This window comes from Gobio gobio (assembly GCF_949357685.1).
Source record: "Gobio gobio genome assembly, chromosome: 16".
Taxonomy (NCBI): Eukaryota; Metazoa; Chordata; class Actinopteri; order Cypriniformes; family Gobionidae; genus Gobio; species Gobio gobio.
In genome coordinates this window covers 50,452,062-50,561,453 of record NC_137109.1, presented here as the reverse complement: position 1 = coordinate 50,561,453, position 109,392 = coordinate 50,452,062, and the positions used below count along the sequence as shown (strand labels likewise).

The 109,392-nt window shown below is 42.7% G+C and overlaps 17 protein-coding genes across 17 annotated transcripts; all 17 read right to left on the bottom strand.

The window, feature by feature from the left end:
• Positions 1-641: 641 nt before the first annotated feature.
• LOC307140070 (zona pellucida sperm-binding protein 3-like) lies at positions 642-2,165 on the bottom strand (the record flags this gene model as incomplete). Its single annotated transcript, XM_079839313.1, has 7 exons — positions 642-741; positions 814-893; positions 965-1,082; positions 1,155-1,332; positions 1,398-1,501; positions 1,582-1,703; positions 1,782-2,165. 7 exons carry the CDS (start codon positions 2,163-2,165, stop codon positions 642-644), a joined length of 1,086 nt encoding a protein of 361 aa, XP_079695439.1.
• A 3,303-nt stretch (positions 2,166-5,468) lies between these two features.
• LOC307140069 (zona pellucida sperm-binding protein 4-like) lies at positions 5,469-9,834 on the bottom strand (the record flags this gene model as incomplete). The annotated part of the gene is made up of 8 exons (XM_079839312.1): positions 5,469-5,558; positions 5,638-5,785; positions 5,855-6,047; positions 6,134-6,291; positions 6,360-6,457; positions 6,529-6,716; positions 6,786-6,876; positions 9,760-9,834. 8 exons carry the CDS (start codon positions 9,832-9,834, stop codon positions 5,469-5,471), a joined length of 1,041 nt encoding a protein of 346 aa, XP_079695438.1.
• LOC307140067 (zona pellucida sperm-binding protein 3-like) lies at positions 9,831-11,278 on the bottom strand (the record flags this gene model as incomplete). The annotated part of the gene is made up of 7 exons (XM_079839310.1): positions 9,831-9,834; positions 9,921-10,000; positions 10,072-10,189; positions 10,262-10,439; positions 10,505-10,608; positions 10,689-10,810; positions 10,889-11,278. 7 exons carry the CDS (start codon positions 11,276-11,278, stop codon positions 9,831-9,833), a joined length of 996 nt encoding a protein of 331 aa, XP_079695436.1.
• A 3,304-nt stretch (positions 11,279-14,582) lies between these two features.
• LOC307140066 (zona pellucida sperm-binding protein 4-like) lies at positions 14,583-18,948 on the bottom strand (the record flags this gene model as incomplete). The annotated part of the gene is made up of 8 exons (XM_079839309.1): positions 14,583-14,672; positions 14,752-14,899; positions 14,969-15,161; positions 15,248-15,405; positions 15,474-15,571; positions 15,643-15,830; positions 15,900-15,990; positions 18,874-18,948. 8 exons carry the CDS (start codon positions 18,946-18,948, stop codon positions 14,583-14,585), a joined length of 1,041 nt encoding a protein of 346 aa, XP_079695435.1.
• On the bottom strand, positions 18,945-29,503 carry LOC307140065 (uncharacterized protein; the record flags this gene model as incomplete). The annotated part of the gene is made up of 13 exons (XM_079839308.1): positions 18,945-18,948; positions 19,035-19,114; positions 19,186-19,303; positions 19,376-19,553; positions 19,619-19,722; positions 19,803-19,924; positions 20,003-20,530; positions 27,985-28,059; positions 28,297-28,414; positions 28,487-28,664; positions 28,730-28,833; positions 28,914-29,035; positions 29,114-29,503. The coding sequence occupies 13 exons, from the start codon at positions 29,501-29,503 to the stop codon at positions 18,945-18,947; spliced, it is 2,121 nt and encodes a 706-aa protein (XP_079695434.1).
• A 3,299-nt stretch (positions 29,504-32,802) lies between these two features.
• Positions 32,803-37,170, bottom strand: LOC307140064 (zona pellucida sperm-binding protein 4-like; the record flags this gene model as incomplete). The annotated part of the gene is made up of 8 exons (XM_079839307.1): positions 32,803-32,892; positions 32,972-33,119; positions 33,189-33,381; positions 33,468-33,625; positions 33,694-33,791; positions 33,863-34,050; positions 34,120-34,210; positions 37,096-37,170. 8 exons carry the CDS (start codon positions 37,168-37,170, stop codon positions 32,803-32,805), a joined length of 1,041 nt encoding a protein of 346 aa, XP_079695433.1.
• On the bottom strand, positions 37,167-38,614 carry LOC307140063 (zona pellucida sperm-binding protein 3-like; the record flags this gene model as incomplete). The annotated part of the gene is made up of 7 exons (XM_079839306.1): positions 37,167-37,170; positions 37,257-37,336; positions 37,408-37,525; positions 37,598-37,775; positions 37,841-37,944; positions 38,025-38,146; positions 38,225-38,614. 7 exons carry the CDS (start codon positions 38,612-38,614, stop codon positions 37,167-37,169), a joined length of 996 nt encoding a protein of 331 aa, XP_079695432.1.
• A 3,320-nt stretch (positions 38,615-41,934) lies between these two features.
• On the bottom strand, positions 41,935-46,617 carry LOC307140062 (zona pellucida sperm-binding protein 4-like; the record flags this gene model as incomplete). Its single annotated transcript, XM_079839305.1, has 8 exons — positions 41,935-42,024; positions 42,104-42,251; positions 42,321-42,513; positions 42,600-42,757; positions 42,826-42,923; positions 42,995-43,182; positions 43,252-43,342; positions 46,543-46,617. 8 exons carry the CDS (start codon positions 46,615-46,617, stop codon positions 41,935-41,937), a joined length of 1,041 nt encoding a protein of 346 aa, XP_079695431.1.
• LOC307140061 (zona pellucida sperm-binding protein 3-like) lies at positions 46,614-48,060 on the bottom strand (the record flags this gene model as incomplete). The annotated part of the gene is made up of 7 exons (XM_079839304.1): positions 46,614-46,617; positions 46,704-46,783; positions 46,854-46,971; positions 47,044-47,221; positions 47,287-47,390; positions 47,471-47,592; positions 47,671-48,060. 7 exons carry the CDS (start codon positions 48,058-48,060, stop codon positions 46,614-46,616), a joined length of 996 nt encoding a protein of 331 aa, XP_079695430.1.
• A 3,299-nt stretch (positions 48,061-51,359) lies between these two features.
• On the bottom strand, positions 51,360-55,778 carry LOC307140060 (zona pellucida sperm-binding protein 4-like; the record flags this gene model as incomplete). The annotated part of the gene is made up of 8 exons (XM_079839303.1): positions 51,360-51,449; positions 51,529-51,676; positions 51,746-51,938; positions 52,025-52,182; positions 52,251-52,348; positions 52,420-52,607; positions 52,677-52,767; positions 55,704-55,778. 8 exons carry the CDS (start codon positions 55,776-55,778, stop codon positions 51,360-51,362), a joined length of 1,041 nt encoding a protein of 346 aa, XP_079695429.1.
• Positions 55,775-57,222, bottom strand: LOC307140059 (zona pellucida sperm-binding protein 3-like; the record flags this gene model as incomplete). The annotated part of the gene is made up of 7 exons (XM_079839302.1): positions 55,775-55,778; positions 55,865-55,944; positions 56,016-56,133; positions 56,206-56,383; positions 56,449-56,552; positions 56,633-56,754; positions 56,833-57,222. The coding sequence occupies 7 exons, from the start codon at positions 57,220-57,222 to the stop codon at positions 55,775-55,777; spliced, it is 996 nt and encodes a 331-aa protein (XP_079695428.1).
• Positions 57,223-60,735: 3,513 nt separating this feature from the next.
• On the bottom strand, positions 60,736-65,153 carry LOC307140058 (zona pellucida sperm-binding protein 4-like; the record flags this gene model as incomplete). The annotated part of the gene is made up of 8 exons (XM_079839301.1): positions 60,736-60,825; positions 60,905-61,052; positions 61,122-61,314; positions 61,401-61,558; positions 61,627-61,724; positions 61,796-61,983; positions 62,053-62,143; positions 65,079-65,153. 8 exons carry the CDS (start codon positions 65,151-65,153, stop codon positions 60,736-60,738), a joined length of 1,041 nt encoding a protein of 346 aa, XP_079695427.1.
• Positions 65,150-66,597, bottom strand: LOC307140056 (zona pellucida sperm-binding protein 3-like; the record flags this gene model as incomplete). Its single annotated transcript, XM_079839299.1, has 7 exons — positions 65,150-65,153; positions 65,240-65,319; positions 65,391-65,508; positions 65,581-65,758; positions 65,824-65,927; positions 66,008-66,129; positions 66,208-66,597. 7 exons carry the CDS (start codon positions 66,595-66,597, stop codon positions 65,150-65,152), a joined length of 996 nt encoding a protein of 331 aa, XP_079695425.1.
• Positions 66,598-69,914: 3,317 nt separating this feature from the next.
• On the bottom strand, positions 69,915-72,289 carry LOC307140055 (zona pellucida sperm-binding protein 4-like; the record flags this gene model as incomplete). Its single annotated transcript, XM_079839298.1, has 8 exons — positions 69,915-70,004; positions 70,084-70,231; positions 70,301-70,493; positions 70,580-70,737; positions 70,806-70,903; positions 70,975-71,162; positions 71,232-71,322; positions 72,248-72,289. The coding sequence occupies 8 exons, from the start codon at positions 72,287-72,289 to the stop codon at positions 69,915-69,917; spliced, it is 1,008 nt and encodes a 335-aa protein (XP_079695424.1).
• A 4,586-nt stretch (positions 72,290-76,875) lies between these two features.
• On the bottom strand, positions 76,876-78,405 carry LOC307140054 (zona pellucida sperm-binding protein 3-like; the record flags this gene model as incomplete). The annotated part of the gene is made up of 7 exons (XM_079839297.1): positions 76,876-76,975; positions 77,048-77,127; positions 77,199-77,316; positions 77,389-77,566; positions 77,632-77,735; positions 77,816-77,937; positions 78,016-78,405. The coding sequence occupies 7 exons, from the start codon at positions 78,403-78,405 to the stop codon at positions 76,876-76,878; spliced, it is 1,092 nt and encodes a 363-aa protein (XP_079695423.1).
• A 3,516-nt stretch (positions 78,406-81,921) lies between these two features.
• Positions 81,922-84,296, bottom strand: LOC307140053 (zona pellucida sperm-binding protein 4-like; the record flags this gene model as incomplete). Its single annotated transcript, XM_079839296.1, has 8 exons — positions 81,922-82,011; positions 82,091-82,238; positions 82,308-82,500; positions 82,587-82,744; positions 82,813-82,910; positions 82,982-83,169; positions 83,239-83,329; positions 84,255-84,296. The coding sequence occupies 8 exons, from the start codon at positions 84,294-84,296 to the stop codon at positions 81,922-81,924; spliced, it is 1,008 nt and encodes a 335-aa protein (XP_079695422.1).
• Positions 84,297-88,882: 4,586 nt separating this feature from the next.
• Positions 88,883-90,412, bottom strand: LOC307140052 (zona pellucida sperm-binding protein 3-like; the record flags this gene model as incomplete). Its single annotated transcript, XM_079839295.1, has 7 exons — positions 88,883-88,982; positions 89,055-89,134; positions 89,206-89,323; positions 89,396-89,573; positions 89,639-89,742; positions 89,823-89,944; positions 90,023-90,412. 7 exons carry the CDS (start codon positions 90,410-90,412, stop codon positions 88,883-88,885), a joined length of 1,092 nt encoding a protein of 363 aa, XP_079695421.1.
• Positions 90,413-109,392: the final 18,980 nt, after the last annotated feature.

Here is a 109,392-nt window from a genome sequence, read left to right as displayed (position 1 = left end):
GACCTTTACCTGTTGGTTGCCACAGAAGTCCGTTATATGGAGAAAAATCCTGGAATGTTCTCTCAAAAATACCTTCATTTTTTTTTGACTGAAGAAAGGCATGAACATCTAGGATGAGAAGGGGTAAGTTCTAATTTTGAAGTGAACTAAGCCTTTAACACAGGGGAGATACAGATTTGACTTCCTTTTGGAGCTCGTCTCTAGCAGCCAGTCGATGAATTGCAGTTTAAGTCACTTCAGTGTTGGCTTCAAGAGAGACTGCAGGATGTTGCCTCTTAGCGTGACCCCCCAAAAGTATCTACCAAGCACCAGAAAGGATGTGATGCCATTGAAATGCCCTTTAGTGTTGTAACAGGCTTAGCCCTACAAAATATCAGTCCCCACACAGGCCAGTAGTAAAAGGCATTTTGTGGTGCATATTTGTACAGTCAAATCATGTAGATACGTTTAGTATTGTGCCAGTAAGGACCATACACAAATCTATTAAGATCACTTTTATTAAATCACGTGGCATTTCCAGTTATTTTTGGCCATGGTCCTTAACATTGATGGGGCCGACAGACGCCTTTTCCCATTGTAGATCTGATGAACAAATGATTAGTGAGAACTAAAGCCAGGAATGACAATAACAGTTATCAGAGTTAATCCATACCCGTAAGCAGCCGATCACTTCCACTTCTGACGCTACAAGTGGTGTCACAGCAGCCACACACCTGGTCAGAGTCATCTGCGGACACCCAACTGACAAGAAACACCCTCAGTTAATTTGACGACAACTAATTTACCTGTACACCCATCTAGCAGACAACATACCCATTAGCAGAGAATGAACAAGCTTTTTGCTCAGAACTTGAGGTTGTTGCAGCCGCCTTCAAAATGCATGTGATGTAGACCTGCAAAGACAATTGTTTGTTCACCATGGTAGCATATCATACAAAGAGTTGCACAACTAAAACACACGTACCAGTCCACTGTCTGCTTGCTGGAACCTGAACGCCTCTAGTTGAAACCGTAGCTTATCACCTTGAGTCCGAGGCATAAAGTGAGACGTGGAGCCTGTGAGCTTGGCATCAACCAGACACCTGTAAACAGAACCCAGTTAGAAACCCTGCAACCCTTCTGGAAGCTGGTATACATGAGGTAGCACCTCTTACCCATTATTCTCAATAAAGGAGTATCTGGGGACAGAAGCAACATCAGGGACTGCAGTAGCCACGCAGCTGTCCACAAACACACGGACGGGAACATGGCTGTACAAACGCACTGATGCTTCAAGATTGATCATGTCACCCAGGAAGTACTGGTTAGAAGGTCGCTCAAATATCCAGTCATCTGCAAAGAAAGAGTCTTAGCACAGGGTCACAAGCATGCCACAAATCAGTTTGGGATACACCAACCAGTCATGAGCTTGAGGGAGAAGACAAAGACTTCCTCTGCAACCTTAGTTGAGGCATATGGGATCCAAGTGGGCATTAAGGCATCGCTGCTCACATTATGTGTTCTGTAGGAGTTAAACAAGCGGTCATCTCATGCCCATAAATGGTGGGATCAGATCCAGCGAAGATCTTATCCAGATCCTACCTTGGATAATGACACTCGATACCAATCACCGCAATACTGCTCCTTACAATAGGAACACCATATGAAACCTCTTGTGGGGTGTAGATAATGTTGAAGGTATAGACAAGCTCATCCTCAGTCACCTAAAAAGAAAGTTAATTGAAAACGATCATGGATGTTTTTGAACTGTCCCTGTGAGTAACGGCAAAATAAAACCCCACCATTGATGTGCTGCTACATCCATGCAGTTCAGACTCAAAGATGAGCACTTGAGCAGAAGGATCCTCTCCAGTTGCAGTGCAGCCTCCCAGTGTAAAAGCAGAGGACAACAGTGGGTGCCCAGTCCCAAAGAAGTCCTTCATCACTTCCACATATACCGAGCTCTCTCCACACTGAGCAGCTACACTGTTGGCAGGATGCGGCAACTCAAAAGGAACGTCGGGTTGCTGTGGTTCCTCTGGTAGACTTGGAAAGCTCCACGTCAGTTTTGCCACTGGACCCTGCAACAGCTCTTTTGATTGAACACCCATAAGATCTTGAGAAGGCTTTCCAAAGTCAGGAAACGTTTGTGGTGCAAATCCAGGTTTACTGGGAACCACAGACATCCTGGAATCAGCCTGTTGAGAAGCTTGAGCCAATGTCCTAGGCCTAAACTCACTTGGACTGCGATTATGTGCTGCTCTTGCTCTCCATTGTGCATCAGAAAATCCAAGAGCAAGAATAAACACCAATCCAAATCCAACCTGCCAAAACCCCATTATTGCCAAGCTTGTTTCAACAACACTTTCGGGTGCTACCATCCAAATTTATACAGATGTAAATCAGCATGGCTCCACCTTTCTCATGACAGGCATCATTTTTCTCTGCACCTGCCAATTTACTCAATCAATATATCACAGGTGTAAGTCATTGATTGTTTATCACTCAGGATCAAATGAAGTATCAAATAAGGGCAGGTTATTAGTAGCTAAACCAAATGATTTCTTATTTTCAAGAATTCTCTGAAACACAAACAACCAAGTCTTTTTTGCGTCTTCCTTTTTTATTAATTCAGAAACATGGCCACAGACAGAATTGTACACTAGAGTATCCAAAATAATAAAGTTGAGAATGTTTATAGTCAGGTTTAGAGTGTAAGAAAACGTTCTTCCCTCACATTGACAGCAATCTTAACAAGCCGGAACTGAAATGGAGCAATTTTGAATAAAAGGATAAAATGAAGTACCAAATAAGGGCAGGTTATTAGTAGCTAAACCAAAATGATTTCTTGTTTTAAATATCAAAATGACAGATCTGGGGTCCATTCTTCGTACCTCTCTTAATACATCTGAGATGATTTGACAGATCCCAGATCTTCTAATCATGATAACTGATCTCTGGCTAATTTGGTTCTTCAAACGAATTTGCGGATTGGATTAAAATATCTGGATTAAGTTATCTAAGGCTCCGTCCACACGAAGCCAGAGCTTTCCCTATCCGATCTTTTTTTCCCCCCTCGTTTCAAGAAATATCTGTGTACACACGAGAGCATTGAAAAGACTCAAAACGATGTAGTATACATGCCAGGTCAGTATGTGGCGCTGTAATCCTGCCACAGAAATACACTGAAAACAGAGAAGAAGAGTTGTGGCTGAAAGAGGTACAGCAACGGTCGTAAGTGAGACAAAATCTCACAACTAAATAACAATAAATAAATGTGCTACTTACCAGATTAACGCTTACACCTACCCCAACCCTAAACCTAACTTTACAATAATGCAAATACAGTAATTAAATGACGCAATGCCCAGTGCCCTGAAATTAATGCACTGCTCAGAGTAACTGTACAGCATGTGTGTAAGACTGCAATAACATTATAAAGTCATTATTCTATCAAAAATAAATCTCTGTTTCTAATATTATTTTGAAATACATTTTTAGGGCCCGAGCACCAATGGTGTGAGGACCCTATTGGAATTGCTCAGCCTATTATTCTTCTTCTCCCAAATAAATCACATTTTTGAGGGCCTAAACATGCTCGAAATCTCATGAAACTTTGCACACGCGTCAAAAGTGGTGAAAATGTACATCCAATATGGGTTTCAGAATTAGGCGTGGCAAAATGGCCCGATAGCGCCACCTACAAAAAAATCAATTAAGCGCCGTTCGAGCTACGTTTCACGTACGAGTATGAAATTCGGTAGACACATGTAAAAGCCCAATACCTACAAAAAAGACCTTGGGGGGCAAAACCTGAAAACCCAACAGGAAGTGTGATATATTGAATTTTCTCTGCAAAATTTTTGCCATTTCCAGACCTTGTACATTAACGATCTACTCCTAGAGATTTAATCAGATCAACATCATATTTGCACAGTCTAATCTAAAGGCCTTGGTGATGTTAAATTGCGAAGATCTTGAGTTTTCCCTGAAGGGCGTGTCAGTGGCGGCCTCACAAAATTCGATGGTTCGCCATAAAACAGGAAGTTGTTGTAACTCGGGCATACAATGTCCGATCTGCCCCAAACTTCAGATGTTTGATAAGAGTCCTGGCCTGAAGACATGGCAAAATGGCTCGATAGCGCCACCTACAACATTTCAACAAAGTGCCCCTCCCGCTACGTTTCACGTACAGGTATGAAATTCGGTACACACATGTAACAGCCCAATACCTACAAGAAACCTCCTGGTATTGAAACAGACATTCACTTTTGTCCACTTGCCCTCAGCTTCTTATTCTTTAACATCAGCAGTTTATGCAACTGGCCACAGACCTACGTTTTCTCCAATTTTCCCCCAAAATGTCTCTAGGAAAAATGTGATACAAAGAGCAAGAAGAGTTAACAGGACTAAGACTTAAGTTAATGATGGGACACTAAAATGGACAAATATCATAGACCCCATTTGGAAATGTTTATTTCACAAACCTAATACACCGACATTTAGCTCTTCAAACCAGTTAAATTTAAAGTTAAAATGGGATGCATTTCCTTGACAGCATGGATACTAGTCAAATTGCCTTCCACGTTCTGTTTTTAATGGTGCAACAACAAGCACAGACAGTTAAACAAAGTAGCTTATCCAAATCTACAGAAGCGACATGGTTAAGACCAGTTAATGTCACACTCTGGAAACAGTTTATAAAGACCCCTTTCATGAGTGAAGGTTTAAAAAGGACAAGTTTAAACCATTTTAGACCCATTTACACCTGTATTTAGCATAGTCCACTTGTGATTGGACTGATAAACGCTTTAGTACCAGTTGTGTAAACAGGCCCTCAGACAGCAACTCAGGTGTGATACACCAGTTAAGGGACTAAACCAGCTTTTATTAAAGCTTCAGTCTACTTTTTAATAAACAAGAAAAAAGGCTGGTCACAATTTGGGATTAAAAAGGACAATGCAGGTTGAGACTGATTTCATTGCAGATGCAATGCTGTACTTGCATGACTTCGGGGGGGCTTTCTTACCAAAAAACAGAGGGACTTGGCATGCGTGAATATCAATACAAGCAGTTATGTTAGTCCAGCCATAAAGCCACAAGTAGAGACCAAAACAGATTTGATACCATTAAGAACAGGGACCCAGGTTAGCAACTGGAACTTGGCAAATAGGTCAGGTTTGGGCAGAAACTTGGCTTGTTTAGTTCAAGTCAAGCATAACCTTGAAGCAAAAAAGGGAACTCTGGTTTAGTAGTGTAGCCCAATAAATCAAACTGAGAACAGTCATGAAAGATCAATACCAAAGAGACAGTTGAGTTAAGAAGTTTATTAAAACTACTAAAGTCACATGACCAGGTTAACTTCTCCACTAGACACCACAGTTTGCCCACTAGAGATGGTCTTGACGTTAGCATCTCTTCCTGGAAAAGAAATGGTAGAATTGTGAGGCATTTAAAAAAAACAAATTCTCAAGGTTCCTGAAGTCAGTTTACAACAAGCACTCACTTTTCCTAGTGCAGCTTTGCTCACAGGAGCCAGAAGAGGGATGGCACACTGCTGTACTACAGTGGATGAAGATCTAACAGAGGGGGAAAGGGTTAAGCCACAGAAAGAAAAACACCTAATATTAAGGATTCAGGAAAAGCTGCAGAGCATACGGTTTCCTGTAGAGGAGCCAGTGATGCTGGGTCCACAAATGTGAACATCTTCACAACAAAGCGCTTGTAGTGGGTTGGGAACTGAAGACCAGAAGATCCAGCCACTGGAACCAATGTGGTCAGGTAACGGTCATCCTGGTAAGGGCATCTGAAAGGCAAAGAGGCAGTCAGAAATGCCTTACAGCGCACTAGATGGATAAAGACTGGCCTTACTCACCCATCAACCAGAAGGTCCCACTGGGGTAGACTGAGGGGACTGGGGGTTGATGTCGCCCAGCAATGTCCCAGCATTAGGACAATGTTGGGGTCGGTCCTCTCCAAAATGCGCACCTCAACATACACAGGCTCCCGCAGGACTTTTGTGACCGGATAATCAGCGTCACCGTAGTAGGACGTGTATGCCTCATCCCCTGAGAAAGAAAATCAGCGTTTAACCAGAAACTGCCGCAACCTGGAGTTTTAGAAAATACTCATGCATACTTGGACAGACACTTACCTTCAGCACAGCCTTTGGTGACACACTGACCATTTGCCAGTCTAAGCTCAACCCTGAGGGGTCCAGGAGCCGCTACTGGTGGAGGTGCAGGAACAGTGTTGACCTCCACAACCAGAGCTTCCACAGAAGTAGCAGAGTACCTACACTGGAAGAGAAGCCTAGACAACAAATAGTGAGCTTGTAGCCTTGTCAAGGATTAATATTTTTTTCTAAAAAAAATACCTACTCAAAATGGCTGTCCCTTGTGATGGAACCAAGTGGTCCGACACCCACTTCATACGAGGAGGTCATTCGGTTTTCATACACCACATATCCACCGTCCTCCTGCAAATAGTAACTGTTGGCATCCAGTCCATTCCAAGCCATGCAGAACAGAACCACAAGCAGCTACTCACCATCATGCTTGTGCCACATGCAGTGACAGGGAACTGGTATATAGCAAAGGAAGGTGTGGATCCCACAGGACTGCAAGATGGGTCATTTCCACCCAGGAGATGGACTGAATCCAGGCTCAAGCGAGGTAGTGTAACATCTCTAGCCACCACTACCACAAACTGACCATCTCTTATACACTGGACAGTCACTGGCACAAGAGCAGGTTATTACTGAGGAGTGGTTTAACGTGAACACCTTTACATTGACTCACTCTTACCTGCCCTCCCATAGTAACACTGCTGTCCGTTAAAGCAGCAGTTGATAGCTTCACACTCAGCACCACTGATACCAGGTGGGCCACATTGGATCTGCTCATAATCAGCTACAGCACATTTGTCAAGGGGCTCTGCCTGCGCCACTGGCTGCTTAGACTGAAACTGCTGAGGAAACTGTTGACTAGCTTGTTGTTGAACCTGCTGAGGAAACTGTTGACTAGCTTGTTGTTGAACCTGCTGGGGAAACTGTTGACTAGCTTGTTGTTGAACCTTCTGAGGAAACTGTTGACTAGCTTGCTGTTGAACCTTCTGAGGAAACTGTTGACTAGCTTGCTGTTGAACCTTCAGAGGAAACTGTTGACTAGCTAGCTGTTGAACCTTCTGAGGAAACCGTTGACTAGCTAGCTGTTGAACCTTCAGAGGAAACTGTTGACTAGCTTGCTGTTGAACCTTCTGAGGAAACTGTTGACTAGCTAGCTGTTGAACCTTCTGAGGAAACTGGTGACTAGCTTGTTTTTGAACCCGCTGATCAGTTTGCTTTAACATCGGAGCTTGAGGATACTGGGGCAGATTACTCCACTGTGGAACAGCATGACAAAAAGCACAAAACCACACACAAAGTGCCAGCAATTGAACAGCACAACAACTTCCTGCCATCGTTCAACAGCTAGTCACACTGTTGAGATGATGCCCTTTGGTCTTTTTGTATTCTACAGATTTTGTCTAATTAACGATAATCCCTCCCTCTTCATTAACAGTCATGATTCTCCAGACTTGCCCAAATGGGAGCTTATGCTACCAGAAAATTCTCATTGGTTCTCAAAATTATACGCATGTGATGTATCTTGACTCCAATTAGTCAGATGTGTCATATTGAAGACAAATAAAAAGGTTCATGCTCAGGTTTGCTACTAGAGCTTGCCCAAAGTACTTTGGCTAGATGTTTGGTGCATTCCGCTTCGCTTGTAGACATGCTGAAATATTAACTAGCATTACTACTTTTACAGTATCTTTATATGGCAGAAATAGTAAGAGTAGTCTGTAGTTCCAAATTTAGCAACACACTCACAAACCTCCCTAAGCACTTCCCCACGGGGCAATCCCTGTCGCCAGTTTGAAGTGTTCCATAAGTGGACAAGGAAGGTTTATGTGGACAGACCCTCGACTCCTTGATTATGACAGAGGGGACGAGTCTACTCATATATACTTAGCAGTGTTGGGAAATAACTTAACCCTAACCCTACATGTTAGGCGTGGCAAAATGGCTCGATAGCGCCACCTGCAAAACTTCAATTAAGCGTCATTCGCACTACGTTTCACATACAAGTATGAAATTCGGTACACACATGTCCAATACCTAAAAAAAGTCCCTGGAAGCAAAATCTGAAAACCCAACAGGAAATTAGATATTTGGAATTTTCTCTGCAAAATGTTTGCAGTTTTTGCCATTTCCAGACGTGGTACTTTGACAAACTCCTCCTAGAGATTTTATCAGATCAACATCATATTTGGTCAGTCTAATCTTGTTAGATGTTAAATTGTGGCTGGACAAAGTCTGATGTTTCACCATGAAACAGGAAGCTGTTGTAAGTCAGGCATACAATGTCCGATCTCCCCCAAACTTCACTTGTTTGATAAGAGTCCTGACCTAAACACATCTACATGCCAATATTCAGTTAGTCATAGCGCCACCTTCTGGCAGAAGGAAGTGTGGCACATTGAAGTGAGTTTGCCATATTTCTCCTATATTTACCCGCTTAAATGCATGTCGCCCACTATTCGCCGTTTTCCTGAGGCCACCAGGTGACGGTGCATGTGCGAGGGCCCTTTCATCGCTGCTTGCAGCTTTAATTATTATTGTGATTTAAATTATTGCCCCTGATTCAGTAAAGAACTCTTGTAATAAAGTTGCAGTTGTTGGGACAAAATTTAAGTATCAACGCCACTTAAAAAGGTGCACTCTAATCCTGTTTACATGAAATAAGCCGCTCGCACAGGTTTCATCTTACAGACCTGTTGCTATGACAGCAAGTTCAGGATGAGCTTCGAAGAACCAAACAATCAAAGATCATGCCAAATCACCAACAATCAAATCCAGCTAACGGAGTTGCGATGTACGAAGAACGGACCCCAGGTTTGATCTTACGGACCTGTTGCTATGACAGTAAGTCCAGTATAATCTGTGGCACACCGCGCCAGAGTAATTTCAGTTAAAAAGTACAGTATACACATTTTTTTTACATTGAAAATGCCCAATCATTATATTAGATAAGACCCTATTCTTTATCTGAGATCATGCAGAGCCTCTGAAACTGTATTATTTGGACCTTTACCTGTTGGTTGCCACAGAAGTCCGTTATATGGAGAAAAATCCTGGAATGTTCTCTCAAAAATACCTTCATTTTTTTTTGACTGAAGAAAGGCATGAACATCTAGGATGAGAAGGGGTAAGTTCTAATTTTGAAGTGAACTAAGCCTTTAACACAGGGGAGATACAGATTTGACTTCCTTTTGGAGCTCGTCTCTAGCAGCCAGTCGATGAATTGCAGTTTAAGTCACTTCAGTGTTGGCTTCAAGAGAGACTGCAGGATGTTGCCTCTTAGCGTGACCCCCCAAAAGTATCTACCAAGCACCAGAAAGGATGTGATGCCATTGAAATGCCCTTTAGTGTTGTAACAGGCTTAGCCCTACAAAATATCAGTCCCCACACAGGCCAGTAGTAAAAGGCATTTTGTGGTGCATATTTGTACAGTCAAATCATGTAGATACGTTTAGTATTGTGCCAGTAAGGACCATACACAAATCTATTAAGATCACTTTTATTAAATCACGTGGCATTTCCAGTTATTTTTGGCCATGGTCCTTAACATTGATGGGGCCGACAGACGCCTTTTCCCATTGTAGATCTGATGAACAAATGATTAGTGAGAACTAAAGCCAGGAATGACAATAACAGTTATCAGAGTTAATCCATACCCGTAAGCAGCCGATCACTTCCACTTCTGACGCTACAAGTGGTGTCACAGCAGCCACACACCTGGTCAGAGTCATCTGCGGACACCCAACTGACAAGAAACACCCTCAGTTAATTTGACGACAACTAATTTACCTGTACACCCATCTAGCAGACAACATACCCATTAGCAGAGAATGAACAAGCTTTTTGCTCAGAACTTGAGGTTGTTGCAGCCGCCTTCAAAATGCATGTGATGTAGACCTGCAAAGACAATTGTTTGTTCACCATGGTAGCATATCATACAAAGAGTTGCACAACTAAAACACACGTACCAGTCCACTGTCTGCTTGCTGGAACCTGAACGCCTCTAGTTGAAACCGTAGCTTATCACCTTGAGTCCGAGGCATAAAGTGAGACGTGGAGCCTGTGAGCTTGGCATCAACCAGACACCTGTAAACAGAACCCAGTTAGAAACCCTGCAACCCTTCTGGAAGCTGGTATACATGAGGTAGCACCTCTTACCCATTATTCTCAATAAAGGAGTATCTGGGGACAGAAGCAACATCAGGGACTGCAGTAGCCACGCAGCTGTCCACAAACACACGGACGGGAACATGGCTGTACAAACGCACTGATGCTTCAAGATTGATCATGTCACCCAGGAAGTACTGGTTAGAAGGTCGCTCAAATATCCAGTCATCTGCAAAGAAAGAGTCTTAGCACAGGGTCACAAGCATGCCACAAATCAGTTTGGGATACACCAACCAGTCATGAGCTTGAGGGAGAAGACAAAGACTTCCTCTGCAACCTTAGTTGAGGCATATGGGATCCAAGTGGGCATTAAGGCATCGCTGCTCACATTATGTGTTCTGTAGGAGTTAAACAAGCGGTCATCTCATGCCCATAAATGGTGGGATCAGATCCAGCGAAGATCTTATCCAGATCCTACCTTGGATAATGACACTCGATACCAATCACCGCAATACTGCTCCTTACAATAGGAACACCATATGAAACCTCTTGTGGGGTGTAGATAATGTTGAAGGTATAGACAAGCTCATCCTCAGTCACCTAAAAAGAAAGTTAATTGAAAACGATCATGGATGTTTTTGAACTGTCCCTGTGAGTAACGGCAAAATAAAACCCCACCATTGATGTGCTGCTACATCCATGCAGTTCAGACTCAAAGATGAGCACTTGAGCAGAAGGATCCTCTCCAGTTGCAGTGCAGCCTCCCAGTGTAAAAGCAGAGGACAACAGTGGGTGCCCAGTCCCAAAGAAGTCCTTCATCACTTCCACATATACCGAGCTCTCTCCACACTGAGCAGCTACACTGTTGGCAGGGACAGGATGCGGCAACTCAAAAGGAACGTCGGGTTGCTGTGGTTCCTCTGGTAGACTTGGAAAGCTCCACGTCAGTTTTGCCACTGGACCCTGCAACAGCTCTTTTGATTGAACACCCATAAGATCTTGAGAAGGCTTTCCAAAGTCAGGAAACGTTTGTGGTGCAAATCCAGGTTTACTGGGAACCACAGACATCCTGGAATCAGCCTGTTGAGAAGCTTGAGCCAATGTCCTAGGCCTAAACTCACTTGGACTGCGATTATGTGCTGCTCTTGCTCTCCATTGTGCATCAGAAAATCCAAGAGCAAGAATAAACACCAATCCAAATCCAACCTGCCAAAACCCCATTATTGCCAAGCTTGTTTCAACAACACTTTCGGGTGCTACCATCCAAATTTATACAGATGTAAATCAGCATGGCTCCACCTTTCTCATGACAGGCATCATTTTTCTCTGCACCTGCCAATTTACTCAATCAATATATCACAGGTGTAAGTCATTGATTGTTTATCACTCAGGATCAAATGAAGTATCAAATAAGGGCAGGTTATTAGTAGCTAAACCAAATGATTTCTTATTTTCAAGAATTCTCTGAAACACAAACAACCAAGTCTTTTTTGCGTCTTCCTTTTTTATTAATTCAGAAACATGGCCACAGACAGAATTGTACACTAGAGTGTCCAAAATAATAAAGTTGAGAATGTTTATAGTCAGGTTTAGAGTGTAAGAAAACGTTCTTCCCTCACATTGACAGCAATCTTAACAAGCCGGAACTGAAATGGAGCAATTTTGAATAAAAGGATAAAATGAAGTACCAAATAAGGGCAGGTTATTAGTAGCTAAACCAAAATGATTTCTTGTTTTAAATATCAAAATGACAGATCTGGGGTCCATTCTTCGTACCTCTCTTAATACATCTGAGATGATTTGACAGATCCCAGATCTTCTAATCATGATAACTGATCTCTGGCTAATTTGGTTCTTCAAACGAATTTGCGGATTGGATTAAAATATCTGGATTAAGTTATCTAAGGCTCCGTCCACACGAAGCCAGAGCTTTCCCTATCCGATCTTTTTTCCCCCCCTCGTTTCAAGAAATATCTGTGTACACACGAGAGCATTGAAAAGACTCAAAACGATGTAGTATACATGCCAGGTCAGTATGTGGCGCTGTAATCCTGCCACAGAAATACACTGAAAACAGAGAAGAAGAGTTGTGGCTGAAAGGGGTACAGCAATGGTCGTAAGTGAGACAAAATCTCACAACTAAATAACAATAAATAAATGTGCTACTTACCAGATTAACGCTTACACCTACCCCAACCCTAAACCTAACTTTACAATAATGCAAATACAGTAATTAAATGACGCAATGCCCAGTGCCCTGAAATTAATGCACTGCTCAGAGTAACTGTACAGCATGTGTGTAAGACTGCAATAACATTATAAAGTCATTATTCTATCAAAAATAAATCTCTGTTTCTAATATTATTTTGAAATACATTTTAGGGCCCGAGCACCAATGGTGTGAGGACCCTATTGGAATTGCTCAGCCTATTATTCTTCTTCTCCCAAATAAATCACATTTTTGAGGGCCTAAACATGCTCGAAATCTCATGAAACTTTGCACACGCGTCAAAAGTGGTGAAAATGTACATCCAATATGGGTTTCAGAATTAGGCGTGGCAAAATGGCCCGATAGCGCCACCTACAAAAAATCAATTAAGCGCCGTTCGAGCTACGTTTCACGTACGAGTATGAAATTCGGTAGACACATGTAAAAGCCCAATACCTACAAAAAAGACCTTGGGGGGGCAAAACCTGAAAACCCAACAGGAAGTGTGATATATTGAATTTTCTCTGCAAAATTTTTGCCATTTCCAGACCTTGTACATTAACGATCTACTCCTAGAGATTTAATCAGATCAACATCATATTTGCACAGTCTAATCTAAAGGCCTTGGTGATGTTAAATTGCGAAGATCTTGAGTTTTCCCTGAAGGGCGTGTCAGTGGCGGCCTCACAAAATTCGATGGTTCGCCATAAAACAGGAAGTTGTTGTAACTCGGGCATACAATGTCCGATCTGCCCCAAACTTCAGATGTTTGATAAGAGTCCTGGCCTGAAGACATGGCAAAATGGCTCGATAGCGCCACCTACAACATTTCAACAAAGTGCCCCTCCCGCTACGTTTCACGTACAGGTATGAAATTCGGTACACACATGTAACAGCCCAATACCTACAAGAAACCTCCTGGTATTGAAACAGACATTCACTTTTGTCCACTTGCCCTCAGCTTCTTATTCTTTAACATCAGCAGTTTATGCAACTGGCCACAGACCTACGTTTTCTCCAATTTTCCCCCAAAATGTCTCTAGGAAAAATGTGATACAAAGAGCAAGAAGAGTTAACAGGACTAAGACTTAAGTTAATGATGGGACACTAAAATGGACAAATATCATAGACCCCATTTGGAAATGTTTATTTCACAAACCTAATACACCGACATTTAGCTCTTCAAACCAGTTAAATTTAAAATGGGATGCATTTCCTTGACAGCATGGATACTAGTCAAATTGCCTTCCACGTTCTGTTTTTAATGGTGCAACAACAAGCACAGACAGTTAAACAAAGTAGCTTATCCAAATCTACAGAAGCGACATGGTTAAGACCAGTTAATGTCACTCTGGAAACAGTTTATAAAGACCCCTTTCATGAGTGAAGGTTAAAAGTTTAAAAAAAAGGACAAGTTTAAACCATTTTAGACCCATTTACACCTGTATTTAGCATAGTCCACTTGTGATTGGACTGATAAACGCTTTAGTACCAGTTGTGTAAACAGGCCCTCAGACAGCAACTCAGGTGTGATACACCAGTTAAGGGACTAAACCAGCTTTTATTAAAGCTTCAGTCTACTTTTTAATAAACAAGAAAAAAGGCTGGTCACAATTTGGGATTAAAAAGGACAATGCAGGTTGAGACTGATTTCATTGCAGATGCAATGCTGTACTTGCATGACTTCGGGGGGGCTTTCTTACCAAAAAACAGAGGGACTTGGCATGCGTGAATATCAATACAAGCAGTTATGTTAGTCCAGCCATAAAGCCACAAGTAGAGACCAAAACAGATTTGATACCATTAAGAACAGGGACCCAGGTTAGCAACTGGAACTTGGCAAATAGGTCAGGTTTGGGCAGAAACTTGGCTTGTTTAGTTCAAGTCAAGCATAACCTTGAAGCAAAAAAGGGAACTCTGGTTTAGTAGTGTAGCCCAATAAATCAAACTGAGAACAGTCATGAAAGATCAATACCAAAGAGACAGTTGAGTTAAGAAGTTTATTAAAACTACTAAAGTCACATGACCAGGTTAACTTCTCCACTAGACACCACAGTTTGCCCACTAGAGATGGTCTTGACGTTAGCATCTCTTCCTGGAAAAGAAATGGTAGAATTGTGAGGCATTTAAAAAAAACAAATTCTCAAGGTTCCTGAAGTCAGTTTACAACAAGCACTCACTTTTCCTAGTGCAGCTTTGCTCACAGGAGCCAGAAGAGGGATGGCACACTGCTGTACTACAGTGGATGAAGATCTAACAGAGGGGGAAAGGGTTAAGCCACAGAAAGAAAAACACCTAATATTAAGGATTCAGGAAAAGCTGCAGAGCATACGGTTTCCTGTAGAGGAGCCAGTGATGCTGGGTCCACAAATGTGAACATCTTCACAACAAAGCGCTTGTAGTGGGTTGGGAACTGAAGACCAGAAGATCCAGCCACTGGAACCAATGTGGTCAGGTAACGGTCATCCTGGTAAGGGCATCTGAAAGGCAAAGAGGCAGTCAGAAATGCCTTACAGCGCACTAGATGGATAAAGACTGGCCTTACTCACCCATCAACCAGAAGGTCCCACTGGGGTAGACTGAGGGGACTGGGGGTTGATGTCGCCCAGCAATGTCCCAGCATTAGGACAATGTTGGGGTCGGTCCTCTCCAAAATGCGCACCTCAACATACACAGGCTCCCGCAGGACTTTTGTGACCGGATAATCAGCGTCACCGTAGTAGGACGTGTATGCCTCATCCCCTGAGAAAGAAAATCAGCGTTTAACCAGAAACTGCCGCAACCTGGAGTTTTAGAAAATACTCATGCATACTTGGACAGACACTTACCTTCAGCACAGCCTTTGGTGACACACTGACCATTTGCCAGTCTAAGCTCAACCCTGAGGGGTCCAGGAGCCGCTACTGGTGGAGGTGCAGGAACAGTGTTGACCTCCACAACCAGAGCTTCCACAGAAGTAGCAGAGTACCTACACTGGAAGAGAAGCCTAGACAACAAATAGTGAGCTTGTAGCCTTGTCAAGGATTAATATTTTTTTCTAAAAAAAATACCTACTCAAAATGGCTGTCCCTTGTGATGGAACCAAGTGGTCCGACACCCACTTCATACGAGGAGGTCATTCGGTTTTCATACACCACATATCCACCGTCCTCCTGCAAATAGTAACTGTTGGCATCCAGTCCATTCCAAGCCATGCAGAACAGAACCACAAGCAGCTACTCACCATCATGCTTGTGCCACATGCAGTGACAGGGAACTGGTATATAGCAAAGGAAGGTGTGGATCCCACAGGACTGCAAGATGGGTCATTTCCACCCAGGAGATGGACTGAATCCAGGCTCAAGCGAGGTAGTGTAACATCTCTAGCCACCACTACCACAAACTGACCATCTCTTATACACTGGACAGTCACTGGCACAAGAGCAGGTTATTACTGAGGAGTGGTTTAACGTGAACACCTTTACATTGACTCACTCTTACCTGCCCTCCCATAGTAACACTGCTGTCCGTTAAAGCAGCAGTTGATAGCTTCACACTCAGCACCACTGATACCAGGTGGGCCACATTGGATCTGCTCATAATCAGCTACAGCACATTTGTCAAGGGGCTCTGCCTGCGCCACTGGCTGCTTAGACTGAAACTGCTGAGGAAACTGTTGACTAGCTTGTTGTTGAACCTGCTGAGGAAACTGTTGACTAGCTTGTTGTTGAACCTGCTGGGGAAACTGTTGACTAGCTTGTTGTTGAACCTTCTGAGGAAACTGTTGACTAGCTTGCTGTTGAACCTTCTGAGGAAACTGTTGACTAGCTTGCTGTTGAACCTTCAGAGGAAACTGTTGACTAGCTAGCTGTTGAACCTTCTGAGGAAACCGTTGACTAGCTAGCTGTTGAACCTTCAGAGGAAACTGTTGACTAGCTTGCTGTTGAACCTTCTGAGGAAACTGTTGACTAGCTAGCTGTTGAACCTTCTGAGGAAACTGGTGACTAGCTTGTTTTTGAACCCGCTGATCAGTTTGCTTTAACATCGGAGCTTGAGGATACTGGGGCAGATTACTCCACTGTGGAACAGCATGACAAAAAGCACAAAACCACACACAAAGTGCCAGCAATTGAACAGCACAACAACTTCCTGCCATCGTTCAACAGCTAGTCACACTGTTGAGATGATGCCCTTTGGTCTTTTTGTATTCTACAGATTTTGTCTAATTAACGATAATCCCTCCCTCTTCATTAACAGTCATGATTCTCCAGACTTGCCCAAATGGGAGCTTATGCTACCAGAAAATTCTCATTGGTTCTCAAAATTATACGCATGTGATGTATCTTGACTCCAATTAGTCAGATGTGTCATATTGAAGACAAATAAAAAGGTTCATGCTCAGGTTTGCTACTAGAGCTTGCCCAAAGTACTTTGGCTAGATGTTTGGTGCATTCCGCTTCGCTTGTAGACATGCTGAAATATTAACTAGCATTACTACTTTTACAGTATCTTTATATGGCAGAAATAGTAAGAGTAGTCTGTAGTTCCAAATTTAGCAACACACTCACAAACCTCCCTAAGCACTTCCCCACGGGGCAATCCCTGTCGCCAGTTTGAAGTGTTCCATAAGTGGACAAGGAAGGTTTATGTGGACAGACCCTCGACTCCTTGATTATGACAGAGGGGACGAGTCTACTCATATATACTTAGCAGTGTTGGGAAATAACTTAACCCTAACCCTACATGTTAGGCGTGGCAAAATGGCTCGATAGCGCCACCTGCAAAACTTCAATTAAGCGTCATTCGCACTACGTTTCACATACAAGTATGAAATTCGGTACACACATGTCCAATACCTAAAAAAAGTCCCTGGAAGCAAAATCTGAAAACCCAACAGGAAATTAGATATTTGGAATTTTCTCTGCAAAATGTTTGCAGTTTTTGCCATTTCCAGACGTGGTACTTTGACAAACTCCTCCTAGAGATTTTATCAGATCAACATCATATTTGGTCAGTCTAATCTTGTTAGATGTTAAATTGTGGCTGGACAAAGTCTGATGTTTCACCATGACAGGAAGCTGTTGTAAGTCAGGCATACAATGTCCGATCTCCCCCAAACTTCACTTGTTTGATAAGAGTCCTGACCTAAACACATCTACATGCCAATATTCAGTTAGTCATAGCGCCACCTTCTGGCAGAAGGAAGTGTGGCACATTGAAGTGAGTTTGCCATATTTCTCCTATATTTACCCGCTTAAATGCATGTCGCCCACTATTCGCCGTTTTCCTGAGGCCACCAGGTGGCGGTGCATGTGCGAGGGCCCTTTCATCGCTGCTTGCAGCTTTAATTATTATTGTGATTTAAATTATTGCCCCTGATTCAGTAAAGAACTCTTGTAATAAAGTTGCAGTTGTTGGGACAAAATTTAAGTATCAACGCCACTTAAAAAGGTGCACTCTAATCCTGTTTACATGAAATAAGCCGCTCGCACAGGTTTCATCTTACAGACCTGTTGCTATGACAGCAAGTTCAGGATGAGCTTCGAAGAACCAAACAATCAAAGATCATGCCAAATCACCAACAATCAAATCCAGCTAACGGAGTTGCGATGTAGGAAGAACGGACCCCAGGTTTGATCTTACGGACCTGTTGCTATGACAGTAAGTCCAGTATAATCTGTGGCACACCGCGCCAGAGCAATTTCAGTTAAAAAGTACAGTATACACATTTTTATTTTACATTGAAAATGCCCAATCATTATATTAGATAAGACCCTATTCTTTATCTGAGATCATGCAGAGCCTCTGAAACTGTATTATTTGGACCTTTACCTGTTGGTTGCCACAGAAGTCCGTTATATGGAGAAAAATCCTGGAATGTTCTCTCAAAAATACCTTCATTTTTTTTTGACTGAAGAAAGGCATGAACATCTAGGATGAGAAGGGGTAAGTTCTAATTTTGAAGTGAACTAAGCCTTTAACACAGGGGAGATACAGATTTGACTTCCTTTTGGAGCTCGTCTCTAGCAGCCAGTCGATGAATTGCAGTTTAAGTCACTTCAGTGTTGGCTTCAAGAGAGACTGCAGGATGTTGCCTCTTAGCGTGACCCCCCAAAAGTATCTACCAAGCACCAGAAAGGATGTGATGCCATTGAAATGCCCTTTAGTGTTGTAACAGGCTTAGCCCTACAAAATATCAGTCCCCACACAGGCCAGTAGTAAAAGGCATTTTGTGGTGCATATTTGTACAGTCAAATCATGTAGATACGTTTAGTATTGTGCCAGTAAGGACCATACACAAATCTATTAAGATCACTTTTATTAAATCACGTGGCATTTCCAGTTATTTTTGGCCATGGTCCTTAACATTGATGGGGCCGACAGACGCCTTTTCCCATTGTAGATCTGATGAACAAATGATTAGTGAGAACTAAAGCCAGGAATGACAATAACAGTTATCAGAGTTAATCCATACCCGTAAGCAGCCGATCACTTCCACTTCTGACGCTACAAGTGGTGTCACAGCAGCCACACACCTGGTCAGAGTCATCTGCGGACACCCAACTGACAAGAAACACCCTCAGTTAATTTGACGACAACTAATTTACCTGTACACCCATCTAGCAGACAACATACCCATTAGCAGAGAATGAACAAGCTTTTTGCTCAGAACTTGAGGTTGTTGCAGCCGCCTTCAAAATGCATGTGATGTAGACCTGCAAAGACAATTGTTTGTTCACCATGGTAGCATATCATACAAAGAGTTGCACAACTAAAACACACGTACCAGTCCACTGTCTGCTTGCTGGAACCTGAACGCCTCTAGTTGAAACCGTAGCTTATCACCTTGAGTCCGAGGCATAAAGTGAGACGTGGAGCCTGTGAGCTTGGCATCAACCAGACACCTGTAAACAGAACCCAGTTAGAAACCCTGCAACCCTTCTGGAAGCTGGTATACATGAGGTAGCACCTCTTACCCATTATTCTCAATAAAGGAGTATCTGGGGACAGAAGCAACATCAGGGACTGCAGTAGCCACGCAGCTGTCCACAAACACACGGACGGGAACATGGCTGTACAAACGCACTGATGCTTCAAGATTGATCATGTCACCCAGGAAGTACTGGTTAGAAGGTCGCTCAAATATCCAGTCATCTGCAAAGAAAGAGTCTTAGCACAGGGTCACAAGCATGCCACAAATCAGTTTGGGATACACCAACCAGTCATGAGCTTGAGGGAGAAGACAAAGACTTCCTCTGCAACCTTAGTTGAGGCATATGGGATCCAAGTGGGCATTAAGGCATCGCTGCTCACATTATGTGTTCTGTAGGAGTTAAACAAGCGGTCATCTCATGCCCATAAATGGTGGGATCAGATCCAGCGAAGATCTTATCCAGATCCTACCTTGGATAATGACACTCGATACCAATCACCGCAATACTGCTCCTTACAATAGGAACACCATATGAAACCTCTTGTGGGGTGTAGATAATGTTGAAGGTATAGACAAGCTCATCCTCAGTCACCTAAAAAGAAAGTTAATTGAAAACGATCATGGATGTTTTTGAACTGTCCCTGTGAGTAACGGCAAAATAAAACCCCACCATTGATGTGCTGCTACATCCATGCAGTTCAGACTCAAAGATGAGCACTTGAGCAGAAGGATCCTCTCCAGTTGCAGTGCAGCCTCCCAGTGTAAAAGCAGAGGACAACAGTGGGTGCCCAGTCCCAAAGAAGTCCTTCATCACTTCCACATATACCGAGCTCTCTCCACACTGAGCAGCTACACTGTTGGCAGGGACAGGATGCGGCAACTCAAAAGGAACGTCGGGTTGCTGTGGTTCCTCTGGTAGACTTGGAAAGCTCCACGTCAGTTTTGCCACTGGACCCTGCAACAGCTCTTTTGATTGAACACCCATAAGATCTTGAGAAGGCTTTCCAAAGTCAGGAAACGTTTGTGGTGCAAATCCAGGTTTACTGGGAACCACAGACATCCTGGAATCAGCCTGTTGAGAAGCTTGAGCCAATGTCCTAGGCCTAAACTCACTTGGACTGCGATTATGTGCTGCTCTTGCTCTCCATTGTGCATCAGAAAATCCAAGAGCAAGAATAAACACCAATCCAAATCCAACCTGCCAAAACCCCATTATTGCCAAGCTTGTTTCAACAACACTTTCGGGTGCTACCATCCAAATTTATACAGATGTAAATCAGCATGGCTCCACCTTTCTCATGACAGGCATCATTTTTCTCTGCACCTGCCAATTTACTCAATCAATATATCACAGGTGTAAGTCATTGATTGTTTATCACTCAGGATCAAATGAAGTATCAAATAAGGGCAGGTTATTAGTAGCTAAACCAAATGATTTCTTATTTTCAAGAATTCTCTGAAACACAAACAACCAAGTCTTTTTTGCGTCTTCCTTTTTTATTAATTCAGAAACATGGCCACAGACAGAATTGTACACTAGAGTGTCCAAAATAATAAAGTTGAGAATGTTTATAGTCAGGTTTAGAGTGTAAGAAAACGTTCTTCCCTCACATTGACAGCAATCTTAACAAGCCGGAACTGAAATGGAGCAATTTTGAATAAAAGGATAAAATGAAGTACCAAATAAGGGCAGGTTATTAGTAGCTAAACCAAAATGATTTCTTGTTTTAAATATCAAAATGACAGATCTGGGGTCCATTCTTCGTACCTCTCTTAATACATCTGAGATGATTTGACAGATCCCAGATCTTCTAATCATGATAACTGATCTCTGGCTAATTTGGTTCTTCAAACGAATTTGCGGATTGGATTAAAATATCTGGATTAAGTTATCTAAGGCTCCGTCCACACGAAGCCAGAGCTTTCCCTATCCGATCTTTTTTTCCCCCCTCGTTTCAAGAAATATCTGTGTACACACGAGAGCATTGAAAAGACTCAAAACGATGTAGTATACATGCCAGGTCAGTATGTGGCGCTGTAATCCTGCCACAGAAATACACTGAAAACAGAGAAGAAGAGTTGTGGCTGAAAGGGGTACAGCAACGGTCGTAAGTGAGACAAAATCTCACAACTAAATAACAATAAATAAATGTGCTACTTACCAGATTAACGCTTACACCTACCCCAACCCTAAACCTAACTTTACAATAATGCAAATACAGTAATTAAATGACGCAATGCCCAGTGCCCTGAAATTAATGCACTGCTCAGAGTAACTGTACAGCATGTGTGTAAGACTGCAATAACATTATAAAGTCATTATTCTATCAAAAATAAATCTCTGTTTCTAATATTATTTTGAAATACATTTTTAGGGCCCGAGCACCAATGGTGTGAGGACCCTATTGGAATTGCTCAGCCTATTATTCTTCTTCTCCCAAATAAATCACATTTTTGAGGGCCTAAACATGCTCGAAATCTCATGAAACTTTGCACACGCGTCAAAAGTGGTGAAAATGTACATCCAATATGGGTTTCAGAATTAGGCGTGGCAAAATGGCCCGATAGCGCCACCTACAAAAAATCAATTAAGCGCCGTTCGAGCTACGTTTCACGTACGAGTATGAAATTCGGTAGACACATGTAAAAGCCCAATACCTACAAAAAAGACCTTGGGGGGCAAAACCTGAAAACCCAACAGGAAGTGTGATATATTGAATTTTCTCTGCAAAATTTTTGCCATTTCCAGACCTTGTACATTAACGATCTACTCCTAGAGATTTAATCAGATCAACATCATATTTGCACAGTCTAATCTAAAGGCCTTGGTGATGTTAAATTGCGAAGATCTTGAGTTTTCCCCGAAGGGCGTGTCAGTGGCGGCCTCACAAAATTCGATGGTTCGCCATAAAACAGGAAGTTGTTGTAACTCGGGCATACAATGTCCGATCTGCCCCAAACTTCAGATGTTTGATAAGAGTCCTGGCCTGAAGACATGGCAAAATGGCTCGATAGCGCCACCTACAACATTTCAACAAAGTGCCCCTCCCGCTACGTTTCACGTACAGGTATGAAATTCGGTACACACATGTAACAGCCCAATACCTACAAGAAACCTCCTGGTATTGAAACAGACATTCACTTTTGTCCACTTGCCCTCAGCTTCTTATTCTTTAACATCAGCAGTTTATGCAACTGGCCACAGACCTACGTTTTCTCCAATTTTCCCCCAAAATGTCTCTAGGAAAAATGTGATACAAAGAGCAAGAAGAGTTAACAGGACTAAGACTTAAGTTAATGATGGGACACTAAAATGGACAAATATCATAGACCCCATTTGGAAATGTTTATTTCACAAACCTAATACACCATATTAGCTCTTCAAACCAGTTAAATTTAAAGTTAAAATGGGATGCATTTCCTTGACAGCATGGATACTAGTCAAATTGCCTTCCACGTTCTGTTTTTAATGGTGCAACAACAAGCACAGACAGTTAAACAAAGTAGCTTATCCAAATCTACAGAAGCGACATGGTTAAGACCAGTTAATGTCACACTCTGGAAACAGTTTATAAAGACCCCTTTCATGAGTGAAGGTTAAAAAGGACAAGTTTAAACCATTTTAGACCCATTTACACCTGTATTTAGCATAGTCCACTTGTGATTGGACTGATAAACGCTTTAGTACCAGTTGTGTAAACAGGCCCTCAGACAGCAACTCAGGTGTGATACACCAGTTAAGGGACTAAACCAGCTTTTATTAAAGCTTCAGTCTACTTTTTAATAAACAAGAAAAAAGGCTGGTCACAATTTGGGATTAAAAAGGACAATGCAGGTTGAGACTGATTTCATTGCAGATGCAATGCTGTACTTGCATGACTTCGGGGGGGCTTTCTTACCAAAAAACAGAGGGACTTGGCATGCGTGAATATCAATACAAGCAGTTATGTTAGTCCAGCCATAAAGCCACAAGTAGAGACCAAAACAGATTTGATACCATTAAGAACAGGGACCCAGGTTAGCAACTGGAACTTGGCAAATAGGTCAGGTTTGGGCAGAAACTTGGCTTGTTTAGTTCAAGTCAAGCATAACCTTGAAGCAAAAAAGGGAACTCTGGTTTAGTAGTGTAGCCCAATAAATCAAACTGAGAACAGTCATGAAAGATCAATACCAAAGAGACAGTTGAGTTAAGAAGTTTATTAAAACTACTAAAGTCACATGACCAGGTTAACTTCTCCACTAGACACCACAGTTTGCCCACTAGAGATGGTCTTGACGTTAGCATCTCTTCCTGGAAAAGAAATGGTAGAATTGTGAGGCATTTAAAAAAAACAAATTCTCAAGGTTCCTGAAGTCAGTTTACAACAAGCACTCACTTTTCCTAGTGCAGCTTTGCTCACAGGAGCCAGAAGAGGGATGGCACACTGCTGTACTACAGTGGATGAAGATCTAACAGAGGGGGAAAGGGTTAAGCCACAGAAAGAAAAACACCTAATATTAAGGATTCAGGAAAAGCTGCAGAGCATACGGTTTCCTGTAGAGGAGCCAGTGATGCTGGGTCCACAAATGTGAACATCTTCACAACAAAGCGCTTGTAGTGGGTTGGGAACTGAAGACCAGAAGATCCAGCCACTGGAACCAATGTGGTCAGGTAACGGTCATCCTGGTAAGGGCATCTGAAAGGCAAAGAGGCAGTCAGAAATGCCTTACAGCGCACTAGATGGATAAAGACTGGCCTTACTCACCCATCAACCAGAAGGTCCCACTGGGGTAGACTGAGGGGACTGGGGGTTGATGTCGCCCAGCAATGTCCCAGCATTAGGACAATGTTGGGGTCGGTCCTCTCCAAAATGCGCACCTCAACATACACAGGCTCCCGCAGGACTTTTGTGACCGGATAATCAGCGTCACCGTAGTAGGACGTGTATGCCTCATCCCCTGAGAAAGAAAATCAGCGTTTAACCAGAAACTGCCGCAACCTGGAGTTTTAGAAAATACTCATGCATACTTGGACAGACACTTACCTTCAGCACAGCCTTTGGTGACACACTGACCATTTGCCAGTCTAAGCTCAACCCTGAGGGGTCCAGGAGCCGCTACTGGTGGAGGTGCAGGAACAGTGTTGACCTCCACAACCAGAGCTTCCACAGAAGTAGCAGAGTACCTACACTGGAAGAGAAGCCTAGACAACAAATAGTGAGCTTGTAGCCTTGTCAAGGATTAATATTTTTTTCTAAAAAAAATACCTACTCAAAATGGCTGTCCCTTGTGATGGAACCAAGTGGTCCGACACCCACTTCATACGAGGAGGTCATTCGGTTTTCATACACCACATATCCACCGTCCTCCTGCAAATAGTAACTGTTGGCATCCAGTCCATTCCAAGCCATGCAGAACAGAACCACAAGCAGCTACTCACCATCATGCTTGTGCCACATGCAGTGACAGGGAACTGGTATATAGCAAAGGAAGGTGTGGATCCCACAGGACTGCAAGATGGGTCATTTCCACCCAGGAGATGGACTGAATCCAGGCTCAAGCGAGGTAGTGTAACATCTCTAGCCACCACTACCACAAACTGACCATCTCTTATACACTGGACAGTCACTGGCACAAGAGCAGGTTATTACTGAGGAGTGGTTTAACGTGAACACCTTTACATTGACTCACTCTTACCTGCCCTCCCATAGTAACACTGCTGTCCGTTAAAGCAGCAGTTGATAGCTTCACACTCAGCACCACTGATACCAGGTGGGCCACATTGGATCTGCTCATAATCAGCTACAGCACATTTGTCAAGGGGCTCTGCCTGCGCCACTGGCTGCTTAGACTGAAACTGCTGAGGAAACTGTTGACTAGCTTGTTGTTGAACCTGCTGAGGAAACTGTTGACTAGCTTGTTGTTGAACCTGCTGGGGAAACTGTTGACTAGCTTGTTGTTGAACCTTCTGAGGAAACTGTTGACTAGCTTGCTGTTGAACCTTCTGAGGAAACTGTTGACTAGCTTGCTGTTGAACCTTCAGAGGAAACTGTTGACTAGCTAGCTGTTGAACCTTCTGAGGAAACCGTTGACTAGCTAGCTGTTGAACCTTCAGAGGAAACTGTTGACTAGCTTGCTGTTGAACCTTCTGAGGAAACTGTTGACTAGCTAGCTGTTGAACCTTCTGAGGAAACTGGTGACTAGCTTGTTTTTGAACCCGCTGATCAGTTTGCTTTAACATCGGAGCTTGAGGATACTGGGGCAGATTACTCCACTGTGGAACAGCATGACAAAAAGCACAAAACCACACACAAAGTGCCAGCAATTGAACAGCACAACAACTTCCTGCCATCGTTCAACAGCTAGTCACACTGTTGAGATGATGCCCTTTGGTCTTTTTGTATTCTACAGATTTTGTCTAATTAACGATAATCCCTCCCTCTTCATTAACAGTCATGATTCTCCAGACTTGCCCAAATGGGAGCTTATGCTACCAGAAAATTCTCATTGGTTCTCAAAATTATACGCATGTGATGTATCTTGACTCCAATTAGTCAGATGTGTCATATTGAAGACAAATAAAAAGGTTCATGCTCAGGTTTGCTACTAGAGCTTGCCCAAAGTACTTTGGCTAGATGTTTGGTGCATTCCGCTTCGCTTGTAGACATGCTGAAATATTAACTAGCATTACTACTTTTACAGTATCTTTATATGGCAGAAATAGTAAGAGTAGTCTGTAGTTCCAAATTTAGCAACACACTCACAAACCTCCCTAAGCACTTCCCCACGGGGCAATCCCTGTCGCCAGTTTGAAGTGTTCCATAAGTGGACAAGGAAGGTTTATGTGGACAGACCCTCGACTCCTTGATTATGACAGAGGGGACGAGTCTACTCATATATACTTAGCAGTGTTGGGAAATAACTTAACCCTAACCCTACATGTTAGGCGTGGCAAAATGGCTCGATAGCGCCACCTGCAAAACTTCAATTAAGCGTCATTCGCACTACGTTTCACATACAAGTATGAAATTCGGTACACACATGTCCAATACCTAAAAAAAGTCCCTGGAAGCAAAATCTGAAAACCCAACAGGAAATTAGATATTTGGAATTTTCTCTGCAAAATGTTTGCAGTTTTTGCCATTTCCAGACGTGGTACTTTGACAAACTCCTCCTAGAGATTTTATCAGATCAACATCATATTTGGTCAGTCTAATCTTGTTAGATGTTAAATTGTGGCTGGACAAAGTCTGATGTTTCACCATGAAACAGGAAGCTGTTGTAAGTCAGGCATACAATGTCCGATCTCCCCCAAACTTCACTTGTTTGATAAGAGTCCTGACCTAAACACATCTACATGCCAATATTCAGTTAGTCATAGCGCCACCTTCTGGCAGAAGGAAGTGTGGCACATTGAAGTGAGTTTGCCATATTTCTCCTATATTTACCCGCTTAAATGCATGTCGCCCACTATTCGCCGTTTTCCTGAGGCCACCAGGTGGCGGTGCATGTGCGAGGGCCCTTTCATCGCTGCTTGCAGCTTTAATTATTATTGTGATTTAAATTATTGCCCCTGATTCAGTAAAGAACTCTTGTAATAAAGTTGCAGTTGTTGGGACAAAATTTAAGTATCAACGCCACTTAAAAAGGTGCACTCTAATCCTGTTTACATGAAATAAGCCGCTCGCACAGGTTTCATCTTACAGACCTGTTGCTATGACAGCAAGTTCAGGATGAGCTTCGAAGAACCAAACAATCAAAGATCATGCCAAATCACCAACAATCAAATCCAGCTAACGGAGTTGCGATGTAGGAAGAACGGACCCCAGGTTTGATCTTACGGACCTGTTGCTATGACAGTAAGTCCAGTATAATCTGTGGCACACCGCGCCAGAGCAATTTCAGTTAAAAAGTACAGTATACACATTTTTATTTTACATTGAAAATGCCCAATCATTATATTAGATAAGACCCTATTCTTTATCTGAGATCATGCAGAGCCTCTGAAACTGTATTATTTGGACCTTTACCTGTTGGTTGCCACAGAAGTCCGTTATATGGAGAAAAATCCTGGAATGTTCTCTCAAAAATACCTTCATTTTTTTTTGACTGAAGAAAGGCATGAACATCTAGGATGAGAAGGGGTAAGTTCTAATTTTGAAGTGAACTAAGCCTTTAACACAGGGGAGATACAGATTTGACTTCCTTTTGGAGCTCGTCTCTAGCAGCCAGTCGATGAATTGCAGTTTAAGTCACTTCAGTGTTGGCTTCAAGAGAGACTGCAGGATGTTGCCTCTTAGCGTGACCCCCCAAAAGTATCTACCAAGCACCAGAAAGGATGTGATGCCATTGAAATGCCCTTTAGTGTTGTAACAGGCTTAGCCCTACAAAATATCAGTCCCCACACAGGCCAGTAGTAAAAGGCATTTTGTGGTGCATATTTGTACAGTCAAATCATGTAGATACGTTTAGTATTGTGCCAGTAAGGACCATACACAAATCTATTAAGATCACTTTTATTAAATCACGTGGCATTTCCAGTTATTTTTGGCCATGGTCCTTAACATTGATGGGGCCGACAGACGCCTTTTCCCATTGTAGATCTGATGAACAAATGATTAGTGAGAACTAAAGCCAGGAATGACAATAACAGTTATCAGAGTTAATCCATACCCGTAAGCAGCCGATCACTTCCACTTCTGACGCTACAAGTGGTGTCACAGCAGCCACACACCTGGTCAGAGTCATCTGCGGACACCCAACTGACAAGAAACACCCTCAGTTAATTTGACGACAACTAATTTACCTGTACACCCATCTAGCAGACAACATACCCATTAGCAGAGAATGAACAAGCTTTTTGCTCAGAACTTGAGGTTGTTGCAGCCGCCTTCAAAATGCATGTGATGTAGACCTGCAAAGACAATTGTTTGTTCACCATGGTAGCATATCATACAAAGAGTTGCACAACTAAAACACACGTACCAGTCCACTGTCTGCTTGCTGGAACCTGAACGCCTCTAGTTGAAACCGTAGCTTATCACCTTGAGTCCGAGGCATAAAGTGAGACGTGGAGCCTGTGAGCTTGGCATCAACCAGACACCTGTAAACAGAACCCAGTTAGAAACCCTGCAACCCTTCTGGAAGCTGGTATACATGAGGTAGCACCTCTTACCCATTATTCTCAATAAAGGAGTATCTGGGGACAGAAGCAACATCAGGGACTGCAGTAGCCACGCAGCTGTCCACAAACACACGGACGGGAACATGGCTGTACAAACGCACTGATGCTTCAAGATTGATCATGTCACCCAGGAAGTACTGGTTAGAAGGTCGCTCAAATATCCAGTCATCTGCAAAGAAAGAGTCTTAGCACAGGGTCACAAGCATGCCACAAATCAGTTTGGGATACACCAACCAGTCATGAGCTTGAGGGAGAAGACAAAGACTTCCTCTGCAACCTTAGTTGAGGCATATGGGATCCAAGTGGGCATTAAGGCATCGCTGCTCACATTATGTGTTCTGTAGGAGTTAAACAAGCGGTCATCTCATGCCCATAAATGGTGGGATCAGATCCAGCGAAGATCTTATCCAGATCCTACCTTGGATAATGACACTCGATACCAATCACCGCAATACTGCTCCTTACAATAGGAACACCATATGAAACCTCTTGTGGGGTGTAGATAATGTTGAAGGTATAGACAAGCTCATCCTCAGTCACCTAAAAAGAAAGTTAATTGAAAACGATCATGGATGTTTTTGAACTGTCCCTGTGAGTAACGGCAAAATAAAACCCCACCATTGATGTGCTGCTACATCCATGCAGTTCAGACTCAAAGATGAGCACTTGAGCAGAAGGATCCTCTCCAGTTGCAGTGCAGCCTCCCAGTGTAAAAGCAGAGGACAACAGTGGGTGCCCAGTCCCAAAGAAGTCCTTCATCACTTCCACATATACCGAGCTCTCTCCACACTGAGCAGCTACACTGTTGGCAGGGACAGGATGCGGCAACTCAAAAGGAACGTCGGGTTGCTGTGGTTCCTCTGGTAGACTTGGAAAGCTCCACGTCAGTTTTGCCACTGGACCCTGCAACAGCTCTTTTGATTGAACACCCATAAGATCTTGAGAAGGCTTTCCAAAGTCAGGAAACGTTTGTGGTGCAAATCCAGGTTTACTGGGAACCACAGACATCCTGGAATCAGCCTGTTGAGAAGCTTGAGCCAATGTCCTAGGCCTAAACTCACTTGGACTGCGATTATGTGCTGCTCTTGCTCTCCATTGTGCATCAGAAAATCCAAGAGCAAGAATAAACACCAATCCAAATCCAACCTGCCAAAACCCCATTATTGCCAAGCTTGTTTCAACAACACTTTCGGGTGCTACCATCCAAATTTATACAGATGTAAATCAGCATGGCTCCACCTTTCTCATGACAGGCATCATTTTTCTCTGCACCTGCCAATTTACTCAATCAATATATCACAGGTGTAAGTCATTGATTGTTTATCACTCAGGATCAAATGAAGTATCAAATAAGGGCAGGTTATTAGTAGCTAAACCAAATGATTTCTTATTTTCAAGAATTCTCTGAAACACAAACAACCAAGTCTTTTTTGCGTCTTCCTTTTTTATTAATTCAGAAACATGGCCACAGACAGAATTGTACACTAGAGTGTCCAAAATAATAAAGTTGAGAATGTTTATAGTCAGGTTTAGAGTGTAAGAAAACGTTCTTCCCTCACATTGACAGCAATCTTAACAAGCCGGAACTGAAATGGAGCAATTTTGAATAAAAGGATAAAATGAAGTACCAAATAAGGGCAGGTTATTAGTAGCTAAACCAAAATGATTTCTTGTTTTAAATATCAAAATGACAGATCTGGGGTCCATTCTTCGTACCTCTCTTAATACATCTGAGATGATTTGACAGATCCCAGATCTTCTAATCATGATAACTGATCTCTGGCTAATTTGGTTCTTCAAACGAATTTGCGGATTGGATTAAAATATCTGGATTAAGTTATCTAAGGCTCCGTCCACACGAAGCCAGAGCTTTCCCTATCCGATCTTTTTTTCCCCCCTCGTTTCAAGAAATATCTGTGTACACACGAGAGCATTGAAAAGACTCAAAACGATGTAGTATACATGCCAGGTCAGTATGTGGCGCTGTAATCCTGCCACAGAAATACACTGAAAACAGAGAAGAAGAGTTGTGGCTGAAAGGGGTACAGCAACGGTCGTAAGTGAGACAAAATCTCACAACTAAATAACAATAAATAAATGTGCTACTTACCAGATTAACGCTTACACCTACCCCAACCCTAAACCTAACTTTACAATAATGCAAATACAGTAATTAAATGACGCAATGCCCAGTGCCCTGAAATTAATGCACTGCTCAGAGTAACTGTACAGCATGTGTGTAAGACTGCAATAACATTATAAAGTCATTATTCTATCAAAAATAAATCTCTGTTTCTAATATTATTTTGAAATACATTTTTAGGGCCCGAGCACCAATGGTGTGAGGACCCTATTGGAATTGCTCAGCCTATTATTCTTCTTCTCCCAAATAAATCACATTTTTGAGGGCCTAAACATGCTCGAAATCTCATGAAACTTTGCACACGCGTCAAAAGTGGTGAAAATGTACATCCAATATGGGTTTCAGAATTAGGCGTGGCAAAATGGCCCGATAGCGCCACCTACAAAAAATCAATTAAGCGCCGTTCGAGCTACGTTTCACGTACGAGTATGAAATTCGGTAGACACATGTAAAAGCCCAATACCTACAAAAAAGACCTTGGGGGGCAAAACCTGAAAACCCAACAGGAAGTGTGATATATTGAATTTTCTCTGCAAAATTTTTGCCATTTCCAGACCTTGTACATTAACGATCTACTCCTAGAGATTTAATCAGATCAACATCATATTTGCACAGTCTAATCTAAAGGCCTTGGTGATGTTAAATTGCGAAGATCTTGAGTTTTCCCCGAAGGGCGTGTCAGTGGCGGCCTCACAAAATTCGATGGTTCGCCATAAAACAGGAAGTTGTTGTAACTCGGGCATACAATGTCCGATCTGCCCCAAACTTCAGATGTTTGATAAGAGTCCTGGCCTGAAGACATGGCAAAATGGCTCGATAGCGCCACCTACAACATTTCAACAAAGTGCCCCTCCCGCTACGTTTCACGTACAGGTATGAAATTCGGTACACACATGTAACAGCCCAATACCTACAAGAAACCTCCTGGTATTGAAACAGACATTCACTTTTGTCCACTTGCCCTCAGCTTCTTATTCTTTAACATCAGCAGTTTATGCAACTGGCCACAGACCTACGTTTTCTCCAATTTTCCCCCAAAATGTCTCTAGGAAAAATGTGATACAAAGAGCAAGAAGAGTTAACAGGACTAAGACTTAAGTTAATGATGGGACACTAAAATGGACAAATATCATAGACCCCATTTGGAAATGTTTATTTCACAAACCTAATACACCATATTAGCTCTTCAAACCAGTTAAATTTAAAGTTAAAATGGGATGCATTTCCTTGACAGCATGGATACTAGTCAAATTGCCTTCCACGTTCTGTTTTTAATGGTGCAACAACAAGCACAGACAGTTAAACAAAGTAGCTTATCCAAATCTACAGAAGCGACATGGTTAAGACCAGTTAATGTCACACTCTGGAAACAGTTTATAAAGACCCCTTTCATGAGTGAAGGTTAAAAAGGACAAGTTTAAACCATTTTAGACCCATTTACACCTGTATTTAGCATAGTCCACTTGTGATTGGACTGATAAACGCTTTAGTACCAGTTGTGTAAACAGGCCCTCAGACAGCAACTCAGGTGTGATACACCAGTTAAGGGACTAAACCAGCTTTTATTAAAGCTTCAGTCTACTTTTTAATAAACAAGAAAAAAGGCTGGTCACAATTTGGGATTAAAAAGGACAATGCAGGTTGAGACTGATTTCATTGCAGATGCAATGCTGTACTTGCATGACTTCGGGGGGGCTTTCTTACCAAAAAACAGAGGGACTTGGCATGCGTGAATATCAATACAAGCAGTTATGTTAGTCCAGCCATAAAGCCACAAGTAGAGACCAAAACAGATTTGATACCATTAAGAACAGGGACCCAGGTTAGCAACTGGAACTTGGCAAATAGGTCAGGTTTGGGCAGAAACTTGGCTTGTTTAGTTCAAGTCAAGCATAACCTTGAAGCAAAAAAGGGAACTCTGGTTTAGTAGTGTAGCCCAATAAATCAAACTGAGAACAGTCATGAAAGATCAATACCAAAGAGACAGTTGAGTTAAGAAGTTTATTAAAACTACTAAAGTCACATGACCAGGTTAACTTCTCCACTAGACACCACAGTTTGCCCACTAGAGATGGTCTTGACGTTAGCATCTCTTCCTGGAAAAGAAATGGTAGAATTGTGAGGCATTTAAAAAAAACAAATTCTCAAGGTTCCTGAAGTCAGTTTACAACAAGCACTCACTTTTCCTAGTGCAGCTTTGCTCACAGGAGCCAGAAGAGGGATGGCACACTGCTGTACTACAGTGGATGAAGATCTAACAGAGGGGGAAAGGGTTAAGCCACAGAAAGAAAAACACCTAATATTAAGGATTCAGGAAAAGCTGCAGAGCATACGGTTTCCTGTAGAGGAGCCAGTGATGCTGGGTCCACAAATGTGAACATCTTCACAACAAAGCGCTTGTAGTGGGTTGGGAACTGAAGACCAGAAGATCCAGCCACTGGAACCAATGTGGTCAGGTAACGGTCATCCTGGTAAGGGCATCTGAAAGGCAAAGAGGCAGTCAGAAATGCCTTACAGCGCACTAGATGGATAAAGACTGGCCTTACTCACCCATCAACCAGAAGGTCCCACTGGGGTAGACTGAGGGGACTGGGGGTTGATGTCGCCCAGCAATGTCCCAGCATTAGGACAATGTTGGGGTCGGTCCTCTCCAAAATGCGCACCTCAACATACACAGGCTCCCGCAGGACTTTTGTGACCGGATAATCAGCGTCACCGTAGTAGGACGTGTATGCCTCATCCCCTGAGAAAGAAAATCAGCGTTTAACCAGAAACTGCCGCAACCTGGAGTTTTAGAAAATACTCATGCATACTTGGACAGACACTTACCTTCAGCACAGCCTTTGGTGACACACTGACCATTTGCCAGTCTAAGCTCAACCCTGAGGGGTCCAGGAGCCGCTACTGGTGGAGGTGCAGGAACAGTGTTGACCTCCACAACCAGAGCTTCCACAGAAGTAGCAGAGTACCTACACTGGAAGAGAAGCCTAGACAACAAATAGTGAGCTTGTAGCCTTGTCAAGGATTAATATTTTTTTCTAAAAAAAATACCTACTCAAAATGGCTGTCCCTTGTGATGGAACCAAGTGGTCCGACACCCACTTCATACGAGGAGGTCATTCGGTTTTCATACACCACATATCCACCGTCCTCCTGCAAATAGTAACTGTTGGCATCCAGTCCATTCCAAGCCATGCAGAACAGAACCACAAGCAGCTACTCACCATCATGCTTGTGCCACATGCAGTGACAGGGAACTGGTATATAGCAAAGGAAGGTGTGGATCCCACAGGACTGCAAGATGGGTCATTTCCACCCAGGAGATGGACTGAATCCAGGCTCAAGCGAGGTAGTGTAACATCTCTAGCCACCACTACCACAAACTGACCATCTCTTATACACTGGACAGTCACTGGCACAAGAGCAGGTTATTACTGAGGAGTGGTTTAACGTGAACACCTTTACATTGACTCACTCTTACCTGCCCTCCCATAGTAACACTGCTGTCCGTTAAAGCAGCAGTTGATAGCTTCACACTCAGCACCACTGATACCAGGTGGGCCACATTGGATCTGCTCATAATCAGCTACAGCACATTTGTCAAGGGGCTCTGCCTGCGCCACTGGCTGCTTAGACTGAAACTGCTGAGGAAACTGTTGACTAGCTTGTTGTTGAACCTGCTGAGGAAACTGTTGACTAGCTTGTTGTTGAACCTGCTGGGGAAACTGTTGACTAGCTTGTTGTTGAACCTTCTGAGGAAACTGTTGACTAGCTTGCTGTTGAACCTTCTGAGGAAACTGTTGACTAGCTTGCTGTTGAACCTTCAGAGGAAACTGTTGACTAGCTAGCTGTTGAACCTTCTGAGGAAACCGTTGACTAGCTAGCTGTTGAACCTTCAGAGGAAACTGTTGACTAGCTTGCTGTTGAACCTTCTGAGGAAACTGTTGACTAGCTAGCTGTTGAACCTTCTGAGGAAACTGGTGACTAGCTTGTTTTTGAACCCGCTGATCAGTTTGCTTTAACATCGGAGCTTGAGGATACTGGGGCAGATTACTCCACTGTGGAACAGCATGACAAAAAGCACAAAACCACACACAAAGTGCCAGCAATTGAACAGCACAACAACTTCCTGCCATCGTTCAACAGCTAGTCACACTGTTGAGATGATGCCCTTTGGTCTTTTTGTATTCTACAGATTTTGTCTAATTAACGATAATCCCTCCCTCTTCATTAACAGTCATGATTCTCCAGACTTGCCCAAATGGGAGCTTATGCTACCAGAAAATTCTCATTGGTTCTCAAAATTATACGCATGTGATGTATCTTGACTCCAATTAGTCAGATGTGTCATATTGAAGACAAATAAAAAGGTTCATGCTCAGGTTTGCTACTAGAGCTTGCCCAAAGTACTTTGGCTAGATGTTTGGTGCATTCCGCTTCGCTTGTAGACATGCTGAAATATTAACTAGCATTACTACTTTTACAGTATCTTTATATGGCAGAAATAGTAAGAGTAGTCTGTAGTTCCAAATTTAGCAACACACTCACAAACCTCCCTAAGCACTTCCCCACGGGGCAATCCCTGTCGCCAGTTTGAAGTGTTCCATAAGTGGACAAGGAAGGTTTATGTGGACAGACCCTCGACTCCTTGATTATGACAGAGGGGACGAGTCTACTCATATATACTTAGCAGTGTTGGGAAATAACTTAACCCTAACCCTACATGTTAGGCGTGGCAAAATGGCTCGATAGCGCCACCTGCAAAACTTCAATTAAGCGTCATTCGCACTACGTTTCACATACAAGTATGAAATTCGGTACACACATGTCCAATACCTAAAAAAAGTCCCTGGAAGCAAAATCTGAAAACCCAACAGGAAATTAGATATTTGGAATTTTCTCTGCAAAATGTTTGCAGTTTTTGCCATTTCCAGACGTGGTACTTTGACAAACTCCTCCTAGAGATTTTATCAGATCAACATCATATTTGGTCAGTCTAATCTTGTTAGATGTTAAATTGTGGCTGGACAAAGTCTGATGTTTCACCATGAAACAGGAAGCTGTTGTAAGTCAGGCATACAATGTCCGATCTCCCCCAAACTTCACTTGTTTGATAAGAGTCCTGACCTAAACACATCTACATGCCAATATTCAGTTAGTCATAGCGCCACCTTCTGGCAGAAGGAAGTGTGGCACATTGAAGTGAGTTTGCCATATTTCTCCTATATTTACCCGCTTAAATGCATGTCGCCCACTATTCGCCGTTTTCCTGAGGCCACCAGGTGGCGGTGCATGTGCGAGGGCCCTTTCATCGCTGCTTGCAGCTTTAATTATTATTGTGATTTAAATTATTGCCCCTGATTCAGTAAAGAACTCTTGTAATAAAGTTGCAGTTGTTGGGACAAAATTTAAGTATCAACGCCACTTAAAAAGGTGCACTCTAATCCTGTTTACATGAAATAAGCCGCTCGCACAGGTTTCATCTTACAGACCTGTTGCTATGACAGCAAGTTCAGGATGAGCTTCGAAGAACCAAACAATCAAAGATCATGCCAAATCACCAACAATCAAATCCAGCTAACGGAGTTGCGATGTAGGAAGAACGGACCCCAGGTTTGATCTTACGGACCTGTTGCTATGACAGTAAGTCCAGTATAATCTGTGGCACACCGCGCCAGAGCAATTTCAGTTAAAAAGTACAGTATACACATTTTTATTTTACATTGAAAATGCCCAATCATTATATTAGATAAGACCCTATTCTTTATCTGAGATCATGCAGAGCCTCTGAAACTGTATTATTTGGACCTTTACCTGTTGGTTGCCACAGAAGTCCGTTATATGGAGAAAAATCCTGGAATGTTCTCTCAAAAATACCTTCATTTTTTTTTGACTGAAGAAAGGCATGAACATCTAGGATGAGAAGGGGTAAGTTCTAATTTTGAAGTGAACTAAGCCTTTAACACAGGGGAGATACAGATTTGACTTCCTTTTGGAGCTCGTCTCTAGCAGCCAGTCGATGAATTGCAGTTTAAGTCACTTCAGTGTTGGCTTCAAGAGAGACTGCAGGATGTTGCCTCTTAGCGTGACCCCCCAAAAGTATCTACCAAGCACCAGAAAGGATGTGATGCCATTGAAATGCCCTTTAGTGTTGTAACAGGCTTAGCCCTACAAAATATCAGTCCCCACACAGGCCAGTAGTAAAAGGCATTTTGTGGTGCATATTTGTACAGTCAAATCATGTAGATACGTTTAGTATTGTGCCAGTAAGGACCATACACAAATCTATTAAGATCACTTTTATTAAATCACGTGGCATTTCCAGTTATTTTTGGCCATGGTCCTTAACATTGATGGGGCCGACAGACGCCTTTTCCCATTGTAGATCTGATGAACAAATGATTAGTGAGAACTAAAGCCAGGAATGACAATAACAGTTATCAGAGTTAATCCATACCCGTAAGCAGCCGATCACTTCCACTTCTGACGCTACAAGTGGTGTCACAGCAGCCACACACCTGGTCAGAGTCATCTGCGGACACCCAACTGACAAGAAACACCCTCAGTTAATTTGACGACAACTAATTTACCTGTACACCCATCTAGCAGACAACATACCCATTAGCAGAGAATGAACAAGCTTTTTGCTCAGAACTTGAGGTTGTTGCAGCCGCCTTCAAAATGCATGTGATGTAGACCTGCAAAGACAATTGTTTGTTCACCATGGTAGCATATCATACAAAGAGTTGCACAACTAAAACACACGTACCAGTCCACTGTCTGCTTGCTGGAACCTGAACGCCTCTAGTTGAAACCGTAGCTTATCACCTTGAGTCCGAGGCATAAAGTGAGACGTGGAGCCTGTGAGCTTGGCATCAACCAGACACCTGTAAACAGAACCCAGTTAGAAACCCTGCAACCCTTCTGGAAGCTGGTATACATGAGGTAGCACCTCTTACCCATTATTCTCAATAAAGGAGTATCTGGGGACAGAAGCAACATCAGGGACTGCAGTAGCCACGCAGCTGTCCACAAACACACGGACGGGAACATGGCTGTACAAACGCACTGATGCTTCAAGATTGATCATGTCACCCAGGAAGTACTGGTTAGAAGGTCGCTCAAATATCCAGTCATCTGCAAAGAAAGAGTCTTAGCACAGGGTCACAAGCATGCCACAAATCAGTTTGGGATACACCAACCAGTCATGAGCTTGAGGGAGAAGACAAAGACTTCCTCTGCAACCTTAGTTGAGGCATATGGGATCCAAGTGGGCATTAAGGCATCGCTGCTCACATTATGTGTTCTGTAGGAGTTAAACAAGCGGTCATCTCATGCCCATAAATGGTGGGATCAGATCCAGCGAAGATCTTATCCAGATCCTACCTTGGATAATGACACTCGATACCAATCACCGCAATACTGCTCCTTACAATAGGAACACCATATGAAACCTCTTGTGGGGTGTAGATAATGTTGAAGGTATAGACAAGCTCATCCTCAGTCACCTAAAAAGAAAGTTAATTGAAAACGATCATGGATGTTTTTGAACTGTCCCTGTGAGTAACGGCAAAATAAAACCCCACCATTGATGTGCTGCTACATCCATGCAGTTCAGACTCAAAGATGAGCACTTGAGCAGAAGGATCCTCTCCAGTTGCAGTGCAGCCTCCCAGTGTAAAAGCAGAGGACAACAGTGGGTGCCCAGTCCCAAAGAAGTCCTTCATCACTTCCACATATACCGAGCTCTCTCCACACTGAGCAGCTACACTGTTGGCAGGGACAGGATGCGGCAACTCAAAAGGAACGTCGGGTTGCTGTGGTTCCTCTGGTAGACTTGGAAAGCTCCACGTCAGTTTTGCCACTGGACCCTGCAACAGCTCTTTTGATTGAACACCCATAAGATCTTGAGAAGGCTTTCCAAAGTCAGGAAACGTTTGTGGTGCAAATCCAGGTTTACTGGGAACCACAGACATCCTGGAATCAGCCTGTTGAGAAGCTTGAGCCAATGTCCTAGGCCTAAACTCACTTGGACTGCGATTATGTGCTGCTCTTGCTCTCCATTGTGCATCAGAAAATCCAAGAGCAAGAATAAACACCAATCCAAATCCAACCTGCCAAAACCCCATTATTGCCAAGCTTGTTTCAACAACACTTTCGGGTGCTACCATCCAAATTTATACAGATGTAAATCAGCATGGCTCCACCTTTCTCATGACAGGCATCATTTTTCTCTGCACCTGCCAATTTACTCAATCAATATATCACAGGTGTAAGTCATTGATTGTTTATCACTCAGGATCAAATGAAGTATCAAATAAGGGCAGGTTATTAGTAGCTAAACCAAATGATTTCTTATTTTCAAGAATTCTCTGAAACACAAACAACCAAGTCTTTTTTGCGTCTTCCTTTTTTATTAATTCAGAAACATGGCCACAGACAGAATTGTACACTAGAGTATCCAAAATAATAAAGTTGAGAATGTTTATAGTCAGGTTTAGAGTGTAAGAAAACGTTCTTCCCTCACATTGACAGCAATCTTAACAAGCCGGAACTGAAATGGAGCAATTTTGAATAAAAGGATAAAATGAAGTACCAAATAAGGGCAGGTTATTAGTAGCTAAACCAAAATGATTTCTTGTTTTAAATATCAAAATGACAGATCTGGGGTCCATTCTTCGTACCTCTCTTAATACATCTGAGATGATTTGACAGATCCCAGATCTTCTAATCATGATAACTGATCTCTGGCTAATTTGGTTCTTCAAACGAATTTGCGGATTGGATTCAAATATCTGGATTAAGTTATCTAAGGCTCCGTCCACACGAAGCCAGAGCTTTCCCTATCCGATCTTTTTTTCCCCCCTCGTTTCAAGAAATATCTGTGTACACACGAGAGCATTGAAAAGACTCAAAACGATGTAGTATACATGCCAGGTCAGTATGTGGCGCTGTAATCCTGCCACAGAAATACACTGAAAACAGAGAAGAAGAGTTGTGGCTGAAAGGGGTACAGCAACGGTCGTAAGTGAGACAAAATCTCACAACTAAATAACAATAAATAAATGTGCTACTTACCAGATTAACGCTTACACCTACCCCAACCCTAAACCTAACTTTACAATAATGCAAATACAGTAATTAAATGACGCAATGCCCAGTGCCCTGAAATTAATGCACTGCTCAGAGTAACTGTACAGCATGTGTGTAAGACTGCAATAACATTATAAAGTCATTATTCTATCAAAAATAAATCTCTGTTTCTAATATTATTTTGAAATACATTTTTAGGGCCCGAGCACCAATGGTGTGAGGACCCTATTGGAATTGCTCAGCCTATTATTCTTCTTCTCCCAAATAAATCACATTTTTGAGGGCCTAAACATGCTCGAAATCTCATGAAACTTTGCACACGCGTCAAAAGTGGTGAAAATGTACATCCAATATGGGTTTCAGAATTAGGCGTGGCAAAATGGCCCGATAGCGCCACCTACAAAAAATCAATTAAGCGCCGTTCGAGCTACGTTTCACGTACGAGTATGAAATTCGGTAGACACATGTAAAAGCCCAATACCTACAAAAAAGACCTTGGGGGGCAAAACCTGAAAACCCAACAGGAAGTGTGATATATTGAATTTTCTCTGCAAAATTTTTGCCATTTCCAGACCTTGTACATTAACGATCTACTCCTAGAGATTTAATCAGATCAACATCATATTTGCACAGTCTAATCTAAAGGCCTTGGTGATGTTAAATTGCGAAGATCTTGAGTTTTCCCTGAAGGGCGTGTCAGTGGCGGCCTCACAAAATTCGATGGTTCGCCATAAAACAGGAAGTTGTTGTAACTCGGGCATACAATGTCCGATCTGCCCCAAACTTCAGATGTTTGATAAGAGTCCTGGCCTGAAGACATGGCAAAATGGCTCGATAGCGCCACCTACAACATTTCAACAAAGTGCCCCTCCCGCTACGTTTCACGTACAGGTATGAAATTCGGTACACACATGTAACAGCCCAATACCTACAAGAAACCTCCTGGTATTGAAACAGACATTCACTTTTGTCCACTTGCCCTCAGCTTCTTATTCTTTAACATCAGCAGTTTATGCAACTGGCCACAGACCTACGTTTTCTCCAATTTTCCCCCAAAATGTCTCTAGGAAAAATGTGATACAAAGAGCAAGAAGAGTTAACAGGACTAAGACTTAAGTTAATGATGGGACACTAAAATGGACAAATATCATAGACCCCATTTGGAAATGTTTATTTCACAAACCTAATACACCGACATTTAGCTCTTCAAACCAGTTAAATTTAAAGTTAAAATGGGATGCATTTCCTTGACAGCATGGATACTAGTCAAATTGCCTTCCACGTTCTGTTTTTAATGGTGCAACAACAAGCACAGACAGTTAAACAAAGTAGCTTATCCAAATCTACAGAAGCGACATGGTTAAGACCAGTTAATGTCACACTCTGGAAACAGTTTATAAAGACCCCTTTCATGAGTGAAGGTTAAAAGTTAAAAAAAAAAAAAAAAAGGACAAGTTTAAACCATTTTAGACCCATTTACACCTGTATTTAGCATAGTCCACTTGTGATTGGACTGATAAACGCTTTAGTACCAGTTGTGTAAACAGGCCCTCAGACAGCAACTCAGGTGTGATACACCAGTTAAGGGACTAAACCAGCTTTTATTAAAGCTTCAGTCTACTTTTTAATAAACAAGAAAAAAGGCTGGTCACAATTTGGGATTAAAAAGGACAATGCAGGTTGAGACTGATTTCATTGCAGATGCAATGCTGTACTTGCATGACTTCGGGGGGGCTTTCTTACCAAAAAACAGAGGGACTTGGCATGCGTGAATATCAATACAAGCAGTTATGTTAGTCCAGCCATAAAGCCACAAGTAGAGACCAAAACAGATTTGATACCATTAAGAACAGGGACCCAGGTTAGCAACTGGAACTTGGCAAATAGGTCAGGTTTGGGCAGAAACTTGGCTTGTTTAGTTCAAGTCAAGCATAACCTTGAAGCAAAAAAGGGAACTCTGGTTTAGTAGTGTAGCCCAATAAATCAAACTGAGAACAGTCATGAAAGATCAATACCAAAGAGACAGTTGAGTTAAGAAGTTTATTAAAACTACTAAAGTCACATGACCAGGTTAACTTCTCCACTAGACACCACAGTTTGCCCACTAGAGATGGTCTTGACGTTAGCATCTCTTCCTGGAAAAGAAATGGTAGAATTGTGAGGCATTTAAAAAAAACAAATTCTCAAGGTTCCTGAAGTCAGTTTACAACAAGCACTCACTTTTCCTAGTGCAGCTTTGCTCACAGGAGCCAGAAGAGGGATGGCACACTGCTGTACTACAGTGGATGAAGATCTAACAGAGGGGGAAAGGGTTAAGCCACAGAAAGAAAAACACCTAATATTAAGGATTCAGGAAAAGCTGCAGAGCATACGGTTTCCTGTAGAGGAGCCAGTGATGCTGGGTCCACAAATGTGAACATCTTCACAACAAAGCGCTTGTAGTGGGTTGGGAACTGAAGACCAGAAGATCCAGCCACTGGAACCAATGTGGTCAGGTAACGGTCATCCTGGTAAGGGCATCTGAAAGGCAAAGAGGCAGTCAGAAATGCCTTACAGCGCACTAGATGGATAAAGACTGGCCTTACTCACCCATCAACCAGAAGGTCCCACTGGGGTAGACTGAGGGGACTGGGGGTTGATGTCGCCCAGCAATGTCCCAGCATTAGGACAATGTTGGGGTCGGTCCTCTCCAAAATGCGCACCTCAACATACACAGGCTCCCGCAGGACTTTTGTGACCGGATAATCAGCGTCACCGTAGTAGGACGTGTATGCCTCATCCCCTGAGAAAGAAAATCAGCGTTTAACCAGAAACTGCCGCAACCTGGAGTTTTAGAAAATACTCATGCATACTTGGACAGACACTTACCTTCAGCACAGCCTTTGGTGACACACTGACCATTTGCCAGTCTAAGCTCAACCCTGAGGGGTCCAGGAGCCGCTACTGGTGGAGGTGCAGGAACAGTGTTGACCTCCACAACCAGAGCTTCCACAGAAGTAGCAGAGTACCTACACTGGAAGAGAAGCCTAGACAACAAATAGTGAGCTTGTAGCCTTGTCAAGGATTAATATTTTTTTCTAAAAAAAATACCTACTCAAAATGGCTGTCCCTTGTGATGGAACCAAGTGGTCCGACACCCACTTCATACGAGGAGGTCATTCGGTTTTCATACACCACATATCCACCGTCCTCCTGCAAATAGTAACTGTTGGCATCCAGTCCATTCCAAGCCATGCAGAACAGAACCACAAGCAGCTACTCACCATCATGCTTGTGCCACATGCAGTGACAGGGAACTGGTATATAGCAAAGGAAGGTGTGGATCCCACAGGACTGCAAGATGGGTCATTTCCACCCAGGAGATGGACTGAATCCAGGCTCAAGCGAGGTAGTGTAACATCTCTAGCCACCACTACCACAAACTGACCATCTCTTATACACTGGACAGTCACTGGCACAAGAGCAGGTTATTACTGAGGAGTGGTTTAACGTGAACACCTTTACATTGACTCACTCTTACCTGCCCTCCCATAGTAACACTGCTGTCCGTTAAAGCAGCAGTTGATAGCTTCACACTCAGCACCACTGATACCAGGTGGGCCACATTGGATCTGCTCATAATCAGCTACAGCACATTTGTCAAGGGGCTCTGCCTGCGCCACTGGCTGCTTAGACTGAAACTGCTGAGGAAACTGTTGACTAGCTTGTTGTTGAACCTGCTGAGGAAACTGTTGACTAGCTTGTTGTTGAACCTGCTGGGGAAACTGTTGACTAGCTTGTTGTTGAACCTTCTGAGGAAACTGTTGACTAGCTTGCTGTTGAACAGCTTGCTGTTGAACCTTCTGAGGAAACTGTTGACTAGCTTGTTGTTGAACCTTCTGAGGAAACTGTTGACTAGCTTGCTGTTGAACCTTCAGAGGAAACTGTTGACTAGCTAGCTGTTGAACCTTCAGAGGAAACTGTTGACTAGCTTGTTGTTGAACCTGCTGAGGAAACTGTTGACTAGCTTGTTGTTGAACCTGCTGGGGAAACTGTTGACTAGCTTGTTGTTGATCCTTCTGAGGAAACTGTTGACTAGCTTGCTGTTGAACAGCTTGCTGTTGAACCTTCTGAGGAAACTGTTGACTAGCTTGTTGTTGAACCTTCTGAGGAAACTGTTGACTAGCTTGCTGTTGAACCTTCAGAGGAAACTGTTGACTAGCTAGCTGTTGAACCTTCTGAGGAAACCGTTGACTAGCTAGCTGTTGAACCTTCAGAGGAAACTGTTGACTAGCTTGCTGTTGAACCTTCTGAGGAAACTGTTGACTAGCTAGCTGTTGAACCTTCTGAGGAAACTGGTGACTAGCTTGTTTTTGAACCCGCTGATCAGTTTGCTTTAACATCGGAGCTTGAGGATACTGGGGCAGATTACTCCACTGTGGAACAGCATGACAAAAAGCACAAAACCACACACAAAGTGCCAGCAATTGAACAGCACAACAACTTCCTGCCATCGTTCAACAGCTAGTCACACTGTTGAGATGATGCCCTTTGGTCTTTTTGTATTCTACAGATTTTGTCTAATTAACGATAATCCCTCCCTCTTCATTAACAGTCATGATTCTCCAGACTTGCCCAAATGGGAGCTTATGCTACCAGAAAATTCTCATTGGTTCTCAAAATTATACGCATGTGATGTATCTTGACTCCAATTAGTCAGATGTGTCATATTGAAGACAAATAAAAAGGTTCATGCTCAGGTTTGCTACTAGAGCTTGCCCAAAGTACTTTGGCTAGATGTTTGGTGCATTCCGCTTCGCTTGTAGACATGCTGAAATATTAACTAGCATTACTACTTTTACAGTATCTTTATATGGCAGAAATAGTAAGAGTAGTCTGTAGTTCCAAATTTAGCAACACACTCACAAACCTCCCTAAGCACTTCCCCACGGGGCAATCCCTGTCGCCAGTTTGAAGTGTTCCATAAGTGGACAAGGAAGGTTTATGTGGACAGACCCTCGACTCCTTGATTATGACAGAGGGGACGAGTCTACTCATATATACTTAGCAGTGTTGGGAAATAACTTAACCCTAACCCTACATGTTAGGCGTGGCAAAATGGCTCGATAGCGCCACCTGCAAAACTTCAATTAAGCGTCATTCGCACTACGTTTCACATACAAGTATGAAATTCGGTACACACATGTCCAATACCTAAAAAAAGTCCCTGGAAGCAAAATCTGAAAACCCAACAGGAAATTAGATATTTGGAATTTTCTCTGCAAAATGTTTGCAGTTTTTGCCATTTCCAGACGTGGTACTTTGACAAACTCCTCCTAGAGATTTTATCAGATCAACATCATATTTGGTCAGTCTAATCTTGTTAGATGTTAAATTGTGGCTGGACAAAATCTGATGTTTCACCATGAAACAGGAAGCTGTTGTAAGTCAGGCATACAATGTCCGATCTCCCCCAAACTTCACTTGTTTGATAAGAGTCCTGACCTAAACACATCTACATGCCAATATTCAGTTAGTCATAGCGCCACCTTCTGGCAGAAGGAAGTGTGGCACATTGAAGTGAGTTTGCCATATTTCTCCTATATTTACCCGCTTAAATGCATGTCGCCCACTATTCGCCGTTTTCCTGAGGCCACCAGGTGGCGGTGCATGTGCGAGGGCCCTTTCATCGCTGCTTGCAGCTTTAATTATTATTGTGATTTAAATTATTGCCCCTGATTCAGTAAAGAACTCTTGTAATAAAGTTGCAGTTGTTGGGACAAAATTTAAGTATCAACGCCACTTAAAAAGGTGCACTCTAATCCTGTTTACATGAAATAAGCCGCTCGCACAAGTTTCATCTTACAGACCTGTTGCTATGACAGCAAGTTCAGGATGAGCTTCGAAGAACCAAACAATCAAAGATCATGCCAAATCACCAACAATCAAATCCAGCTAACGGAGTTGCGATGTAGGAAGAACGGACCCCAGGTTTGATCTTACGGACCTGTTGCTATGACAGTAAGTCCAGTATAATCTGTGGCACACCGCGCCAGAGCAATTTCAGTTAAAAAGTACAGTATACACATTATTTTACATTGAAAATGCCCAATCATTATATTAGATAAGACCCTATTCTTTATCTGAGATCATGCAGAGCCTCTGAAACTGTATTATTTGGACCTTTACCTGTTGGTTGCCACAGAAGTCCGTTATATGGAGAAAAATCCTGGAATGTTCTCTCAAAAATACCTTCATTTTTTTTTGACTGAAGAAAGGCATGAACATCTAGGATGAGAAGGGGTAAGTTCTAATTTTGAAGTGAACTAAGCCTTTAACACAGGGGAGATACAGATTTGACTTCCTTTTGGAGCTCGTCTCTAGCAGCCAGTCGATGAATTGCAGTTTAAGTCACTTCAGTGTTGGCTTCAAGAGAGACTGCAGGATGTTGCCTCTTAGCGTAACCCCCCAAAAGTATCTACCAAGCACCAGAAAGGATGTGATGCCATTGAAATGCCCTTTAGTGTTGTAACAGGCTTAGCCCTACAAAATATCAGTCCCCACACAGGCCAGTAGTAAAAGGCATTTTGTGGTGCATATTTGTACAGTCAAATCATGTAGATACGTTTAGTATTGTGCCAGTAAGGACCATACACAAATCTATTAAGATCACTTTTATTAAATCACGTGGCATTTCCAGTTATTTTTGGCCATGGTCCTTAACATTGATGGGGCCGACAGACGCCTTTTCCCATTGTAGATCTGATGAACAAATGATTAGTGAGAACTAAAGCCAGGAATGACAATAACAGTTATCAGAGTTAATCCATACCCGTAAGCAGCCGATCACTTCCACTTCTGACGCTACAAGTGGTGTCACAGCAGCCACACACCTGGTCAGAGTCATCTGCGGACACCCAACTGACAAGAAACACCCTCAGTTAATTTGACGACAACTAATTTACCTGTACACCCATCTAGCAGACAACATACCCATTAGCAGAGAATGAACAAGCTTTTTGCTCAGAACTTGAGGTTGTTGCAGCCGCCTTCAAAATGCATGTGATGTAGACCTGCAAAGACAATTGTTTGTTCACCATGGTAGCATATCATACAAAGAGTTGCACAACTAAACACACGTACCAGTCCACTGTCTGCTTGCTGGAACCTGAACGCCTCTAGTTGAAACCGTAGCTTATCACCTTGAGTCCGAGGCATAAAGTGAGACGTGGAGCCTGTGAGCTTGGCATCAACCAGACACCTGTAAACAGAACCCAGTTAGAAACCCTGCAACCCTTCTGGAAGCTGGTATACATGAGGTAGCACCTCTTACCCATTATTCTCAATAAAGGAGTATCTGGGGACAGAAGCAACATCAGGGACTGCAGTAGCCACGCAGCTGTCCACAAACACACGGACGGGAACATGGCTGTACAAACGCACTGATGCTTCAAGATTGATCATGTCACCCAGGAAGTACTGGTTAGAAGGTCGCTCAAATATCCAGTCATCTGCAAAGAAAGAGTCTTAGCACAGGGTCACAAGCATGCCACAAATCAGTTTGGGATACACCAACCAGTCATGAGCTTGAGGGAGAAGACAAAGACTTCCTCTGCAACCTTAGTTGAGGCATATGGGATCCAAGTGGGCATTAAGGCATCGCTGCTCACATTATGTGTTCTGTAGGAGTTAAACAAGCGGTCATCTCATGCCCATAAATGGTGGGATCAGATCCAGCGAAGATCTTATCCAGATCCTACCTTGGATAATGACACTCGATACCAATCACCGCAATACTGCTCCTTACAATAGGAACACCATATGAAACCTCTTGTGGGGTGTAGATAATGTTGAAGGTATAGACAAGCTCATCCTCAGTCACCTAAAAAGAAAGTTAATTGAAAACGATCATGGATGTTTTTGAACTGTCCCTGTGAGTAACGGCAAAATAAAACCCCACCATTGATGTGCTGCTACATCCATGCAGTTCAGACTCAAAGATGAGCACTTGAGCAGAAGGATCCTCTCCAGTTGCAGTGCAGCCTCCCAGTGTAAAAGCAGAGGACAACAGTGGGTGCCCAGTCCCAAAGAAGTCCTTCATCACTTCCACATATACCGAGCTCTCTCCACACTGAGCAGCTACACTGTTGGCAGGGACAGGATGCGGCAACTCAAAAGGAACGTCGGGTTGCTGTGGTTCCTCTGGTAGACTTGGAAAGCTCCACGTCAGTTTTGCCACTGGACCCTGCAACAGCTCTTTTGATTGAACACCCATAAGATCTTGAGAAGGCTTTCCAAAGTCAGGAAACGTTTGTGGTGCAAATCCAGGTTTACTGGGAACCACAGACATCCTGGAATCAGCCTGTTGAGAAGCTTGAGCCAATGTCCTAGGCCTAAACTCACTTGGACTGCGATTATGTGCTGCTCTTGCTCTCCATTGTGCATCAGAAAATCCAAGAGCAAGAATAAACACCAATCCAAATCCAACCTGCCAAAACCCCATTATTGCCAAGCTTGTTTCAACAACACTTTCGGGTGCTACCATCCAAATTTATACAGATGTAAATCAGCATGGCTCCACCTTTCTCATGACAGGCATCATTTTTCTCTGCAACTGCCAATTTACTCAATCAATATATCACAGGTGTAAGTCATTGATTGTTTATCACTCAGGATCAAATGAAGTATCAAATAAGGGCAGGTTATTAGTAGCTAAACCAAATGATTTCTTATTTTCAAGAATTCTCTGAAACACAAACAACCAAGTCTTTTTTGCGTCTTCCTTTTTTATTAATTCAGAAACATGGCCACAGACAGAATTGTACACTAGAGTGTCCAAAATAATAAAGTTGAGAATGTTTATAGTCAGGTTTAGAGTGTAAGAAAACGTTCTTCCCTCACATTGACAGCAATCTTAACAAGCCGGAACTGAAATGGAGCAATTTTGAATAAAAGGATAAAATGAAGTACCAAATAAGGGCAGGTTATTAGTAGCTAAACCAAAATGATTTCTTGTTTTAAATATCAAAATGACAGATCTGGGGTCCATTCTTCGTACCTCTCTTAATACATCTGAGATGATTTGACAGATCCCAGATCTTCTAATCATGATAACTGATCTCTGGCTAATTTGGTTCTTCAAACGAATTTGCGGATTGGATTAAAATATCTGGATTAAGTTATCTAAGGCTCCGTCCACACGAAGCCAGAGCTTTCCCTATCCGATCTTTTTTTCCCCCCTCGTTTCAAGAAATATCTGTGTACACACGAGAGCATTGAAAAGACTCAAAACGATGTAGTATACATGCCAGGTCAGTATGTGGCGCTGTAATCCTGCCACAGAAATACACTGAAAACAGAGAAGAAGAGTTGTGGCTGAAAGGGGTACAGCAACGGTCGTAAGTGAGACAAAATCTCACAACTAAATAACAATAAATAAATGTGCTACTTACCAGATTAACGCTTACACCTACCCCAACCCTAAACCTAACTTTACAATAATGCAAATACAGTAATTAAATGACGCAATGCCCAGTGCCCTGAAATTAATGCACTGCTCAGAGTAACTGTACAGCATGTGTGTAAGACTGCAATAACATTATAAAGTCATTATTCTATCAAAAATAAATCTCTGTTTCTAATATTATTTTGAAATACATTTTTAGGGCCCGAGCACCAATGGTGTGAGGACCCTATTGGAATTGCTCAGCCTATTATTCTTCTTCTCCCAAATAAATCACATTTTTGAGGGCCTAAACATGCTCGAAATCTCATGAAACTTTGCACACGCGTCAAAAGTGGTGAAAATGTACATCCAATATGGGTTTCAGAATTAGGCGTGGCAAAATGGCCCGATAGCGCCACCTACAAAAAATCAATTAAGCGCCGTTCGAGCTACGTTTCACGTACGAGTATGAAATTCGGTAGACACATGTAAAAGCCCAATACCTACAAAAAAGACCTTGGGGGGCAAAACCTGAAAACCCAACAGGAAGTGTGATATATTGAATTTTCTCTGCAAAATTTTTGCCATTTCCAGACCTTGTACATTAACGATCTACTCCTAGAGATTTAATCAGATCAACATCATATTTGCACAGTCTAATCTAAAGGCCTTGGTGATGTTAAATTGCGAAGATCTTGAGTTTTCCCCGAAGGGCGTGTCAGTGGCGGCCTCACAAAATTCGATGGTTCGCCATAAAACAGGAAGTTGTTGTAACTCGGGCATACAATGTCCGATCTGCCCCAAACTTCAGATGTTTGATAAGAGTCCTGGCCTGAAGACATGGCAAAATGGCTCGATAGCGCCACCTACAACATTTCAACAAAGTGCCCCTCCCGCTACGTTTCACGTACAGGTATGAAATTCGGTACACACATGTAACAGCCCAATACCTACAAGAAACCTCCTGGTATTGAAACAGACATTCACTTTTGTCCACTTGCCCTCAGCTTCTTATTCTTTAACATCAGCAGTTTATGCAACTGGCCACAGACCTACGTTTTCTCCAATTTTCCCCCAAAATGTCTCTAGGAAAAATGTGATACAAAGAGCAAGAAGAGTTAACAGGACTAAGACTTAAGTTAATGATGGGACACTAAAATGGACAAATATCATAGACCCCATTTGGAAATGTTTATTTCACAAACCTAATACACCATATTAGCTCTTCAAACCAGTTAAATTTAAAGTTAAAATGGGATGCATTTCCTTGACAGCATGGATACTAGTCAAATTGCCTTCCACGTTCTGTTTTTAATGGTGCAACAACAAGCACAGACAGTTAAACAAAGTAGCTTATCCAAATCTACAGAAGCGACATGGTTAAGACCAGTTAATGTCACACTCTGGAAACAGTTTATAAAGACCCCTTTCATGAGTGAAGGTTAAAAAGGCCAAGTTTAAACCATTTTAGACCCATTTACACCTGTATTTAGCATAGTCCACTTGTGATTGGACTGATAAACGCTTTAGTACCAGTTGTGTAAACAGGCCCTCAGACAGCAACTCAGGTGTGATACACCAGTTAAGGGACTAAACCAGCTTTTATTAAAGCTTCAGTCTACTTTTTAATAAACAAGAAAAAAGGCTGGTCACAATTTGGGATTAAAAAGGACAATGCAGGTTGAGACTGATTTCATTGCAGATGCAATGCTGTACTTGCATGACTTCGGGGGGGCTTTCTTACCAAAAAACAGAGGGACTTGGCATGCGTGAATATCAATACAAGCAGTTATGTTAGTCCAGCCATAAAGCCACAAGTAGAGACCAAAACAGATTTGATACCATTAAGAACAGGGACCCAGGTTAGCAACTGGAACTTGGCAAATAGGTCAGGTTTGGGCAGAAACTTGGCTTGTTTAGTTCAAGTCAAGCATAACCTTGAAGCAAAAAAGGGAACTCTGGTTTAGTAGTGTAGCCCAATAAATCAAACTGAGAACAGTCATGAAAGATCAATACCAAAGAGACAGTTGAGTTAAGAAGTTTATTAAAACTACTAAAGTCACATGACCAGGTTAACTTCTCCACTAGACACCACAGTTTGCCCACTAGAGATGGTCTTGACGTTAGCATCTCTTCCTGGAAAAGAAATGGTAGAATTGTGAGGCATTTAAAAAAAACAAATTCTCAAGGTTCCTGAAGTCAGTTTACAACAAGCACTCACTTTTCCTAGTGCAGCTTTGCTCACAGGAGCCAGAAGAGGGATGGCACACTGCTGTACTACAGTGGATGAAGATCTAACAGAGGGGGAAAGGGTTAAGCCACAGAAAGAAAAACACCTAATATTAAGGATTCAGGAAAAGCTGCAGAGCATACGGTTTCCTGTAGAGGAGCCAGTGATGCTGGGTCCACAAATGTGAACATCTTCACAACAAAGCGCTTGTAGTGGGTTGGGAACTGAAGACCAGAAGATCCAGCCACTGGAACCAATGTGGTCAGGTAACGGTCATCCTGGTAAGGGCATCTGAAAGGCAAAGAGGCAGTCAGAAATGCCTTACAGCGCACTAGATGGATAAAGACTGGCCTTACTCACCCATCAACCAGAAGGTCCCACTGGGGTAGACTGAGGGGACTGGGGGTTGATGTCGCCCAGCAATGTCCCAGCATTAGGACAATGTTGGGGTCGGTCCTCTCCAAAATGCGCACCTCAACATACACAGGCTCCCGCAGGACTTTTGTGACCGGATAATCAGCGTCACCGTAGTAGGACGTGTATGCCTCATCCCCTGAGAAAGAAAATCAGCGTTTAACCAGAAACTGCCGCAACCTGGAGTTTTAGAAAATACTCATGCATACTTGGACAGACACTTACCTTCAGCACAGCCTTTGGTGACACACTGACCATTTGCCAGTCTAAGCTCAACCCTGAGGGGTCCAGGAGCCGCTACTGGTGGAGGTGCAGGAACAGTGTTGACCTCCACAACCAGAGCTTCCACAGAAGTAGCAGAGTACCTACACTGGAAGAGAAGCCTAGACAACAAATAGTGAGCTTGTAGCCTTGTCAAGGATTAATATTTTTTTCTAAAAAAAATACCTACTCAAAATGGCTGTCCCTTGTGATGGAACCAAGTGGTCCGACACCCACTTCATACGAGGAGGTCATTCGGTTTTCATACACCACATATCCACCGTCCTCCTGCAAATAGTAACTGTTGGCATCCAGTCCATTCCAAGCCATGCAGAACAGAACCACAAGCAGCTACTCACCATCATGCTTGTGCCACATGCAGTGACAGGGAACTGGTATATAGCAAAAGAAGGTGTGGATCCCACAGGACTGCAAGATGGGTCATTTCCACCCAGGAGATGGACTGAATCCAGGCTCAAGCGAGGTAGTGTAACATCTCTAGCCACCACTACCACAAACTGACCATCTCTTATACACTGGACAGTCACTGGCACAAGAGCAGGTTATTACTGAGGAGTGGTTTAACGTGAACACCTTTACATTGACTCACTCTTACCTGCCCTCCCATAGTAACACTGCTGTCCGTTAAAGCAGCAGTTGATAGCTTCACACTCAGCACCACTGATACCAGGTGGGCCACATTGGATCTGCTCATAATCAGCTACAGCACATTTGTCAAGGGGCTCTGCCTGCGCCACTGGCTGCTTAGACTGAAACTGCTGAGGAAACTGTTGACTAGCTTGTTGTTGAACCTGCTGAGGAAACTGTTGACTAGCTTGTTGTTGAACCTGCTGGGGAAACTGTTGACTAGCTTGTTGTTGAACCTTCTGAGGAAACTGTTGACTAGCTTGCTGTTGAACAGCTTGCTGTTGAACCTTCTGAGGAAACTGTTGACTAGCTTGTTGTTGAACCTTCTGAGGAAACTGTTGACTAGCTTGCTGTTGAACCTTCAGAGGAAACTGTTGACTAGCTAGCTGTTGAACCTTCTGAGGAAACCGTTGACTAGCTAGCTGTTGAACCTTCAGAGGAAACTGTTGTCTAGCTTGCTGTTGAACCTTCTGAGGAAACTGTTGACTAGCTAGCTGTTGAACCTTCTGAGGAAACTGGTGACTAGCTTGTTTTTGAACCCGCTGATCAGTTTGCTTTAACATCGGAGCTTGAGGATACTGGGGCAGATTACTCCACTGTGGAACAGCATGACAAAAAGCACAAAACCACACACAAAGTGCCAGCAATTGAACAGCACAACAACTTCCTGCCATCGTTCAACAGCTAGTCACACTGTTGAGATGATGCCCTTTGGTCTTTTTGTATTCTACAGATTTTGTCTAATTAACGATAATCCCTCCCTCTTCATTAACAGTCATGATTCTCCAGACTTGCCCAAATGGGAGCTTATGCTACCAGAAAATTCTCATTGGTTCTCAAAATTATACGCATGTGATGTATCTTGACTCCAATTAGTCAGATGTGTCATATTGAAGACAAATAAAAAGGTTCATGCTCAGGTTTGCTACTAGAGCTTGCCCAAAGTACTTTGGCTAGATGTTTGGTGCATTCCGCTTCGCTTGTAGACATGCTGAAATATTAACTAGCATTACTACTTTTACAGTATCTTTATATGGCAGAAATAGTAAGAGTAGTCTGTAGTTCCAAATATAGCAACACACTCACAAACCTCCCTAAGCACTTCCCCACGGGGCAATCCCTGTCGCCAGTTTGAAGTGTTCCATAAGTGGACAAGGAAGGTTTATGTGGACAGACCCTCGACTCCTTGATTATGACAGAGGGGACGAGTCTACTCATATATACTTAGCAGTGTTGGGAAATAACTTAACCCTAACCCTACATGTTAGGCGTGGCAAAATGGCTCGATAGCGCCACCTGCAAAACTTCAATTAAGCGTCATTCGCACTACGTTTCACATACAAGTATGAAATTCGGTACACACATGTCCAATACCTAAAAAAAGTCCCTGGAAGCAAAATCTGAAAACCCAACAGGAAATTAGATATTTGGAATTTTCTCTGCAAAATGTTTGCAGTTTTTGCCATTTCCAGACGTGGTACTTTGACAAACTCCTCCTAGAGATTTTATCAGATCAACATCATATTTGGTCAGTCTAATCTTGTTAGATGTTAAATTGTGGCTGGACAAAGTCTGATGTTTCACCATGAAACAGGAAGCTGTTGTAAGTCAGGCATACAATGTCCGATCTCCCCCAAACTTCACTTGTTTGATAAGAGTCCTGACCTAAACACATCTACATGCCAATATTCAGTTAGTCATAGCGCCACCTTCTGGCAGAAGGAAGTGTGGCACATTGAAGTGAGTTTGCCATATTTCTCCTATATTTACCCGCTTAAATGCATGTCGCCCACTATTCGCCGTTTTCCTGAGGCCACCAGGTGGCGGTGCATGTGCGAGGGCCCTTTCATCGCTGCTTGCAGCTTTAATTATTATTGTGATTTAAATTATTGCCCCTGATTCAGTAAAGAACTCTTGTAATAAAGTTGCAGTTGTTGGGACAAAATTTAAGTATCAACGCCACTTAAAAAGGTGCACTCTAATCCTGTTTACATGAAATAAGCCGCTCGCACAGGTTTCATCTTACAGACCTGTTGCTATGACAGCAAGTTCAGGATGAGCTTCGAAGAACCAAACAATCAAAGATCATGCCAAATCACCAACAATCAAATCCAGCTAACGGAGTTGCGATGTAGGAAGAACGGACCCCAGGTTTGATCTTACGGACCTGTTGCTATGACAGTAAGTCCAGTATAATCTGTGGCACACCGCGCCAGAGCAATTTCAGTTAAAAAGTACAGTATACACATTTTTATTTTACATTGAAAATGCCCAATCATTATATTAGATAAGACCCTATTCTTTATCTGAGATCATGCAGAGCCTCTGAAACTGTATTATTTGGACCTTTACCTGTTGGTTGCCACAGAAGTCCGTTATATGGAGAAAAATCCTGGAATGTTCTCTCAAAAATACCTTCATTTTTTTTTGACTGAAGAAAGGCATGAACATCTAGGATGAGAAGGGGTAAGTTCTAATTTTGAAGTGAACTAAGCCTTTAACACAGGGGAGATACAGATTTGACTTCCTTTTGGAGCTCGTCTCTAGCAGCCAGTCGATGAATTGCAGTTTAAGTCACTTCAGTGTTGGCTTCAAGAGAGACTGCAGGATGTTGCCTCTTAGCGTGACCCCCCAAAAGTATCTACCAAGCACCAGAAAGGATGTGATGCCATTGAAATGCCCTTTAGTGTTGTAACAGGCTTAGCCCTACAAAATATCAGTCCCCACACAGGCCAGTAGTAAAAGGCATTTTGTGGTGCATATTTGTACAGTCAAATCATGTAGATACGTTTAGTATTGTGCCAGTAAGGACCATACACAAATCTATTAAGATCACTTTTATTAAATCACGTGGCATTTCCAGTTATTTTTGGCCATGGTCCTTAACATTGATGGGGCCGACAGACGCCTTTTCCCATTGTAGATCTGATGAACAAATGATTAGTGAGAACTAAAGCCAGGAATGACAATAACAGTTATCAGAGTTAATCCATACCCGTAAGCAGCCGATCACTTCCACTTCTGACGCTACAAGTGGTGTCACAGCAGCCACACACCTGGTCAGAGTCATCTGCGGACACCCAACTGACAAGAAACACCCTCAGTTAATTTGACGACAACTAATTTACCTGTACACCCATCTAGCAGACAACATACCCATTAGCAGAGAATGAACAAGCTTTTTGCTCAGAACTTGAGGTTGTTGCAGCCGCCTTCAAAATGCATGTGATGTAGACCTGCAAAGACAATTGTTTGTTCACCATGGTAGCATATCATACAAAGAGTTGCACAACTAAAACACACGTACCAGTCCACTGTCTGCTTGCTGGAACCTGAACGCCTCTAGTTGAAACCGTAGCTTATCACCTTGAGTCCGAGGCATAAAGTGAGACGTGGAGCCTGTGAGCTTGGCATCAACCAGACACCTGTAAACAGAACCCAGTTAGAAACCCTGCAACCCTTCTGGAAGCTGGTATACATGAGGTAGCACCTCTTACCCATTATTCTCAATAAAGGAGTATCTGGGGACAGAAGCAACATCAGGGACTGCAGTAGCCACGCAGCTGTCCACAAACACACGGACGGGAACATGGCTGTACAAACGCACTGATGCTTCAAGATTGATCATGTCACCCAGGAAGTACTGGTTAGAAGGTCGCTCAAATATCCAGTCATCTGCAAAGAAAGAGTCTTAGCACAGGGTCACAAGCATGCCACAAATCAGTTTGGGATACACCAACCAGTCATGAGCTTGAGGGAGAAGACAAAGACTTCCTCTGCAACCTTAGTTGAGGCATATGGGATCCAAGTGGGCATTAAGGCATCGCTGCTCACATTATGTGTTCTGTAGGAGTTAAACAAGCGGTCATCTCATGCCCATAAATGGTGGGATCAGATCCAGCGAAGATCTTATCCAGATCCTACCTTGGATAATGACACTCGATACCAATCACCGCAATACTGCTCCTTACAATAGGAACACCATATGAAACCTCTTGTGGGGTGTAGATAATGTTGAAGGTATAGACAAGCTCATCCTCAGTCACCTAAAAAGAAAGTTAATTGAAAACGATCATGGATGTTTTTGAACTGTCCCTGTGAGTAACGGCAAAATAAAACCCCACCATTGATGTGCTGCTACATCCATGCAGTTCAGACTCAAAGATGAGCACTTGAGCAGAAGGATCCTCTCCAGTTGCAGTGCAGCCTCCCAGTGTAAAAGCAGAGGACAACAGTGGGTGCCCAGTCCCAAAGAAGTCCTTCATCACTTCCACATATACCGAGCTCTCTCCACACTGAGCAGCTACACTGTTGGCAGGGACAGGATGCGGCAACTCAAAAGGAACGTCGGGTTGCTGTGGTTCCTCTGGTAGACTTGGAAAGCTCCACGTCAGTTTTGCCACTGGACCCTGCAACAGCTCTTTTGATTGAACACCCATAAGATCTTGAGAAGGCTTTCCAAAGTCAGGAAACGTTTGTGGTGCAAATCCAGGTTTACTGGGAACCACAGACATCCTGGAATCAGCCTGTTGAGAAGCTTGAGCCAATGTCCTAGGCCTAAACTCACTTGGACTGCGATTATGTGCTGCTCTTGCTCTCCATTGTGCATCAGAAAATCCAAGAGCAAGAATAAACACCAATCCAAATCCAACCTGCCAAAACCCCATTATTGCCAAGCTTGTTTCAACAACACTTTCGGGTGCTACCATCCAAATTTATACAGATGTAAATCAGCATGGCTCCACCTTTCTCATGACAGGCATCATTTTTCTCTGCACCTGCCAATTTACTCAATCAATATATCACAGGTGTAAGTCATTGATTGTTTATCACTCAGGATCAAATGAAGTATCAAATAAGGGCAGGTTATTAGTAGCTAAACCAAATGATTTCTTATTTTCAAGAATTCTCTGAAACACAAACAACCAAGTCTTTTTTGCGTCTTCCTTTTTTATTAATTCAGAAACATGGCCACAGACAGAATTGTACACTAGAGCAGTGGTTCCCAACCACGTTCCTGGAGGACCCTCAACAGTGCACATTTTGCATGTCTCCTCAATCAAACACACCTGATTCAGGTCAACAGCTCATTAGTAGCTACTCCAAGACCTGATGTGGGTGTGTCAGACAAAGGACACATCCAAAATGTGCACTGTTGGGGGTCCTCCAGGAACGTGGTTGGGAACCACTGCACTAGAGTGTCCAAAATAATAAAGTTGAGAATGTTTATAGTCAGGTTTAGAGTGTAAGAAAACGTTCTTCCCTCACATTGACAGCAATCTTAACAAGCCGGAACTGAAATGGAGCAATTTTGAATAAAAGGATAAAATGAAGTACCAAATAAGGGCAGGTTATTAGTAGCTAAACCAAAATGATTTCTTGTTTTAAATATCAAAATGACAGATCTGGGGTCCATTCTTCGTACCTCTCTTAATACATCTGAGATGATTTGACAGATCCCAGATCTTCTAATCATGATAACTGATCTCTGGCTAATTTGGTTCTTCAAACGAATTTGCGGATTGGATTAAAATATCTGGATTAAGTTATCTAAGGCTCCGTCCACACGAAGCCAGAGCTTTCCCTATCCGATCTTTTTTTCCCCCCTCGTTTCAAGAAATATCTGTGTACACACGAGAGCATTGAAAAGACTCAAAACGATGTAGTATACATGCCAGGTCAGTATGTGGCGCTGTAATCCTGCCACAGAAATACACTGAAAACAGAGAAGAAGAGTTGTGGCTGAAAGGGGTACAGCAACGGTCGTAAGTGAGACAAAATCTCACAACTAAATAACAATAAATAAATGTGCTACTTACCAGATTAACGCTTACACCTACCCCAACCCTAAACCTAACTTTACAATAATGCAAATACAGTAATTAAATGACGCAATGCCCAGTGCCCTGAAATTAATGCACTGCTCAGAGTAACTGTACAGCATGTGTGTAAGACTGCAATAACATTATAAAGTCATTATTCTATCAAAAATAAATCTCTGTTTCTAATATTATTTTGAAATACATTTTTAGGGCCCGAGCACCAATGGTGTGAGGACCCTATTGGAATTGCTCAGCCTATTATTCTTCTTCTCCCAAATAAATCACATTTTTGAGGGCCTAAACATGCTCGAAATCTCATGAAACTTTGCACACGCGTCAAAAGTGGTGAAAATGTACATCCAATATGGGTTTCAGAATTAGGCGTGGCAAAATGGCCCGATAGCGCCACCTACAAAAAATCAATTAAGCGCCGTTCGAGCTACGTTTCACGTACGAGTATGAAATTCGGTAGACACATGTAAAAGCCCAATACCTACAAAAAAGACCTTGGGGGGCAAAACCTGAAAACCCAACAGGAAGTGTGATATATTGAATTTTCTCTGCAAAATTTTTGCCATTTCCAGACCTTGTACATTAACGATCTACTCCTAGAGATTTAATCAGATCAACATCATATTTGCACAGTCTAATCTAAAGGCCTTGGTGATGTTAAATTGCGAAGATCTTGAGTTTTCCCTGAAGGGCGTGTCAGTGGCGGCCTCACAAAATTCGATGGTTCGCCATAAAACAGGAAGTTGTTGTAACTCGGGCATACAATGTCCGATCTGCCCCAAACTTCAGATGTTTGATAAGAGTCCTGGCCTGAAGACATGGCAAAATGGCTCGATAGCGCCACCTACAACATTTCAACAAAGTGCCCCTCCCGCTACGTTTCACGTACAGGTATGAAATTCTGTACACACATGTAACAGCCCAATACCTACAAGAAACCTCCTGGTATTGAAACAGACATTCACTTTTGTCCACTTGCCCTCAGCTTCTTATTCTTTAACATCAGCAGTTTATGCAACTGGCCACAGACCTACGTTTTCTCCAATTTTCCCCCAAAATGTCTCTAGGAAAAATGTGATACAAAGAGCAAGAAGAGTTAACAAGACTAAGACTTAAGTTAATGATGGGACACTAAAATGGACAAATATCATAGACCCCATTTGGAAATGTTTATTTCACAAACCTAATACACCGACATTTAGCTCTTCAAACCAGTTAAATTTAAAATGGGATGCATTTCCTTGACAGCATGGATACTAGTCAAATTGCCTTCCACGTTCTGTTTTTAATGGTGCAACAACAAGCACAGACAGTTAAACAAAGTAGCTTATCCAAATCTACAGAAGCGACATGGTTAAGACCAGTTAATGTCACACTCTGGAAAGTTTATAAAGACCCCTTTCATGAGTGAAGGTTAAAAGTTAAAAAAAAAAAAAAAGGCCAAGTTTAAACCATTTTAGACCCATTTACACCTGTATTTAGCATAGTCCACTTGTGATTGGACTGATAAACGCTTTAGTACCAGTTGTGTAAACAGGCCCTCAGACAGCAACTCAGGTGTGATACACCAGTTAAGGGACTAAACCAGCTTTTATTAAAGCTTCAGTCTACTTTTTAATAAACAAGAAAAAAGGCTGGTCACAATTTGGGATTAAAAAGGACAATGCAGGTTGAGACTGATTTCATTGCAGATGCAATGCTGTACTTGCATGACTTCGGGGGGGCTTTCTTACCAAAAAACAGAGGGACTTGGCATGCGTGAATATCAATACAAGCAGTTATGTTAGTCCAGCCATAAAGCCACAAGTAGAGACCAAAACAGATTTGATACCATTAAGAACAGGGACCCAGGTTAGCAACTGGAACTTGGCAAATAGGTCAGGTTTGGGCAGAAACTTGGCTTGTTTAGTTCAAGTCAAGCATAACCTTGAAGCAAAAAAGGGAACTCTGGTTTAGTAGTGTAGCCCAATAAATCAAACTGAGAACAGTCATGAAAGATCAATACCAAAGAGACAGTTGAGTTAAGAAGTTTATTAAAACTACTAAAGTCACATGACCAGGTTAACTTCTCCACTAGACACCACAGTTTGCCCACTAGAGATGGTCTTGACGTTAGCATCTCTTCCTGGAAAAGAAATGGTAGAATTGTGAGGCATTTAAAAAAAACAAATTCTCAAGGTTCCTGAAGTCAGTTTACAACAAGCACTCACTTTTCCTAGTGCAGCTTTGCTCACAGGAGCCAGAAGAGGGATGGCACACTGCTGTACTACAGTGGATGAAGATCTAACAGAGGGGGAAAGGGTTAAGCCACAGAAAGAAAAACACCTAATATTAAGGATTCAGGAAAAGCTGCAGAGCATACGGTTTCCTGTAGAGGAGCCAGTGATGCTGGGTCCACAAATGTGAACATCTTCACAACAAAGCGCTTGTAGTGGGTTGGGAACTGAAGACCAGAAGATCCAGCCACTGGAACCAATGTGGTCAGGTAACGGTCATCCTGGTAAGGGCATCTGAAAGGCAAAGAGGCAGTCAGAAATGCCTTACAGCGCACTAGATGGATAAAGACTGGCCTTACTCACCCATCAACCAGAAGGTCCCACTGGGGTAGACTGAGGGGACTGGGGGTTGATGTCGCCCAGCAATGTCCCAGCATTAGGACAATGTTGGGGTCGGTCCTCTCCAAAATGCGCACCTCAACATACACAGGCTCCCGCAGGACTTTTGTGACCGGATAATCAGCGTCACCGTAGTAGGACGTGTATGCCTCATCCCCTGAGAAAGAAAATCAGCGTTTAACCAGAAACTGCCGCAACCTGGAGTTTTAGAAAATACTCATGCATACTTGGACAGACACTTACCTTCAGCACAGCCTTTGGTGACACACTGACCATTTGCCAGTCTAAGCTCAACCCTGAGGGGTCCAGGAGCCGCTACTGGTGGAGGTGCAGGAACAGTGTTGACCTCCACAACCAGAGCTTCCACAGAAGTAGCAGAGTACCTACACTGGAAGAGAAGCCTAGACAACAAATAGTGAGCTTGTAGCCTTGTCAAGGATTAATATTTTTTTCTAAAAAAAATACCTACTCAAAATGGCTGTCCCTTGTGATGGAACCAAGTGGTCCGACACCCACTTCATACGAGGAGGTCATTCGGTTTTCATACACCACATATCCACCGTCCTCCTGCAAATAGTAACTGTTGGCATCCAGTCCATTCCAAGCCATGCAGAACAGAACCACAAGCAGCTACTCACCATCATGCTTGTGCCACATGCAGTGACAGGGAACTGGTATATAGCAAAGGAAGGTGTGGATCCCACAGGACTGCAAGATGGGTCATTTCCACCCAGGAGATGGACTGAATCCAGGCTCAAGCGAGGTAGTGTAACATCTCTAGCCACCACTACCACAAACTGACCATCTCTTATACACTGGACAGTCACTGGCACAAGAGCAGGTTATTACTGAGGAGTGGTTTAACGTGAACACCTTTACATTGACTCACTCTTACCTGCCCTCCCATAGTAACACTGCTGTCCGTTAAAGCAGCAGTTGATAGCTTCACACTCAGCACCACTGATACCAGGTGGGCCACATTGGATCTGCTCATAATCAGCTACAGCACATTTGTCAAGGGGCTCTGCCTGCGCCACTGGCTGCTTAGACTGAAACTGCTGAGGAAACTGTTGACTAGCTTGTTGTTGAACCTGCTGAGGAAACTGTTGACTAGCTTGTTGTTGAACCTGCTGGGGAAACTGTTGACTAGCTTGTTGTTGAACCTTCTGAGGAAACTGTTGACTAGCTTGCTGTTGAACAGCTTGCTGTTGAACCTTCTGAGGAAACTGTTGACTAGCTTGTTGTTGAACCTTCTGAGGAAACTGTTGACTAGCTTGCTGTTGAACCTTCAGAGGAAACTGTTGACTAGCTAGCTGTTGAACCTTCTGAGGAAACCGTTGACTAGCTAGCTGTTGAACCTTCAGAGGAAACTGTTGACTAGCTTGCTGTTGAACCTTCTGAGGAAACTGTTGACTAGCTAGCTGTTGAACCTTCTGAGGAAACTGGTGACTAGCTTGTTTTTGAACCCGCTGATCAGTTTGCTTTAACATCGGAGCTTGAGGATACTGGGGCAGATTACTCCACTGTGGAACAGCATGACAAAAAGCACAAAACCACACACAAAGTGCCAGCAATTGAACAGCACAACAACTTCCTGCCATCGTTCAACAGCTAGTCACACTGTTGAGATGATGCCCTTTGGTCTTTTTGTATTCTACAGATTTTGTCTAATTAACGATAATCCCTCCCTCTTCATTAACAGTCATGATTCTCCAGACTTGCCCAAATGGGAGCTTATGCTACCAGAAAATTCTCATTGGTTCTCAAAATTATACGCATGTGATGTATCTTGACTCCAATTAGTCAGATGTGTCATATTGAAGACAAATAAAAAGGTTCATGCTCAGGTTTGCTACTAGAGCTTGCCCAAAGTACTTTGGCTAGATGTTTGGTGCATTCCGCTTCGCTTGTAGACATGCTGAAATATTAACTAGCATTACTACTTTTACAGTATCTTTATATGGCAGAAATAGTAAGAGTAGTCTGTAGTTCCAAATTTAGCAACACACTCACAAACCTCCCTAAGCACTTCCCCACGGGGCAATCCCTGTCGCCAGTTTGAAGTGTTCCATAAGTGGACAAGGAAGGTTTATGTGGACAGACCCTCGACTCCTTGATTATGACAGAGGGGACGAGTCTACTCATATATACTTAGCAGTGTTGGGAAATAACTTAACCCTAACCCTACATGTTAGGCGTGGCAAAATGGCTCGATAGCGCCACCTGCAAAACTTCAATTAAGCGTCATTCGCACTACGTTTCACATACAAGTATGAAATTCGGTACACACATGTCCAATACCTAAAAAAAGTCCCTGGAAGCAAAATCTGAAAACCCAACAGGAAATTAGATATTTGGAATTTTCTCTGCAAAATGTTTACAGTTGTTGCCATTTCCAGACGTGGTACTTTGACAAACTCCTCCTAGAGATTTTATCAGATCAACATCATATTTGGTCAGTCTAATCTTGTTAGATGTTAAATTGTGGCTGGACAAAGTCTGATGTTTCACCATGAAACAGGAAGCTGTTGTAAGTCAGGCATACAATGTCCGATCTCCCCCAAACTTCACTTGTTTGATAAGAGTCCTGACCTAAACACATCTACATGCCAATATTCAGTTAGTCATAGCGCCACCTTCTGGCAGAAGGAAGTGTGGCACATTGAAGTGAGTTTGCCATATTTCTCCTATATTTACCCGCTTAAATGCATGTCGCCCACTATTCGCCGTTTTCCTGAGGCCACCAGGTGGCGGTGCATGTGCGAGGGCCCTTTCATCGCTGCTTGCAGCTTTAATTATTATTGTGATTTAAATTATTGCCCCTGATTCAGTAAAGAACTCTTGTAATAAAGTTGCAGTTGTTGGGACAAAATTTAAGTATCAACGCCACTTAAAAAGGTGCACTCTAATCCTGTTTACATGAAATAAGCCGCTCGCACAGGTTTCATCTTACAGACCTGTTGCTATGACAGCAAGTTCAGGATGAGCTTCGAAGAACCAAACAATCAAAGATCATGCCAAATCACCAACAATCAAATCCAGCTAACGGAGTTGCGATGTAGGAAGAACGGACCCCAGGTTTGATCTTACGGACCTGTTGCTATGACAGTAAGTCCAGTATAATCTGTGGCACACCGCGCCAGAGCAATTTCAGTTAAAAAGTACAGTATACACATTTTTATTTTACATTGAAAATGCCCAATCATTATATTAGATAAGACCCTATTCTTTATCTGAGATCATGCAGAGCCTCTGAAACTGTATTATTTGGACCTTTACCTGTTGGTTGCCACAGAAGTCCGTTATATGGAGAAAAATCCTGGAATGTTCTCTCAAAAATGCCTTCATTTTTTTTTGACTGAAGAAAGGCATGAACATCTAGGATGAGAAGGGGTAAGTTCTAATTTTGAAGTGAACTAAGCCTTTAACACAGGGGAGATACAGATTTGACTTCCTTTTGGAGCTCGTCTCTAGCAGCCAGTCGATGAATTGCAGTTTAAGTCACTTCAGTGTTGGCTTCAAGAGAGACTGCAGGATGTTGCCTCTTAGCGTGACCCCCCAAAAGTATCTACCAAGCACCAGAAAGGATGTGATGCCATTGAAATGCCCTTTAGTGTTGTAACAGGCTTAGCCCTACAAAATATCAGTCCCCACACAGGCCAGTAGTAAAAGGCATTTTGTGGTGCATATTTGTACAGTCAAATCATGTAGATACGTTTAGTATTGTGCCAGTAAGGACCATACACAAATCTATTAAGATCACTTTTATTAAATCACGTGGCATTTCCAGTTATTTTTGGCCATGGTCCTTAACATTGATGGGGCCGACAGACGCCTTTTCCCATTGTAGATCTGATGAACAAATGATTAGTGAGAACTAAACCAGGAATGACAATAACAGTTATCAGAGTTAATCCATACCCGTAAGCAGCCGATCACTTCCACTTCTGACGCTACAAGTGGTGTCACAGCAGCCACACACCTGGTCAGAGTCATCTGCGGACACCCAACTGACAAGAAACACCCTCAGTTAATTTGACGACAACTAATTTACCTGTACACCCATCTAGCAGACAACATACCCATTAGCAGAGAATGAACAAGCTTTTTGCTCAGAACTTGAGGTTGTTGCAGCCGCCTTCAAAATGCATGTGATGTAGACCTGCAAAGACAATTGTTTGTTCACCATGGTAGCATATCATACAAAGAGTTGCACAACTAAAACACACGTACCAGTCCACTGTCTGCTTGCTGGAACCTGAACGCCTCTAGTTGAAACCGTAGCTTATCACCTTGAGTCCGAGGCATAAAGTGAGACGTGGAGCCTGTGAGCTTGGCATCAACCAGACACCTGTAAACAGAACCCAGTTAGAAACCCTGCAACCCTTCTGGAAGCTGGTATACATGAGGTAGCACCTCTTACCCATTATTCTCAATAAAGGAGTATCTGGGGACAGAAGCAACATCAGGGACTGCAGTAGCCACGCAGCTGTCCACAAACACACGGACGGGAACATGGCTGTACAAACGCACTGATGCTTCAAGATTGATCATGTCACCCAGGAAGTACTGGTTAGAAGGTCGCTCAAATATCCAGTCATCTGCAAAGAAAGAGTCTTAGCACAGGGTCACAAGCATGCCACAAATCAGTTTGAGATACACCAACCAGTCATGAGCTTGAGGGAGAAGACAAAGACTTCCTCTGCAACCTTAGTTGAGGCATATGGGATCCAAGTGGGCATTAAGGCATCGCTGCTCACATTATGTGTTCTGTAGGAGTTAAACAAGCGGTCATCTCATGCCCATAAATGGTGGGATCAGATCCAGCGAAGATCTTATCCAGATCCTACCTTGGATAATGACACTCGATACCAATCACCGCAATACTGCTCCTTACAATAGGAACACCATATGAAACCTCTTGTGGGGTGTAGATAATGTTGAAGGTATAGACAAGCTCATCCTCAGTCACCTAAAAAGAAAGTTAATTGAAAACGATCATGGATGTTTTTGAACTGTCCCTGTGAGTAACGGCAAAATAAAACCCCACCATTGATGTGCTGCTACATCCATGCAGTTCAGACTCAAAGATGAGCACTTGAGCAGAAGGATCCTCTCCAGTTGCAGTGCAGCCTCCCAGTGTAAAAGCAGAGGACAACAGTGGGTGCCCAGTCCCAAAGAAGTCCTTCATCACTTCCACATATACCGAGCTCTCTCCACACTGAGCAGCTACACTGTTGGCAGGGACAGGATGCGGCAACTCAAAAGGAACGTCGGGTTGCTGTGGTTCCTCTGGTAGACTTGGAAAGCTCCACGTCAGTTTTGCCACTGGACCCTGCAACAGCTCTTTTGATTGAACACCCATAAGATCTTGAGAAGGCTTTCCAAAGTCAGGAAACGTTTGTGGTGCAAATCCAGGTTTACTGGGAACCACAGACATCCTGGAATCAGCCTGTTGAGAAGCTTGAGCCAATGTCCTAGGCCTAAACTCACTTGGACTGCGATTATGTGCTGCTCTTGCTCTCCATTGTGCATCAGAAAATCCAAGAGCAAGAATAAACACCAATCCAAATCCAACCTGCCAAAACCCCATTATTGCCAAGCTTGTTTCAACAACACTTTCGGGTGCTACCATCCAAATTTATACAGATGTAAATCAGCATGGCTCCACGTACCTTTCTCATGACAGGCATCATTTTTCTCTGCACCTGCCAATTTACTCAATCAATATATCACAGGTGTAAGTCATTGATTGTTTATCACTCAGGATCAAATGAAGTATCAAATAAGGGCAGGTTATTAGTAGCTAAACCAAATGATTTCTTATTTTCAAGAATTCTCTGAAACACAAACAACCAAGTCTTTTTTGCGTCTTCCTTTTTTATTAATTCAGAAACATGGCCACAGACAGAATTGTACACTAGAGTATCCAAAATAATAAAGTTGAGAATGTTTATAGTCAGGTTTAGAGTGTAAGAAAACGTTCTTCCCTCACATTGACAGCAATCTTAACAAGCCGGAACTGAAATGGAGCAATTTTGAATAAAAGGATAAAATGAAGTACCAAATAAGGGCAGGTTATTAGTAGCTAAACCAAAATGATTTCTTGTTTTAAATATCAAAATGACAGATCTGGGGTCCATTCTTCGTACCTCTCTTAATACATCTGAGATGATTTGACAGATCCCAGATCTTCTAATCATGATAACTGATCTCTGGCTAATTTGGTTCTTCAAACGAATTTGCGGATTGGATTCAAATATCTGGATTAAGTTATCTAAGGCTCCGTCCACACGAAGCCAGAGCTTTCCCTATCCGATCTTTTTTTCCCCCCTCGTTTCAAGAAATATCTGTGTACACACGAGAGCATTGAAAAGACTCAAAACGATGTAGTATACATGCCAGGTCAGTATGTGGCGCTGTAATCCTGCCACAGAAATACACTGAAAACAGAGAAGAAGAGTTGTGGCTGAAAGGGGTACAGCAACGGTCGTAAGTGAGACAAAATCTCACAACTAAATAACAATAAATAAATGTGCTACTTACCAGATTAACGCTTACACCTACCCCAACCCTAAACCTAACTTTACAATAATGCAAATACAGTAATTAAATGACGCAATGCCCAGTGCCCTGAAATTAATGCACTGCTCAGAGTAACTGTACAGCATGTGTGTAAGACTGCAATAACATTATAAAGTCATTATTCTATCAAAAATAAATCTCTGTTTCTAATATTATTTTGAAATACATTTTTAGGGCCCGAGCACCAATGGTGTGAGGACCCTATTGGAATTGCTCAGCCTATTATTCTTCTTCTCCCAAATAAATCACATTTTTGAGGGCCTAAACATGCTCGAAATCTCATGAAACTTTGCACACGCGTCAAAAGTGGTGAAAATGTACATCCAATATGGGTTTCAGAATTAGGCGTGGCAAAATGGCCCGATAGCGCCACCTACAAAAAATCAATTAAGCGCCGTTCGAGCTACGTTTCACGTACGAGTATGAAATTCGGTAGACACATGTAAAAGCCCAATACCTACAAAAAAGACCTTGGGGGGGCAAAACCTGAAAACCCAACAGGAAGTGTGATATATTGAATTTTCTCTGCAAAATTTTTGCCATTTCCAGACCTTGTACATTAACGATCTACTCCTAGAGATTTAATCAGATCAACATCATATTTGCACAGTCTAATCTAAAGGCCTTGGTGATGTTAAATTGCGAAGATCTTGAGTTTTCCCTGAAGGGCGTGTCAGTGGCGGCCTCACAAAATTCGATGGTTCGCCATAAAACAGGAAGTTGTTGTAACTCGGGCATACAATGTCCGATCTGCCCCAAACTTCAGATGTTTGATAAGAGTCCTGGCCTGAAGACATGGCAAAATGGCTCGATAGCGCCACCTACAACATTTCAACAAAGTGCCCCTCCCGCTACGTTTCACGTACAGGTATGAAATTCGGTACACACATGTAACAGCCCAATACCTACAAGAAACCTCCTGGTATTGAAACAGACATTCACTTTTGTCCACTTGCCCTCAGCTTCTTATTCTTTAACATCAGCAGTTTATGCAACTGGCCACAGACCTACGTTTTCTCCAATTTTCCCCCAAAATGTCTCTAGGAAAAATGTGATACAAAGAGCAAGAAGAGTTAACAAGACTAAGACTTAAGTTAATGATGGGACACTAAAATGGACAAATATCATAGACCCCATTTGGAAATGTTTATTTCACAAACCTAATACACCGACATTTAGCTCTTCAAACCAGTTAAATTTAAAATGGGATGCATTTCCTTGACAGCATGGATACTAGTCAAATTGCCTTCCACGTTCTGTTTTTAATGGTGCAACAACAAGCACAGACAGTTAAACAAAGTAGCTTATCCAAATCTACAGAAGCGACATGGTTAAGACCAGTTAATGTCACACTCTGGAAAGTTTATAAAGACCCCTTTCATGAGTGAAGGTTAAAAGTTAAAAAAAAAAAAAAAAAGGACAAGTTTAAACCATTTTAGACCCATTTACACCTGTATTTAGCATAGTCCACTTGTGATTGGACTGATAAACGCTTTAGTACCAGTTGTGTAAACAGGCCCTCAGACAGCAACTCAGGTGTGATACACCAGTTAAGGGACTAAACCAGCTTTTATTAAAGCTTCAGTCTACTTTTTAATAAACAAGAAAAAAGGCTGGTCACAATTTGGGATTAAAAAGGACAATGCAGGTTGAGACTGATTTCATTGCAGATGCAATGCTGTACTTGCATGACTTCGGGGGGGCTTTCTTACCAAAAAACAGAGGGACTTGGCATGCGTGAATATCAATACAAGCAGTTATGTTAGTCCAGCCATAAAGCCACAAGTAGAGACCAAAACAGATTTGATACCATTAAGAACAGGGACCCAGGTTAGCAACTGGAACTTGGCAAATAGGTCAGGTTTGGGCAGAAACTTGGCTTGTTTAGTTCAAGTCAAGCATAACCTTGAAGCAAAAAAGGGAACTCTGGTTTAGTAGTGTAGCCCAATAAATCAAACTGAGAACAGTCATGAAAGATCAATACCAAAGAGACAGTTGAGTTAAGAAGTTTATTAAAACTACTAAAGTCACATGACCAGGTTAACTTCTCCACTAGACACCACAGTTTGCCCACTAGAGATGGTCTTGACGTTAGCATCTCTTCCTGGAAAAGAAATGGTAGAATTGTGAGGCATTTAAAAAAAACAAATTCTCAAGGTTCCTGAAGTCAGTTTACAACAAGCACTCACTTTTCCTAGTGCAGCTTTGCTCACAGGAGCCAGAAGAGGGATGGCACACTGCTGTACTACAGTGGATGAAGATCTAACAGAGGGGGAAAGGGTTAAGCCACAGAAAGAAAAACACCTAATATTAAGGATTCAGGAAAAGCTGCAGAGCATACGGTTTCCTGTAGAGGAGCCAGTGATGCTGGGTCCACAAATGTGAACATCTTCACAACAAAGCGCTTGTAGTGGGTTGGGAACTGAAGACCAGAAGATCCAGCCACTGGAACCAATGTGGTCAGGTAACGGTCATCCTGGTAAGGGCATCTGAAAGGCAAAGAGGCAGTCAGAAATGCCTTACAGCGCACTAGATGGATAAAGACTGGCCTTACTCACCCATCAACCAGAAGGTCCCACTGGGGTAGACTGAGGGGACTGGGGGTTGATGTCGCCCAGCAATGTCCCAGCATTAGGACAATGTTGGGGTCGGTCCTCTCCAAAATGCGCACCTCAACATACACAGGCTCCCGCAGGACTTTTGTGACCGGATAATCAGCGTCACCGTAGTAGGACGTGTATGCCTCATCCCCGGAGAAAGAAAATCAGCGTTTAACCAGAAACTGCCGCAACCTGGAGTTTTAGAAAATACTCATGCATACTTGGACAGACACTTACCTTCAGCACAGCCTTTGGTGACACACTGACCATTTGCCAGTCTAAGCTCAACCCTGAGGGGTCCAGGAGCCGCTACTGGTGGAGGTGCAGGAACAGTGTTGACCTCCACAACCAGAGCTTCCACAGAAGTAGCAGAGTACCTACACTGGAAGAGAAGCCTAGACAACAAATAGTGAGCTTGTAGCCTTGTCAAGGATTAATATTTTTTTCTAAAAAAAATACCTACTCAAAATGGCTGTCCCTTGTGATGGAACCAAGTGGTCCGACACCCACTTCATACGAGGAGGTCATTCGGTTTTCATACACCACATATCCACCGTCCTCCTGCAAATAGTAACTGTTGGCATCCAGTCCATTCCAAGCCATGCAGAACAGAACCACAAGCAGCTACTCACCATCATGCTTGTGCCACATGCAGTGACAGGGAACTGGTATATAGCAAAGGAAGGTGTGGATCCCACAGGACTGCAAGATGGGTCATTTCCACCCAGGAGATGGACTGAATCCAGGCTCAAGCGAGGTAGTGTAACATCTCTAGCCACCACTACCACAAACTGACCATCTCTTATACACTGGACAGTCACTGGCACAAGAGCAGGTTATTACTGAGGAGTGGTTTAACATGAACACCTTTACATTGACTCACTCTTACCTGCCCTCCCATAGTAACACTGCTGTCCGTTAAAGCAGCAGTTGATAGCTTCACACTCAGCACCACTGATACCAGGTGGGCCACATTGGATCTGCTCATAATCAGCTACAGCACATTTGTCAAGGGGCTCTGCCTGCGCCACTGGCTGCTTAGACTGAAACTGCTGAGGAAACTGTTGACTAGCTTGTTGTTGAACCTGCTGAGGAAACTGTTGACTAGCTTGTTGTTGAACCTGCTGGGGAAACTGTTGACTAGCTTGTTGTTGAACCTTCTGAGGAAACTGTTGACTAGCTTGCTGTTGAACAGCTTGCTGTTGAACCTTCTGAGGAAACTGTTGACTAGCTTGTTGTTGAACCTTCTGAGGAAACTGTTGACTAGCTTGCTGTTGAACCTTCTGAGGAAACTGTTGACTAGCTTGCTGTTGAACCTTCAGAGGAAACTGTTGACTAGCTAGCTGTTGAACCTTCTGAGGAAACCGTTGACTAGCTAGCTGCTGAACCTTCAGAGGAAACTGTTGACTAGCTTGCTGTTGAACCTTCTGAGGAAACTGTTGACTAGCTAGCTGTTGAACCTTCTGAGGAAACTGGTGACTAGCTTGTTTTTGAACCCGCTGATCAGTTTGCTTTAACATCGGAGCTTGAGGATACTGGGGCAGATTACTCCACTGTGGAACAGCATGACAAAAAGCACAAAACCACACACAAAGTGCCAGCAATTGAACAGCACAACAACTTCCTGCCATCGTTCAACAGCTAGTCACACTGTTGAGATGATGCCCTTTGGTCTTTTTGTATTCTACAGATTTTGTCTAATTAACGATAATCCCTCCCTCTTCATTAACAGTCATGATTCTCCAGACTTGCCCAAATGGGAGCTTATGCTACCAGAAAATTCTCATTGGTTCTCAAAATTATACGCATGTGATGTATCTTGACTCCAATTAGTCAGATGTGTCATATTGAAGACAAATAAAAAGGTTCATACTCAGGTCTGCTACTAGAGCTTGCCCAAAGTACTTTGGCTAGATGTTTGGTGCATTCCGCTTCGCTTGTAGACATGCTGAAATATTAACTAGCATTACTACTTTTACAGTATCTTTATATGGCAGAAATAGTAAGAGTAGTCTGTAGTTCCAAATTTAGCAACACACTCACAAACCTCCCTAAGCACTTCCCCACGGGGCAATCCCTGTCGCCAGTTTGAAGTGTTCCATAAGTGGACAAGGAAGGTTTATGTGGACAGACCCTCGACTCCTTGATTATGACAGAGGGGACGAGTCTACTCATATATACTTAGCAGTGTTGGGAAATAACTTAACCCTAACCCTACATGTTAGGCGTGGCAAAATGGCTCGATAGCGCCACCTGCAAAACTTCAATTAAGCGTCATTCGCACTACGTTTCACATACAAGTATGAAATTCGGTACACACATGTCCAATACCTAAAAAAAGTCCCTGGAAGCAAAATCTGAAAACCCAACAGGAAATTAGATATTTGGAATTTTCTCTGCAAAATGTTTGCAGTTTTTGCCATTTCCAGACGTGGTACTTTGACAAACTCCTCCTAGAGATTTTATCAGATCAACATCATATTTGGTCAGTCTAATCTTGTTAGATGTTAAATTGTGGCTGGACAAAGGCTGTGTCCCAATTCGGGGGCTGCATCCTTCAAAGGCCGCATTTGAAGGCCGATTGCGTCACTGCAGCGCGACGAAGGCTGTCCCAATTCGAAGGGGCCTTCAAATGCAGCCTGCCGTTCGTGTTGCCAAGTCCGCGTCTTTTCAGCCGAATTAGGCTACTTTTAAGTTGTTTCCGCGGGTGAAAAATTATTTCTGCGGGTTTGTTTCTACCCCATAAGTACGATTTCGCCGCTCCAACACCCCCAAACGTACAACTCCAGTGGAGAATTTGGCCGCTCGATGGAGAAAATCGCATTGGCAGTTTTGGACTACTTTTGTTGCAGAGACCTGGCAACCCTACCCACCGTCCTTCTCCCCGGCCGCGAAGGATAGAACCAACCAGAACAAGTGGATCCTTCGCAGTGTATTCCTCTGCCCATCCCGCGGCCGAGGAATACACTTATAAATGTAAGTATTGTGTTTTTTCATTTACTCAAATAACCAACGAAACGTTTTAAAAGCCGGTGGTCTTTATTTCTGTGTTACCACTGCACGGCTTTATTCGTTACGTGATCTGATGTAATATTTCGTTTTGTTTTATGGATGAAGTTTTATGGATGACAGCTTTATTAAAATGAGGGCAGCAAATGAGTATTTATTTACCGGGCCGAAAAACTCGGCCAGTGTGGATTGGAGTACGACCCATTTGTAGTATTTCCATAGGTTCTTGTGTAGGTAGGCTATAGGGAGGCTTTATCCTATACAAACCCCACAAAAAAAGAATATAAAGTTTGAGTATCTATAAATATGATTTCTGGAGTATTTTGTATGTTTGTAGGCTACTGATGCATCATATTTTTTTAATTTTCTTAAGATTGCACCCCTGCCTTGCAGGTTAAAAAAAAAATTACAACTTAAAAACAAACAAAGTATGCAAGTTAACAGACACATCTTTACTGAAATGTATTGTGCTGTTGTGTTTGTTATTGAGTGACATGTTTATTTCCTCTGCCTTAGTATTGAAAGTGTCCTGGGACAGGTGAGGAATTGGGAAACTTGGCCATGGTTTGTCTTCATGAATGAGGTGTTGGGACAACCCCACTGTCCTCATTGCCTCCATCCCTGAGGACACACCAGGGCCAAGTTCAGCAGAGGATGACCAAGATGAGGAGCAACTCCACCAAGAGGAAACGAGACCGAGAGGATGAGCTGATGGAGAGACTGAGAGGATGAGCTGATGGAGATACTGAGGGAGGACATGAAGAGACAGACAGAGGAGAGCAGGGAGAGAATGGACTGATTGTTTTCTCTTCTTGAGAGATTGTTGAGAACTAAAATTTTGGTTTTGTAAATTAAAATGTGTAAATTAAATATTATCGTTCTACATATTATTTTTGTAATGCAAGTTATAATTTGTAAATGAAATAAACAATTCTGTACATTTATGTCAATTAATTTGTAAATGAAACAATAAATTGTTCTATACATTTTTATTTACAGTACTTTTTACAACTATTTACATAAGTTACGTTTAAGATTAAAAAAACAAAATACATTTTAAAATTAACAGTACATAAAACAGATGGAAGAAAATGTTTTTATGTAGTCTTTTATTGAGCTGGGCTGGGAGACCCTGGTGAAGCCTCTGTCAGCGGGACATCATCTGGGATCAGTGCATATTCCACTGTCTGCCAACAGGTTTGCAGTGCTGATTTATTCGACGGCTGCCATGTAGCTAATATGTTTTCAGAAAGAGGGAAGAATAAATTAAATTACCTCACATCCTCAAATCAAACCATAAAATATTTTAACATGCATAACTGTTCTATGAGCTGAACTCTGACTGCAGAACAGCGGCCCTCCAAGACCAACGGTGCCTATCCCTCATCTAGAAGACATATTTATTTAAGACAGTGTATTTTATTTTTAGATTCTTTTTTAAACGATAACTAATAACGAAATCTAATAATCATGTGTAAAAAGTCAGTTTTTCATAAAACCACAATATTTGCCTCTGAGATGACCTTCACAATTATACTCAAATACAGAGTAAATGCATTTCGTTACATTATTAGTAATATTTAGCAACTGTTGACAGCTGCTGTTGAAGAGAACTGAAATTAACATTTATAATGGACTTTAAAGTTATATTCAACTGCCTAAAAACAAAACCACTAAATATGTAGTAAACTATATAAAATCGTATGTTGGTAACATATTTAGTCAACATTTTATTTTTATCAGTAGATACATTAGATTACTGGAGTAAATTGAAACACAATACTAGCATTTAAAAGTGTAATCTGGCAATTTCTCTTCAAAAATGTGACGTCGCGGCGCGCAATGAATTCTGGGGTAGGCAAGGCTGCGAAGCATCCATCCAACTATCCTTCATTTCATGGGAAAAGAAGGACGCATTTGCAGGCCGTATTTTGAAGGATCCTTCGAAGGACCAACGAATTGGGACAGCCTTCGTCGCGCCGCGGTGACGCAATCCGCTATACCTTCCACTGTAAACGAGTCTCGGTGCGTCCTTTGGAGGCCGCGTCGGCCGCGCACTTCAAAGGACACGGCCTTCAAAGGATGCAGCCCTTGAATTGGGACACAGCTAATGTCTGATGTTTCACCATGAAACAGGAAGCTGTTGTAAGTCAGGCATACAATGTCCGATCTCCCCCAAACTTCACTTGTTTGATAAGAGTCCTGACCTAAACACATCTACATGCCAATATTCAGTTAGTCATAGCGCCACCTTCTGGCAGAAGGAAGTGTGGCACATTGAAGTGAGTTTGCCATATTTCTCCTATATTTACCCGCTTAAATGCATGTCGCCCACTATTCGCCGTTTTCCTGAGGCCACCAGCTGGCGGTGCATGTGCGAGGGCCCTTTCATCGCTGCTTGCAGCTTTAATTATTATTGTGATTTAAATTATTGCCCCTGATTCAGTAAAGAACTCTTGTAATAAAGTTGCAGTTGTTGGGACAAAATTTAAGTATCAACGCCACTTAAAAAGGTGCACTCTAATCCTGTTTACATGAAATAAGCCGCTCGCACAGGTTTCATCTTACAGACCTGTTGCTATGACAGCAAGTTCAGGATGAGCTTCGAAGAACCAAACAATCAAAGATCATGCCAAATCACCAACAATCAAATCCAGCTAACGGAGTTGCGATGTAGGAAGAACGGACCCCAGGTTTGATCTTACGGACCTGTTGCTATGACAGTAAGTCCAGTATAATCTGTGGCACACCGCGCCAGAGCAATTTCAGTTAAAAAGTACAGTATACACATTTTTATTTTACATTGAAAATGCCCAATCATTATATTAGATAAGACCCTATTCTTTATCTGAGATCATGCAGAGCCTCTGAAACTGTATTATTTGGACCTTTACCTGTTGGTTGCCACAGAAGTCCGTTATATGGAGAAAAATCCTGGAATGTTCTCTCAAATACCTTCATTTTTTTTTGACTGAAGAAAGGCATGAACATCTAGGATGAGAAGGGGTAAGTTCTAATTTTGAAGTGAACTAAGCCTTTAACACAGGGGAGATACAGATTTGACTTCCTTTTGGAGCTCGTCTCTAGCAGCCAGTCGATGAATTGCAGTTTAAGTCACTTCAGTGTTGGCTTCAAGAGAGACTGCAGGATGTTGCCTCTTAGCGTGACCCCCCAAAAGTATCTACCAAGCACCAGAAAGGATGTGATGCCATTGAAATGCCCTTTAGTGTTGTAACAGGCTTAGCCCTACAAAATATCAGTCCCCACACAGGCCAGTAGTAAAAGGCATTTTGTGGTGCATATTTGTACAGTCAAATCATGTAGATACGTTTAGTATTGTGCCAGTAAGGACCATACACAAATCTATTAAGATCACTTTTATTAAATCACGTGGCATTTCCAGTTATTTTTGGCCATGGTCCTTAACATTGATGGGGCCGACAGACGCCTTTTCCCATTGTAGATCTGATGAACAAATGATTAGTGAGAACTAAAGCCAGGAATGACAATAACAGTTATCAGAGTTAATCCATACCCGTAAGCAGCCGATCACTTCCACTTCTGACGCTACAAGTGGTGTCACAGCAGCCACACACCTGGTCAGAGTCATCTGCGGACACCCAACTGACAAGAAACACCCTCAGTTAATTTGACGACAACTAATTTACCTGTACACCCATCTAGCAGACAACATACCCATTAGCAGAGAATGAACAAGCTTTTTGCTCAGAACTTGAGGTTGTTGCAGCCGCCTTCAAAATGCATGTGATGTAGACCTGCAAAGACAATTGTTTGTTCACCATGGTAGCATATCATACAAAGAGTTGCACAACTAAAACACACGTACCAGTCCACTGTCTGCTTGCTGGAACCTGAACGCCTCTAGTTGAAACCGTAGCTTATCACCTTGAGTCCGAGGCATAAAGTGAGACGTGGAGCCTGTGAGCTTGGCATCAACCAGACACCTGTAAACAGAACCCAGTTAGAAACCCTGCAACCCTTCTGGAAGCTGGTATACATGAGGTAGCACCTCTTACCCATTATTCTCAATAAAGGAGTATCTGGGGACAGAAGCAACATCAGGGACTGCAGTAGCCACGCAGCTGTCCACAAACACACGGACGGGAACATGGCTGTACAAACGCACTGATGCTTCAAGATTGATCATGTCACCCAGGAAGTACTGGTTAGAAGGTCGCTCAAATATCCAGTCATCTGCAAAGAAAGAGTCTTAGCACAGGGTCACAAGCATGCCACAAATCAGTTTGGGATACACCAACCAGTCATGAGCTTGAGGGAGAAGACAAAGACTTCCTCTGCAACCTTAGTTGAGGCATATGGGATCCAAGTGGGCATTAAGGCATCGCTGCTCACATTATGTGTTCTGTAGGAGTTAAACAAGCGGTCATCTCATGCCCATAAATGGTGGGATCAGATCCAGCGAAGATCTTATCCAGATCCTACCTTGGATAATGACACTCGATACCAATCACCGCAATACTGCTCCTTACAATAGGAACACCATATGAAACCTCTTGTGGGGTGTAGATAATGTTGAAGGTATAGACAAGCTCATCCTCAGTCACCTAAAAAGAAAGTTAATTGAAAACGATCATGGATGTTTTTGAACTGTCCCTGTGAGTAACGGCAAAATAAAACCCCACCATTGATGTGCTGCTACATCCATGCAGTTCAGACTCAAAGATGAGCACTTGAGCAGAAGGATCCTCTCCAGTTGCAGTGCAGCCTCCCAGTGTAAAAGCAGAGGACAACAGTGGGTGCCCAGTCCCAAAGAAGTCCTTCATCACTTCCACATATACCGAGCTCTCTCCACACTGAGCAGCTACACTGTTGGCAGGGACAGGATGCGGCAACTCAAAAGGAACGTCGGGTTGCTGTGGTTCCTCTGGTAGACTTGGAAAGCTCCACGTCAGTTTTGCCACTGGACCCTGCAACAGCTCTTTTGATTGAACACCCATAAGATCTTGAGAAGGCTTTCCAAAGTCAGGAAACGTTTGTGGTGCAAATCCAGGTTTACTGGGAACCACAGACATCCTGGAATCAGCCTGTTGAGAAGCTTGAGCCAATGTCCTAGGCCTAAACTCACTTGGACTGCGATTATGTGCTGCTCTTGCTCTCCATTGTGCATCAGAAAATCCAAGAGCAAGAATAAACACCAATCCAAATCCAACCTGCCAAAACCCCATTATTGCCAAGCTTGTTTCAACAACACTTTCGGGTGCTACCATCCAAATTTATACAGATGTAAATCAGCATGGCTCCACCTTTCTCATGACAGGCATCATTTTTCTCTGCACCTGCCAATTTACTCAATCAATATATCACAGGTGTAAGTCATTGATTGTTTATCACTCAGGATCAAATGAAGTATCAAATAAGGGCAGGTTATTAGTAGCTAAACCAAATGATTTCTTATTTTCAAGAATTCTCTGAAACACAAACAACCAAGTCTTTTTTGCGTCTTCCTTTTTTATTAATTCAGAAACATGGCCACAGACAGAATTGTACACTAGAGTATCCAAAATAATAAAGTTGAGAATGTTTATAGTCAGGTTTACAGTGTAAGAAAACGTTCTTCCCTCACATTGACAGCAATCTTAACAAGCCGGAACTGAAATGGAGCAATTTTGAATAAAAGGATAAAATGAAGTACCAAATAAGGGCAGGTTATTAGTAGCTAAACCAAAATGATTTCTTGTTTTAAATATCAAAATGACAGATCTGGGGTCCATTCTTCGTACCTCTCTTAATACATCTGAGATGATTTGACAGATCCCAGATCTTCTAATCATGATAACTGATCTCTGGCTAATTTGGTTCTTCAAACGAATTTGCGGATTGGATTAAAATATCTGGATTAAGTTATCTAAGGCTCCGTCCACACGAAGCCAGAGCTTTCCCTATCCGATCTTTTTTTCCCCCCTCGTTTCAAGAAATATCTGTGTACACACGAGAGCATTGAAAAGACTCAAAACGATGTAGTATACATGCCAGGTCAGTATGTGGCGCTGTAATCCTGCCACAGAAATACACTGAAAACAGAGAAGAAGAGTTGTGGCTGAAAGGGGTACAGCAACGGTCGTAAGTGAGACAAAATCTCACAACTAAATAACAATAAATAAATGTGCTACTTACCAGATTAACGCTTACACCTACCCCAACCCTAAACCTAACTTTACAATAATGCAAATACAGTAATTAAATGACGCAATGCCCAGTGCCCTGAAATTAATGCACTGCTCAGAGTAACTGTACAGCATGTGTGTAAGACTGCAATAACATTATAAAGTCATTATTCTATCAAAAATAAATCTCTGTTTCTAATATTATTTTGAAATACATTTTTAGGGCCCGAGCACCAATGGTGTGAGGACCCTATTGGAATTGCTCAGCCTATTATTCTTCTTCTCCCAAATAAATCACATTTTTGAGGGCCTAAACATGCTCGAAATCTCATGAAACTTTGCACACGCGTCAAAAGTGGTGAAAATGTACATCCAATATGGGTTTCAGAATTAGGCGTGGCAAAATGGCCCGATAGCGCCACCTACAAAAAATCAATTAAGCGCCGTTCGAGCTACGTTTCACGTACGAGTATGAAATTCGGTAGACACATGTAAAAGCCCAATATCTACAAAAAAGACCTTGGGGGGGCAAAACCTGAAAACCCAACAGGAAGTGTGATATATTGAATTTTCTCTGCAAAATTTTTGCCATTTCCAGACCTTGTACATTAACGATCTACTCCTAGAGATTTAATCAGATCAACATCATATTTGCACAGTCTAATCTAAAGGCCTTGGTGATGTTAAATTGCGAAGATCTTGAGTTTTCCCTGAAGGGCGTGTCAGTGGCGGCCTCACAAAATTCGATGGTTCGCCATAAAACAGGAAGTTGTTGTAACTCGGGCATACAATGTCCGATCTGCCCCAAACTTCAGATGTTTGATAAGAGTCCTGGCCTGAAGACATGGCAAAATGGCTCGATAGCGCCACCTACAACATTTCAACAAAGTGCCCCTCCCGCTACGTTTCACGTACAGGTATGAAATTCGGTACACACATGTAACAGCCCAATACCTACAAGAAACCTCCTGGTATTGAAACAGACATTCACTTTTGTCCACTTGCCCTCAGCTTCTTATTCTTTAACATCAGCAGTTTATGCAACTGGCCACAGACCTACGTTTTCTCCAATTTTCCCCCAAAATGTCTCTAGGAAAAATGTGATACAAAGAGCAAGAAGAGTTAACAGGACTAAGACTTAAGTTAATGATGGGACACTAAAATGGACAAATATCATAGACCCCATTTGGAAATGTTTATTTCACAAACCTAATACACCGACATTTAGCTCTTCAAACCAGTTAAATTTAAAGTTAAAATGGGATGCATTTCCTTGACAGCATGGATACTAGTCAAATTGCCTTCCACGTTCTGTTTTTAATGGTGCAACAACAAGCACAGACAGTTAAACAAAGTAGCTTATCCAAATCTACAGAAGCGACATGGTTAAGACCAGTTAATGTCACACTCTGGAAACAGTTTATAAAGACCCCTTTCATGAGTGAAGGTTAAAAGTTTAAAAAAAAGGACAAGTTTAAACCATTTTAGACCCATTTACACCTGTATTTAGCATAGTCCACTTGTGATTGGACTGATAAACGCTTTAGTACCAGTTGTGTAAACAGGCCCTCAGACAGCAACTCAGGTGTGATACACCAGTTAAGGCAGTGGTTCCCAACCACGTTCCTGGAGGACCCCCAACAGTGCACATTTTGCATGTCTCCTCAATCAAACACACCTGATTCAGGTCAACAGCTCATTAGTAGCTACTCCAAGACCTGATGTGGGTGTGTCAGACAAAGGACACATCCAAAATGTGCACTGTTGGGGGTCCTCCAGGAACGTGGTTGGGAACCACTGAGTTAAGGGACTAAACCAGCTTTTATTAAAGCTTCAGTCTACTTTTTAATAAACAAGAAAAAAGGCTGGTCACAATTTGGGATTAAAAAGGACAATGCAGGTTGAGACTGATTTCATTGCAGATGCAATGCTGTACTTGCATGACTTCGGGGGGGCTTTCTTACCAAAAAACAGAGGGACTTGGCATGCGTGAATATCAATACAAGCAGTTATGTTAGTCCAGCCATAAAGCCACAAGTAGAGACCAAAACAGATTTGATACCATTAAGAACAGGGACCCAGGTTAGCAACTGGAACTTGGCAAATAGGTCAGGTTTGGGCAGAAACTTGGCTTGTTTAGTTCAAGTCAAGCATAACCTTGAAGCAAAAAAGGGAACTCTGGTTTAGTAGTGTAGCCCAATAAATCAAACTGAGAACAGTCATGAAAGATCAATACCAAAGAGACAGTTGAGTTAAGAAGTTTATTAAAACTACTAAAGTCACATGACCAGGTTAACTTCTCCACTAGACACCACAGTTTGCCCACTAGAGATGGTCTTGACGTTAGCATCTCTTCCTGGAAAAGAAATGGTAGAATTGTGAGGCATTTAAAAAAAACAAATTCTCAAGGTTCCTGAAGTCAGTTTACAACAAGCACTCACTTTTCCTAGTGCAGCTTTGCTCACAGGAGCCAGAAGAGGGATGGCACACTGCTGTACTACAGTGGATGAAGATCTAACAGAGGGGGAAAGGGTTAAGCCACAGAAAGAAAAACACCTAATATTAAGGATTCAGGAAAAGCTGCAGAGCATACGGTTTCCTGTAGAGGAGCCAGTGATGCTGGGTCCACAAATGTGAACATCTTCACAACAAAGCGCTTGTAGTGGGTTGGGAACTGAAGACCAGAAGATCCAGCCACTGGAACCAATGTGGTCAGGTAACGGTCATCCTGGTAAGGGCATCTGAAAGGCAAAGAGGCAGTCAGAAATGCCTTACAGCGCACTAGATGGATAAAGACTGGCCTTACTCACCCATCAACCAGAAGGTCCCACTGGGGTAGACTGAGGGGACTGGGGGTTGATGTCGCCCAGCAATGTCCCAGCATTAGGACAATGTTGGGGTCGGTCCTCTCCAAAATGCGCACCTCAACATACACAGGCTCCCGCAGGACTTTTGTGACCGGATAATCAGCGTCACCGTAGTAGGACGTGTATGCCTCATCCCCTGAGAAAGAAAATCAGCGTTTAACCAGAAACTGCCGCAACCTGGAGTTTTAGAAAATACTCATGCATACTTGGACAGACACTTACCTTCAGCACAGCCTTTGGTGACACACTGACCATTTGCCAGTCTAAGCTCAACCCTGAGGGGTCCAGGAGCCGCTACTGGTGGAGGTGCAGGAACAGTGTTGACCTCCACAACCAGAGCTTCCACAGAAGTAGCAGAGTACCTACACTGGAAGAGAAGCCTAGACAACAAATAGTGAGCTTGTAGCCTTGTCAAGGATTAATATTTTTTTCTAAAAAAAATACCTACTCAAAATGGCTGTCCCTTGTGATGGAACCAAGTGGTCCGACACCCACTTCATACGAGGAGGTCATTCGGTTTTCATACACCACATATCCACCGTCCTCCTGCAAATAGTAACTGTTGGCATCCAGTCCATTCCAAGCCATGCAGAACAGAACCACAAGCAGCTACTCACCATCATGCTTGTGCCACATGCAGTGACAGGGAACTGGTATATAGCAAAGGAAGGTGTGGATCCCACAGGACTGCAAGATGGGTCATTTCCACCCAGGAGATGGACTGAATCCAGGCTCAAGCGAGGTAGTGTAACATCTCTAGCCACCACTACCACAAACTGACCATCTCTTATACACTGGACAGTCACTGGCACAAGAGCAGGTTATTACTGAGGAGTGGTTTAACATGAACACCTTTACATTGACTCACTCTTACCTGCCCTCCCATAGTAACACTGCTGTCCGTTAAAGCAGCAGTTGATAGCTTCACACTCAGCACCACTGATACCAGGTGGGCCACATTGGATCTGCTCATAATCAGCTACAGCACATTTGTCAAGGGGCTCTGCCTGCGCCACTGGCTGCTTAGACTGAAACTGCTGAGGAAACTGTTGACTAGCTTGTTGTTGAACCTGCTGAGGAAACTGTTGACTAGCTTGTTGTTGAACCTGCTGGGGAAACTGTTGACTAGCTTGTTGTTGAACCTTCTGAGGAAACTGTTGACTAGCTTGCTGTTGAACAGCTTGCTGTTGAACCTTCTGAGGAAACTGTTGACTAGCTTGTTGTTGAACCTTCTGAGGAAACTGTTGACTAGCTTGCTGTTGAACCTTCTGAGGAAACTGTTGACTAGCTTGCTGTTGAACCTTCAGAGGAAACTGTTGACTAGCTAGCTGTTGAACCTTCTGAGGAAACCGTTGACTAGCTAGCTGTTGAACCTTCAGAGGAAACTGTTGACTAGCTTGCTGTTGAACCTTCTGCGGAAACTGTTGACTAGCTAGCTGTTGAACCTTCTGAGGAAACTGGTGACTAGCTTGTTTTTGAACCCGCTGATCAGTTTGCTTTAACATCGGAGCTTGAGGATACTGGGGCAGATTACTCCACTGTGGAACAGCATGACAAAAAGCACAAAACCACACACAAAGTGCCAGCAATTGAACAGCACAACAACTTCCTGCCATCGTTCAACAGCTAGTCACACTGTTGAGATGATGCCCTTTGGTCTTTTTGTATTCTACAGATTTTGTCTAATTAACGATAATCCCTCCCTCTTCATTAACAGTCATGATTCTCCAGACTTGCCCAAATGGGAGCTTATGCTACCAGAAAATTCTCATTGGTTCTCAAAATTATACGCATGTGATGTATCTTGACTCCAATTAGTCAGATGTGTCATATTGAAGACAAATAAAAAGGTTCATGCTCAGGTCTGCTACTAGAGCTTGCCCAAAGTACTTTGGCTAGATGTTTGGTGCATTCCGCTTCGCTTGTAGACATGCTGAAATATTAACTAGCATTACTACTTTTACAGTATCTTTATATGGCAGAAATAGTAAGAGTAGTCTGTAGTTCCAAATTTAGCAACACACTCACAAACCTCCCTAAGCACTTCCCCACGGGGCAATCCCTGTCGCCAGTTTGAAGTGTTCCATAAGTGGACAAGGAAGGTTTATGTGGACAGACCCTCGACTCCTTGATTATGACAGAGGGGACGAGTCTACTCATATATACTTAGCAGTGTTGGGAAATAACTTAACCCTAACCCTACATGTTAGGCGTGGCAAAATGGCTCGATAGCGCCACCTGCAAAACTTCAATTAAGCGTCATTCGCACTACGTTTCACATACAAGTATGAAATTCGGTACACACATGTCCAATACCTAAAAAAAGTCCCTGGAAGCAAAATCTGAAAACCCAACAGGAAATTAGATATTTGGAATTTTCTCTGCAAAATGTTTGCAGTTTTTGCCATTTCCAGACGTGGTACTTTGACAAACTCCTCCTAGAGATTTTATCAGATCAACATCATATTTGGTCAGTCTAATCTTGTTAGATGTTAAATTGTGGCTGGACAAAGGCTGTGTCCCAATTCGGGGGCTGCATCCTTCAAAGGCCGCATTTGAAGGCCGATTGCGTCACTGCAGCGCGACGAAGGCTGTCCCAATTCGAAGGGGCCTTCAAATGCAGCCTGCCGTTCGTGTTGCCAAGTCCGCGTCTTTTCAGCCGAATTAGGCTACTTTTAAGTTGTTTCCGCGGGTGAAAAATTATTTCTGCGGGTTTGTTTCTACCCCATAAGTACGATTTCGCCGCTCCAACACCCCCAAACGTACAACTCCAGTGGAGAATTTGGCCGCTCGATGGAGAAAATCGCATTGGCAGTTTTGGACTACTTTTGTTGCAGAGACCTGGCAACCCTACCCACCGTCCTTCTCCCCGGCCGCGAAGGATAGAACCAACCAGAACAAGTGGATCCTTCGCAGTGTATTCCTCTGCCCATCCCGCGGCCGAGGAATACACTTATAAATGTAAGTATTGTGTTTTTTCTTTTACTCAAATAACCAACGAAACGTTTTAAAAGCCGGTGGTCTTTATTTCTGTGTTACCACTGCACGGCTTTATTCGTTACGTGATCTGATGTAATATTTCGTTTTGTTTTATGGATGAAGTTTTATGGATGACAGCTTTATTAAAATGAGGGCAGCAAATGAGTATTTATTTACCGGGCCGAAAAACTCGGCCAGTGTGGATTGGAGTACGACCCATTTGTAGTATTTCCATAGGTTCTTGTGTAGGTAGGCTATAGGGAGGCTTTATCCTATACAAACCCCACAAAAAAAGAATATAAAGTTTGAGTATCTATAAATATGATTTCTGGAGTATTTTGTATGTTTGTAGGCTACTGATGCATCATATTTTTTTAATTTTCTTAAGATTGCACCCCTGCCTTGCAGGTTAAAAAAAAAATTACAACTTAAAAACAAACAAAGTATGCAAGTTAACAGACACATCTTTACTGAAATGTATTGTGCTGTTGTGTTTGTTATTGAGTGACATGTTTATTTCCTCTGCCTTAGTATTGAAAGTGTCCTGGGACAGGTGAGGAATTGGGAAACTTGGCCATGGTTTGTCTTCATGAATGAGGTGTTGGGACAACCCCACTGTCCTCATTGCCTCCATCCCTGAGGACACACCAGGGCCAAGTTCAGCAGAGGATGACCAAGATGAGGAGCAACTCCACCAAGAGGAAACGAGACCGAGAGGATGAGCTGATGGAGAGACTGAGAGGATGAGCTGATGGAGATACTGAGGGAGGACATGAAGAGACAGACAGAGGAGAGCAGGGAGAGAATGGACTGATTGTTTTCTCTTCTTGAGAGATTGTTGAGAACTAAAATTTTGGTTTTGTAAATTAAAATGTGTAAATTAAATATTATCGTTCTACATATTATTTTTGTAATGCAAGTTATAATTTGTAAATGAAATAAACAATTCTGTACATTTATGTCAATTAATTTGTAAATGAAACAATAAATTGTTCTATACATTTTTATTTACAGTACTTTTTACAACTATTTACATAAGTTACGTTTAAGATTAGAAAAACAAAATACATTTTAAAATTAACAGTACATAAAACAGATGGAAGAAAATGTTTTTATGTAGTCTTTTATTGAGCTGGGCTGGGAGACCCTGGTGAAGCCTCTGTCAGCGGGACATCATCTGGGATCAGTGCATATTCCACTGTCTGCCAACAGGTTTGCAGTGCTGATTTATTCGACGGCTGCCATGTAGCTAATATGTTTTCAGAAAGAGGGAAGAATAAATTAAATTACCTCACATCCTCAAATCAAACCATAAAATATTTTAACATGCATAACTGTTCTATGAGCTGAACTCTGACTGCAGAACAGCGGCCCTCCAAGACCAACGGTGCCTATCCCTCATCTAGAAGACATATTTATTTAAGACAGTGTATTTTATTTTTAGATTCTTTTTTAAACGATAACTAATAACGAAATCTAATAATCATGTGTAAAAAGTCAGTTTTTCATAAAACCACAATATTTGCCTCTGAGATGACCTTCACAATTATACTCAAATACAGAGTAAATGCATTTCGTTACATTATTAGTAATATTTAGCAACTGTTGACAGCTGCTGTTGAAGAGAACTGAAATTAACATTTATAATGGACTTTAAAGTTATATTCAACTGCCTAAAAACAAAACCACTAAATATGTAGTAAACTATATAAAATCGTATGTTGGTAACATATTTAGTCAACATTTTATTTTTATCAGTAGATACATTAGATTACTGGAGTAAATTGAAACACAATACTAGCATTTAAAAGTGTAATCTGGCAATTTCTCTTCAAAAATGTGACGTCGCGGCGCGCAATGAATTCTGGGGTAGGCAAGGCTGCGAAGCATCCATCCAACTATCCTTCATTTCATGGGAAAAGAAGGACGCATTTGCAGGCCGTATTTTGAAGGATCCTTCGAAGGACCAACGAATTGGGACAGCCTTCGTCGCGCCGCGGTGACGCAATCCGCTATACCTTCCACTGTAAACGAGTCTCGGTGCGTCCTTTGGAGGCCGCGTCGGCCGCGCACTTCAAAGGACACGGCCTTCAAAGGATGCAGCCCTTGAATTGGGACACAGCTAATGTCTGATGTTTCACCATGAAACAGGAAGCTGTTGTAAGTCAGGCATACAATGTCCGATCTCCCCCAAACTTCACTTGTTTGATAAGAGTCCTGACCTAAACACATCTACATGCCAATATTCAGTTAGTCATAGCGCCACCTTCTGGCAGAAGGAAGTGTGGCACATTGAAGTGAGTTTGCCATATTTCTCCTATATTTACCCGCTTAAATGCATGTCGCCCACTATTCGCCGTTTTCCTGAGGCCACCAGCTGGCGGTGCATGTGCGAGGGCCCTTTCATCGCTGCTTGCAGCTTTAATTATTATTGTGATTTAAATTATTGCCCCTGATTCAGTAAAGAACTCTTGTAATAAAGTTGCAGTTGTTGGGACAAAATTTAAGTATCAACGCCACTTAAAAAGGTGCACTCTAATCCTGTTTACATGAAATAAGCCGCTCGCACAGGTTTCATCTTACAGACCTGTTGCTATGACAGCAAGTTCAGGATGAGCTTCGAAGAACCAAACAATCAAAGATCATGCCAAATCACCAACAATCAAATCCAGCTAACGGAGTTGCGATGTAGGAAGAACGGACCCCAGGTTTGATCTTACGGACCTGTTGCTATGACAGTAAGTCCAGTATAATCTGTGGCACACCGCGCCAGAGCAATTTCAGTTAAAAAGTACAGTATACACATTTTTATTTTACATTGAAAATGCCCAATCATTATATTAGATAAGACCCTATTCTTTATCTGAGATCATGCAGAGCCTCTGAAACTGTATTATTTGGACCTTTACCTGTTGGTTGCCACAGAAGTCCGTTATATGGAGAAAAATCCTGGAATGTTCTCTCAAATACCTTCATTTTTTTTTGACTGAAGAAAGGCATGAACATCTAGGATGAGAAGGGGTAAGTTCTAATTTTGAAGTGAACTAAGCCTTTAACACAGGGGAGATACAGATTTGACTTCCTTTTGGAGCTCGTCTCTAGCAGCCAGTCGATGAATTGCAGTTTAAGTCACTTCAGTGTTGGCTTCAAGAGAGACTGCAGGATGTTGCCTCTTAGCGTGACCCCCCAAAAGTATCTACCAAGCACCAGAAAGGATGTGATGCCATTGAAATGCCCTTTAGTGTTGTAACAGGCTTAGCCCTACAAAATATCAGTCCCCACACAGGCCAGTAGTAAAAGGCATTTTGTGGTGCATATTTGTACAGTCAAATCATGTAGATACGTTTAGTATTGTGCCAGTAAGGACCATACACAAATCTATTAAGATCACTTTTATTAAATCACGTGGCATTTCCAGTTATTTTTGGCCATGGTCCTTAACATTGATGGGGCCGACAGACGCCTTTTCCCATTGTAGATCTGATGAACAAATGATTAGTGAGAACTAAAGCCAGGAATGACAATAACAGTTATCAGAGTTAATCCATACCCGTAAGCAGCCGATCACTTCCACTTCTGACGCTACAAGTGGTGTCACAGCAGCCACACACCTGGTCAGAGTCATCTGCGGACACCCAACTGACAAGAAACACCCTCAGTTAATTTGACGACAACTAATTTACCTGTACACCCATCTAGCAGACAACATACCCATTAGCAGAGAATGAACAAGCTTTTTGCTCAGAACTTGAGGTTGTTGCAGCCGCCTTCAAAATGCATGTGATGTAGACCTGCAAAGACAATTGTTTGTTCACCATGGTAGCATATCATACAAAGAGTTGCACAACTAAAACACACGTACCAGTCCACTGTCTGCTTGCTGGAACCTGAACGCCTCTAGTTGAAACCGTAGCTTATCACCTTGAGTCCGAGGCATAAAGTGAGACGTGGAGCCTGTGAGCTTGGCATCAACCAGACACCTGTAAACAGAACCCAGTTAGAAACCCTGCAACCCTTCTGGAAGCTGGTATACATGAGGTAGCACCTCTTACCCATTATTCTCAATAAAGGAGTATCTGGGGACAGAAGCAACATCAGGGACTGCAGTAGCCACGCAGCTGTCCACAAACACACGGACGGGAACATGGCTGTACAAACGCACTGATGCTTCAAGATTGATCATGTCACCCAGGAAGTACTGGTTAGAAGGTCGCTCAAATATCCAGTCATCTGCAAAGAAAGAGTCTTAGCACAGGGTCACAAGCATGCCACAAATCAGTTTGGGATACACCAACCAGTCATGAGCTTGAGGGAGAAGACAAAGACTTCCTCTGCAACCTTAGTTGAGGCATATGGGATCCAAGTGGGCATTAAGGCATCGCTGCTCACATTATGTGTTCTGTAGGAGTTAAACAAGCGGTCATCTCATGCCCATAAATGGTGGGATCAGATCCAGCGAAGATCTTATCCAGATCCTACCTTGGATAATGACACTCGATACCAATCACCGCAATACTGCTCCTTACAATAGGAACACCATATGAAACCTCTTGTGGGGTGTAGATAATGTTGAAGGTATAGACAAGCTCATCCTCAGTCACCTAAAAAGAAAGTTAATTGAAAACGATCATGGATGTTTTTGAACTGTCCCTGTGAGTAACGGCAAAATAAAACCCCACCATTGATGTGCTGCTACATCCATGCAGTTCAGACTCAAAGATGAGCACTTGAGCAGAAGGATCCTCTCCAGTTGCAGTGCAGCCTCCCAGTGTAAAAGCAGAGGACAACAGTGGGTGCCCAGTCCCAAAGAAGTCCTTCATCACTTCCACATATACCGAGCTCTCTCCACACTGAGCAGCTACACTGTTGGCAGGGACAGGATGCGGCAACTCAAAAGGAACGTCGGGTTGCTGTGGTTCCTCTGGTAGACTTGGAAAGCTCCACGTCAGTTTTGCCACTGGACCCTGCAACAGCTCTTTTGATTGAACACCCATAAGATCTTGAGAAGGCTTTCCAAAGTCAGGAAACGTTTGTGGTGCAAATCCAGGTTTACTGGGAACCACAGACATCCTGGAATCAGCCTGTTGAGAAGCTTGAGCCAATGTCCTAGGCCTAAACTCACTTGGACTGCGATTATGTGCTGCTCTTGCTCTCCATTGTGCATCAGAAAATCCAAGAGCAAGAATAAACACCAATCCAAATCCAACCTGCCAAAACCCCATTATTGCCAAGCTTGTTTCAACAACACTTTCGGGTGCTACCATCCAAATTTATACAGATGTAAATCAGCATGGCTCCACCTTTCTCATGACAGGCATCATTTTTCTCTGCACCTGCCAATTTACTCAATCAATATATCACAGGTGTAAGTCATTGATTGTTTATCACTCAGGATCAAATGAAGTATCAAATAAGGGCAGGTTATTAGTAGCTAAACCAAATGATTTCTTATTTTCAAGAATTCTCTGAAACACAAACAACCAAGTCTTTTTTGCGTCTTCCTTTTTTATTAATTCAGAAACATGGCCACAGACAGAATTGTACACTAGAGTGTCCAAAATAATAAAGTTGAGAATGTTTATAGTCAGGTTTAGAGTGTAAGAAAACGTTCTTCCCTCACATTGACAGCAATCTTAACAAGCCGGAACTGAAATGGAGCAATTTTGAATAAAAGGATAAAATGAAGTACCAAATAAGGGCAGGTTATTAGTAGCTAAACCAAAATGATTTCTTGTTTTAAATATCAAAATGACAGATCTGGGGTCCATTCTTCGTACCTCTCTTAATACATCTGAGATGATTTGACAGATCCCAGATCTTCTAATCATGATAACTGATCTCTGGCTAATTTGGTTCTTCAAACGAATTTGCGGATTGGATTAAAATATCTGGATTAAGTTATCTAAGGCTCCGTCCACACGAAGCCAGAGCTTTCCCTATCCGATCTTTTTTCCCCCCCTCGTTTCAAGAAATATCTGTGTACACACGAGAGCATTGAAAAGACTCAAAACGATGTAGTATACATGCCAGGTCAGTATGTGGCGCTGTAATCCTGCCACAGAAATACACTGAAAACAGAGAAGAAGAGTTGTGGCTGAAAGGGGTACAGCAATGGTCGTAAGTGAGACAAAATCTCACAACTAAATAACAATAAATAAATGTGCTACTTACCAGATTAACGCTTACACCTACCCCAACCCTAAACCTAACTTTACAATAATGCAAATACAGTAATTAAATGACGCAATGCCCAGTGCCCTGAAATTAATGCACTGCTCAGAGTAACTGTACAGCATGTGTGTAAGACTGCAATAACATTATAAAGTCATTATTCTATCAAAAATAAATCTCTGTTTCTAATATTATTTTGAAATACATTTTTAGGGCCCGAGCACCAATGGTGTGAGGACCCTATTGGAATTGCTCAGCCTATTATTCTTCTTCTCCCAAATAAATCACATTTTTGAGGGCCTAAACATGCTCGAAATCTCATGAAACTTTGCACACGCGTCAAAAGTGGTGAAAATGTACATCCAATATGGGTTTCAGAATTAGGCGTGGCAAAATGGCCCGATAGCGCCACCTACAAAAAATCAATTAAGCGCCGTTCGAGCTACGTTTCACGTACGAGTATGAAATTCGGTAGACACATGTAAAAGCCCAATACCTACAAAAAAGACCTTGGGGGGGCAAAACCTGAAAACCCAACAGGAAGTGTGATATATTGAATTTTCTCTGCAAAATTTTTGCCATTTCCAGACCTTGTACATTAACGATCTACTCCTAGAGATTTAATCAGATCAACATCATATTTGCACAGTCTAATCTAAAGGCCTTGGTGATGTTAAATTGCGAAGATCTTGAGTTTTCCCTGAAGGGCGTGTCAGTGGCGGCCTCACAAAATTCGATGGTTCGCCATAAAACAGGAAGTTGTTGTAACTCGGGCATACAATGTCCGATCTGCCCCAAACTTCAGATGTTTGATAAGAGTCCTGGCCTGAAGACATGGCAAAATGGCTCGATAGCGCCACCTACAACATTTCAACAAAGTGCCCCTCCCGCTACGTTTCACGTACAGGTATGAAATTCGGTACACACATGTAACAGCCCAATACCTACAAGAAACCTCCTGGTATTGAAACAGACATTCACTTTTGTCCACTTGCCCTCAGCTTCTTATTCTTTAACATCAGCAGTTTATGCAACTGGCCACAGACCTACGTTTTCTCCAATTTTCCCCCAAAATGTCTCTAGGAAAAATGTGATACAAAGAGCAAGAAGAGTTAACAAGACTAAGACTTAAGTTAATGATGGGACACTAAAATGGACAAATATCATAGACCCCATTTGGAAATGTTTATTTCACAAACCTAATACACCAACATTTAGCTCTTCAAACCAGTTAAATTTAAAATGGGATGCATTTCCTTGACAGCATGGATACTAGTCAAATTGCCTTCCACGTTCTGTTTTTAATGGTGCAACAACAAGCACAGACAGTTAAACAAAGTAGCTTATCCAAATCTACAGAAGCGACATGGTTAAGACCAGTTAATGTCACTCTGGAAACAGTTTATAAAGACCCCTTTCATGAGTGAAGGTTAAAAGTTTAAAAAAAAAGGACAAGTTTAAACCATTTTAGACCCATTTACACCTGTATTTAGCATAGTCCACTTGTGATTGGACTGATAAACGCTTTAGTACCAGTTGTGTAAACAGGCCCTCAGACAGCAACTCAGGTGTGATACACCAGTTAAGGGACTAAACCAGCTTTTATTAAAGCTTCAGTCTACTTTTTAATAAACAAGAAAAAAGGCTGGTCACAATTTGGGATTAAAAAGGACAATGCAGGTTGAGACTGATTTCATTGCAGATGCAATGCTGTACTTGCATGACTTCGGGGGGGCTTTCTTACCAAAAAACAGAGGGACTTGGCATGCGTGAATATCAATACAAGCAGTTATGTTAGTCCAGCCATAAAGCCACAAGTAGAGACCAAAACAGATTTGATACCATTAAGAACAGGGACCCAGGTTAGCAACTGGAACTTGGCAAATAGGTCAGGTTTGGGCAGAAACTTGGCTTGTTTAGTTCAAGTCAAGCATAACCTTGAAGCAAAAAAGGGAACTCTGGTTTAGTAGTGTAGCCCAATAAATCAAACTGAGAACAGTCATGAAAGATCAATACCAAAGAGACAGTTGAGTTAAGAAGTTTATTAAAACTACTAAAGTCACATGACCAGGTTAACTTCTCCACTAGACACCACAGTTTGCCCACTAGAGATGGTCTTGACGTTAGCATCTCTTCCTGGAAAAGAAATGGTAGAATTGTGAGGCATTTAAAAAAAACAAATTCTCAAGGTTCCTGAAGTCAGTTTACAACAAGCACTCACTTTTCCTAGTGCAGCTTTGCTCACAGGAGCCAGAAGAGGGATGGCACACTGCTGTACTACAGTGGATGAAGATCTAACAGAGGGGGAAAGGGTTAAGCCACAGAAAGAAAAACACCTAATATTAAGGATTCAGGAAAAGCTGCAGAGCATACGGTTTCCTGTAGAGGAGCCAGTGATGCTGGGTCCACAAATGTGAACATCTTCACAACAAAGCGCTTGTAGTGGGTTGGGAACTGAAGACCAGAAGATCCAGCCACTGGAACCAATGTGGTCAGGTAACGGTCATCCTGGTAAGGGCATCTGAAAGGCAAAGAGGCAGTCAGAAATGCCTTACAGCGCACTAGATGGATAAAGACTGGCCTTACTCACCCATCAACCAGAAGGTCCCACTGGGGTAGACTGAGGGGACTGGGGGTTGATGTCGCCCAGCAATGTCCCAGCATTAGGACAATGTTGGGGTCGGTCCTCTCCAAAATGCGCACCTCAACATACACAGGCTCCCGCAGGACTTTTGTGACCGGATAATCAGCGTCACCGTAGTAGGACGTGTATGCCTCATCCCCTGAGAAAGAAAATCAGCGTTTAACCAGAAACTGCCGCAACCTGGAGTTTTAGAAAATACTCATGCATACTTGGACAGACACTTACCTTCAGCACAGCCTTTGGTGACACACTGACCATTTGCCAGTCTAAGCTCAACCCTGAGGGGTCCAGGAGGAAACTGTTGACTAGCTTGTTGTTGAACCTGCTGAGGAAACTGTTGACTAGCTTGTTGTTGAACCTGCTGGGGAAACTGTTGACTAGCTTGTTGTTGAACCTTCTGAGGAAACTGTTGACTAGCTTGCTGTTGAACAGCTTGCTGTTGAACCTTCTGAGGAAACTGTTGACTAGCTTGTTGTTGAACCTTCTGAGGAAACTGTTGACTAGCTTGCTGTTGAACCTTCAGAGGAAACTGTTGACTAGCTAGCTGTTGAACCTTCAGAGGAAACTGTTGACTAGCTTGTTGTTGAACCTGCTGAGGAAACTGTTGACTAGCTTGTTGTTGAACCTGCTGGGGAAACTGTTGACTAGCTTGTTGTTGATCCTTCTGAGGAAACTGTTGACTAGCTTGCTGTTGAACAGCTTGCTGTTGAACCTTCTGAGGAAACTGTTGACTAGCTTGTTGTTGAACCTTCTGAGGAAACTGTTGACTAGCTTGCTGTTGAACCTTCAGAGGAAACTGTTGACTAGCTAGCTGTTGAACCTTCTGAGGAAACCGTTGACTAGCTAGCTGTTGAACCTTCAGAGGAAACTGTTGACTAGCTTGCTGTTGAACCTTCTGAGGAAACTGTTGACTAGCTAGCTGTTGAACCTTCTGAGGAAACTGGTGACTAGCTTGTTTTTGAACCCGCTGATCAGTTTGCTTTAACATCGGAGCTTGAGGATACTGGGGCAGATTACTCCACTGTGGAACAGCATGACAAAAAGCACAAAACCACACACAAAGTGCCAGCAATTGAACAGCACAACAACTTCCTGCCATCGTTCAACAGCTAGTCACACTGTTGAGATGATGCCCTTTGGTCTTTTTGTATTCTACAGATTTTGTCTAATTAACGATAATCCCTCCCTCTTCATTAACAGTCATGATTCTCCAGACTTGCCCAAATGGGAGCTTATGCTACCAGAAAATTCTCATTGGTTCTCAAAATTATACGCATGTGATGTATCTTGACTCCAATTAGTCAGATGTGTCATATTGAAGACAAATAAAAAGGTTCATGCTCAGGTTTGCTACTAGAGCTTGCCCAAAGTACTTTGGCTAGATGTTTGGTGCATTCCGCTTCGCTTGTAGACATGCTGAAATATTAACTAGCATTACTACTTTTACAGTATCTTTATATGGCAGAAATAGTAAGAGTAGTCTGTAGTTCCAAATTTAGCAACACACTCACAAACCTCCCTAAGCACTTCCCCACGGGGCAATCCCTGTCGCCAGTTTGAAGTGTTCCATAAGTGGACAAGGAAGGTTTATGTGGACAGACCCTCGACTCCTTGATTATGACAGAGGGGACGAGTCTACTCATATATACTTAGCAGTGTTGGGAAATAACTTAACCCTAACCCTACATGTTAGGCGTGGCAAAATGGCTCGATAGCGCCACCTGCAAAACTTCAATTAAGCGTCATTCGCACTACGTTTCACATACAAGTATGAAATTCGGTACACACATGTCCAATACCTAAAAAAAGTCCCTGGAAGCAAAATCTGAAAACCCAACAGGAAATTAGATATTTGGAATTTTCTCTGCAAAATGTTTGCAGTTTTTGCCATTTCCAGACGTGGTACTTTGACAAACTCCTCCTAGAGATTTTATCAGATCAACATCATATTTGGTCAGTCTAATCTTGTTAGATGTTAAATTGTGGCTGGACAAAGTCTGATGTTTCACCATGAAACAGGAAGCTGTTGTAAGTCAGGCATACAATGTCCGATCTCCCCCAAACTTCACTTGTTTGATAAGAGTCCTGACCTAAACACATCTACATGCCAATATTCAGTTAGTCATAGCGCCACCTTCTGGCAGAAGGAAGTGTGGCACATTGAAGTGAGTTTGCCATATTTCTCCTATATTTACCCGCTTAAATGCATGTCGCCCACTATTCGCCGTTTTCCTGAGGCCACCAGGTGGCGGTGCATGTGCGAGGGCCCTTTCATCGCTGCTTGCAGCTTTAATTATTATTGTGATTTAAATTATTGCCCCTGATTCAGTAAAGAACTCTTGTAATAAAGTTGCAGTTGTTGGGACAAAATTTAAGTATCAACGCCACTTAAAAAGGTGCACTCTAATCCTGTTTACATGAAATAAGCCGCTCGCACAGGTTTCATCTTACAGACCTGTTGCTATGACAGCAAGTTCAGGATGAGCTTCGAAGAACCAAACAATCAAAGATCATGCCAAATCACCAACAATCAAATCCAGCTAACGGAGTTGCGATGTAGGAAGAACGGACCCCAGGTTTGATCTTACGGACCTGTTGCTATGACAGCAAGTCCAGTATAATCTGTGGCACACCGCGCCAGAGCAATTTCAGTTAAAAAGTACAGTATACACATTTTTATTTTACATTGAAAATGCCCAATCATTATATTAGATAAGACCCTATTCTTTATCTGAGATCATGCAGAGCCTCTGAAACTGTATTATTTGGACCTTTACCTGTTGGTTGCCACAGAAGTCCGTTATATGGAGAAAAATCCTGGAATGTTCTCTCAAATACCTTCATTTTTTTTTGACTGAAGAAAGGCATGAACATCTAGGATGAGAAGGGGTAAGTTCTAATTTTGAAGTGAACTAAGCCTTTAACACAGGGGAGATACAGATTTGACTTCCTTTTGGAGCTCGTCTCTAGCAGCCAGTCGATGAATTGCAGTTTAAGTCACTTCAGTGTTGGCTTCAAGAGAGACTGCAGGATGTTGCCTCTTAGCGTGACCCCCCAAAAGTATCTACCAAGCACCAGAAAGGATGTGATGCCATTGAAATGCCCTTTAGTGTTGTAACAGGCTTAGCCCTACAAAATATCAGTCCCCACACAGGCCAGTAGTAAAAGGCATTTTGTGGTGCATATTTGTACAGTCAAATCATGTAGATACGTTTAGTATTGTGCCAGTAAGGACCATACACAAATCTATTAAGATCACTTTTATTAAATCACGTGGCATTTCCAGTTATTTTTGGCCATGGTCCTTAACATTGATGGGGCCGACAGACGCCTTTTCCCATTGTAGATCTGATGAACAAATGATTAGTGAGAACTAAAGCCAGGAATGACAATAACAGTTATCAGAGTTAATCCATACCCGTAAGCAGCCGATCACTTCCACTTCTGACGCTACAAGTGGTGTCACAGCAGCCACACACCTGGTCAGAGTCATCTGCGGACACCCAACTGACAAGAAACACCCTCAGTTAATTTGACGACAACTAATTTACCTGTACACCCATCTAGCAGACAACATACCCATTAGCAGAGAATGAACAAGCTTTTTGCTCAGAACTTGAGGTTGTTGCAGCCGCCTTCAAAATGCATGTGATGTAGACCTGCAAAGACAATTGTTTGTTCACCATGGTAGCATATCATACAAAGAGTTGCACAACTAAAACACACGTACCAGTCCACTGTCTGCTTGCTGGAACCTGAACGCCTCTAGTTGAAACCGTAGCTTATCACCTTGAGTCCGAGGCATAAAGTGAGACGTGGAGCCTGTGAGCTTGGCATCAACCAGACACCTGTAAACAGAACCCAGTTAGAAACCCTGCAACCCTTCTGGAAGCTGGTATACATGAGGTAGCACCTCTTACCCATTATTCTCAATAAAGGAGTATCTGGGGACAGAAGCAACATCAGGGACTGCAGTAGCCACGCAGCTGTCCACAAACACACGGACGGGAACATGGCTGTACAAACGCACTGATGCTTCAAGATTGATCATGTCACCCAGGAAGTACTGGTTAGAAGGTCGCTCAAATATCCAGTCATCTGCAAAGAAAGAGTCTTAGCACAGGGTCACAAGCATGCCACAAATCAGTTTGGGATACACCAACCAGTCATGAGCTTGAGGGAGAAGACAAAGACTTCCTCTGCAACCTTAGTTGAGGCATATGGGATCCAAGTGGGCATTAAGGCATCGCTGCTCACATTATGTGTTCTGTAGGAGTTAAACAAGCGGTCATCTCATGCCCATAAATGGTGGGATCAGATCCAGCGAAGATCTTATCCAGATCCTACCTTGGATAATGACACTCGATACCAATCACCGCAATACTGCTCCTTACAATAGGAACACCATATGAAACCTCTTGTGGGGTGTAGATAATGTTGAAGGTATAGACAAGCTCATCCTCAGTCACCTAAAAAGAAAGTTAATTGAAAACGATCATGGATGTTTTTGAACTGTCCCTGTGAGTAACGGCAAAATAAAACCCCACCATTGATGTGCTGCTACATCCATGCAGTTCAGACTCAAAGATGAGCACTTGAGCAGAAGGATCCTCTCCAGTTGCAGTGCAGCCTCCCAGTGTAAAAGCAGAGGACAACAGTGGGTGCCCAGTCCCAAAGAAGTCCTTCATCACTTCCACATATACCGAGCTCTCTCCACACTGAGCAGCTACACTGTTGGCAGGGACAGGATGCGGCAACTCAAAAGGAACGTCGGGTTGCTGTGGTTCCTCTGGTAGACTTGGAAAGCTCCACGTCAGTTTTGCCACTGGACCCTGCAACAGCTCTTTTGATTGAACACCCATAAGATCTTGAGAAGGCTTTCCAAAGTCAGGAAACGTTTGTGGTGCAAATCCAGGTTTACTGGGAACCACAGACATCCTGGAATCAGCCTGTTGAGAAGCTTGAGCCAATGTCCTAGGCCTAAACTCACTTGGACTGCGATTATGTGCTGCTCTTGCTCTCCATTGTGCATCAGAAAATCCAAGAGCAAGAATAAACACCAATCCAAATCCAACCTGCCAAAACCCCATTATTGCCAAGCTTGTTTCAACAACACTTTCGAGTGCTACCATCCAAATTTATACAGATGTAAATCAGCATGGCTCCACCTTTCTCATGACAGGCATCATTTTTCTCTGCACCTGCCAATTTACTCAATCAATATATCACAGGTGTAAGTCATTGATTGTTTATCACTCAGGATCAAATGAAGTACCAAATAAGGGCAGGTTATTAGTAGCTAAACCAAATGATTTCTTATTATCAAGAATTCTCTGAAACAAAAACAACCAAGTCTTTTTTGCGTCTTCCTTTTTTATTAATTCAGAAACATGGCCACAGACAGAATTGTACACTAGAGTATCCAAAATAATGAAGTTGAGTATGTTTATAGTCAGGTTTAGATTGTTACAAACTTTCTTCCCTCACATCGACAGCAATCTTCACGAGCCGGAACTGAAACACTGCAAAAAATGCTCTTCTTACTTAGTATTTCTGTCTTGTTTCTAGTCTAAATATCAAAAAATTCTTCAATCGAGATGCATTTACTAGATAAGTAAAATGACATAAGATAAAACAAGCAAAATTATCTGCCAATGAGGTAAGAAAAATTATCTTGTTTCTGACTGAAATTGTTTCTTGTTTCTGTCGCAAACAGATGTCCTTCCTGCAAGATGACAGCACTTAAACCCTCTGAGCTTGCATCAACAGAAAGAGTCACGTCCTTGTTGACATCGAAGAATCTGAGAACTGTGGCATTGCTCAGTTGTGACTTCAGCATCTCAAAACTCTTTTGCTGTGAAGTTTCCCAGTGCCACTCTACACTTCTTTCCAGGAGTTTCCTTAGTGGTGCACTAATCTCAGACAGGTTTGGGACAAACTTTGCCAGATATGGAACCATGCTAAGAAACCTCATCAAGGCAGCTTTGTCTCGTGGCTTAGGCATCTCCACAATTGCTTTGATTTTGTCTGGCTTCAAACCTTCTCCACTCAGTACATGCCTTATGTACTTTATTTCTGCCATTCTGATCTTGCATTTCTCTCGATTTGATTTCAGGTTTATGATTCTCTCTAGTCGGGCTGTTCCACATTTTCTCCCCACAAGAGTATGTCATCCATGATGTTAACGACTCCATCCAGGTCCTCAAGCCTTTGAGGTATGCTCTTCTGGAAGACTTCAAGGGCTGACAATACACCAAAAGGTAGCCTCTTGAAACCGTATGTATTAAATGGTGTATTAAATGTACAAATTTTGGAACTTTCTTCATCCAATTGAATTTGCCAGAACCCATGGTTTGCGTCCAATACAGAAAAATACTTTTGCATTTGGCATTTCACTCACCACTTCTTCAACTGTCTTGAGTGGAAAGTGTTCTCTTTTTATAGCTTTGTTCAAATCTTTGGGGTCAATGCATGAAAAAATCTTCGTTCGAAAACTGAAAAATCTTGATTTTAAGGGCTATCTGGCCCTTCCCCTTCCCCCTACCACTCCAGCCAAAAGAGAATCGAGACACCCCTACCCCTTCACGTGAACGCGCAAAACGAAGGGGTAGGGGAAAGGGAAGGGCTTAGGGGTAGAAATTGTATTGGGCCTTAGTTCGTTTTTTATTTTGTCTTTTAGTGCAATCGGCACTCTTCTGGGTGGATGTATCACCGGAGACACTGTCTGATCAATCTTGTTGTGATGCAATCCAGGTATGCACCCTAAACCATTGAACACATTGTCAAATTCCTTCATTATGTCTGTGTTTTCTTCACAGTCTACTCTATAGATTATTTTAGACCTTCCCAGGATAGCAGGTGAGTCTCCGCTTCATTCTGTTTGAATTGGCAGACAATCTTTTACTTTGCCCTTTGACTCCATCTTGTGGCCAGAGTACGGAGTTCGACATTCACATTGTCACAGATTTTCCTGCAACCGCTCTGAAGTCTTTATATGAAATCACATTGCACTCCGCTCCAGTATCCAGTTTAAAAGAAAGCGCTCTTTTGTTTACTCTAAATGTTTCTGTCTGCTTGTCTTTTCCCACAACTGTGACATCAGTTTCTTTGTTAACCTGTGTCTCGGCTTTCTTTCCAGTCTGCTTCTCTTCAAGGGCACCAACAAACAGTTCTGTGTGATCCTCTTGTTAAATCTCATGAACGTTTCTCACTGTAAACCTTTTGTCTTTTTGTTTTTGCTTTTTACAAATCTTTCCGAAGCGTTTTTTATTCTGTGACACACTTTACATATTTGTCCATATGCAGGACACTTCCTCAGTTCATGCCTATAACCGCATCTGGTACATTCCTCTTCTTTCTTTGACCATGTTTTCGGAGCAGAACTATTCTCAGGTGACTTCTTGGTTAGCTTGAACTTGCTAATTTTGTTCACTGTCACTTCGGTTTCCCCATGGAGTGCTTTAATTTGGCTTTTTGTGACTTCACTCGCTCTGCAGATATCCACAGCTTTGTTCAGATCAAGATCCGGTTCTCTTAGGAGTCGTGCTCTGATTTGATTGTTGTTAACGCCACACACTAGGCGGTCTCGGATCAGTGATTCAGTCAAATGTGCAAATTCACATTCTTTGGCTTGGTTTTTTTAGCTCTGTCACATACGCATCAATCAGTTCAGTTGGTCCCTGAGCTCGAGTGAAAAACATGTGTCTTAGATAAGTTAACTTTTCCATGGTTCACAGTAACGCTTGAATGTTTCTTTCAGTTCTTTATAATCATTCGCTTCCTCCTCTTCAAAATCCATGGTATTAAATACCTTCATCGCTTCATCCCCGGCAACGTGAAGAAAAATAGCACATTTTATCTTGACTGATTTCTCGGATGTTCCACTTGCAATGAGATCCAGCTCAAACTTCTGTATCCAGGTCCGCCGGTTTTCTGCTGTATTTCCTTCGAAATTGAGTTTTCGTTTTAACTGGTCTATTGTGAACTTTTGACACCATGTAATATATTTTAGTAACTCCTAGTTTGCTGTTTAGGCTCGGAAAATAAAATGTATAATAAAGACACGACACACCACGGCTGCGTCCGAAACCTGGAAAATGCTGCCTTCAGAGGACACATTTCAAGGTAGGAAGGCATCAAGGCATGTCTGAATCTAATGTTAGCTTCACTTCTTGTCTCCTGAGAAACCTTCATCTGATCGATTTTTGAAGGCAGCATACATGTATCCTTTGCTGCCTTTGATATCCCTCAATCCTGTGCGTTTCATTCCGTGACACAGTTGAGCTGGGGAAAAAAGATGTCGTCCGAAAGTTGCATTTGCTGTTCAGTATGTGTGTAAATGTACGGGTTTTTTTTAACCAACATTTTCCCCTTCTACTACTCATGTAGTAATTAAATATTTTTTTAGCTCTCACCAAAGCTCTCTCTATTTTGCTGTAGATCTTTAAACGATTACACTTCCTAAGAAGTCTGTCCGAAATCAGTTTCGTGAGGTGCCTTCATGCACAAACGTTGCCTTACAAGTCATTGTCTGATAAGGTAGCAAGGCAACAAGTCAGCTGACTAGGTTTTCGGACGCACTGTGGCCCTGTCCCAAATGGCACACTTCATGTGCACTTTCGGTCTTGTGGACTTACAATGGCTGCTGTGTGCATATGTCCGTTAAGTCCACGAGAGAGCGCAGTCCCATTTGTCATTTTAGGTCTCAGACGGGTGGTCGATATGTGCACTTCTGCTGAACCCGCACTGGTGTGGGTTACACAGCAGACTTCTTCCCGGCAGTCAAAGCGACATTACGTCGTGAAAGTGCGGACTCAGAGGAAGACCGTGAGGGTTTAGGGTGCCATTTGGGACAGGTCCTGTGTAACTGTTCTCTTCTGTCGTTTCAGGGTCACAACAAGTGTACAGGGCTCCACCTAGTGGTAAGTACCAGCATACATTACAATGTATGCCATGTTGTTGAATTAAATATTTATTTAATTATTGTTTCAATAATTAACGGCTTCAAAATGCATGCTCTTAACTAAATCATTGTTGAAACATTTGCAGTTAGCCCAGGCTACTGTATGAATAAAAACACTACAGCACAACATAAATATAAAAATAAACACATCTCATAACCAAACAAAACCAACCGTCATTGAGTTCTTGTAACGGAACAAAGCCGACCGTTGTTAAAATCTCGTAATGAAATTAAACCGACCATCATTGAAATCTCGTAACCGAACAAAACCAACCGTCATTGAAATCTCGTAACCGAACAAAACCGACCGTCATTGAAATCTCCTTAGGAGCAGCAAACTTAAAAGCCTTTTCCCTATTTCAATGTGCACCACTGGAACAGACAGTAAAAAAAAGTGAAGGCTATAAGTATAAGTTTTTTACAAACGTAGGTCCGAAGATGAGTGAAGCAGACCCAGGATATATTTATAAATTCACGAGTTCACACTTACATCAAATTAAATAGAGTAAAGTGACTGTGGCGAACAGCGAGGCCGAGGGACCGTGAGGGCGGGACGAGGCGGCGCTCATCAGGGAGGATGAGCGCCAGCTGCGCGCCGCAGCGATCTCGGCCCTCGCGGAGGAGTGAGGGACTATAAAGGAGGAGCGACGACAGTGAGGGACGAGAGAGGACCAGGCCTGGACGTTTTTGTTATGTGCACGCTGCAGTCGTCCGCGAGGGGCTGCAGCCTTTTTGTTTTCATTTTGTGTTTGTGTGTGTGTAGGCGGCAGTCGACCGTGAGGGGCTGTCGCCGCCATTTTATTTTGTGTTTATGTTTTATTAAATACTTTGATTGTTCGCTGGTTCCCGCCTCCTTCTTCCCGTACAAACAACTTTTACTACAGTGACTCACCATTTTCTTCCACCCCAGATAGGGGATTTCATCTTTATTTTTATTTCCTTTTAATTTCGTTTTAATTCCTATTATAACTATTATACTATATATATTTTTATTTTATTCACTTATAACTATTTTAACTTCATTTCTGTGTAAAGCACTTTGAATTGCCACTGTGTATGAAATGTGCTATACAAATAAACTTGCCTTGCCTTGCCTTGCCTAAAGATTATGCGTATTTGGCGTGCTGTCCGGGGGGAGGGCTCCGGGCTCGGAATTTTGGCCCGAACCCAGAGTATCCCCCCCGTGATAGAGATAGTCTATAACTAGACTGTTCTTTTTATTTTGGATTGTGTTGATGTCTAATAAGAGTTTATTAAAATCAAAGTGAGGAGATGGGGTGGTGGAGGGATGCTAAAAATAAAAACGGTCAACGAAAGAAGGTAAATATACTGTATATATATATACACCTCTTATCGTTGATTAAAGCGATTAGCTTGATGTGCTCCACATGTGTTTAATTAGGTATAATTATCTGAGGGTGCTCCACTTGTGTTTAATTAGTTTTAATTTTCTGAATGTGCTTCTCCCGAAATATGTTTATAAAACTTAAATTCACGAGTTCACACTTACATCAAATTAAATAGAGTAAAGATTATGCGTATTTGGCGTGCTGTCCGGGGGAGGACTCCGGGCTCGGAATTTTGGCCCGAACCCAGAGTATCCCCCAAAATGCAAGAACAGAGGACAGCCACCAGAAAACCCCCCAAATACGCAGATAAGTGGTGGGCTGGCGTTTTGATAAGCCTGGTTACTTGACCAGGAGGGCCCGTGTTGCCTCTGATGGGAGCAGCTCACGGCATCGGGCGGACGAGCCCTACTGGCTGATGGCTGGAAGCAGCCTTAGTTTAGAACAACCGGTCGGGAAGGCTCTTGCAACATCCAATGGGAGGCCAATGCTCACTGTATCAGATGGAAAAAACCCTACCGGCCGAAAAATGAGAACAACCGGTCAGGAAGGCTCTTGCAACATCCAATGGGAGGCCAATGCTCACTGTATCAGATGGAAAAACCCTACCGGCCGATAAATGAGAAGCAGCATGGTTTGGAACTACCTGGCCGGGAAGACCCGTGTTGCCTCTGACGGGAGCTCATAGCGCCTGGCGGAACGGGCCCTACTGGCTGATAAGTGTGGAGCAGTCAGAATTTGGGGTGACCGATCGGGAAGGCTTTTGCGACATCCAATGGGAGGCCAAGGCTCGCTGCATCGGACGGGGAAAAAACCCTACCAGTCGAAAGAATGGGGAGCACATGATTTAATCCGCCCAACCAGAGGGGCCCCCTACTGGCTGGTGAACGGGGGGCGCGTTGTTTGGAACGGCCGATCGGTAAGGCTCTGGCCGCATCTGACGGGAGATCAATACTCGTGGCGTCGGACGGGTGAGCCCTACTGACCGATAGACGGGGCGGTGCAATTAAAAAGAAACGACTGACCGAGGGGGCCCACCCAGCCTCCACCAGGAGCAGTTTCTGGTGTCAGGTGAGTGGGTCCTATCGGCCGACGGCACAGTGAAGGAGAAGTGAAACACCCGGCTAGGAAGCTCTTGCCGACATCTGATGGGAGATCAATACTCGCTGTATCAGATGGGTAAGCTTCGCTGGCGGACGGGTGGAAGGCAAAGCATAGATGTTCGTCCAGGAGAGCTCTTGCAGCATCCGAAAGGAGATCAATACTCGCGGTATCGGGTAAGCCTCACTGGACGGAGAAAGAGAAGGGATAGGCATAGACCTGGAGAGCTCTGTGATGTCCGAAAGGAGATCAAGACTCGCGGTATCGGACGAGCAAGCCTCGCAGGATGGAAAAAGAAAAAGATTGATAGAAACCTGGAGGGCCCTCGCGGCATCCGATGGGAGAACAATTCTCAAGGCATCAGAAAGGGAATCCTCGCTGGTCAGAGAAAGAAAAAGATGGATTCTGGCCTAGAGGGCTTTCACGGCATCCGACAGGAAATCAGCTCAAGGCGTCGGATGACTGAGCCTCGCCAGACGAAAAAGAGGAAAAAAGGAATAGCTGCTGTCCAGGAGAGCTCTTGCAGCATCCGACAGGAGACCAAGACTCGCTGTATTGAATGGGTGAGCCTCGCTAGATAGAAAAAAGAGAAAACATAGGATAGGGTTTTTAATAAGGGTTATTAATTAATAAGGGTTTGGTGAGCTTTCCTGATGTGGTATCCTGATGTAGCTTTGAAAAGCGTGAGAAGACCATCTTCCGAGAGCTTGGATCTGCAGCTGGGAGTTTTTTTTTTTGGTTTTGTTTTTTGGTTTCAGCATCCTAAGAAAACGAAGAGGCTAAAATAAGTGGTGTTGAGTGTGCAGGCTGCACTGAGGGGCTGGTAACCTGTATGAAGATATATTTTTTGAAAGGACATTTAGCATTGTGATTGCTGAACCCTTGATCAGGAGGGAGGTTTGTGAATTTTCTGGGGAGGGAGCCCCATACAACAGTTGCGAAAAAATGTTATGCCGCTCAGATAGCATTTGATGGGCCCAACTTGGAGGCCCTTAATGGTATTAAGGTAGGAAACGAGTTGGTTGGAAAGGGAGAAAATACGAGGGTATTCATGTTATAAGAGAAGTGGAATGCTTTTCGAGAGAAACTGAGCTCCTGCGGGAACGGAATGAAAAGCACTGCTGCGGCAGGGGAAAAATTAGCCAGAGAACATGGGCTCCTGCGGGAGCAGAGGGAACAGCACTGCTGCGGCAGTGGAGAAAATTTTATTCAGAGAAACTGAGCTCCTGCGGGAGCAGAGGGAACAGCACTGCTGCGGCAGTGGAGAAAAATAGCCAGAGAAACTCAGCTCCTGCGGGAGCAGAGGGAACAGCACTGCTGCGGCAGTGGAGAAATTAGCCAGAGAAACTGAGCTCCTGGGGGAGCAGAGGGAACAGCACTGCTGTGGCAGTCGAGAAATTAGCCAGAGAAACTGAGCTCCTGGGGGAGCAGAGGGAGAAGCACTGCTGTGGCAGTGGAGAAATTAGCCAGAGAAACTGAGCTCCTGCGGGAGCAGAGGGAACAGCACTGCTGTGGCAGTGTAGAAATTAGCCAGAGAAACTCAGCTCCTGCAGGAGCAGAGGGAACAGCACTGCTGTGGCAGTGGAGAAATTAGCCAGAGAAACTGAGCTCCTGGGGGAGCAGAGGGAGAAGCACTGCTGTGGCAGTGGAGAAATTAGCCAGAGAAACTCAGCTCCTGCGGGAGCAGAGGGAACAGCACTGCTGTGGCAGTGTAGAAATTAGCCAGAGAAACTGAGCTCCTGGGGGAGAAGAGGGAGAAGAACTGCTGTGGCAGTGGAGAAATTAGCCAGAGAAACTGAGCTCCTGGGGGGCCAGAGGGAACAGCACCACTGCTGCAATGGAGAAAAGGTTAGACGGACAAATGGAGAACCACATTCGTATGAGGGGAAACAGCTATGACATTTAAATCTAGCATATTTTGTTTATGAGCCCATACGGTAGCCTAGTGAAATAAATATCCATATTTTCATGTAATTTGACAGTTTATTTTATTAAATCTAAAAATAAAAATCTAAAAGGTGTGCATCAACCTGACACCTAGACGAACACTTTAACAGTTGGTTTTATGACTAAACCATTCTCTTCAAATGCTATTGAAGTTAGAAACATGTATACCAATGTTGTAGCTTTAGAGACAGTCCCTAACACCGCATATATCGAATGTCCAATGTCAAGCCAGCTTTAATTTAACTCCAGTTCATTTCACCTGTGGTAGGTCAGTCTGGCCAGTAAGAATGTACAACCTTTGGATCATGAAAGCCAAATAATTTCGCCCGCTAGGTATTTACCATGGCCCTGTAAAATTAATCGAATGGTTTATTGAGATTCGATTTGCACTGTGTGGTGAATTTGCAGATGGTCCCTAAAGCAGCCTAGGCGGCGGATACTTTACCTCGCTGAATACTGCTCCTTTAAGGCGGAACACATTCTCTCTCACTCACTCGCTGATGAGTGGGCAGTCCGTAGATGGAGTGCGAGCTGTGAACATTGCATGCGTTCAAAATTCCCGTTGCTCTTTGCCGTTTATTTTTTCTGTTCAGTAACGCAGTTGTCAGTGCAGTGTATGCGAACTGCCCCATGTGTGCGTTGGATCGACGCGGATAATAAACCCCATGGAATGTCAGATACCTGAGATTGCTTCCACTTGGCAAGGACCATTCAGGCCAGCTCTCCGGCCTCTCTGTGTGAAGCGCTATGCCTGTATACAACATACAATATTAAATGACAACAGAGAAAACATTGTCATTTGTTCATAAATATTTGCTTGGCATAAATGTGCACCATTCATTGATTGTGAACTGCTCTGAACTGAAGCATTGTTGTGCAAGCCCGTACAACGCTCAGAATCTGAAACGTGAGTTTCACATTTATTTAATGAAATGGCCTTTGAAGTTTGCAGTATCGTGATATGTTTTTCTATCCCCAAAATATAAGATGCCTTAAAATAATCGTTAATAGCATGGTATACATAGCCTACTGTAAGGTATTGATGCTACATTTAATGAAATGGGTGCTCCAAAATACATTGTACAGTTCGCATACGTCTTTTTTTTTTTTTGTGAGTAGCCTATAGTCGGACTGTCAAGCCCTGTGTGACCGAGCTTATGTGAACGTCAAGTTGAATAGTTTTGAATCAGAGGCAGTGATTATCAGCTGGTTCCAACAAGTGGCTGATTGTTTGGCATAATATGCGGTTTTGTACTGTCATCATTTTAGTGATTTAGCTTTACCCACAAGTATATTTATAGTTCATTATCGCGTGCGTGTCTATGATGAACGCACTTCTCGTGTGTGAAAATTATGTCTGTAGTACACAGAGGCGGCAAGATCGCAAGAAAAGCTTGATGTGCTGTAACAAATTATTTAAGATCATTTTCTATTTCTGTTGTAGTTTCCCCTGTTGCAAGTCTGCGGTGTGCACTCTTTACACTGTCCGAGCACTTCGTGACTGTCGTTATTTTTCTAAAACAACACGCTATTAACATGCCTTTAGAACAACGATTAGAATTTAGAAGTTAGAATCGCAATTGTGAATTGTGGCAAACACAATTACATCCGGGAACAGCAGGATTTATTTTACCGTGAATGCTGATGGAAGCGGCCGAAATGGTTTAGAAATCTGTAAGGAAAAGATTTTAGCATGTAGAATTGCTTCAAGCTGTTTGAGCTATGTAGGCTATACAGCGTGGGCGGGTGGAGCGACCTGCCGGAAAAGCTGTCCATGCTAAAATAAAAACGGTCAACGAAAGAAGGTAAATATGCTGTATATATATATACACCTCTTATCGTTGATTAAAGTGATTAGCTTGATGTGCTCCACATGTG